The sequence below is a fragment of the Ruditapes philippinarum genome, unplaced genomic scaffold (genome assembly GCF_026571515.1).
Source record: "Ruditapes philippinarum isolate M1 unplaced genomic scaffold, ASM2657151v2 ctg1108_1_1_1_1, whole genome shotgun sequence".
Classification (NCBI taxonomy): domain Eukaryota; kingdom Metazoa; phylum Mollusca; class Bivalvia; order Venerida; family Veneridae; genus Ruditapes; species Ruditapes philippinarum.
Window position 1 is genome coordinate 219182 of NW_026864791.1, and position 138480 is coordinate 357661.

Genomic DNA, 138480 nt, shown 5'->3' on the forward strand with positions numbered 1-138480 from the left:
GCCATAAGAAGAAAATGAGGCAATATCCTCAGAATTATCTCCCCTTTGAACTTGGAACTTTCCAAAAAGAAAAGTTATTTTTAAAGGGAACTACTCCAAACATATGTTTCATATCATCAAATACATCAAATCCGACACATTTCATAACCAGAAACCCAATATTTGATAACCAGAGACCCAAAGTTTGCAGAAGATTATCCCCTCCCTCCCCCATAATGTTTTCTGTAGCATCCATCCTTCTGTCCGAACTTTTGTCATTTATGGATGGTTTAAAAATTGTTTTGTGTAAATGTGTATTACATTGGGGCAATGTGTCAAGGTCACACTAACTTAAATAATATATCTTATATACTTCTGGTGCACATTAGGAAAACTTGTCACATGCAAATACCGGGTCAAGAGTTTAAAAGGTGAAGTTTATACTTTAATATGGGAAAGCATTTGTTTATGTTTCTATATTCATGTAACGCTTTGATAGTAACCATGCCTTTGATGCAAGTCCCTCTACTGGGCCCTGCTTCGGGTGCATTTTGTTTCCAACTAAAGTTCTTGTTTACTATCAATCTTTATTCCTTAATATATCTCCTTCAAATATTTGTTCCGTATCATCGCCTACACAATATTTTACAAGATTCATAACTGTTAACACATTTTTATACTTTTTCCTTCCTTTAACTTATTTCTTTTCTAACAATTGTTACTTTTTTTTTACAAGAACCTTTTTAGCTCGACTTTTCTATGAAAAGGGGAGCTATCCTACTCGCCCCGGCGTCGGCGTCGGCGTCACACCTTGGTTAAGTTTTTCGTACCACCCCACTTTATTTCAGAAGTATTACAAGTATGGCTTTGAAACTTACCATACTTGTTCACCATCATAACCTCCATCTACAGACAAGAGTACATAACTCTGTCAAGGTTTTTGACAGAATTATGGCCCTTTTTTGACTTAGAAAGTGTATTGAGCTTGGTTAAGTTTTTTGTACCACCTCACTTTATTTCAAAACCATTGGAGGTATTGCTTTGAAACTGACCATACTTGTTTACCATCACGACCTTCATCAACAGACAAGAGGACATAACTCTGTCAAGGTTTTTGACAGAATTATGCCCCTTTTTGACTTAGAAAATACATTGAATATGGGTAAAATCCACTTATTGCCTTAACCCTTTGAGATATTGCTTTGAAACTTTTAATGCTATTTCACATCATTACCCCATCTGTACGCAAGAGAAGGTAACTCTGTCAAGGATTTGTTTTAAAAATTAAGGCCTTTTATCGACTTAGAATCTTGGTTAAGTTTTTAGTACCAGTCCACTTTTTGACTGAACTGTTTGAGATATTAATTTGAAAGTTGGAATACTTGTTTACAATCATGATTCCCAAACATGTCCAGGAGAAGGTAATTCTGTCAAAGATTTTATTTGAATTATGGCCCTTAACTGTCAATGTTTTGTATTATAGGCAAGCACTAAAAAACTTAAAAAATCTAAAAAAAATCATTCCTATCCACTTGTTCACTTTACCATAAATTATGTCATATAAACATTGCTGTAATATTCAAGGGTATCAAACAACTAGTTCACTTTAAAAATACAGAGATTCTTGTATTGCCTTTTACTGCAAAAACTTTTTTTATTGGCAAGCAATAAAAAAGTCGAGCGCGCTGTCTTACGGACAGCTCTTGTTTAATTCTGTAAGAATTTACTTCAAATTAAAGTTTATATCAACTCCCACATCACATTTATGATTTTAATGTCAATATGTAAAGAATTATCTCCTGAAACTGGATATTGTCCTTAATTTTCTGTAACTTCTTTATCTCTTTAAAAATTTAGTTTAAACTTTAAATATATGTTTGTTATCAACACCAATATGTAATAAAGTTAAGTCTAGTACCTATTTTTCCAGAATTATTTGCATTTTGAACTTGTAATTTATTTGATAATTGTTGTATATGTTTTATTAACGTTTCTTTTTTGTAAATGTAGAAAGTTTTAAAGGAAAGTTACCATTTTGAGCCATATTTACAAATGAATAGTTGGATTGTTAATGTTCTGATATTAGGAATAAATGTAACATGGAAATGATGCTCATCAAATACAATTTAAATCTGATTTTGCATTTTTCACTTATTGTCCTTTGTAAAAATAAAATCAATACTGCTTCGCTAGATTTTGATATATATTGGCATAAATGTGTATTTCATTTAATAAGGAAATAATAAACATAAAATTAAATTGAAGTTCATTTGTGTTTTATTGAGTAATGGCCCTTTATAAATTGAAACCAGCCATTTGGAAAGTAATAATTTCATTCAGAGCTAATGTATTAGTACAAGTGGAATACAGTAGTTACCTCCCTTTTTATAACATCTATGATTTGTTACACTAAAAACGTATGTGTAATTATATGTAACTGCAGTGTCTCAGAATTTAGTATCTTAATTCCATAATTTTTTGTTATGATCTTGATTGATTGATATGGAAATAAATCAGAATTTATATTTAAATTATACTTAATCTTATCAAATTATTTACAATGAATTTAATGATTTGAGTAATTTTTCACTTTAATCCTAAAATTGTTATTCCGTTTAGTAACATACTTAAAACGAAAAAGCAAATCATATTGAAAAATGTATTATTTTCTTCATTACTCAAACAAATTTACATTCAGGCGTATATTGTCCCACCTTTGTGGTGCTCTTGTTTGTAGATAGAGCCACAGTTATGAAATTTGAACTGCAGTTCAGATGCAGATTTGAACTTTGACATAGATTTAAAACATTTGATTTGTGTTCAATTGACTTGGATTTTGACCCAGTGACTAACATATGAATTTATAGCTTCAGTAACATTATTATTATACCCCCACAAACGAAGTTAAGGGGGGTATATAGGAGTAAGCTTGTAGGTCGGTCCACGTCATAGTTTTCGGACGATAACTAGAGTTTGGAATGAGGTATTGTAATTAAACTTGGTGTATAGAATTGTATTTGGACCCCCCTGGGGTCAAGGTAAAGGTCACCGTTACTAAAAATAGACAAATGGTTTCCGGACAGTAAATGGAGTTAGGAATCAAACTTGGTGTATAGCAAGCTTATATGAAGACCCCAGTAGGGATTGTAATTAATTGAAATAATTAGTACACAGTTGATTCTTCATTTACTACAGGTTGAGTTCAAATTTTTCTTCAGACCACTTCGAATTTTTCAAAAAGTCAAAGTTGCTGGTGGGGGTATTAATAACCTTCAGTAATAGGTATACTTATAATTAGCTACTGCTATGAATTTGAACTATACCCGCAGTTTCAGATGCAAATTTGAACTTTTATATCAATTCATGAATTGGCCTACTTCTTTACCCAGTTACATACTTTTGAGCTCACCTGAGCATTACATGTTTTTTACAGTGTTTCTCGAGTGAGCGATATAGAGGATTTTTGCGCTCTTGTTTCTTATAGTGGCAGCTTTTACGTTCAATGTGTTCACAATAAACAGATACACTGCACATGATGTACCTACAGAAAGGCAACAACAGTGTGGGTATTTACCATTGAAGTAATGCATTTATCCTGCTATGAAATTGGAACTGTTTATTCGTAGTAAAGGGACTTAAAATACATCAAAGCCTGGTCACTGCACAGATGTTCCAGCTGGCCAGGCTCTCCATGAGGGGCACATTCCAGTAAGTTAATTGTTAAAAGTTAAACCTTTGACCAAGGACTATAAGATAGGGATTTGCCAAAATTTTAAATTCATGCCATCTTGCACATGCATGAAGCCCAACCATATTCTACTGCTAAATTTTAGTATTTCCATATTAAAATATCTTTAACTAGAGGCACCCGTGGCCCAGTGGTTAATGTCGTTGACTTCAAACCACTTGCCCGCCTCTCACTGCGGTGAGTTCGGATCTCAACAGGGACTTCGGAATTTGTCATGTGATAAAACTATCCAGCCATCTTATAGAACATCGTTGGTTCTACTCGGGTACCCGTTAGTGCCTGGATGCACCAGTAAAGATAGAAAGTCGTCATATGACCTGTGCTGTCGTAAAACCCAACAAAAAATATCTTTAGCTATCAATGTAAGCAGTGTCAATTACATGTTAAAGCAAGATGACTAATAAATTCAGTGAGATAATGATTAATATGGTCAGTTGCACTTAGTTTTAATTTATCAATAAATTGTCAACTTTGCAAAAATGTATTAAATGAGTTTTATAGCTCGACTTTTTTAGGAATAGTAGGACTTTATTACTCACCAGGGCGCCGGCATTATCGTCGACTTAAATTTCTCCAAGATTTGAAGTACCGGAACGTCTTACAAATTGTCCTCTTCACAATCATCAATGGATCCTTGTCAGACATTGACATTGAAAACTCCGATAATGTCCCCGAATGACACAAGAACATCATTTCTTGCTCTTCAAATGTGCAACAACCTTTACAGAATTGTAGCCCTTTTTGAAATTTAAAAATTCTTTATTTAAACTTTGCATGTAACATCAATGTTAATATCATAATTGTAGGTCACTACCTAAGGTCAACAAATCAAGCAAGGATTTTGTCAGAAATATGGCCCTTATTGACCTTCAAAAATTCTTTGTCATAGCGCTTGTGTCAACATTAGTCTTCAAATTCACATAATATACTTAATATCATAATTGAATATCAGTTTCAAGGTCCATAATTCTGACATGGATTTTGGCTGAATTATGGCCTTTTGTAAATTTATAAAATTTTTGTTTAAGTTTTATTTACAACATCAAATTTTCAATAAAAACTACTGTTTGTATTCGCATGCTTCTGGAATTACAATTTAAGGTCACATTCAAGATCTGTTACTCTGGCAATAAGGCCCTTTGGGAACTTAACACATTTCTTAGGTCAATACCTAAGACACATATAATTATGGCATGTAAATTTAATGAAGCTCTGGTTTCTTATTGGAGTAAAGAGTTCAATATCATCAGATTTTTTAAATTTTAATTGTTTATTATATATATATTTGGCAAATACATATAGGTAACATACTATACACATATTACATGTCACAGTACTTGGTATAACTAATGAATTTATATTCATGTATATTGATTTTATTTTAAAACTTCGTTTAAATGAATTTTGAAAGGAAAAAAAACACGAGATTTCCCATTTATCTAGTTCACCCGTATGTCAGTCATGTAATTCATATTCTTGGAAAAACAGAAAATAAGAAAAAATAAGAAATGAGTTTCTGTCATGTTTAGACATATGTTTAAATAAAGTTAATTGAAATACTCTCCTATTTAATTAAGCTATCACCATTTTGATTTATCAAATGATCAAAAATGTCCACATGTAACTTGACAAGATCATGAACTTTGTCTTAGGTTGTATTAATGTAAAGTTTTAAGTTTTAGGTTCAAGTAAAACTTCAGAAAATCTTGTCAAGTGAGGTTAAAGGGAATTCACTTAGGTTTTTTGACATGATGGGACTGGAATTTTTTTTTCGAGATTAATTAATGTTCCATTTGATGTACATCTAGATCATTGACTCATTCCGTTTATACAGTACAGTATAATTATTCCCGTTGTGAAAAATGACTAAAAATTAAAAAGCGCTGCAAGGCTTTTCATTCAAATTGGGCTAAGGATAACACAAAAACAAGATTTTTAAAATTATTTCTGAGTATATTTCTTAGTTATCTTTTGTAAATATTCCCAGCTAATATATATTATATGTTAGAAATTCAAATTTTATGTTTTAGACTTTTTGACCTCAGTAGAGTTCCTTTAACATTTCTAGTACGGTCGAATGATTCAGTTACAATGCGTATACCTCATTTTTTGGGCAAAGCAGAGAACATAGAAACATGCTACAAGAAATCTTCATGTCTGAATCATCTATGATATTTGAACGTTGAATGAAAATGGACCTTTTCATCGGGAATAATAATGTAACAGCAAATGTCAGGGATGTTTTCTGGAGGTTACAACACTAAAATAGTCTTAACAACTTAATACTCATTATCCGCGCTATTTGTGAGTTATATTTGGAACACAGGCGTACACAATAAGTAGGAGCTAAAGTAGAAGAAAATATTAGTCGGCACCACTGAAAACTTGCAATCTCATTGTTTTCTACGTTGTCCTTTTTAATATTTCTGTTATCCAACGCACCAATAGTATGTGCAGTGAAACAGATATATTTAAAGAACTCAAACTATTAAAAAAACACACACACATACAAGACAGTTTACAATGTGAAATGAATTGTATGGTCCACACCAAAATCAAAACGTACGTTAACTAGTACATTTACCCACGGATTTATATTATTTGTAATATAAATCCGTGATTTACCATACAAATGTACAAAAACGCCGGAGGATCATTTCCGGAAAGAATATAATCTATTGGTGCCATTAGAAAGAGGAAATAAAAGTGACATATGTGTAGTATAAAGCCAGACTAGCAAGCACACCCAGACTGATAACAATACTATCGTTAGCTAAAGGCAGGAAGTCCATAAAGAACGCAAAAAAAAACACAGCAAATAAAGAAAACAATAATCATATATTTAAAATTCAAACCAGTTTATTTCGTACAATACTTGCGAGTAATGTAACATTGTGTTATTTCATAGTTTAATGTTCTAGACTCACAAACTGTTAGACGCTTGAATATATTTCATTTCATTGTTAGATATCAGGTTTGATATACAGCTGTTCACCAAACAAAATACATCAACTGTATTTTATTTATATGCATCTACTGTACTGATATACCAGTATCTCTTACAGGCTCTTTCCGACAAACCTCTAATACGGTGTTAATATTGTCGGACGGTCAGTTTATTTAATTAGTCTTACGTCATTTATTTGTACCCATCACGCCCGGCAAACTGTCTCTTCATTTCAAAATTGTGATGTACGGAAAAACGAGCGCACGGCATTTCCGAGAATTTGGCCTATTCGAATGACCTATCTTGACTTGGATATAAATCAAAACATTATTTAACAACATGGAGTTAACTTTAGTTTCATTTGAAATATCTAAAGAAAGTGTACTGTGTATATATCTCAACTAAAGTCTTATACAACATCTATATTTGAAATACATATGTATATATAAACTTCATGTAGATATAAAAGCAAACATAGGTCTTTCAGAAATATGTACATCTGTGACCTACAACCATTACAGAATTATGTGCTCAAAGCCATTTTTGTCTTGATGGTTGATACTTTTTTTCTTTTTCTTTCAAGAGTAATGTAGATACAGACAGACAATTAGTATGTAAAATAAATTGAAGCGACTCATTTACAAAATGTGTTGTCGTCCTCGAATTATAACTATACTTTATATCAAGTTTGTAATGTGAACAAACATAATGAGTTTTTGTTCAATAGAAATGGATAGATACGTTAGGAAACAGCTGTGATGGTAAATACGACTTCATTGATTATAAAACCAGAGACTCCGAAAGGGAGCTGAAAAAATGATTCATTTATATAAATCTTCACAACTGTACAAAATCAAGCTAATATGTGTCTTTATTATAACCTTACGCCTGGTAAGGCATTGCATACAGGAGACTGGTGGTTCTACTCATATGCCGCACGTGCCTGAAATATCAGTAAAGCTTTAAAGTCGCTTTATGACTTCCCTTATTTTCTATGCGTTATATATACGTAAGTATCATGTGATCTCCAAATATAAATAATTATTGGATCCAATATTATCAGTATGGCCTCGTTTCCGTTTCCCAAGTATAAATATTCTATATCAAATAACTTTTGTACACAATCTAGCCTTGTTTTCATTTTCCGAGGCAAAACCCATATCAAATCACCTTTGTACTTTGTTTGGACTTGTTTTCATTTTAAGAGAATAAAGAATTCATAAAGTTATTGTACTCGAGGTAACACAGTTGAAAAATATTATGAAGTAAAATAAAGGTGAGTACTTACAATACTGATCCAATTATAAGAGCCATGTTAACATGGTCATCCCTCGCCGAATGTGTTTGCTCATTGGAAGAATGTATATGTAGTAGAGCAGAATAATTCAATTTTAAGAGGTCTTTTGGTAATGAAAACTGATGCCGAAGTGATAACAGATTTGAAAACTATGTGAATCCTGTTGGCTGAAAATAACAAAGGGCAATAACTGAAAAATAATGCAGGGTAGGCTATAATTCTTGTGTGCTGCACTCCTCCTCAATGAGATCTATCCAGCTATGAAGTTTCAAGTTGATATCTCTTACACTTTTTAAAATAAGCTCCCGACAGTAAAAAGTATGAAAAATAAACAAAGGGCAATAACTCATAAATTATAAAGAGTAGAGTTATCATTCTTGCACACAGCATTCATCCTCAATATGATAAAACTACCTATGAAGTTTCATGTTGACATCTCAAAGACTTTTGAATTATGCTCCACTCAGGTGAAAAATTAGATATGAAAAATAACAAAGGGCAATAACTAAAAATAATGAAGGGTAGAGTTATCATTCTTGTGCACTGCACACCTCCTGAGTGAGATCTATCCACCTATGAAGTTTCATATTGATATCTCAAAGGCTTTTTGAGTTATGCTCTGGTTTGAAAAAATGACAAAGGACAATAACTCAAAAATTATGCAGATTAGAGTTATCATTCTTGTGCACTGTACTCCTCCTCAATATGATCTATCCACCTATGAAGTTTCAAGTTGATACCTCAAATACTTTTTGAGACAAGCTCTGGACATAAAGTATGAAAAATAACAAAGGGCTATAACTCAAAAATTATAAAGGGAAGAGTTATCATTCTTGCGCACAGCATTCCCCCTCAATAATATCTATCCACCAATGAAGTTTCATGTTGACATCTCAAAGACTTTTGAGTTATGCTACACTCAGGTGAAAAATTAAGTATGAAAAATAACAAAGGGCAATAACTAAAAAATTATGAAGGGTAGAGTTATCATTCTTGTGCACTGCAAACCTCCTGAGTGAGATCTATCCACCTATGAAGTTTCATATTGATATCACAAAGGCTTTTTTGTGTTATGCTCTGGACAAAGAATAAGTTTGAAAAATAACAAAGGGCAATAACTCAAAAATTATGCAAGGTAGAGTTATCATTCTTGTGCACTGTACTCCTCCTCAATATGATCTATCCACCTATGAAGTTTCAAGCTGATACCTCAAATACTTTTGAGATATGCTCCGGACAAAAATGTCGGACGGAAGGACGGACGGACGGAGACTATTTCCATATCCCCCGCCTCCTTTCGGCGGGGGATAATAAAGGTTCGGCATCATCAACAATGTATAATAATCGCACAAAATTGCGCAAAAGTAGATTTGTTCTATTTTAGTTTAAAATGGATTGTTTTTGTTAAAATTAACTATGTGACAAAACGAATCTGGCTTTCTGATAGGAGTTGTCTTTTGATATAAACTTTTATTAAACTCGTACAAGCAAAAATGTTAATATTAATCTCGCCAGTGACTAGCATGTCCTTATAAACACATCGTCTCCTCCAACAACAACAACAACAATCAAATTTAATGTTTAATATGTTCAAGCACTTGAGAGAGCAAAACTAACTATATCCATACTGGTTTCCTATAGCAGTTTCAAGCCCTAAATCGCACTTTCTAACAAATCAATTGAAAATCTGTCTACGAACGAGTACAAAACTTTGACAGATCAAAGTTAGGTACCTGTCCAGCATAACCATGTTTTCAATGTTTCTCTTTTATTTACCTTTTGAGTTGGAATATAGGCCTGAATGTAACACTTTTTCTCACGTTTATTCAAAATTTCATAGCAGTTTTACGGACCTTTTTTATTTTGAATATAATTCAGTACCAGTAAGAAATGTTATGAAGATTTTATCAAAGACTTAGAACTTCCCAACCTTTTCCACGTCGTCTATATTGTTCAAAAGTATTGATTTACCTGGAATGGGGTATCAGTTATTGCGCATGGCCATTCAAACAAGAATTCCCCAGGTTGTGTTTATTTCTAAATGTCGCATGTTCTCTAAGGTGACTTTAAACAACAGAAAAAAATTCAAAACATATTTTTAAATCGCTGTATTATTTTAACTGCTGTGTTGCATAGAAAACAAATGAATGATCCTACTGGTAAAAACAGACCGTACTGGACGAAAATTATAAAGGGCCGGAAAACATCCTAGGGGCCGGAATATACTAGGAAACAAGTATATACATAAGATCAGCATACAATTCACACACCAGGATGATAACTCATATGTTTAAACATATAATTCATAATCTCAAAATGTGTGAAGCATTTAATCACATGATACGGTTCCAAAAGTATATAATTCACAACCTATTCAAAAATACAGATGATAGATTTTATAATCAGAACAAATTGTAAATAATTAACTTTGAAACTAAATAAGCATGTGAACTTCTCTGACAACTATAACCAGCCAATCTTAATTAATCATAGAAAGCCATATTTAAAACAATTTTCCAGAACTTTGTCATCAGTTCATGTCGGATCTTATATAATAGTAACTAAAATAGTATTGGTTTCTCTGTGTTGACACTTTGTTAGGGTGGCTGATTTGTGACATTCGTGTTTTAGTCCCGCGAAGCGAAACTCGAGAATTAACAAGTTAAAATGGCGGGTCGCGGAGCGAAAACACGCTAATTAGCGGGGGCGCGCGGTAGAAGTTTAACGAATAAATTTTCGCCCCGCGAGGGCGCGGAGCGAGAATTAAGAAATAAAACGGCGGGGGCGCAGGGCGAAATTTAATAAAATAAAACTTCGCCCCGCGGCCCCGCTAATTAGCGTGTTTTCGTCCCGCGACCCCGCCAAGCGAAAAGCCGAGAATTAACAAGTTTAAATGGCGGGGTCGCGGAGCGAAAACACGCTAATTAGCGGGGGCGCGCGGCGAAGTTAAATAAATAAAACTTCGCCCCGCGACGGCGCGGAGCGAGAATTAATAAATAAAACGGCGGGGGCGCGGGCGATATTTGACAAAACAAAACTTCGCCCCGCGGCCCCGCTAATAAGCGTGTTTTCGTCCCGCGACTCCGCCAAGCGAAAAGTCGAGAATTAACAAGTTAAAATGGCGGGGGCGCGGAGCGAAATCACAAATGGCACAAATCAGCCACCATACTTTGTTCTATAAATAACATTTTAATTAGATTTCTCCTATAGGAACCTTATCAGCCTGTTTTCCCTACACCTGACGTTTTATTGAACGAATAAATTATCTCATTTTACCGTATTGATCACGCGGGAACTTCATTTGTAGAGAGAGTGTCGTATGCTGTTATAATGGTTGTTAAAAGTCTTTAACAAAACTAAAGATAACAAAGTGTACGTGTTTTTGTTAAATGTTTCAAGGAATTTAGAAAGGAACATAACATCAAATAAATTGGTTACATATCTATATCTACATTTCCATCTCATTCAGAGTACATAATTTACAATATTTACCTCTTGCGAATAACGGACTAAAGGATTCAGGTAAATATATTAAATTTTGTTACGTTGGCTTGAATAGACATAGGAATTTCATTTCTTTGGCGTTTAATCGAACGCCGACCTTTCGCATTCGGCTGTCATATTTTTCTTTCTTTTTATACAAGATAAATGCGTAAAGGGAAAATGGAGTAATTAAGAGCCAAAAGAAGGATAGAAATAAACTTTGTGACAATCAAGTAATAACGACTATCACTCGGTGCATATCCCACACAGGATAAGTTTGAGTGAATGTGCAGTCTCACATTGCGTATATTGAAATGACTTTAAAAATGAGAATGGACATCTCTACTATATTAAATCTATTAATTAAATGTTCCGTATTTTAATCTGTTATTTAAGTTTATGTTTTCGTTCTTAGATCTTGTATTCTAATGATAGTGTCTTCGTTCTAATTTATTTATTTTTAGCTTGTCTGTTTCTAAGAAAAAGTCGAGCTAGTATGATCGCTGCACGTCGTTGTCGTCATCGGGAAAAACTTTATTGTAGCCTATTGCTCAAAACATTGACATGAAACTTGGAATAATTGCTTATCATAACAAGGTTAAGTTGTTCTGAATATTTATTAGTTATGCCCCTTTTTAAGTTAAGATTTTTGACAGACGAGCTCCGCATGCGGTGCTCTTGGTATATTTATGATATCTGTTTAGCATGTTCCACGTCCACTTGCAAAATATTCAATGCCATTCAATGGTCTAGGATTTAAGGTGACTACATTTCAATCCAGGGATCATGTGTTCGAGTCCTACTGGTGTTGCGTATGTACGGCCATTTTTGCACATGTATATAACAACACTACTGAGTGGTTAAAAATAAGTTAAAAGTTTTCTTTACACCCGAACTTTAAAAAAACCCAAAGTTTAACTTTTTCATTTTTTTGTACTTACACTAAACCTTCAATACTATATTTATAAAAGTTTAATCAAACGTTCATTATTCATTAAAAAAACCATGATATTCCATTAATTATGATTTTCAATTGTGCTTCATTGGTTTTATATTTTTCATTTAAGATCGAACCATAATTCACGCTTTAAATTTTGCCCGAAAAACACAACATAAAATGTTTCATATTTGCAAAGTTAAGTTACATTGTTTTATTAACCCAAAGCTGGGTTTGATATTCAGATTGGCTTACTTCCAAATGTCCAACTTCATTTTAAAATGATTTGCAACGACATTACGGTGTTGTATGTTTTAATTTAAAAAATGATAAAGCCTTTTAAAGTGCCTACCCGGGAAAATCAGCTTAAACAATAACTACACTCAATGTTGTAAAATGAAATGAAATATAGAGAAATATTGATGAAATAAAATGCGTATTTTCATTTTCCGTATTTTCACTGTAAAAATTTATTTTTCACTGCAGTGAAACATATTTTCTGTATTTTCACTGGTGTCTTGTCGGACTACTTTCTTTTAAATTCTGCCAGTACTCAAAATTTAAGGGAAAGTCTTGCAAATTTTAATGTCCAGAAAGTGAAAAATGTATATAATAAACAGAAAATTCAAGTTTTTTCTATAAATACATGATTTATTTTCATCTTGTGGCATGAAAATTACCATATTTCACTCGTGGCTACCGCCACTCATGAAATATTTATTTTCATACCACTCGATGAAAATAAATCATGTATTTATAGAAAAAACTTGAATATCCTCTATTTATCAAGCTCTATAATATTTCATCTAGATATCGTTTAATTAAAGGCCTATGCAATAATTATTTATAAACATACAGGCAAAATGCAAACTGAGTAATGTGAGTTTTATAAAACTTGAAGATGTATTTAACTTTAAAACTGCTGGAACCGAAGAGTATGGTTCAAAGTTGGCCCAGCCCCGGAAAATATTCAAAAATCTTCTCCAATAGAACCCCAATGGCTAGAGATGTATAATCATCAAATGTGCCTCCTACGGTTGTTGAAATGATGACTCTTTGGTTATCATTGGCCCTGCACTGGTGCTCATGGGAATTCCATTTTTGTTAGAAAATCTTCTCTTTAACACCATGAGTCTACAGTCCTAAGATCTGGCGGAGATTATTCATGACTAGTATAGATGACCATTATAAATTTTGAGGTCATTCGGTCAAAGGTCAAGATCACAGTGGTCTTGGCTTCTAAAACCAAGTGTCTTACTCATAATTATAGAGAAGGTTATGCCAGGTGAGCGCATTTTTATCAATGGTTCCCTTGTTTAATATTTCTAATCAGATCGAACTATAATTTACATTTAATTCATGACTTCCAAAAACTATTTTAACAGAAATGTTCATATTTGCAATGTAAGTGGCGATATTTATTCCAAGCTGGTCGATATCCAGATGTTACTCCAAATGACACATTATTGTATATATTGTAACGCACATTCCTTACGTGTCTTATGTTTAATTAAAATAACAGACAAGCTAAAGCCTACGCGGAGAAATCAGATTTACAATTCTACCTATTTTTCAGGATATTTCTTAAACAATCGAAGATTTCATTGTGCATCCTACACAGTGTAAAACAATGGATGAGCAAACGTGATTCAAATATCGTACGTTTTAAGTTGTTATTATAAAGATGGACAGGTCCGGATCGGTCTCCTCGTTATTTCGCGCCTGTGATTTGGATGGTTCGGGCTACATCGATGAAGCGGAACTTTCCAATATTTGTCCGGAACTCACCAGAGAGGAGATAAAAAGCGTGTTTCAGGCGCTTGACAAAGACGGCGACGGGAAAATCGGAAAGGAGGAATTTTCACACGGATTTAAAGAAATCAGCGAGACACTAAAAGAGAGAAGAAGGTCTCGAATTCAGAGTGCTAATTCTCTTGACGAAGTGTCATTAGAAGAGTTTATAGGTGACTTAGACGAGGGATTACAGACGTTAAGTTGGTGAGTCTCGTGACATTTATAAAAGGTGGAGGAATCTGCATGGGGTGAATAGTAACCTATATTTTGGGATGAAATTTTACATGAACTTCTTTTCGTCTTTTTAACAGGTGAATATTTACAGCAAAATGATATGCTTTACCAGGTTTTAGATATTATGCATTTGAATGTTTATTTAAAAAAAAAATGAAAGAAAAACACATGTTATATTTACGATTGTTTACTTGCTCGCTGTGTACAAATGTATATTTTAAATATATTGATCAATAACTAAATTTTGCCAAAGGGTGATATTTATAACTTAATTGAAATTACAATGTCACTATTGTTACTTCTTTTTAGAATTATTTAAGTGTGTTAAAGTCTGTATCACAACAGACTAAAGTTTTGATAAAGCCGGTATTTTTGAAATTGTTATGCATTTTTCTAGAATCAGGATTAACTGCATTTTATGTGAAAGGTGTGCACCAATACCTTGGACCTTTTTAAAAGTGCTATCTAAAAGACTTGTCAGTGATTTTAGTTGAAGTAGCTGAAGATTGAACTCGCGGCCCGCGAATTTGTAGTCATATAGTATAATTACTAAACCGCTGCTTCCGCTCTTGAAAGAAAATTATAGCGCATCCTGTATGTACATGTTAAGTACACTTATCTTCACTTGATTTAAACTTTTGTATAATTAAAGGAATGCTTTCATATACACATACGCCATCTATAGCAAGCACTACACGACCCTCGTGAAACCATACTCAACTGTTATCTTCTCACTGGGAAATACGACAGACAATAAATCCAAACGTATTTTTGATAATCCCGTACGTGGTCTTTCTGGATCATTGATTTCAGTTTGGCTTAAGCTGGTGCTTTGGGGCATTACAAATATTGCCCTTTTCATTATCTATCAAATCGAGTCTACGGTCTATTTTTGTTGTTGTCGTCGAGAGATCTATTTCAAGCATATAAACAGTATACGTTTAGTGTAATCATTCAAGCACATCAGGTATATACACGAATCTTCTAAAATCATAACAATTTAACGAATCATTAACTTGATAAAGAACTCTGCAAAGTCCATAATCGCATTAACAGCATGTCGGGCACCATACGTACGTGTTATTCTTGTGTCTTTGTTTAGGGCATTTTTTTTGGGGGGGGGGGGGGTAATACTCTAGTAACAGATTTTATTATTAAAGTTATACGTATTATATACCCCTGCCCCTCCTATCCACATCCAGCCGTCGCCATCCATACAAACATGTGTGTCCTATAATTTCTTGTATTTCGTCTAGGCAAAGACTTTAATATCAGTAATTACTCTTAATAACTCTATGATGTTTTTAAAACAGCAAAGGATGAGAAAATCTGACATAATTCTAACCTAACTAACTAAAAAAGCACAACACAGCAATGAGCACAACAGTTCAAGAAATAACACGATCAAATGACTAACGTACAACCGTTGCCCATGTTAATAATGTTGTGATAAAACTTTAATAATTTTAAAATTCCACAATTATGTAGAGAAAATTGTGACCAGCATATACCGATGACTTAACTCTCTTATTTATTAACAATAACTATTTTAAGACATTCAAGACGCCAGCAAGTTTCGTGCTTCAGTATTTACATTGTGTATCTTTTTTATAATAATGATATGGACTATCTAAGTAATTATATTAACAACTACAGCACCACATAATTGTCCTAATTGTTAAACAATGTTTCTTATTTGAAATGAAATTTAACAAAAATAATTATCTATATACATATAAATTGTTTTTGACAAACTAGAACACGTCATTGCAGTTTATATTTCATCAATTTTAACGTTACATTGTTGCCTTCGCACATGAAATGATATGTTAATTATAGTCGAGTTAAACTTTTAATTGTCGCATGTAGTATTTTTAAAGTTAATCGTGACACAAGTATAGAGATATACAAATCTAACAAAAACTTGTCTATTTTTAATCAGAGTGAGCTAATAATGGGTTATATTTGAAAAGCAATTAGTAACGCAACGGGAGAGGTGTGTGTGTGGGTGAGTGAGGGTAAGTGAAATTCTTCGAAGAAAAAATATTTAGCCTTTCAACATTAAATATCTTAATGGAATTGTTCGTCTTTCATGCTGGAGGAAACGTTTCAACATTTTTGGGGGAAAATTTCGTTATAACTACTGACTGAATGGTGAATAGTTCCGACTATGGTTTGACCGCTGATCATCTTCTGCTTGCATGGAAACAATCTGTTGACCCCAGCAGGTTAAGGATAAACTACACTAAGTTTGCGTGAGAATGAGGTATATAAACACGATCAATTGTGAAATAAATTAAACCAAAGTATTCAAAAATACTGATGCAGACAAAGTAAGCAAAGGGATAAAATTTACTTTGCGATATAACCAAATTAATATTTACTAACTTAACATTTACATATTAAAATGTTATATTACACACATAAAACTAGTATAATCACAAATATTAAAATTACAGAAATAGAATCATTAAACAAACCTACATTTAATCAAATATCCTGTTTCCTTTTGAGGGAGAAATGCTAAAAGTTTATAATAGGGTTGTAAATGTGAATTTTATAGTTTATTATGGTTATTATTTGATGTAATTTCCATTGGATCATAAAATCAAATCACTACTTTTTGCAAACCGGGGTATAAGTACACCTGTCTACAATACTTAACATCGAAATTTATTGAAGCGAAGACTTTAAACTTCACGTTTACTTTATATTTAGAAAATGACAAATATTTGCTGTTTACTTATACATTTTAAGTACTCAATATGCACATTTTGTATTTATGCTAATGGAATAAAATACACTTGAATGTTGATATGTGGATGGTGAAATGTGTGTTACTTACTTTAAGCTTCGGACATAAAACACAAAGTTGATGGAGATTTACACATACAAATATATCTTAAGATTAAATGGTTAATCTTGTTCGATCGTTGACATATTTGCCATTAGGAATATTTGTTCTTTTTTCTCTTCATATACCGTATAAGCAAAACACATGTGGATTATAATGAGCATGTATGCTCGTTTGTGCTTGCAAGTTTGATTGATAATTCAAAATAAATTGATATTGTTGGCTATCATGTGCTCCTTCCGGTAAGTTAGAGGCAATAAAGCGTGCGATGATTTATTCATAATGTATATGAATATACCGGTATTGCAATTGGATAGGAAATTATATTGAATGTTTATTATATAATTTATTTATAACTAATAATGTTAGAGGAAAGGAATTTTCATTTAATTTTGATATGTTCAGTTTAAAGCGCTTTTGATTAGGTTTTCATTTTTAATTAAAGAAATAATGCATTTTCCTGTAAAATATCTAAAAGTGATTAACTTTGCAATTTGATTCTTCTTTTTCAAAATGCCAAAAACCGGTCGTACTTTTATTTTCAAAAGTTTAATTAACTGACAATCGATTGATAAATCTCGATTTTATCTATAAAATGATATATAAAAATAACGGGCACAATATAAGGATCTAACTTATGACATTTAATCCGACATTAAAATTTAATCATGTTGCAAGTAGAAAAGGAAAGGTTGATTTTAAATCAGATTAGCCCTGATAAAACCCACAAATTTCTATTGCCACTATAATAAAATTGTCTATAGTTTATAACACTTGAAATTCAGCCCACTTGTTCTTTCTTGCCTATACATTTACAGTACTTCACTGGTTTGTAACCGAAGGTTGTATTTCAAATAAAGTCTAACGAACAGAATATCCGACTTAAAACTTGATGGAGTAAGGGAATTCGTATTTTTTCTAGTGGATAAGGTTAATTATAACTATTTAGGTTCAACAGCTTAAACAAGATTTCACATTTGTTGTTCACTTACACAACAGTGTAAAAATGTAGAAAAAAGTTATTTATTTAATATTATTAAAAGCTAAGAGTGGGATGTCGTAAGTTTTGATGCATATATTTTCTTTATAAATATTACGAAATTTCACGAAGATTATGAAAAGTAAATAGAAATGTAACTGGTTGCTCGGTTTAAGTTTACAGACTACTTTCAAAGATAGCAAAGAATTGCAGTGATACTTTTAACATCATAAATCTCTTAAAGTTTACAATCAAGTTATTGGATATCATTTTAAATTAAGTTGATGCATACACATGTTTAACAAAAATAATAACTTGTTAATAAACTTATAATGTATCGAATGACAGTAACAGATGGTGGCAAAGAAAATTAAATGAAGATAGTTTGAATCTTGAACAATAGGGAGAAAATACAAGTTATTTGGTGTAAAACTAGGATCATGTGTTCATTAAACTAAACTTTGAGCATGTCAGTCGACAGAAGATCATTCAAAAATACTCGAAAACTGAGTCTAGCTTCTCAGAATTCAATTGAATTAGACGCAACAAAGCTATTGGAACTTATAACTGCAGACGACACGAACGGAAATGACGCACCGGAAATAAGAATAACGCGAAAGTCGTTATCAAAAATTTCAAAAGATCTCAATTTAACTGAAGAAGAACTAGACATAATTTTCGCAGCTCTAGACAGTGACGAAGATGGATATATTTCATCGTCAGAGTTGCGTCAGAAAGCGCAGAGGAGAAATCAGCTTGTGTTTGAAAGATGTCCGAGTGAAGTGGATGCTTTATCAGAGCTTGGTGATGAGCTTTCTAGGCTGGACTCTTACTGGTGGGTAATAGATAAGTATTTGTGCATGTTACCACGGTAAAACCACCATTTTATGCGTAAAATGTGTGTAAAAATGATGCATTTGATTTACGAATGCACAATATCGTGTAAAAATTAATAACACAGGACAAGGCATTTTTATCTGCTATGGACGTGTAATCCATCATAAAAGGGACAGTGAAGAAATTATTTGAAAAAAAGGTACAAATGGTATTTTTATCGTGGTATTTCTTGATTTATATTGCATGTATTGTTTGCTTTATCTTTTTTTAAATCATTGTTTCTAACCTGTGTGGGCTGTTTGACATTACAACATAACATCCGGGTGTTGGATTACTTTACATAGATGCATCATCACTATTGCTTTCTTATTGAAATATAGATATATCTGTAATGTTACTACACCAGTATTATCGTCTGCTTATGAACAACTACCTACTGACAGTTTAATATATACAAATACTTGTACACAAATACCATGTACAATGTGCTTGGTATCAAAGTCAAAACAGCCATAAATAATTTCAGAAACGTCTTCAAGGCATACATTCTATACACAAACGAACAAGTTATTTAATTCCCATTTTAGGACAAAAATTCAGCATTTTCTATCCAGATTAATACTTCATACGACTTATTAGTTGCCGATTTTGGCAAGTCCACCTGTTCAAATAATATATTAAACTATTTATAATAATATTTGAAGATTATCAAACTTGTAAATCTATTGAAGTAGAGCATCGAATATAAACCTGTATATACATATTTTTTATTGTGTTTAGTATTCTGTGTCATTACCATACATCTAAGTTGAATAATACTACATTCATACTACATTAATACTACATTCAAACACTATTCTCATTATTCATTAGCCAAATCATTTGATACATCTTTCATCAACAGCAAGCTATCGAATTGTATTTAGCCATTGCAAGTTTGGAGAAATAAACTAACATTATAACCAATACAATATTTCAACAAGATTTTAGGATTTTCAGCTTCCAAAAAACTTCTTTTAAAAACTATATGATTAAAATACTAAAATAATACATTTAGCCAAATTAACAGTATACATATATGTTAAAGCTGAAATGTCCGGTTGATATATAACATTCAGTCCAAATATTTAATAAACACTTCTGTCCTACGAATTGTTATTTCAAATGTTTTGCCATTATTACTAATATAAAACTGACAACGCTATGTGATAAATACCTCCTGTACAAAAATTGTAATTTGCATATATTCGATTTATGATACATCAAACGTCCGTACAGTTTACATAATGCACATAAATATAGATATCAAATTAAAAAGATAAAGTTAAACATCGAAAACATTTAATGCTGTTTTAAGTTGACTTGCGTTAAGATATATGACTAAAATTGTAAGCAGTTAAATTGGAACTATAAAGAATGTTAATGCATTGTGAGATTAGGGCACTATCCTTTACAACTCTTTAACTAAAATTCAATGTAAAAACGAATTGCAAGGTTTTAGAAAACATGGATTTTCTATTAGCACTGATATGCGGCAGATCATTAATAATAGATGAAAAGGCATTCTCGTTTTGAAAAGGTCTTGTTCGTGCAACTGTGTTGGTATTTGTTTTCGGACGCGTTCGATCGAGTAGTTACCCATGTCTTAAAGGATATTAAACTTGCACAGTCAGAATATATAGAATTATGAGCATTATATGGATTATAGTTACTTCGATAACAAATGCCTCTTTCATATATTTGCACAAGTTAACAATATAGTTTTTATTTGAAGAAGAAAGTAAATCATGAAATTTGAAAACAGATGGATTGACTCTAACCATAAGATAAAAATACTAGCACTGTTTAATAATTTCATTGTTTGATGTGCATTCAGCTGAACATCCGCAAAATATGCATCTTTCACTCAGTTTTTTTTTTAAATACAGTAATGTAAATCATGTAATGATGAACCCAAATCTTTCTATCATCTATAAACAATACTATATAGTATACATATAGTATATATACTATACTAGTTATATGCTTTAGCTCCTCTCTTTGAGATTCCCATCAATTGTCATCAACATTGCAAAGTACCCTAATGTCAGTAAAGACATTTTATTTCAACTGTGATTTCAAATTATCATTATTTTCATGTGCGATCTCTACCCTAAAATTCCCTTTTGTTTTCCTTATTTGAAAGACTAGCATTTTTTGTATCGGGGGTCATACACCATTTTTATAGAATTACAAAAAATGTATAACATTGAAGGTTCCATGATAATTAAAATATGCAAATATTTATGAATATTTCTAAATTCTATTTCATGTGTAAATGTTGTATTCTGCTTCAACCGGTGCTATTTAGGAATGGGCGGTAGATTGCATTTGACAATGCCGTTCATGACAGACTCAATCCGAGCTTGCAACAAATTCAGGACTATTTTCATGATAACTGTTATTTCAGCACAAATGATGATATCTCAATATTTACAGTTATACCATGAACTACTGATTACTTCTGTCCAAACCGGTGCGGGGGAGGGGTGGACGAAAGCAGTATGTTTGACAATATCGTCCATTTACTTGATCAATCGTAGCTGTTGCAATATTTTTATTCTGAAGGACTCCTATTTTACTATTTTGTTAAATGAGGAAGCAGCGTTAACATTATACTATTTTGTACAACTTTAGCGAGTCATATAAGTGCAGTGCACATTTTCGGATAAAACTTGACTCATTTATGTCTCTCATTGATAACATCGACAGACTAATTTTGTATAACAATAAAAGGATGTTGCAGATCTATACCTGCTGTCGGCAAATATCAATTGTCATTCTCATTTGATTTGTAGCGTATGAATACATCACTCGTTTGTTGATGACTGTGGTGATAAACGAGAAAGAAACTTCACTTAACTAAGTAGATGTAAATATATCTCATTTGTACAAGTAAATACAACAAATCCAGATCACTAGGACAATGTTTAATTGTCATCAAACAAACAGAAGTTTCCTGAGCGGTCCCGTTCTTAAAGTTAGACGGGTAATTCATGACAACACATTCTGCAGAAATCAAAATATTTTAAGAATAGTACTAAGTTAACGCAGATGAAAATTCATTCATCAGTTTAAAGAAAATATTGTTTGATTCAGCGTAAATCTTCATACATATAACCTATTTATAGATATATCACCAGAGACATTTATCACTTTACTTTTGCTTTCATACGTTAAATAAATTTCACTTTTATAATATTGAACAATATTGATCATACTTTCTGCTGAATACTGTTCTAAACCAATTATACAATTGTATTTTTGCATTCAAAGATAACAAACATTACAATATGTACTACTATTGACAGTCTCATAATAACTCAAATATCAAATTGACTTAATAGTGAAGACATATATATTTGTAGTATTCAAATAGATTATTATCGCAAAATCGTATCCTTAATATTGAATACCGTATCATACGAAAGTATATAAAATAAATAAAAACATCATTTTGTAAAGCATTTGCCTGCAGCTGTCGTTCTTTCCTATATTAAACGGAGTAACACATTGTATAGTGTAACCAACATAAATGAGTCATGCCAGCAAATGTGATATCAAAAATCAATATCTAACCGTTTTTATATATTTGTCGCATTTATTTTTATATTCCGCATTTTGGAATGCTATAACAGTAATAAATAATATACATACCTTCATTTAAATAATTTATATTGGTTATCTAAAGAATAATTGTAATCACATTTGAAATCGATTTTTATATTATTTATCATTAAAGTTTCTTGCCAATCTTCAATACGTAAACAAGTAGGATGTTCTATAAAGATTAAAACATTATATAAATCTTCACTTCATCCGGCACACCTTTATTGTATGTTAACGTGCCAATCTAAAACTCCCAAAATGAAAATATGAAGCTCGACTTGGTCCCTAGCCCGGGAGCCTCACAACTGAGCGTTTTACTGCTCTACTAACCGAGTTACCTATCCGAATACACATTTTTTTCCTGATTCTTGAACAGAGCAATGACTGATTTCTTTTTTTTTTCCTCATGGTTTCATTGTATCAAAAAATTGAGAATTACATGTATATGTAAGGTGTTCTCACGCGACAGGACGTCTGTATTTTGTGTTATTTGTTCTAAATATAAAGATATACCATATATGAATGATGTACATGGTGTTTAATCAATTATCTATGTTATAAACAAGAATATTCTATGTGACCTTTTTGTTTATTTCATTTCTTCTTTTTTGTCAATTAATTAATGCTTATCCTGTAATGCATTATTTATTTCTCCTACATAGTTAAACGTAAATGATATGCTCATATATCTAAACTATTATTATCAGTTATAGATCGTTTTCTAATAATTCAATTTAATCCATGGTCTTATTGTTTATTTATTAGTATGTTTTACATAAGATATATACGATTCATTACCACAGTTTAGTTTTTAAACAATATTTTATTCATAAACATTTCATTTGCATGATAATTCACAAATGATAAATTGTACGGATTAAGCAGGAATATTAAAAAGCCTTTTTGAGAAACTTTCTCCGTTATTATCTTCTTTATTGCATATTTCAAATTTGTTGAGCGTATGATATAGTAAATATATTTCTTGTCTGACAAAGCCTACCGCTTTCGTAGTTTCAATAACAAATGTGTTCATTACATATGTATTGTCTAACAAAGTCTGAATGAAAGGAAAAAACCTTAAAAACCTACCACTTATATACACAAATATGTTCATAACTGTCAACCAGAACGAACACATTCATATGAAATAAGATCCGGTACATCCGGTTTGACAAAGTTTGGAAAATACAAAATGTTAATTCACATATTACATAGTATCGCTTGTTACTATGTACACCTGCACAAAAATTTAAAGGCACAGATTTTTTTTTAAAAGGGCAAACATAAGTTTTATACTATTTCAATAATGGTTTAGAGCATGTCGCTTAGGGTAATATAAACAAAGTAGGAATTTAGTATTTTTACTCAGATACAAAATACTAAATCACTTTAACTGTACCAATTGCCAAAAAAGCGACAGAATAACAAGATGGTTTAGGTAATTGGCCAATGAGTATCGTTTTGGAAACTATAAAACATAATAAAAGTACACCAAAAATAAAAGCTTTTGAGCAAAAAATAGAAATAAAACATTTCTCAGGTAAAATGGGGGCCTTTAATGTAGAAAGCGCCCGTATTTAACGTTTTCAGGGTTATATAGCGTTTAAGTCGTTCCAAAAATTATTTAAAGTGAGCTTGTTTGTAAATAACACCCGTTTGATATACACCAATATGAAATATAGAACTGTACTACGAGTACTATGATCAAATATATTGATAATTGCTACACGGTCTCTATGTAAATATATAATAAACATGTTTAGTAGATATACTATGTTTTTAACACTACACACTATAATTGGACACATTGTGAATATTAAGTGTCATTAAGAAAACAGGCAGTACATTTCGATAAATTTCTGCAATAAATATATTTTACTCAGAGATGAGCATAATGTATCTTTAATGATGAAGTAATTTCCAAATATATTTTCAATGATGTCTTGTATTGTTATGTTACAGTCAAGAGCAGGTGTGTGAATTATACCAACAACTGCATCATGCTGGTAACCCTGAGCTACTAGAGACTTATGAATCTGTCATACTAGGTATCCTTAAAGATCTCAGGCAACAACAGGTGGAAAATGACAGGCTTGAAAAATCATTTAAAAGGTATGAATACGAAGTATCTTCATCCAAAATATCCTTCACCAGCTAGTACATTGGCAAATTTTGAAAATTTGAACGCAATTTGGATAAAGTATTGAACTTATTTATCTCCTTTTTTACATTTTGCCGTAGAATTTGCAGTGTAATTTGTCCGAGACCTTTCAGGCATAATTCAAATTTTCTATTTCTATTCATTTTCCGGAGTGAAAGGGAATGGAAAGAGACAAGTTGTTAAATATACATATAGTGAAGCTATGAATAAGCCATATAAATCAAAGTTTCAATCATAACAAGTTACGAGAAAAACTACATATCTATTTAATGGTAATGTCAACAATAAAAAACAATGCTTTTTATTTTTTCTTATGAAAACATAAACCTTTCCGATTGTTTAATTGTACTGATATATGAAGGTATATTTGACGTGATTTTCAGAGAGAAAGAACAACATGATCGACATATGCGTCAGATGGAGGAGGAGATGGAGTTACAAGTTCAACGAGTGGAGGAGAGAGTCAGAAAACGTGTACGTATATAAATATATAAACCCCGCAATCCCTAACTATATAGAGGATATTGAATGAGTGTAGTTTAATACTAAATTTATTGAACGAGTTTAATAAAATCATATTATGCGAGCCTATGGCGAGCATAATATTGTTTTATTCAACGAGTTCAATAAATTTAGTATTGAATCTACACGAATATAATATTCTATTTATCACATATATAAAATAAGAACAGTGAACTGTTAAAATGAGTAATTTTTCAATGACGAGTCCATAGTGTAACGCTAACATTAGCGCGCTTTAGCGCTATGTTTCTATATAGCGCAAATGACGTCACGTCAAAGTGTTATTACACTAGTGTAATATCGTTTTTGTATTTTCTGATCGCAGATCAGTAAATACATAGCTAGCATCCACGGTCTAACACAAAATTTCCTAACAGACCTAACAACGCAAAGTAGTTCTCACTCAAAACTGCTTAAAAACCAGCAATTTAGAAGAAAGAGCATTTTTTTGTTACAAGTATCCAACAAATTACTACACATTCAAACTTTAAAAGTAGCGTTGGCTTATAGAATTGTCAATAAATGCACACTCACAAATTACGCGGATGAATATGACTTTAATCAATGAAAATGCTATTTTTAGCGATGTCGATTACCGAATACTACACAAATAAATCTGACTGCCGAGTAGTTGAATATATAGTCTCTACATGTTGGACTGTTTGGGCGAGAAGATTTATGCTAAATTATTTACTTCAATTTTAAACTACAGCAGGTTTACCCTGAACAAAATACCTCGAAAGTAATAAACCCGAAATGCAATGGAAATTCTAAATTTAGAATGACTTGATTTTATTCAGCCTTTGTTTGTAAAGCTTCTCCGTGGTGCAGGGGTAACGCGCTCGTTTAGTGTGTGAGGTCTGGAGTTCAAATCCCAGTCGAGTCAACATTTTTTAAAATTCTTTTTTTAGTGTCTTTGTTAAGGAAATAGCCACGATATGCAAAGATAAAGTGTGGCTATCATAAAAAATGAACATAAATGATTTTTTGATGCAACTCTAGTTTTGCAAAATTCCGTATGTATCAAACTCTGGTACCCTGCAAGATGAATAATAGTACATAAAAATAAACTTATACAGGAAAACACATACAGATATACATTACGATTTAGTTTGCAAAGATCAGAAAATACCACAGAGCTTGCAGCCCTTTGATTATTAAATGGATTTATTACACTCCCGCGCCGCGTTTTATGTGATAAAAAGGGTAAAAAGATATAAATAGAAATGCTAAAGTGTCTATGTCTCCCGATACCGTCGTGATATTATGAATATTTCACTTTGATATTTAGAATATTGTGATTCTTAAAATACTTATCACTTTGGTATCACATTTATTGTTAGAAAATACATTGATATTAAGATAATACAACTTTATTTTGAATATATAACAGTACAATCTAGAATATATCAATGTGACACTTAGAATATCACTGAAATATTTAGAAAACATCAGTTATACCTATAAAATATCAATGTGATATCTAGAATATGTCTATTTGACATTTAGAATATATCACTTATGAAATCTTACCATATATATTTTAAAAGTACTTGTATTTTATACCGTAAAGCATTTTATTGTGTTTATTTCACTTTTATCTTTACAAATCTTATTGAAAAGTCATGAAAGATGGTGAATACTTTCATTTTACTATTTTTATCCACAATTTTGTTATACATGTCAAAATGATTTTCTTAAATTTGCTATATATTTTCCATTTAGTGTACATGTTAAATACAGTACATGTTAAATACAGTACATGTATATTGTACAGGAGGAAGAAAAGAAGGAAGGAGAGAAAGCAGAAATGAGGGGGAAGGTACAAGAGGAGATAAACATGCTACAACAAAACTTAAAACGCTTACAACAGGTTGTTACAATTATAATTATACCACTATATATAAATCAAAGGTCACTCTCTCTGAATGATAGTTGCTCGGTTTAACGCCACCTTATTTCGTCGTCCAATATGTTAGTTTAATTAGTATAATACCGTTTACTACTGAAAAGGTATTTTGAAATAATTAAGTCTCCCATACTGTATAACAACTACATCAATATAATTTTTATCAATCGACAAACGTGTTAGAGACAATTCGCTCAAAAGTGATATATAAATTATATCAACTGATTTTAGATTCTCCAATTACGACAAAAGCTGACAGGCACATTAAGCCTCACAAGTGAATACAATTGTTAGAATGTGCAGATATGTACTTTAAAATGGTTAAATAATGGATAAAAATATATAAATATTACCTAAAGAAAGTATTATAAACATGAAATAATTATCATAAAAGTAACAAAATAAAAATATGAAATTTTGACATCCATACAAAATACTATGACACTATAATTGAACTGATTGCATAAAAAGCAAAGGAATCAAAATATGCTTTATCCATATGGCCAATAAATACATGGTAATATTTTCGAAAGGGCACCAAAGACGAAAGGCATAGGAGAAGGACCTTTCACATTAATTTGTTAGTTTGAAATTTGAACGTTTGTGTAGCTCTAGTATTTGAATTCCTTCTTTAATCCTTAACGTTCTATAACCGGAAGTGATGACCCTTATAGAGCCAGGCCAGCCTGCACTAAAGGTAAATAAAAAGTAAATCGATGTAGTAATACATTAGTTAGATATATTAATTTGTTATTCTTCAATTATATTTTATTGATAATTAACATTCATACATTTAGGACGGACCAGAGGCTAAGAACAAAGAAATAGAAGAACAATTATTACATTTAAAGGGTAAGGTTGAGGAAATGACATTTGCAAATAGACAATTAAAAAGTGAATTGACAGATACCCAGACAAACCTGGCACTTGTTAAAAGCGAGTTTGCTTCCGTGAAACAGCAGCTGAATGAGAAGATTCATGAATTAAATATGTAAGTATTTTGTAACTATTTGTTGATACACTGTTCGACATATCTTTGGAACACACGGCACGCATTCCGTATATATTTAAATCTACCGATACCGGTATATATCCCGGATTATAAAGGAAATGTTTGACAATAACTATTTAAGAAGCTGGTTAAGTTGTTTATTTGTCTTCTGTTAAGATAACTACCCATTTCTCTTATAGGCACATTTAACCTCAGGAATGAAGAAAAAATATCTGAGGAAACGGCAAACTTCTGCTATATAACGTTTTAATAGTGGTTTTTGTGTATGTCAGATAATTCTCACGTGAAGAAAGCAATGTTTTATGTGAAATCATTTGAAGCAAAACTTGAAAAATGTGCTGTTTTGTCTTAAACACAAATCCCTAAATCACTATAGTTTATTAAAACCAAGATGAAATGCTGGTTTAGCTATATGGTCAATGAGTACCGTACCAGAAACAGAACACCAACAATAAAAAGCTTTTAAGAAATAAATATTATGATGATTTTTTAATTATCTGTTTAGTTACATTAAATAAATATGTAAAAAATATTTTTACGTCAGCCTAAAAACCAAGCATTCTACAGTTTCATTAACCTTTTTAACAGTATTGTTGTAAATCTCATCAAATATTGTTTATAAATTAGGATTTTAAATGGAAAACCCCACGGTAACACTAAAGTTCGTATACGAATATTAACATCCAAATGAAGACTATAATCAGCCCGTGTATGCGCTACGTCACGGTGTTATATGTGCTGTCCGGAACACAGAAAATATAAGATTTTCTTGTGCAAACACACTTTAACCGTTTAAGCTTCACGGTGCACTAGGCCTGGGTTCAGAAAAAATAATCATCTCATAAAAAAAGATTAAGTTTGTAGAAAATATCCGTTACAATGCAGAAATATACCGTTAAATTACGACTGCTACTTATAGTCATGTTTGTTGATTTAATATTGATGTACGGATGATCCGAAGGCGGAGTTTCTCATGCAAACAGAAATTGTACTTCCGAATTCGCCACAATGAGGCTGCACATTTTTATGCTCATAAAACACATTCTGGTTGTCTGGACACCAAAATAAGGTCTGGAGTCGATAAGAAACTAATTTATTAATGAAATGTCGCTATTTCTGTTTTTTTATGAAATTTATTTAATGTAACTTTAACATGTATCTGCATGTCATGCAGCATTTGATGAACATCATTCAATTATTTATAAAATAGTGATCCAGCATGTCACATCGTGCGTTATTTATTCATTTTATTTAAAAAGAACGCCATACCATACTGTAAGCCTTACATCTATTGAAAAATAATATAAGATAGTTTGTTGATTAGATTTTTAATGTTCGTCGCTTAAACATGACTGAAACACTTTCACTATTCTGGCGATAGGACTAGAGTCATTGGTCTAGAGCAATATGTGTTATGATATTTGATTCAAAATAAAATCCTTTAACCAGTCTTTAATACATAAACTGTTGTTCAAAAATGCATCTTACATATATACATACCTACTTTCTTGGTAATAGAATACAGTAGTCATTCAGTAAAGATATAATCAATCAGTCGTGGGTATATGTTCTTTGCTTCTATATGTTTTAATGATAAAAGTGACATATGTCACATTGTTATGACATTTCTGTTTTGTCAGCTGTTGCAAAAAATGTCTTAAAGTTATTCTCGTGACTCATCGGTAATCTGTATTGAACAATGATTTATTACTAGAAATTACCAGGAACCAGTCACAATATCATAGTTTCTGATTGGTACAGTATACTAGTACATCGCTTTTGATTGGTTAAAACTTGCGTATGATAAATTTGGACCAATTATTTATCTTGTCCGTTTGAGACTGGTTCCACATTTGTATTTTATACAATATATATTGTGCAATCTGTAACAAATATTGTTAATGAAAATAGGGTACGCAAGAAACAACTTTAACATTTAAAATTTAACCCCAAAAACATTGCATATACATTGTATATCATTTTGAAATAGAGCATCATAGATGTTTATGCAAAATGAAAGCCTTGCTTTTGATATTCATATATTGTTTAAATAATATTCGTTTTCTTGTACCTGATTACTTAATACATGTACTTTTTCTAGCGGGTGATACTCTCACTTCTATGTTAGAAGATTTGATTCTTTTATTGTTACTATTTATGCCACCTGATTCAAGTGATTAAAATCGAATCTTTTACATGCTTACTAATGAATCGTTTATGTATATAAAATATCAAACTGGCCGTTTCTGACATTTGTGTTTACTTGTATTTAGGGAAAAAGAATCTAATAGTGATTACCAGAGAGAACAAGAAAATTTAACCAGACAGTTGCACCTTTTACAGTAAGATTTTATATTTCAACTACTATTGCATGTAAATGTATTTTTAACTTTTATATTGATTAGATGATATTATTATTTACTTATATACATATATACGATCTTCTGAGGGATATGCGTGAAATTTAGTAAGATACAAGATGCCAGATAATAACTACAACTTTTATAAAACGCATTTCTTTTGATGTAACGTGATCTATATTTCTTAATTCTCAAGATTGAACATGATTATTTTATTTTAAGTGTGAAACAAGTTCTTGCAGTTATACCTTTTTAATTTTCACGACAGCTTATTTGAACACACCATGATCGTGACGTGAAAATGAATCGAACCACTTGTGTTGTGAGGCGAACAACCTGAGCTTTTAAGCACCAGGGCACTAAAACATCGATCCGCTTTTAATGCCCAATATTTGAAACATCGTCTTAGTACTAGAGTTACACTACCTTAAAATGATTATCTTGATTTATATGACTGTATTTGGTGTACATTGTAACTTATTGTCACTGATTTGTTTGCAGTGACGCTAACAAACGCCTTCACGATACTAACGATGATCTCCGTGAAGCGGTTGAAGTTGCTCGCCGGGCTTCTCCCATACGTCAGCAATCTTTAACAGTAAGTAAATTTATGTGCACTGTACATTGTCAGCCGGAAAATCGAAACGTTTTAAAAATCAACGAAGGAATACTGTATATGTTTTGTTCTCGTGTGTTCTTTGTGTTTTACCATCTCGACTGATCATGACAAAGGGCAAAAGATAGCGTAACTTTGTCTTCCTCTTGTCGTGTTACGACAAATGATGACTTCTATTGTGTCTATGCCTTTTCAATCCTTTGTCCTGTCGGGGTGAAAACAACAAAGTCATAACGTCTTGTTTTTTGTCTCCTCTGACTTTCTATTGTATATTGCCAGCGTTCACAGCTTGTTACTTTTCGGTGCCCCACTGGATGCTGTGTCTGTGTAGGACTGCGTTCTCATATTATATTTTTCATATTTCTTTTGCTTTTTATATTAGTGTGTTTCTTAATAGATATTTATTTTTAATTTCAGTTAAGCAAATCTAAATCTTACACACAAAGAAAGGTGATAAAATATGAACATGAACTATACAGACATTTTGTATTTCTAAAAGACTTATTTACTTGATTAACCTTACGTGTATTTTGTAGCCAAATTTAAATTACATACATAGTGTAACAATTTGTAATTTTACTATATCTTAACCTACGTATACATGTATATATTATTATAATACACTGTGAGACTCATTACTATATATTCATGTAGAGTAATGCATCCTCTGTAGATAGGGGCTGTTTGTCATTGAAAACAAGAAATGATTTTTCAGGGGTTATCAACCTTATCATGGTTTCGAAGAGAAAATAGCAGTCAGCGTACGTGTAAGAGTTTGGTAAAGAATCACCCAGCTTTGATATGCTTGACTGGGCTTTACGATTTTAACATCATTGCCTTTAACTCAACTGTCTTCCATATTTTTTAAAACAACACTATTCCTTAAGTTTACAAATATCACTCCTGAATAAAGCACAATAATTAATAGTTATTTGTAACTTTACATTGTACTGACATTTTTGTCTCTTAAGAATGTATTTACAAAGACCGTAGGCCTTTTTTTCAAAAGTAATTTATGTCTTAAGTTATTCCACAAGATGTCGCTTATTTTACAGTTAAAGATATGTTATTATAAAAAATTTAAAATACGCTTGTTTAGAATCCAAATAAGAGATGCATGATATATTTAAACACTCTCTGTTTTCACTAGAAAATAAAATGATTCCAAAACCATTTTGGCATGTTTTGTTTTTCTAGGGTACTATAATTATCTAAATTAATTTCATCATTTTAATGTCACAGATTTGGCTTTATAAGTTTGGTCATATGTTTTAATATAACTACACCAGGGTTGCTTTATGTTACACAAAATATTTCACTTTCGGATTGCCAAATGCATGTTTTCTTCATTTTTTTTCAATTCCCTTTTTTTCTTCAATTAGCTGCCATCTTTCATTCAATTTTAATTGAGGTCTTTGGACAAAAAACGACCATCGAGTCAAAAGCGTCGAATGCTTTTTATATCTGACAATTACAGCAACTATAATGTATACTCATAATAAAAAGTATACACAAGATATACTAACAACTCACGTTTTAATTAATACAGTAAATAAGTTATGGATCAGTGTAATGAAGCGTCTCCTTATTATTTAAACCACGTACATTCCTGTGAACTTTTTGCACTGTGATAAGTTCTATGTCGGTGTGGTTTGCTTAGCTTATTTAAGAATTTTACAAAAAGTATTAAGAATCCAAATGCTACATTGGAAAATATGCATTCGAGTTAGGCTGTTGTTTTGTAAAAGTTCTGTATTACACTCGTTTGTTTAAACTTATGTTAAATTATTTCCAGTCTAATACAAGTACAGTTGGTACCACACTTCCAGATTACAGACGGGGTTCTCTAATGAGTGAATATTTTCAAAGTACTCCTTTGTAAGTAAAATTTAATGCATTCATTTACAAAAGACCCATGAGTCATTGAACGCCCCCTTTCCTTGTTGATCTTGTTTATCAAATCATATACGTACAATTTATTTATAAAAATATAAATCACCATACGATAATATTCCTTAGTTTTGTGCATTCATTAGAAACAATACTCCCTTTCTAATAAAATATTAAATCTTCGTTATTCACTTATTCTTGGATAGGTGATTCTGTCATATAGATGTTTTATATATTGTTATCTTTTTTCTTATGGTTACCCGCAATATTACTTTAATTCCATTTCTGCAATTTCAGAATCCGTTCACGGATGGGATCACAGTCGTCTTTAGTAGAGGAGCCACAAACATCGTCTGTAGTAACAGTACAGAATCTCGCTAGACATTCATCTAGAGTTGTTCCTTCAAAATTACCGCATCAAGATACTTGTGAATCGGATGGAGGTATTCTAGAAGATATAGGTAAGTCAATCTAAGTCAAACTTGTCTTTGATATACCAGCTAGCTGAGTAAAATAGGCAAGGTTACATTTATTGAAGTATAGAAATTCTTCTTGAAATACTGACGGCACTGAACTTATTAGATAAAGAGGATGTTAATCAGACTTATGGATTAAAGATAAAAAAAAATCAGATTCTGCAAAAAAACAAAACATTGTATATAACTATCAAATCAATAAATGTACATTTGTAATTTTATTTCGATAAAGAAAAAATATTTCCAGGTGAATTTTTTTCTAATCAATCCAAGAGATCATTCAAAATGAATGAAATATTGTTATTAAAGTCTACGGTATGTTTCAACATTAAATCATTCACCATGACAGTGGTCATCCAATGATAAACGATAGGAATAAAAATTAGCGTTATATAACATCAGTGAATATTTTCATTTCTTCTGCTGTCTACACTAACCAATACAGCAATCAAAATTAAATAAAAACATCGCTATCAATTTACGATGGCAAAATTAAATTGTATAAAGCTATATCTCTGTTACCTGCACTCTCCAAATATATTGTATATTGTTTTAGTAGAATAACTCCAAAATATATGTATGAACGATTTTTTTCTAAGAGCGAATTACGCATGCAAGAAATCATTGCTAAACGCCTAAAAGCCTACTTGAAACTACAGAATAATATTTTGTTCTGTAACGTTTCTGTTTCAGCACAATACTCCTGCGTGATAAATAACAGAAATATTTAACGTTGCGTCTCTTTTGAGTATCAACGAAACAACATGATTTTACTGTTTAATATCATAAAAATATTTCATTAGATATAGCTTTTAACTCTTTAAAGTTTATGATTCAACCTTTTATTTATTAAAAAAAGACAGTGGTCACTCGACTTTAAGAGATGGGAACGAAAACGATCTTGACAGAGAAGCATTTCTAAACGATGCGGAAACCATGCACAGATTGATGGCTGACAAACGTCATAGACGGAACAGATCTAACAGAGATCTACCCATGCTCGAGGTCTGCTCTGTTTAGTTACTAGTCGCCCTTTTTGTTATACTGATACATAATAATTTTAAGTTTATCAATTACAAAAACCTTTTAAATAAGTTCTTTAGATACATCTGACACTCGTTGTCCAGCTATTTGCAATCTATTGTAAAACAAAAGTTCTCTGATCATACGATACATCGGTATTTAGATGTTCTACTTCATGACGTTGACTTTTTATTAATATTATTTCTTTAAATTCCCCTTATCCCTTACTCTGTATTATAACATTAAATTACTTAGGGGATGTAATATTTTATGAAACTGTTTCAAATTCTTATTTATTCGCTATGATTAAACTATAATATACTGCTCATTTTGATGTAAAGGAATTTTAATCCAACAGAGTTATTTTTGCAAACCGCTAATCTCGGTGCTGGGACATGAAAGATGCTGTACTTTCATTATCTCTCATATACAGGCGGAAATAATCAAGTCTTTATTGCCAGATATTTGTTTCCAATTTCGGTGCCTTACAGGGGTACTTACTCGTATATACCCTTGCATGATTTTATACAAAAATATATACGTCTTCTTAATGGTTAAAAGAAAAATTACTTGTAATAATAGGACATAGATTCTAACGACGAGTTGGATACAGAATCAGAAATGGGTCCGATGGATTGTGTAGATGCTAAACTATATCGTAATGTTGTCGACAGACGAATAGGTTCAGGCAGCAGTAGGTCATCTTCCACTAGAAGTTCAAGATCTCGAGACAGCTTTAATAGAAGACAAAGTACTTTAACTCAAGATGTAAGTTTTGTTTAAAGAGTTGTTATATTTTACTGGTCCTTTAGTATCATCTATTCCAGCAAATTAAGTGTTGAAGATTAAATACCGCTTGAGCCGGTGTGAGGGGGCGTGAGGGATGTTGCACTTTATCATTATCCCTAATGAACAAACTCAGTCAAACTTAGTCTGCATTTTTCATGAACTTTTGTTGTTTTAATTGCTTCTGAGGGAGACTTTTTACCTAACAGTTTGTTTAAATTATTTATTTATTTGACAATGGACACATTGTCATTTACCATAACATATTACTTTTTAATGCATTAACTGGTAGACATATTCATGCTGTCTTTAGAAACGTAACTGTGTTATATTTTACCATTTCCTATTTTCATATAATGTTCAGTTTTGTTGTGTACAAAACTCCTTAAAGTAAATGTATAGTATTTGAAAGTAGATGCATTTTCTGGATTGCTGCTTTCAATCATATATTCCGAATATTACACTTTAATGGATGAAATAATAATGTAAATAACTGATTCAAAAGAAAGAATTATCTATGGATAAAATGTAAGCAGTGGGGTTATTTTTATTTTTTCAGACCACACCAAAGGTGAACAAAGACCCAGAAAGAATGTTTAAAGTTGTTTTGGCAGGGGATGCTGCTGTCGGAAAATCTAGTCTCATTATGAGGCTTTGCAAGGGGAAATTCGTAGAAAATTTAAGTTCAACGTTAGGTAAGTACTTCTTACTTTCTTCATTGGTTGCTTTTATGTACAGGCATTTATGCCATAGATCTATTACTCTTAGCAAATACATTCAACATTGGTAAAGTTAAAGAAAAATAATCATTTTTGATTATAAACGTTAAATTCACTGAATTTTGAATCTAATCTGCATAAGTTATCAATATATATAATACGAGATTTAAATCTATTTTCAAGGCGTTGATTTCCAGACAAAAATGATAGAACTAGATGGTCGCACGGTTGCTCTTCAGCTCTGGGATACAGCCGGACAAGAACGGTAATTATTACCGTTTTTACATATATCATCAAAGTTTAACATATTTCTTTTACATAAGCCTTTTTGTGTTGCATTATAAATTGTGTTTTTTACTTATTTTACCAGTTACATTGGAATAAAATATAACATATCTGTTATCATAAGGCAAGGCATGATTATCTGATGTGTTGCCATTTACATAAATCATCAATATCAAAATATTTTTATTGTGGCTGTGAAGTAACAATTATCCAAATCAAACTTATGCTCTATAATAACACTTTTTCGTGTAAAATTTTCATTAAGTCTAACAACCATTTGTCTTCGTAGAACTCTGCTTTACTCATGTCAATTATAATATCGACGTACCCAAACCGGTTTCATTGTTTGTTTGTTTTTTCTTTGTCCCTTTCTAAATAATCATCGTCAAAAATAACAATATGATAAATAGCTTCTTTAAAAAGATAGACTTATTGCTTAACTGAGTTGACATGTTCTTGATTACAGATTTCGCAGTATAGCTAAATCTTACTTTAGAAGAGCAGATGGTGTTTTGCTTTTATATGATTGTACCTATGAACGTTCATTCACGAGTATCAGAGAATGGATGGACTCCATCGAGGTATTTAACATCACGTGTTTTTTTTCTTTGACCACCTCTCATATGTTGATTTACAACCACTTTATATCATTTCATATTTATATTAAGTCTGTGTATTTATTATTTTCTACTTTTGAATTCAGTTATTTTGATAAAGTTATTAAAGTTAATTCTACTTCAAAATTGAAAGCGGTTATTGGTCGTTATTTTATCTTCTTTTTTAAATAAAGCTATTGGCTTTTATTGCACTCCAAATTTGAATGAACCTATTGGCCTTTATTATTATTATTATTATTATTATTCGAATAAATCTATCGGCGTAATATAATTATTTTTTCAATCCTCATCTTACACTGCTTCTGCGCTAAAGCATTGCTGAGTTCTAATTTGAGCCGAACTCTTGAACCCCTAGGTTGAAAAGATAGATGTCTTAACCACATGATCTTAGCGCCACTTAAGCATAGTTTTGAGTGTATTTAGTATATTTAAAAAAAATCTGTTAAGTTTGTTAATACGTATTTATATTTCATTCACGTTTTGACGTTTAAAATATTAAAAGTATTTACATGTTCAAGAAATTCCTTGTCAGTTTGACAATGAAATCAGTAATATTTGAACCATCTTTTGAGTTTGCCTCAAAATTTAATGCACCATATTCCTGACAAATTAGAACTCATTTGGTTGTGCATATTAATTTACACTTGTCAGCATTGCATTGTTATCAGACTCTTGTCAAATGTTCTTAGAAGTTAGTATTTTATCTAAGGGTATAATGTTGTAATAATTGGAAATGGTGTCCTTTCATTTTCTATATGTTTCTATATGTTTTAATTACTAGTAGTCCGGGTGGATATTGAAATGTGTTGACATATGTCTATCATGTGTTTGAGTTACTTTAACCATATAATACGTTAGTGATTAACCTCATTTGACATAAACGAAAATTACTTCAAATTTGAAAATAATGTGAATTTGAACTGTTAAATCTGGCTACAAAGAGTTTCATTAAGTTTGATTAAACGTGAGTGAAATGAGTGTTTGTCTAAATTTTGAATTACTTATACGTTTTTATGCATATACATTTGTAATTTTATAATCATTGTCATAATATGAGATGATTCCCACTTTTAAAGTCTTCTCAGGATGGATCAATCAAGAAGTTACCTATAATGCTTTGCGGCAATAAAACAGACATGCGCACTGAAGCGGAGCGTCTTGGTAGGACTGTAGTCTCATACGATGATGGGCAACGATTAGCGAGAGTAAGATTGTTTCTTACAGATTCTATATGTTTTAATTACTAGTAGTCCAAGTGGATATTGAAATGTGTTGACATATGTCTATGATTTCATTTTTAAGAAGTGTCTTCTTAATTAACTCATTAGTTTTCATGACAGAAGAGTGGTTAGTAGACGTGCCACTCCCATGTGTTGACAGATTTAATTAACAGTTACAGTATTCAGCTAATCATGTGTCAAAGTTTAATTTAATGTCGTCAAAGTGTCACCCAGCAATTTAATAAATTGATGTTAAAAGGTTACATATGACTAGGCACTTTTGTTATAAGTTTTAATATTCCTGCCATATATCATACGATTTTCATTCATTTAATTAAAATATTCTGTATTTTCTGATATAAAAATAGGTATCAGCTATTATATCAATAACGTTGAAATATTTGCAGATCTATGCAGTTTTATATTTTATATTCCAATACAAAAACTTGAAAATTTGTCACATTTACATGTGCAATTATTATTTTGAAATTCATATATGTGCAATTTCTTTTATTGTCAGGAATATAGTGCATTGTTCATCGAGACAAGTGCGAAGGATGGCTCCAATGTTACTGATTCCGTTGTGGAACTTACAAGGTATTTTCTTTACACATGTTTGATATGATAAATATTTCCACCTGAACCTGAACATGGCGATAAAAGTAATGTCATCATCATGATAATATTATCACAAAAGCTGAGAGGATTTCAATATTGGTGATGCTGGTTGTCTAATACATTCTCAACTGCTTTAAAGTATCGCCAAAATATTGATTAGGACAACCCATAGCATTAACCAATGTTGCAAAAATGAAAATGGATGGCAGTAAATAATAACTTTAAAAAGATTGATTAAATATTTAGTTGAATATGATATTCTTTAATAATCATACTTGCAGATTGATGCGAGCAAATGAAGATCTCGAGGTAAAAGAAAGCGGGTTACAGCTTCATGACAAAACTTTAAGTAAAGGCAAAGGATGTTGTGGATAGATACTTGAAATCATCTTTTGATTCTGTTAAGCAATATAAGACATTTTTTTTACTTCAATTCCTCTACACGTCGTATCTTGTTTATATCAAAGATTTTTAAAGCACCAAAGGCACAGGTTTGTTTTAATTAGGTATCTAACATAAACATTGACAGTCTTGCAAAACAAATATGGAAACAGTTCTCGAAAATATGTAGTTATTCATATTGAAGGATGCGAGTATTTTAACATTGTAATTATTTACTTGGCTAAGAATGATATCCTCAAGGAAAACTTTACTCTAAATACATCATAGTCCATATTTATAACAAGTTATTTCCCTTTGGTGCCTGAATTGCTTTTTCTGAAGTTTTTCTGTTGTTAGATTGAAGAAACATAGACTTGTTTGACTTTCGTCATTTCTCAGTGTAAATATCTTTATAATGGAACTTAGGGTATCTCTAAATTATTTTTTATAATTATATATTTGTCACAATTTGAACTCGTTATTGTTTTTTACTCTTTGAGTTCTTTGCATATAACCCAAGTTTACAATATTCTTTCCGGGGAGAAATTTTTGTTGAAAGAGAGTTAGTAGGAACAAAGTTTATCTTTAACATGTATGAATTTTTTAAACAGATGCAGATATTCAATCAGCTTAAAGCCTGTCACTCAATTTAAGTTAATGAAGGTGTCATTGATAAATGACAATGGCAGGGAAAATTAGAACATTCAGATTGGTGTTTTGACTTTAACTTTTTTGACACAAGGACTGCCCTGTCTCGCACAAGATTTTTTTTGTGATTTTATCTTGTTAATGTATGATAGTTGTGTAATTGTTTGATGTATTCGGATCTTCATATTGTTTCCTTTTCATATTGAACAGGTGATAAATTTGTAGAAAGAAAGCACTGACATTTATTGGTAATTTATTCCTAATGTATATTGAATGTTCAAACTTTCAAAAGTTATTTATATTTTGGGGCTAAATTTAATTTTGAATTATTTTATGATTTTTTTCCAAAGGAGTGTACAATTTAATTATTCATTGTAAGTTTCATATAATAATCAATAATGATCCATTGTATTGCCATGGTTACGCGCACCTAATATTCTAGTCCTTACATTTTTTGTACACCTCTGCTGCTACATATTTATTTGTGTGTTTGTTTTTTGTTGTTGTTACTGTTTTTAGAAACATATATTTGATGAAAATAATGTTTTGACAAAACAATTACATGTATCTGAATAAATACAAGTTGAATTGTAGCCTTCGGAAAGATTATAACATATACTTATGTAAACAACTTATGTTTTGTCTGACAGCTAAATGTTTGCTTTATATTACATTATAAACTGTAATATTGTGGTCAATTTAAATTTTCTTCATAATTTAGACAATAGATAAACTTATAGATATCTTTCTTTTAGAAATATAGTTATGTTTTGCATATTATTTACTATTTTTAATTTATTATGTATACGTCCTTAGACAATCTTTGTATATATACACTAACTATATGATTATTATATTGTTCGTTGTAAAAACAGTAGTTAAAATTAACCTAGATTGTTGTTTCTCTACTTTCCAATACGTGTATCCCTTCTACTATTTCAACTTTTGTTGTGAGCGCTTCTTCTTAAATCATTCAACGTTGTTACGTTATGTTTATGTTTTAATTGTTACGTTTGCAGTCCGTTGTTTTTGTAATGTTATCATTTACCTTTAAACTGCTGAATTTCTTTAATGAACTTGACGAGTGTCCATTTTTGGAACTGTCCATCATCAATTTTGTGGATATCAAGATGAAAATTTGAAGTTGGTCAGCCAACAGAACCAAGTCAGGTTGCATAGAGGCTTTTCAGATTCAGTTTCAATTTGGAAAGGGTTTATTGCTTGACCATAATGTCGTAACGATTGCCTTTTTTCTAGAAGTTTTTCGGTTTTGAAAGTTTCTTCTTGAAGTTAAGGTTATTGTGGTATGAAAACTACCGAAAAGAAAAGCAATTGACTTTTACTCTTGAGACATGCCGTTTTTAAGAAAAGGGAAAGTTTTAACCTTTCAAATACCATAATGTTATTATGTACGAGTATTTGAGGCACAATTTATATAGAATTTTTAACATACAAGTAATAGTGGTTATTTTCTTATCCTGCGGTTTTTGGTGTATAACCTTTACATGTATGCACCAAAGCCAATCACAAACTGTTGTTTATTGCCAAATTTTGAGTATTTACAATGGATAGAGGACTTATTCATGTAAAAACTAGAAAGAAATCAACATTTAACAAAATATCTTTTCTTACATCATCTTATCTGCTCATTGTCGTTATGTTTTATTGATACTTCATTTGCATAAAAAATAATGTCAATACAAGGCTGATATTAATGTTTAAATGTATCTTGTATTCGTTCACTGATTATTTTGAACATCAGTTTTTTATTGAGTTTCTCTTTGCTTAATCCTTAATCATGTTGAATTTATAGACTTAAAAACTTCCGGTTTTTGGAACAGTCCATTATAAGTTCTGATGGTATCAAAATTAAAATTTGAAGTGTTTCAGCAAACTGTATAAGGCTTTGTCAGGCTACACTGGTTTGTATTCTTACCTGCCTCTATATTGGTGGTAGATGTTTAACTTTGGAGCAGTATAAAGGTTCACTTACATGATCCATGTAATATGAAAAGTTTATTATTTTCCTTAAATGTTTGAAATCTAATAGTTAATCAGTGACCAGATTAAAGATGTTTAAAGCTTATTATACAATTAACACATTGAGATGCTTATATATGATAGTTCTTTTTATTTTTATTTTAATGTATTCTTATTTATTATCTTTCCCTATTAAACATACAGGTTTTTACTAATTTATTTCATATTGTATGTAAGTTGTTTCCATTTAAGTGTTAAACATTTGTTGTTGTTACTGTTGTTGTTCCATTTATGTGTTATTATCTGTTCCTTTGTTTCATGTTATATGATTTTGTTCTTTTTGCCGTTTCATTACAAGGGTATAAATGTTCTATTCCCTGATTCCTATAACACTAATGTGAGTTTGTTTTCGCAGTTTCAAAATTAAAGTTACATTTGTAAGTCACTGTTTTATTGTAAAGTCATGTGTGTTTTGTTCGCTGTTTTATTGTAAAGTTATATTTGTTATAAGAAAATTGTAAAAATTATATGTATTTTCTCTGTTAAAAGGTTATGTTACATGTGAATATATGACTTCAATGTAAAAATATCTATGAGTTGTTCACTGTTACAGCATTGTTTACTGTTTTGTTGTATAGATATATTTGTTTGTTTTTGTTGTTTTGTTGTAAAGTGTTATGTTCTGTTTCGCCGTTGAATTGTAAAACTGGTTGTCTCATTGTAAAGTTACATAAGTTATTTGCTATTTTATTGCTTAAGTGTATAAAGCTTCTATCTACTGTCTTTAGTTCACAAAATTGTTGTTTTATTTTTGAATCCAAAATACCTGTGTAAAAGAAATATGTTGGATTTTATCTGTAAGAGCGAATGATGCATGCACGAAATCGCAAATATAAGTATAATATTTTGTTCGGAATATTTTATTCTGTTTACATATAATGTTCATGTGTGTTAATTACCGGAGACATTTAATACGTTTCAACTGGTCCAAAAATATTAACCTTATGATTATGGAAACAACGTAATTTTGCTGTAAAATATTTCATGAGCTAGGCCTTGGACCATTTAAGTTGTATGCAAGAATTCCTTTGATCTGTTTTCATTGAAGAATATAATTTAGTTCATTTTGTCGTTCATTGTAAATTTGTAAAATATACGTGTTGTTTTCGCAGTTTCATTGTAAAGATGTATGTGTTATTCGCTGTTTCTCTATACAACTATATTGTTTCTGTTATGGTTGCCATGATATATTTCTGTTGTATATATTGTTTTGTTTAACTTCAATTACAAGTGTAAATGAATTTATTTTTCAACCCTGTCACTTGCTTTAGGATCGGTTGCAATAAAGAATAAAACATACACTGAAGTTGTTCTTTATACATCCCCATCACCGTATTAAGCGTAAAAAAGATAAACATGAAACTAGTCTTTAACATTTTCATTATTTTAATCCGTCATATCTGATATTCAAAATAGTACATACAAACGCATACAACAACAATATAATGTGAAGAACTAGGATATGTTTCGCGTAAAAATCTGCATAAAATTATATGAAATTATTGCAATTTTCAGAAACAAATTTACATGAAATCCTTCATAAACATTTGTAGCAATGACAAAGCTGACACACACAAACACATATATTCAAACACAGTGATAAAAAAGTCTGATTGAATGTTTCCTGATCTTCATTGTTTACAGAGAGGTAATTAAAGTGTTTTGGGGAAAAGTTACTTTTGTAAGCATGACCTTGTACTTTTATAAACTCCTAGCCTGATGGCAACAACATATCATGGCTTTTCAGCTTGTTTTTTTCTGAAACGATGAATAATTTTGTCCAGATTGAAAGATGGACAAGTTCATATGAGATATATAGCGGGGTTAGAGTTCATAAACCGGTAGGCTTTACTTTAAGTCTTTTTATAAGCTTCAGTAAGTTATTTTTAGTTTGCAAAGATCGCACATATATAATTCATGCTACTAACCAAACATATCGACCTCCTATCCAGGCAAGATGAGCATATTCATAGCATTCATCATATTAATTTCCAAAACACTCAGTTCCAATTGGGAATTTACAAAATTTAACAAGAATCAAGACAAATGAAATTCTACCATAGACTTTCGTTCAAAAATATAATATAGAATAAATTTCAACAGCATACTTCCAATACATTTTGATAAAAACAGTAAAAGTAAATATTTTCTAAACGGTTTATACTCCGTATCTAAATCAGATCTTGCCCCAGCTCGGTTGTGACGTATTTCAGACACAAATTAACATGGAATTGAAAAAAATAATAGTGAAAAAATAAAATCTCTAATACATGTTTATAACTTACACATAACATGTTACAGATATCAATGTTTAACAATAAAAATAACAACAATGCAGTAGAGATTGCAACGTGTGTTTATATGACTTTCAAAACAATGAAGCTTTACATTATATATATGTCTACATTATTTTAGGGCCATAAAATCAATTGCACACGTTTAAAGTTCAAATGTATTTACGATATTGCTCTGGATACTATGATTACGGAACGGATGAAAATAGTCTTGAATATTTATATGTATCATTGCGCACATTACTCCGTTGTTGTTGTTGTTTTTCTTTCCTTCAGCGAAGAAAACTAATCGTTTACTTTACATATACCGCTTCTTTTTTGAATAATAGTTAATCATCAATATTGCAAGATATATTGCTTTTCACAATTTATGGATTTTAAAGGTTTGTCAGCTTTTCGTTTTCGAATACTTTTGTAGTTATATTTACATGGTATTTCATATTCAAGTTCCTTACTCTATAAATAAAGGTTTTATTTTAAGTAAGAAATGTTTAACAATATAAGCACAGTGTTATGTTCCTCTTCAAAGCATAATGTCACTTTCCCAGTTCTCTCAATAGTCACATGTTAACAATGTTGAAATTAAGGTTGTTATAATTATCCTTACATTACCATGTGTGATAGCTTCGATAACACATCAATAACAACACATCGATTACTGTAAACATTCGTCATCATGTCACTAAATGACGCACTTGGTACAACTCTTGTTAATTTCCCATGCTTAGTTGTTTCTTTTTTTTTTTATCTGAGACATTACTCGTACATTTCACCTCACTCATTAGTTGTCGCTGTTTCTTTGCTTATTATGTTGTTCCTTGCATTTGACATACAAGCTGGTCTTGTGTTGCAGGTTTTCCTCTGAATAGAAACATCACCATGATGAGCCATCAATGTCCATTCTAACCTAATATAACTCTCGTATAATACATATAAGACAGCGTTTGAATCTTATATTATTATTTTCACTTTCTAACATGTCAATAGACAGATTTTCCAGCGTCAAACACCGTGTTAATTGACGGTAGAGGTCCAGGATCTGTAAAACCTTGATGAATTTCATGGTCAACATTAATCATTCCAGTCATACAAGATGCTATGTTTAGAATATCATCTGAGCTCATGTTATCTGAAACATACAAAAATAAATAAAGTTCACATTTTAATCAATTAAATTCTAACTTAAAACAGGTTGGAACCGATAAACAAAATCAGACAAATTTGAAACAGTCAGAGTATCATGTAACAAACACTTAGAATGTTTCATTTTGACCAGTTTGTTCTCTATGATATGTAATTCATGTCTTTACATTAAGCTGTATTGATTCTGTGAAAAGTGTCACAATTTCAAACAATTGAATAATGAATTATTGTTTATGTGGTCAGTTTGTTATAGGAGTCATATCAATACATAACAGTTACGAAATCTTAATAAAACTGATAAATGTGAGTTTATACATGTTGACATGTATTCATCTCGTTTACAACAGTATCCTTCACAATTATTTGTTTTTCTTACATTACAAAAAACATACATGAATTATCAACATTTTTATACTTGGATGATGATAAACTAAAACTACATTTGTCCAGGGAGTCAAACAAAATACTGTACGTAGTATGAAATATTTTTGGATTGTCGTTTTTTTCCCGAAATTATTTTATTATCATTTTCATACCAAATTACTAACGCAGTGACCAATACTTTTGAATATTCTGGTACGTTGTAAGAAAGTTCAATGGATCATAAAGACTTTGGAGTTTGGTTTTATCACTTTATTTGAACACCTCAACACTTATCTAAAACATTTAGAACGCCGTCAAAATTTTCATACAAACATACACTAATCTAAACTAAACTCCTCTTGCTTTAAAAAATATCACGGGTGTACTACTACTTATATTATATTGACTCACCATGATGCCTTGGGCTATGACAACTGGCCGGACTGGAACTATTGAAGAAGTTTGATGTGTCCTTATGACGATGAGGTTTGTCAAGAATATTCAATGTGTCATTTGTATAGTCGGGTGTGAACTGAGTAAGTTGTGGTCGAGGCTGTATAACAGGAACATATTCGGCTATAGGTTTCTGTGAATGATTAAATGAACTGCCAGCGAAACCGAAATCTGAAATAATATCATTATATTATGTCCCTGATTGAAATCACATTTCCAAAAAGAAAAATATATCATTAACACATCATGAAGTTAAAAGACTAAACTGTCTATCAATAAAATAACGTATGGTTAATACCTTGCGGAAAAGCTGGTTGATTGCTGGAAAATCCTGAATTTGTACCAGTCGGAACTATGTTAAACGCAGAACCGGACTGGTGTAGTGAATTTGTTTGAAAACTAGACTGTGACACGGGTTGTGGTGCAGGAAAGGACGAAAATCCATTGTAAAATAAATCCGCACTGTCCGTGTAAGGGTTGTATGGGTCAAAATCGTTTTTAAATGAATATAAACTGGAATTGTAAAATGGGTTTCTAAAAGCACTATTTGTTCCTCCTCCTCCCCAAGAACTGTTTATATGTGATGATCCCGCACTTGGAAATTCTTGAGCTGAAAAAGAAACGAAAAGAACGTTCACTTTTTCAAATTTTGAAAATTCGACTTTCTGTTTTCAAAAGTTACTGGTTTATCACAGTGATTTAGGAGTCATGACATTAGGCTTAATTCATAATACGACCTTGCTTTCGAATGTGAATGTTTGGACTTTGACTGAACAAACTTGCTTATTCATTACGTTTTAGGATTGGCTAAATTGTTACAATTGTTAATATAGAAAATAAAGCGATCACGTGACCTTACAAAATGTACGACCAAGCATTGAAATGCAAATGCATTGAAGAACATAATATTTCACATACCCATATAAGGAAACGATGAAGATGATAAAATTGACGATGTTTGAGATGCAGCTGGATTAAACAATGGACCAGGGTTGATGACTGAACCTCTAGTAGGATTTGGAACAATAGGTGACATTGGTGGAGTCATCATGTGTCCGTTGATAGGCTGAAATTATAAGAATAATTATTATAGTAAAGAAGGTAAATCAAAGCATGATATGTTTATATAACGCTTTGATTTATCTGTGAGTGTACCGGTTGTGGTTACAGGGCAGTGTGTTCTAATGATTAATGTATCTACCCCTTTAATGAATGCAATGAAAATATAAAAAACAGACATTTAGACAACATCTACCTTCTGGACAAAAATAATAGACACTTCGTCAAAAGTACGTATGAAAGTGTAAAAGAAGTCATGATAATCTTGCCTTTAATCCATAACATTTGTATTATATTTAATTTACACTTTAACAATTGTGTTGGGAAGTTACCTGAGAGCCTACCATTGACTGTAAAGGTAACAATGGGTTGTTGAAATCTCGGTCCGCTAAGCCCGGATATTGCTGGAAGGATCCATTACCCATCTGGTGATTCAGATAGTTTTCCTTTTTCACATCTCCATTACTCGGCTTGGTAATTCGGTTCGCAACAAAGCATGTACTCGGTGTTGTGTTCAAAGGTTGTCGAACACCCCCTTCGTCTGAAAATGAAATAACTTTATGTATGTATATAGTAATATCCAATATGCATTGTGATGGAAGGGATTAAGAATATTATATTCAAGATATTTTTACCGCAATGATGAATAGATTCATTGGCATGATGTATATTTTATTATCTTGAATATTACGTCAGCTTTTACAAAATGGGAAAAAAGATCAAAGTATGAATAAAGAATAAATATAGAACACATTAAATCAACAGTAAAAAGAGTAATCGCGCATTTACTGGAAAAAAAACGATAAAAATAAGATAACCGAAATTTCTAAATAGAGAAGAAAATAAATAAGATTAAAGAAAATATACACTATTTTAAAAATAGAAACATACTTTGAATTTAAAACGAGAAAACTTACCAGCTTTTGTATGTTTATCTAACAAAGTTTGTATTTCCGTTTCTTTCTCATTATGTAGTTGACATTCGACAGCAAGAAGTATGTACTCGTCCAAAAGCATTCTTATCAAGTGAAATGATGCTGTAAGGAACGAGATTTATTTATAACTTGTTTTCATGTAAATTCCTTGACAATGTAAAGTGCATGCACTATAATTTGGTATATTACAATTTAGACAAATAAGAAAAAAGAAATATAGTATGTTTAAAACATTTCAAATAACAATTCAAAGAGTTTCTTGTTGGTGTGTTTCATAATTTCTGCCTGAATACTGTATAACCACACTAAGAAAATGCTGTCTATTTTTTAGACTTGTTTGGCGGCTTGTCTTTGATATACAGGCTTCATGATCACTGATCCCCTTTCAAAATTATCATATTATATTTATTCCCTGTTCATTTTGTATTATCATTTTCTATATCGAAATTTTCCTGACATTGATGAATATTTACCGTGGTTATGGTTAAATGTTTAATGAAAAGCAAATATCTTACTTACCAAAGCATTGAGCATTGTTCAGCGTCAAATTGTGCATAACCCGAGCACCAAAGAAAGACCACTTCAGCAAGAAATCTTGTGCTCTTTTTTTAAATGATCGGCCATTCTGTTTACTTGGCTAAAAGACAAAATATTGCAATTTTTAGTAAATAATTTCATCATTTGACTATTTTATCATTGCATTCCTTATATACATAACTACCAAATACCATTACCGCGACAACATACACATAATACCGCCACGTTGTTATCAGTCCATTTAAAATGCAATAAAGTCTAATTGCAAGCTTGGTGCATTTATTTGTTTAATTATGGAATTCCAACAATATTATTTTCAAAGATTTAAATTATGTCTCTCAACTTCAAGTCGACATACTATTACATCATGATGACAATGTATGCTTACTTTAATGATCTTTTGTTCGACTACTTGGTCCAGCCATTCTGTAAACGCCTCGACTGTTGCTTGCTTCCGCAGAAGTTCCTTGAACTCCCTTAACACTGAAAAGTAATATATTACTTCCATCGTCAGTTTTTATAACTTTCTTATCAAATTTTTTATTGGACACGATGAGGCAAAAATACAAAATTATAAGAATATGACATAGTTAATTATTAGGAGTTATTAGCCACCTACAATTTGTGTAAAATATATTTTGTTATGTACATATTTGCCTATATCAAGTTTTATACCATGCATGTGTCTCTTATTTTATCGCCAACTTGTGTCAACGATTTTCAAGCATGTACTTAAATACTAGTAAACCGTGAAATGTTCCAAAATCTTTTAACTTTTTCTGAGGAAACAACAGATATTTCCTGGGGAAAAAATAAAGTTTATAATAAATAGTTTTTACACTCACGCTCCGCGTTTAGTTCTATGTCTTGATCACCGTCGTTGTTGGCATTTAATGCATGAGTTCCGATAGAAGTAAGATCTATACGATCAACATCACTTATCATCTGGTTGACGAGTTGAGCATCATATAAAACTGGCCGGGCTGTCTGTAATCACAGAAAAAAGCTAAATTACAAGTATATACTGATAATGTTGATTTATTCGCTGTTATTTAAATATGCTATGTTAAGACAATAAACATGATCTATAAATAACAATCAACTCAGAAGGCAGCATGGCAAACCTATTAATACTTAAACATTATCAAAGTCAGAAACTTTATGATTTTGTTAAATTTACTTTGACATGATATGTTGTGTGAGTAACTTGTTTTCAGTTTCCTATTAATAGAGAAATTTATGGCATGCAAAAATAACTAGGATGACAAAATCTTAATCATTGTACCTGTGCTAAATGAAGAAATGAAGTTTGTCGTTTTAAAGCAGATGCAAATCTCCTTGCAACTGGTAATTTATGTTCCGACAATTTGTCTGGTAGATTATCCAGAGCTGTTGACATCCAATTCTCCCAGTGCCTCGCGAAGTTGCGGATGTCACACAATAGCCTACAAAAACAATATGTAATTGCGTGAAAACTATTTTGTATCGTTTTTTATGTGTTTGCGTTTTTAACGTTTTAAGACTTTTAGATAAACAATCAAATCAATAATTGCGACAAATATTAGATGAATAATGTAGTGCTGGAAATATCTATGCTTCAAAAATATATGTTTTTCTTTCGTTTTGGATATCACGGCAAAATATATGATGTAAAAACTTACGTTTCTGGCATTTCTTGCATCGTGGACGGTATCAATACCTCTGTTAAAACCTGTGAATACAAATAAAATTATATATTCTTAGTTGTTGAATTATTTTCATTATTAAAAGGCAGTTAGCGTTTTCACTTCATACATTGTGTTAAATATAGCTATAAACAATACAACTTACGTATATATAATTATACACAACATGATGGTACGATAACAAAATAAATGCATAATCTTAATATGATCATGTGTGTGTGTCTTTTGTGTGTGTGCGGGGGGGGGTCTTTTAAAAATTAAATTGATGCGCATATGTTGCGTTAATTCTTCGACTGTTAAAAAATAAGAAAACAAGATAAAACGTTCAAAGGTTACAAATTTAGGTAATTTTGGATGTCTTTGACCGCTTGTTGCTTTAAATCGATTAACAATTATTTTCTTTTATATTATGTATAATCATAGTTATTTGTTGTACCTTATATAGAATGGAGTCACAAACACAAATAAGATCTATGATCAATTCATGGTCTACTAGTGGCAGTAGATGTTCCGGAAGTCCTTGCCAGAAATGCAGAAGGAAATTCTGAATCTGAAATAAAAAAGCAAACATATGTCAACTGTATTCTCTTTTTTGTCCTGGTCACGGGATCTGTATAAAATTGATTATATTTGTTTAATTAAAATAGGTTGTGACTTTGTCTAATGGTTGGTGAATGGAGTATTAGACTGTTATTGCTTTTTACGACAGTTAAATTCATTTGGCTTGTTGCTCGCGCATGGGTTAATCTTTTGACAGGGCAGTTATCTTATAAATTAATTTTAATGAATGCTCTTTGTTTCAGATTTCTACACCCTAAAGCTGTTGCTAAGTTCCGTAATACGACACATTTCTTACGAAACGATAGCTTTTGACTTACGTTTCATTCCTAATAATTTGCAACGGATTATAAAGTAGAATAGAATAAACATAATTAGCTAACCATGTTTGCATAACGACGGCTTTGTCACGATATTAAGAAATATGGTGAAATTCGGTATCGTTTGAACATTTTTTACCCTTTCTTCTACATGCTTTAAACGGCTTCGTGATAAGACATGTATTTGTCATAAATTCTGGCGGAAAGTCATTAAGACAAATGTAAGCCAATATTTTCTTTACAAATTGCATTAATCCTTGACTTATGTACATTTGTTCTTCCTAAAGCAGACTAGATAAAGGGATGGCAACATACAATAATTAATTTATAAACCATTTCTCTCCCTGGATTACCCCACACTAAGGTAGAAATCCGTTTTAGTTAAAGGTTTTATTGTCATCGCAGTAAATCTTGTAAAATATAAACAGGAATGGGCCAGTGAAGTGTTTAACAATGGAAAAAAATATTTGTCATGAAAATTAACGAGACTGTACCCTCAAATTGCTCACCATCAAAGGCTTTTCTTTCCACATATATATTAACAATACTGGCATTAAAATTAATGCTATAATCAAATATACAAATTACATATCTGAACACTAACTTTCTGATATATATTATTAAAAAAACATTCCGTTAGGCAGTATCCTTAGTTAAAGCCGGATGAAAGAACACTGAATGTTCATCTATAGCAATTTCGCTACCATTAATATAGATATCTAAATCTTTAACTATTTCTAAACATAAAGGGAGTAGAATATACTGAAAACTTTGTCTTACATTCTAATACCATTTATTTGTATATATAAATATGTGTTTGCTTTGTATAATCATTGTAAATGTTTATAGGTTAATATTCAAAGATACAATGCGTCAATGAAATATATAATTAATGTTTAGTTTCAGAAAACTTACCTCTTCAAAATTTGCGTTAATTGCTGTATCAAGAATGCACTGACAATGTGTTTTATACATCATGATAAATGTCTCAACCTTGAATATAACAAAGTATTGTTTGCAATGAAGAGTTACATAATCAAAATTAAAAATAATATTATACCTGGTACTTTAACACTTATACGTCATTTTACCCCCATGAAACAGTCATTGTATACGTAAACGTTAAGTTAATTATAAAATTCTTAAAAATATTCAAAGAGTATATTCAAAGTTTCAAGAAATGAAACATTGTAGCAAAAAAAAAAAGAATCAAAGGAATGTTTAATTATAAGTCTTTATGTTTTGCCGGATGATGTATGACTTGAATCGTTTAAAGAAAAAGGTGTGAATATAAATACAAAACCCACAGAAATACAGATATAAAGATGATTATTTTAACTGTATACAAATACACATGTACAGTTATGGGGCGTATCCATACACTCCCAAAATAAAAATACATGCATTAGCTTTCATTTCAATATTTTACCGTTTCACCAGGAAAAAAGAATTTAATGAAAAAATAGATATTGATATTTACTCTATTACAAAGCAGACAGAGGTAAATGCGTGGAAAAGAAAAATCAATAAAACAATTAAGATGGGACACCTGCCCAGCAGGCAGAAAAATCAGATGATGAAGTGGAAATTGAAGTTCCCGGTCAGATAACAGTAGCGTACTGGAGATAAGGGGAAAAGAAGTACTTGGTCTGACATTCAGTGAGCCAACATGTCAAAACATAGAAAGACATTGTTGTATTGAGAAACATGAGCATATATCACAATAAAAACAAAATTCATCATGTTTTACGATTCCGAGATAGATAAGAAAGACAATGAAAGAGGCTTTGTACCATTATTTGGCGACTTAAATTGGTGCATAAATTTAAATTCTGAATTGAGTTAAATGCATACATCAATATTAGATTAAAACTGTAGACAGGTTATTTGCCACAGAAGTTTCTTATTGAATGCAAATATTTGTCTTGTTTGCGGGAGATTAAATCAGTTAACTTCCTAAAGATAATTAATCTCCCTGTAAACAAACAAGCAGCAAATGACCGTGAGTAAAATGAGTACATATAAGGATTAATGGCGGAGAAGGCGTGGCTTACATCTATGCTCAACTTTGAGAGGCTAGCGAAAATTGAGGAATTTTGTCAATGTCTCTGGTGTATAAGAAAGAAATACTTTGCCGAATCGAAATTGTAAAGTTAAAATAGGGAAAAGAAATTCTTAACAATTAAACAATTGTGCTGTAACCAGACCAAAGACGCCTTTTATTTCTTGTTTGTTAGGGCATCTACCACATGCATTTCTTTGCCTTTTTATAAGGTTATTATACTGTACAAAAGAGTAGCATAGAAATTTGATTGATAGTATAGTTTTTGTTAAATGTAATATTCGGAGCATGTACAATAACGTTAAAAAGCGATTTTTGTTGTAGTTATTATTTTTATTGATATACAGATCCTGAAACATATATCCAGCATAAACCATATCTCTATGAAACTTAAATGAGTCAGGCATCATTGCAGACAAAAAAGATAACTGAAATAAACAAAAAAGCAACTTTGCTTAAATCTCCGATCAGCAATCAGAAATGAAATTTGCTTGATTTGAAAACAATGGGTGGCATTTCTCCGGCGGAAAGTAAATTATAAATTAATACAGTTCCTGAACCGACTTATCTTAATAAGCAGCGAAAAGCAAACATTGGTTGTTTGCTTTGGAGACTTGTAAGCTGGAACCTTTTCATAAAGAGAACAATTTCGGATTTTTACTCCATTTATAACTTAAAACCGGACAAGGAGTTTATCGAGATTTCAATAAATGTTGAAAGGAAGGCGATGTCTGTTTGGAAAAGACAGGATAAAGCCAATATTGGTATTGACGTGTTCAACAATTTATATTTCACTTTGAGATAAATTGAATAAAAGTAGCAAAGGTCTTGAATTGTGAAAAAATGTTGAGTATTTTGCCAGCGCTTTTTTATATTAAGGTGGAACACTTTTATTATCATCCATTTCTTAAGGGTATCCATATTTTTTATTGTACTGCTACGGTTTAATTTTGTAGCGAACTGCGTGTATTCTTACATTTTATTTATAAATTTATCTAAAAAAATATATTGACCTATCACAATAGCTAATTTATAATTCTTTATCCAATCCTATCCATGGCGACATAATATACATGGTTATTCTCATCTCATTTATAACTTTCCGAATCAGCTTTAGAAAAAAGGCAAATCATTAAAGTATGTGAAACAGATATTTGATATTTTTATTTTATATTGAACTTATGTTGATATTTTCTGTATAAAAGTAATCCGGTCCTTTGTTCACAAAGTCAAAAGACAAAAAATACAAAGAGCATTAAAACCAAAATAAAATCAAAATGGTTATCATGATTGAAATATGTACAAACTTTTCAAAAGCAAGTGTATTTATAAGTTCATTAATCCCCGAAAATATTAACATTTCTGTTTCTGAAAAGGTGTTTTACTTTCAGTTTTACAAAGGTACTGCTGTATACCTGAACTTATATCTTTGACCTCTTTCGGTCACAATTAAAGTTGGACTTAGTCTATGTAATAGTTACGTGTGATTTACCTTTAAAAAAAGATGTAATGGTTACACTTGATTTACCTTATCTTTCTGCACTTGCTGGGGTAGGATAAGATATTGAGCACTAGGAAACTCCGGCAACAGAGTCCCTGTTTTAGAACTGAGTGAATATTTTCTAGTGAATCCGCCCTGAAACAAAATACAAAAATGTTAATAAAACATGTCTTACAATAATAATATTAACGGTGATGAAAAAGATGTAAGTATGTAATTTGTACAAACATTTGGAAAACGGAGATTTTTCAAGAGCAACGAAAACAAAATTAAAAAGGTGAAAATTGCAGATTCGGCTTGCTTGTTTCTGTTCATGAGGGATAAAGCAAGGTGTAACATTTCGCACGCCCCAAGCACCGACAATAAAGTACGTGAATCAATCGGGAAGGATCAGCAATATATAGCAGTACGAGGGGGAACCTACAAAGCCTATTTAACCTGCACATCATTGCAGTTTTGCAAAGATATATAACTATGTTTTTGGTAGCTCAGTTAAATTACTTTTGATTAGATGGATATACATACATTCAATTTCAAATCCCTTTTTTACAAATATAGCATGATTAACATATGTAAATATAAAATGATTTTTTTTTATTTTCCGCAGAGATAAGTAAAACTTAGGTCCGTAATGTTTGATGACGGGATGTTCCTTAAAATGTTTTCTTCTCGCAAACAGAGACCAATGGACTGTTACAAAAAAAATAGAATTCCACTCTCCGATCACATGTTTTAATGATGCATCATTACTATGATTTATATCTACATCATATGCACTAAACACATCTGAGATATGTTCACGACTATATTTAATTTCTATGATGATTATGTATATGATATGTATAAAAAATGTCTATTCAGAATTTAGAAAAGAAAATGGCGGAAACAGAAAATATATAATCTTTTTCTTGTTTTGTTATGTTTCGAGATAAAAGCGTTCCCCTTTTCCTTATTTGATATGTATCGGTATAAAAGAGTTTGCAACCAACACTATGCTAAGGCTTAACAAGAGTTTTAAACTGAAATAAATGTTTTTGGTTGTTTGTTTTGTTATTTTTTTCAAAGAGTGGTTTCATGGAAATTATAATGATCAGATGTATCCGACAATCCACATTCATCTTACAATAAACAATACTGAATTTAGACGATTATAGTTATTTGTCATTTATTTATTTGTTGTGCCTAATCCGTAAAATATTCATATGTGTTAAGTCTTTTACATCAATAATATACAAAAATACTTATGATTTTATAATGTGGCACCTTTGAAACGTGTTAATTAAGATGAGGTGATATGTCTAATGCTTGTATATAAAGTGTATTATCAAAGCCTCTGTATTTGTTTGTTGTTAAATATTTGTTGCTATATCTGTTTTTTCTTCTTTATTTTTTGTCATTTTGATAGCGTAGAATAATAAGGAGACACAACTTAGCGATCATAGTCAATTAAAGATGGTCCCTTGCTTGACATTTCAGAGGCGGTTTACATCGTTTATATGTTATCCAAATCCCTTAACAACAAACCGCATCAAAGAATTACAAACAAGCCGCACACACTTTCCCATCTTGAAATGTATTGATAAATAATAGTTTAGTGGCGGTGAGTATAATACATACTTAACCAACAAGGCGTTCACGTTCAGTTGACAAAGAACCAGAGCAAGATAAGAAAGGCAAACTCTTGTCTAAACAAAAGTGAATTATCTATACATTCGATAAAGGAATTACCGTTGAGACGCAAATCTTGTCTAGTCTGATACATATTTATCAAAAGGGACCACTGTCTTTAGACATTTACTTAAAATTCTATGTAAATTTTAAATATTATAATTGTTGATTTCTTATAAATGGCTGATGGCATCCCAAGCGTGTTTCTTATTTCCACTTGAAATTGTATATTAACTCTGCGCACAATAATATATTTTGTTCGGACAATCTATAAACAAAAATGTTAGACAGTTATTTATTTAGCTAGCTGACAGCAACTTCATGTACTCATGCGACCAGTGCAGACCAAGTTCAGCCAGCAATTTCGGACCGTCTGTATTATGGTCTGCATTGTTCGCTATTTAGTCAGAACATATTTAGAAATTTCCCTGAACTGAAATAATAAAATATGGACAAGTCCGTGTAAGAATTTCATCGTGGAAATGATTAAAACATCTCACTAGTTGTGTTTAAGATTATTATTATGTTTATATAAATAGCTTTATTCCCCTCTTGTTAAAACATAAATGCATTTATAAAAAAATATCTTCAGAGATGCCGTACACGTGATTTGCTGTTTGGTGTTAATGTAAAATTAGCAAATTGTTGCTTTACCGATATGTATTTTTGTTGTTGTTGTTCACTTAATGGATAATGCAATATGATTATTTCAAATTTTATAAACAATAGAAAATAGTGTATCAGATTTGTAAGTTACAAAATAACCAGCAAAAGGTTTGTAAATGTCTTATTCATTTGTATTGTTTCATGCAATATAGAAGTTAACTTTATTCGACTTCAAACGTTTGGATTTTAGCAAATCCATACTATAAAATCAAATTTCCATATATATATATATATATTTCAAACATCTTTTCAATATGTTGCTAATAGATTGTCCAAACAGAATATAGCATGTACGCCTTAATGGCCTACATGTTAAAGAGGCTCATATGGAAGACAGGGCTTGTCTAACTGCGTTGCCTATTATTATTATTATTATTATTATTATTATTATTATTATTGCTACATTTAGATATTCTTAAAGGATATTGTTTGAAAAGAAAATGTTGATAAAGTTTTAAGTGATTTAGAAAGATACGATGAGCAATAATATTTTAGAACACTTTATTAACTGTAATATAAATATATGAAATATTGGATCATGTATTGCACACCAACAACATACATACTGTATATAATTCTTCTGTAGTTTGATGTTATGCCTGATACTAAATATTATCAACACGATTATTTATTGTTTTACATACTTTCCATTATAGACCAGTTCACGTTAACCTGAAGTTACCAAATGTCTGAACCTACTGTAGAATATTGTGGGATATGTAGAGCAAATGCATTTCAGTACACAATTGCATTTATCAAAGCCGAATTCCTGTGAAAACTGTTAGAACTTTTCCAACCAGGAAATATTTATTTACTAAGTAAAACAAAATTTTCTTTCATCTTTTTGATTTTAAATGTTGTTTTGTTTTGTTCACACTAAACCTATCTGGTGAGCATTGAGAATCTCCTTTGCTTGTTCCTGCGTCCGTTTCCACTAGAACGTCCCAAATGATTTTCAAAAAGAAAAAGGGAAAAAAGAGAAAAATGCCATTTCATCGTTACCGTGGACATAGCAACTGTGAAACCTTTAGACAGCCTCTCTGACATCAGAACGATAAAATGATCATGTATATTTAGATGAAAGGAAAAGTAAAGATGTAGGGAGATGAGGATTAGCGAATTTGTTTAAACAGTAACATTTGTTCCATTTAGCCGGCTATCAGTTTTACTGTTAAACAAATGTAAAATAAACGCATCTATCAAAATAAACTGTAGCCAAACTCCATCAACCAATTATAATACGTGAATTAATTTCTCATCAAAGAGCTCAGCGTTTACAGATTAGCATTAAACGACTCTAGGGGAAAACTTTATTATCCACATTTGACTTGCGAAAAGTTAAAAGGTGATTATACTACTTAAATGATTAAATGTTTTAATCTTGAGCAAATTTTGGTGTGTCATGATTACTGGAAGACACTGATAAGTAAAATTAACGCATGATCTATATAGGAGGAAGAAGTGGAATTTGTACGATGATAAAAAACTAGTAATATAATCATAATATACAATTATTGTATCTAGATGTGGTCTATATCCTAGTCTATGGACCTGCAATCTGTGATATCCACCGATGCTGGGGGAGTTTCAATCAATCGAAACACAGAGAAATTGTCAAATATTAACTAACAAAAAAAAAAAATTCCATAATTCTAGAGGCGATTGGCCATCTAAAATGTTATAAAGGAGAGCCCTCAAATAAAAGGAAACTGGTCATGTTTTAGAAGATTTCCCTTATTTTCTGGTGTATTAGACACGTGCTTCTGAATTATACTGTGTGTCAGCACTAGAGAAAAGATTGTTAGAACATGCGAAATATTTAACTTATTGTATATCAAAAAAGCGATCATGATGCATACAATTATTTCAAAAGTGTTTATGATATATGCAATGCCTTCAAAGTACAAAGTTGCAAGAGAAAGTTTGGAAATTCTGTGTTTTACACTTTAAAATTCTGTCAAATTTCAATCAAATATAAACTACTGTAAAGTCAATACATAATTGCATTTTTTGTTACCAAATGTGCCAATATTTTGTTTAAATAAGTATACAAAATTTCTCTGTATACACTTTACTTTGCACCTAAGTAAACAATGTGTTCAATGCTAAAAAGTATACTTTACAAAATGCAGTTTAAAGTTAATTTATTCTTCAGAACAATGTAATTACAAATAATAAATACGAGTGCATACAATAAATCAAAAACAAAGCAATTTTGATTTAGTATTTAAATTAAAAACTAGTTTACAAGTGTTTGTATTATTCTATACCTTTAAAGGCAATAATGAACATATTGTTTCAATTAGGAACTAGTTTACAAGTGTTTGTATTATTTCATAATCAATTATACCTCCAAAAAGGCAATAATGAACATATTGTTTCAATTAGGAACTAGTTTAGAAGTGTTTGTATTCTTCAATTTTTTAGTCAGTTATCAATGAAAAAACAACAAATTCTGATCAACACCGGCAAAACAAATTATATTGAAATGACTAGTACGAGTATATGGAACAGTAAGGCATTTTTGGTCAAAATCCTGTATCATGAAAAGGAACACTACATTATACTTGATTAGTAGCATATGAACACTAAACTTAACGTACACTACTAAAGTCAAATTCCTTTCACCTCTACCCTGTATACAAATACAGACTAACACAAAGGTTGTGTATTATACACTATGACATATTGTATTAGCTTCGACCTTACAACACCATTCAGTGATTAAACGAATTAAATTTAAAACGACAAAATATATGAAGAACAACTCACCTCATTTTTTAGTTTGCAACCAGAAAACCTGAAAATATAATCATAAGAAAATGAAAAGTTTTGTTATCTTATTTATGTTGATATTAAAAATTCCACTTTTTATACAACATTGTATATCATAGAATCAAACTGTTTCGTTCAATTTGAATGTATCTCGTGTATGTCATTGTTTTTTGCTAGAGGACGATTAAGTGTTTTGAAGTAGTACTATGGTAAATATCGGAGATTAGCCAATATACTTAGGTGGTCATGCCATATTGTTATAATTCGAGATAAGAATAATTTGTACAAAGCTCAAAGTGTGAATAGGTTCATTAAATGCCGATTAGAATTTTGCGATTCCTAGATACGAATATTTAGTGCTATCCTTGCAGCTAGCTTTACTAGACAACTATGGTACTCTTTTTATATGAGCCGCATATACGCGTTTCTAGAAACTGAAGAACGGACACGTGTGGAGAACTAGTTTATTCTGCAATTTTAATGAATGGAAATAATCCTTAGAGATTAATGTATGACAATAATGGGAGCATAAGCAGGTCATATAGAATCATTGCGATAGTGGAATCTAGATATGTTTTTACCAAGCCTTCATATTTTTAGATCTAACCAAGTTATGGTGATTTAATACATGATATTGTTTATTTAAATGTATATTCCTGTCTCGTATGACCTATCATTTACTTTGACATACAGGCTTGGTTAATGATTTTGGCCATATATTTTCCTAATATAGAAACATAAATATAGGATTGATAATAAATACTATACATACATCTTTGTTTTAGTTTTAAGACAGTTAATGTTGCATATGAAAATGTGATAACTTTCATAAATAGCCATATCGTATTATCCAACAGCTTACAAATTTATATTGTTAGTTTTTACCATTTTGTGTATTCATACGCCAAAACAAATTTAAGCTTTCTTACGTTGGAATGACGTCATCACTTAAATGAAAAATCATTTCTTCCTTAAATAACGGACTGTAATAATAAGAATTTATTTTCACTGTGGATGATATATACGATATACAGTTTCATTATTATGCACTTTGATGAACTCGGCTACAACATGTCATTAAAAGTATAGCATTGAGAATCTCCTTTATACAATATATCATTAGAATATTCTAAAAAATATTGAACTTATTTTGAATGGCTTTCAATTATTTAACACAAGCAAGTTTCAATCTTGACATATTAATGGTTGATTTCAGCATCATTCACAACAAACAGTGTGCAAGCCTAAATCGTTATACAAATACATGTATACATAATCACTGATTGTTTCTACGGACTAGCTCTAATGCTCTGAGTTATGCTCTATAATTTAAATACATTTATAACTCATTACATTCAAATGTCTTGTAATTACAAATGATGCGGATGTCAAAATTTTATTTGTAAGGTTAAAATATGAACTATAAAACCGTGAATTCACCATATGAAAGTCAAAATTAACGGGAGCTATTAAAACCTTGTCAATTTATCATATTTTCTCTATCCGCCGTAGACGGAGTTTGGAGCCAGTCAGCTTCTGTGTATAGTGCGACGCATTTGATTATCTACGGCTCCTATAATCCGATTATTCCCATGTAAATATAGTTATCTGGTTAAATTACCTCTCTCGCCCATGTCTTTAAGTGCTTAATCCGAGGAAATTGATACAGAGAATGGTAGCTGTATAGTATGACTTTATTACCTTGTACAAGTTTCAATTAATTTAATCCTTTTGGTCAATTTTCAAACAAAGTTCGTTGTATGTTAATCCAGTTGTGTGTGTGTCTATATTTAGGATACACTTTGAAGAAAGACCTTTTTGTGTCCCAATGCTTTTAGTTTCTATTTGAATGACCTAAACTTCTGCGACTTCAAATTAATTATATAAAGCACAAATTGCTGTCCCTTTACAAATGACAAAACATCACAAAACCGATTTTACATGCAAAATATCTCGTTTAATTAGTAAACACGTGCATGGTATGAGAGCTGAATTACATATAATGCTTCTCTAGCACGTCAATGCTTTGAAAAGGAAAGAAAATTTTGTCGGACCTTTGTATTTGCGTTTCAAAATTATACGTAAAATTCATATATGGTGAGTGGAAGCACGTTGTCAGTCTTTTTTCTTTGTACATGTTTATAAATAGCCAAATGTATTGCCTGTATATAAATCAGACACTTTATATATGTACCACCTACCGTAATATAACGTTTTATTCTGATATACGTATATGATATATATTAACACAGTGTATATCATACAATATTACAATATATAAATTAGTTACATCATTATATCTTATTTAAAATATCCGGAAATGTTCAGTCATTGTGCAAAGGTCATTGTGCAAAGATGTTATACATACCTGGTAAGACCTTTGCCTGTGTATACGGAATGATAATATTGGCTGGTTTCCCTAATTCCTATTCCATAATAATGGTACCTGGAATGTATATGTAACAATAAATCTAACAATATATGCAAATTGCTCGTCTGTATATGAAATATTCTGAAAATTAACAAAATAGGCTTGGAAAAAATGTCTTTTCTATTGTTCATAATGATACCTGTGTATTGACAATAAAAACAATTATTTATATAAAAAATAGATTTGTCGTAAAGAGTCGTATATTGCAAATTTATATTATATTTTACTAAGGTAAAAAAAAAACTTACTTCGAATGACCTCTAGTTCCAAGACGTCTTGTTGTTAAATGTGGAAACTTCTGTCGGATAGTCTGAAAAGAAAACCAAAATCTTTTGCATGCTGAGAAAAATTGTTGACTGCTAAAAATGTCATCTGCTTAATTTTCGATTTTTTCCATTCTCTTGAAATTAATAGAAATAAAGCGTGGCTGCAAAACAGTTTGATACCTGAAAAGACACTGAAATACCTGACGTCTTGTCTGGTACCAAGCGACAAGATACTGAGATCATTTGCACCTGATCTGGTACCAAGTGATAAGATATTGAAATACTTGGCATCTGATCTGGTACCAAGGCACAAGAAACTGGAATACTTGGCATTTGGTGTAGTAAGTAATAAGATACCGAGATACTTGGCACCTGATCTGGTATCAAATTATAAGATACTAAACTACTTAGGATTGGCATTTAGTCTGGTAGTAAGTAACAAAATTTAAGAACACTTGAGGTCTGATCTGGTTAAAGAAACTTTATCATACAATCATTGTTTTTCTTTTATTACATATTTTACGTCTAAAACATACCAAAATATTGATTTAAAATGAACTGATCAATTTGTAGTCAATCAGTCAAAGCCAACTGTATTGCAGTATAGAAAATGGTGAAAATGGTAAACTACTGCAAGTTGCTTTCATTATTTAAAACAGAAAGTATTGATTAATAACAAAAAATTTCAGGTATATTGTAGAATGTCAGATGAAATTAAATTAAATTTAATTAGAGTACGTCACGATAACAATCAAAACATTAATGCTAGTCTGTTTTGTTAGTGGGCTTTAGACACTTTGCATTACTCACTGTTTATCACACAAACAGACTCAATCATAAAGAATATGCGAGTATCTCTTGTCTTCTTCAAATTGTCAATACCCCTGGGGATATATTCTGCTTAAAATTTATGGCCAAGTCCCATGAAATTAACCTACTGAATTCTGTTACATGTATAGGTATGCCTTGCTTTGAATTTTAACAGTCCATTCAAAGTTTATGGGATTTTATTCTCGTTCGTATAGAGCCTGGTCAGATTGATTGGAAGTTCAAACTGTCCTGTGTACTGGTGACAAATACATATCATTTTCAGTTTCGATTGTCATAAGGACATACGTACCTTGCCAAAGGTAGCCGCACATGCTGGTTCCAGGCCTTCTTTACGACAAAAGTCTAGATAATGCGCATACAATATACACCTCGGGAGACAGACACCCTCGCATATACAGTAGTTGGCCTCTAACCTTTAAAGTAAAAGCAAAATATTGATAATACACAATATAATAAAAAGATCGTTTTATTTATATTGTAACCTTGTAATATAGTTTAATATCTTAGCTGCAACTTTGGTAAAAATTCAAACTAAAATATTTTCATTATCCCCTACATGTATGCAATTTAAGTCCTAATGTTGCAACTATGGTAAAACTCACAATTGATTCATGCACATAATTGTTAAATATCTGTAATATAAAAACAATAGTTTTGTTTAAGACAATGCAAGCAATATTTGGTCATTATAACATGTTTTGAAAAATATAAATTGTAAATTGGTGGTCGTTGATTGGCGAGATGTTTAAGCTACTGTACACGATCGTATGGACGCAAGTTTATATCAAAATATTCTTATTTTATCATGTTAACATTTAAATTGTCTGGACAATGATTTATAAGGATTTTCAAGGTTTTAACTATACTTCTTCTAAACTAAAAAAGATACTTATTTTCTTTCTATTTATGTACTCGATATAAATTACGTGTCCAAAACCTTTTAATCTTTTGTATTTATTTAACTGGTATAGTACGCTTACAAACTAAGAACATAAAAATGCCAGCTAAAATTGACAAAGTTCATTAATTGTTCTTATATCATATTGCTGATAAAATCTTGTAAATACAAACATTCACTTTCAATGAGCATTATCAATATTCAAGCATATATCAATATTCGAATATATAGGCGGAGGAAGTTCGATCGTTGATATTGAACCAGGGAGTTATACTCGCCAGATAATATTTAATAACGTGGTGAGATATTTCTACTTAAAGTGACAAATTAAAGTAGACATTTTCTCTTGAATTTCGTGATAAATTTGAAATAAGACCCTGATAGTGTTACAATATTAACACTACATTTTATATTGCTACCTTTTTAATATTAATATTGATCTAGTTTATGGTCTTAATTTAATATCTTTATGGCCATGTAAATAAAGGCCGTCAAAACAATACTCTGCTAGATGTTTAATTCCAAAAACGGTTCAAAGGTTTACAATATTGATGCAGTTTTTCGGTAGCATGAATTTAACTTTAACATTACAATACTTTCCCAAGATATATATTGCTGCAATCACTCACTGAAGCATACTATATTGTTATGATTTGGGCTGTAGTGTTTTAAGATACACTTATACTAAGTGTATTATTTATGGCACTGAACAAATTAAACATTGATTTACATTCTTTCCAATTCACGCTTTATACCAAGTGGATGCTGAAACAAAATGTGAAACCTGTTTTAACAATCTTCAAATTTTAACAGTAACATTTCAATATTTAGACACAAATCAGCATATAAATGGTGGTGCAAAGAGCGGCATTCAGAACACGATGTTGACCAATAATTCTTACCGTTGTCTGAAGTTTGACGGAAAGAGCTGATGGCACTTTTTAATAAAGGCCTATTACATTGTACATGTTTATGTCTTCATGCCGTTGTTCTTATATCTTTTTAAAAAATAAACATATTTTTTCGGCCCACGATACATATCGTTTTTTAACCGAATTGATAAGTTCAAACATTGCATTATATATCTAAATACTAGTACGTGGTAGTAATTATTTGACAGACACTAGCAGACGCAAATGTCACTATTTGTTTTAACAAATTTCGTTTGCACAGCACGAATATATGTTTCTTGTGGGTATTTTTATCGTCCCCATAATGTAAAACGCTCACGCTGTTATCCCTACAATTAGAAACGCTCACACTTGGTTAGCATACGGCTTAATAAAGCCATTTTTGCTTTCAGTCGCGGTTTATTTTCAGAGTGTTTTACGTGTTTAGACTTGGTTCACATCATATTTGACAGTTGAGAGCCACTTATTATATATATCAACACATTATGCTAGGGTGCTGTCAGTTTGAGTTTTCTTATTTTAACCTCTCGCCCTCGTGCAGTATGATCAATGATATTTCGATAAGATAATACCCACGATCACTTCAATGTTATACCACCTGTCTTATAACATCTATAATGACTTTAAACTTACCTAACTCATGAAAATGGTAATTCTTAATGCCCAATAAGTCCCAGAAAGAGAAGAAGAGTTTTATAAGATTGGGTCTTCCATTCTTATTCTGTTTCCTTGGAATATTTGTAATGTTTTGTATATAATTATTGTAAACTGTAAAACATGTACATTTGAAATAAAATATGTTTAAACTAAGCCCCACAAAGGCTTTTATTTTTATTGCTTAAAAGTGTTTGACTTTTGGTGTCCTGTTTTAGTTTCCAATAATTATTCATTTTCATTATACTTAAACCGTCTTTTGATTCTGTTGTTTGACTTTATGTTTGTTTGTTTTTGTTCGTTTTGGGTTTTTTCTGCATTAGTACAGTTATAGTGATTTTGTATGGAAGTCAAAATACCACTTTATTTAAAGATCCTGTATGTTGTAATTAAGGTTGTTACCACCATTGTATATAATTATGCTTCTAAAACAATTTTCAAACATCAAAGAATATTTTAAATATGTACTGCAAATATTTGTACACATTATATGTTATCATTAAAATTTATGCATTCATTTCTTATTGAAAAATTTGACTTAGACTTTATAGAAAATAAATTTCTAATTAGCTCCCTTTATTTATATGAAATGTAAATTCGGTAATATCTTTACAAAAACCGCTTTTTGGAACTTTTAAATTAATAAATCTACATTTGAACATTAAATTTATGATATAAAACCATAAAAAATTGAGTTACATGATCTTTATATTTCTACGGCAAGTTATGTCACGTTCAGCGCTACTTTCTTTGTGTGATGAACATCTAACATACTCTACATTCATTATTTAAATAATATAATACACGTGCTTCCACTTTCTAAACGAGGTCAAATAAATCCGCGTGCCTTTAAGGGAAAGCATGCAGATTTTCAGGCGATTATGATTCTGATAGAAATTAATGACAGAATTCGGACATGTTTAAAAAAAATAAATGTGTTATACAGATCAGGTCATTTCCTTTTAGTATTTACACGTATACCAAGAACACAAAAAGGTATATTGAACGATCATATTTGTTTAGAAACGGCATAAGATGCGGTTACCTCTTTAAGTAGTCTAGAACTTTCAATGATACGATATGATACATCAGTTTAATGGACAATGATACTTCTGCGACTTTCAGAATTGCTGTCAAGTGAGTGATTCATAAAAAACTTTTGCTGAGTAAAATACAATGAGGATGGTTATTCAACCAACACCGGCTTTGTTATTTAGGTTTATACTAGCATGCCGCAATAGAGCAGACATGAACTTTCCCCATTGCCATCTATTTAAAGGATTTGGGAATTTGACTTAGATTAAACGATATTGGTTTTACCATACGAAATATACAAGGACTTTTGTTCATGGAATATCTTCATACACGTTATCAAAACAAGTAATTCGATAGAACGGATGTCCTCCCACTCGATCGGAACTAGCTAAAATGACTCTCTTATACAACACTTGGACACACCTTGGATAAAAATGCACAAAGCTCTCTCGTAAAAGTTTTAGCTTTAGCAAAACATATTTCTAGTAGTTTTCATGCTAGAATTGATCTCCATTTTCTACAGTGATAACTGGTCAATGCATAAAATTGTCTACTTTCATAAAATTATTAAAATTCATTACTTTTTTACCAATTTTGAGTTTAAAGTGCAAGTAATTTTTATGACAAAATATTTCAAATATTCATAAATTTCAACAATTTTACCTAAATTCTGGCAAATCACCGGAGAAACAAACTATCATTCTAAAGGCAACAATATTATTGCAGGATTTCTTTATAGACTCAAAGAAATACAATTCAGTTATCAAACATTTAAAAAAAATGCTTTGTTCATCCATTTGTTCATTTGATTCATTCCTGTATTATAATTAATTCATTCCTTCTTTATATTCAACCTTAGTTCAAACCTTAGTTATGAGAAATTTAAAATACATGTACATGTAATCAAATTGATAATATCTAAACGTCTACTTTTCGTCAGTTCTATATTATTTGCTGTCAATGATGCTCTTTAGGTTAGATGGATACAGTTTTTTCAATACAAGATAAGTCAAGTTTTCTGTCATTATTTGTCATTACACGATAATTTTCAAAAATGGCAATAGTCAGTGTGAAGTGTTTATTTAACTAAAACAATAAATGGTATAACAGTGGTCGGATGCGGAATCTTGCAAACAAAAACGGTAGGGTAGCTGGATTTGTAGAATTCACACCTGACAGTTCAGATAACGTAAAAATCTTTTCTCTGTATATTTTTGTCAGCTGATATGACCAAATTTCGAGCTGTCAATGAAAAATAGTCTTGACAGTTTTTATTTTAACATATTGCAAATGACAAGCCTCATTTTGTGGTTAAATATTGCATATTGTTTGATTGCATGTTCGTTTAAGTCCTCTTCCTAGTCCATCTTGTTCTTACCGATTGAGATACATTGTTATTATTGTTGCTCTTGCTGTCGTTGCTGCGCTTTTGTTGTTACAGATTTTAAAATTAAAGAAACAAAAACGTACCTTGGTATATTTACCCCATCAGTACAACTGGTTTTAATCGTTGTTTGTTTTCTTTTTATAAATAAGATTTGTTACACTATAAATCATAGCATTTTTATGTTTGCCTTAATTTGTGCATACAAACAAATAGTTAGCGTAAATTTTTCTCCTTGTTCCGGACCATTAAATATTCGGCATCGTGTTAGGCTAGCCTGAAAAGCTTGATCACATGCACGTCACGTGGTATTGCCCTTTAAGTAACCTTTTTCTTCATCTGTCAGATTTGGGTTTTTATTAAACTTACTGATTTGAAAAATCAAATGTTAGCCATCTACTTGAGATGTAAACCCTCTTGTAAATTCTTCTTGCATAGAAAATGTGTCATTTTATAGGAATTCCTCAAGTTTACTTGCGGATTACTAAAGCCGCTTCAAGTCTTTTGTAACAAAACCGGCGTTTGTGTTTCTTTAAGATAAAGTGAACTTTTATAAATATTAAATCATCAATGGCTCTTTTAACGTGCTGTGTTTTTCGGTGGTGGTTTCCGATAATTCTTTTCGTTTTTATCAGAGCGTTCGTGTCATAAGAAAAATTCAACGAATTAAATGGAAATTGTTTAAATTTCAAAAGAAACAGTAATCTCCGATTCATTATTAAAACAACAGTTCTTATATTTATTTAATATTTTATTATTATTATTATTATTATTATTATTATTATTATTATTATTATTATTATTATTATTATTATTATTATTATTAAAGAAAAAAATGATTATTTTTAGTAACAGTTGTGGTATTTATGGCATACAAGAAATATTTTGGCTTTCAAAACATAAGACTTTTCTTCTCGCACAGCTACTTTGTTTTGAACATGTACCTCTAAGTAAGTCATGAAATTAGTAACTGTTATACATGTATTAATTGACGTAAAAGTCATGCAAAATTAATAATTTCAACCTATAAAAAAGACAGACCTTGCTTTCCATGTATATTAGTAAAACAAATCTTACCACTGTAGTGTCATCGCCGTCTGCTTTTTCTTGTCACGCATAATTTGAGCTACAGTTTTCTTAGGTGCTTGGTTACTGTTGCCATTCACATCCACGTGACCAACCTCGCTAAGCATGGCGCGTTCTTCTTCATCAAACACACTTTCTTCGTCTGTGAAGTTCTGTCCATCTTCTGCTGAAGGTTCTGTGACGACATAAAGAAAATACAAAAGATTTTGATATAAACATTACAAATTCTAGAATACAGATGAAGGAAAGAACAAATACTCTAATAATACAATCATTCAATCTACAGTTTACAATAGATTAGAAATAGGAAAAAGAAAGCTCTAAAGAATGCTCAAAACGACAAAAGTTAAAATGTTTCAGACTCGGTTTGTCTGAGTCTGGTCACGGACGATAGTGGTGATTGCAAGCTACCGTCCACGCCCCTATCACTAGCTTAAGCATTTCAGCATTTAAACAAAAACAAAAAATGGTGAACCTTTGAAGTAAGAAAAATACGAACATCCTACTTCCCAGGTATTCCGTGTTCTAGATATTTTTTGAATGTTGTGGGGCAAGTTCTTGAAACAAATGTCGTTTGGTTGGTTTAGATACAGAATCATCCAATGAATACTGTAGTTTTTCGTTTTTAGCGTTCATCCGCCCTTTCAGGGTTAAGATATAACCATATATATAAATAATTAAAAAAAAACGAAATTTTGATAGATAGAATTTACCCCGATCAAATTTTCTTAGAATATCTGTAGAGAAAATAGACGAAATTTAGATAAAACAGCAGGTAATTTAGATGGCTAATGCGATTTTATGATTCTTATATTTCAAAATTCTTATATTATTTTAACAAGGACAAAAATGAAATGATATTCATTATCTACATGTATGTACGATGACTTATTGACAAGCTATTGTTGAATAATATCATTTATATGATGTTATTCTGGAGAATATCCCGAATTGATGTAAGATTTACTAAACAGTAACTCTAGTATTAACAATGATGCCAGTTAGGTATACTAAGTATAGCTTAAGTTTTCATTAATAAACATTTACAAAATTACATTGGTAGACCAAAAAAGTTTTCGAAATTATTTTACTACATTTACCAGACTGATTGATAGTTAAAGATTTTTAGAGCTTTTAGAGTAAATATTTTTCGATTCACTTGATAACTACAATAATAATGGACAAATATAAATGAAAGAAAGACATTTTCATACAGTTGAAAGATAAAAAAAGTATCAAAATCATAAAGTCCTTCATCCAATACAAATATTTTAAAGATGTCACTTTTTATGATAGTTGTAAAATGCTAAAACAACAAAAGATAATAAATGTAATTTTGGGCGCAATTTAATCGATAATCATTACGAGGTGTGATAGGGGCCATATAAACTTGATTAGATTATGGAAGACCCCTGAAATCGATATCTTTAATCCCCTAAATCCGACACGTGGCTTTTATTAGCATACAATAAAATTAAATGATGATATTGCGGTTACAACTTTCAAGTAATAACATAGATGAATATATATTTATAACCGTTTCTTTTACCAGTTTTCATTATTTACAATGACTGTTCATTTATGGCTTGTTGATGTTCGGCAATTAGAATGAATTTTAACAATTAGTATTTTAGCATATGAAATATATTAATAGATTCCGATTTTTTCCTTTCTTTTACCGGTAATATAAAAGTTGAATATATTTACTTATGGCAATTTTCAATTTTTAAACATTTTGAAAACATGCTGAGGTTTAAAGTGCCTGTCTGTTGCCCGTATTTCGGCCATATTCATTTTGCAAAATGGCCAAAGACGTGTGTGTATATAATAAACATAATAAATTAAATTCAAATCATTTAAAAATGTCAGAAATTGAAACGTGTACATTTAGGTTGGGTTTGACTATTGGACATAAGTTTTTGATATTTCATTAAAACATTTGTCCTTTTTACATAAAATTCCGCCAGATATAAAAAAAATAATAGCGAAATTTAAATAAATAAATATGTATGTGGTTTAAAAACAAATCATTTTATTTTCTATTATAAAATATGAAATCTTGCACAACTTTAGGCCACAATAATGTGACCTATATTTTGAATAATAATATTCTGATCCCCTCTAGATCCGCTTGATTCTAAAATCAATATAGAAAATCTCTATGAGAATTTTGGTAATATTCGACACAAACAGTTCTCTTTAAATCAATATAACTGATAAGAAATATTAAATGATTACAATAAAAATCAATATATCACATTGTTTTGAAAGGTGCAAACATTTTATGTTTAAATAACAGGATAAAAATCAGAAAATGCACCAAGAGGGATGAGAAAGAAAAAAAAACTGTCGTCTGCGTTGCATGCTCTAAGGTTCACGAACGCATGCGTCTAAGATCCGTGAACGCTAATTATTAATAAGCATATTTAGGACAACTTAGTGTAATGTGCTTTGCAAATCAAGACATTTGGTTGTTTATAATGATGTTAAATTGCCAGAACGAAAATGGCAAGAAAAAGAACGCAAGAGCGAGATTATGAAAAATATTAGTTTATATACGCACTAAACTTAAATTTAAAACTAACCCTTAATTAATATGAATCTACTTAACAAAAGTTTTACAAAGGGTATTTGTATAATATCTAAACACTGAAATGTCAATTCTATTTTATATGTCACAGAAATAAATGTTTGATTATCTAATACGTATTTATGTTTGCATTGGAAAACAACGGTAATATTGTTTCACTGTATCTTTTATTGATATCATACGTTTTAATTATAATTTTCACATTGAGTGAATGAAATTAATATTATTAAATTTGTATGTATTCAAGGCTTAATGAAGGTCCATTAGCCTTTTGAGTAATCTACTAAAGAGTGACCTATACATTTTGAATTCAGCAATTCACTGAATGATACTAAATGTATGCAAGTCTTTTTTATGAAACTTGTTGTGTATCCTTGCGGTGATTATTTACACATTGTACGACTTCAACAATCACATATCTAAATTTTTACCACTAAAGTCGGATAAAATAGTAGTTTTCCGTTTTATTTTGTCTTTCTAGGGATTTGTTACATTTTCTTTTTGTGATTCTGCCTTTTATGGAATATTGTTGTAATATTATTATAATATTTTATCAATAATATCCGATATGTTGATATAGATATAATGACATTGTCAATTTATGTCCCGAACTTTTTTTATGTCTCTGAAGTAAATATTCATATAGTTTTCTTTAAAAAAACAAAAAAACAATGTATGATCTCTAACAGCAAAAAAAGTCATTGCCGTAGTTTATGTATAACTATTACCTACAAGCTTTTTAGTGTTCCTATAATTTGCCCTAAATAATGCACATCTGCTTTTCAGGTTTTTTTTTATTTGGTTTATTTTTGTCTTAAACATAATTAAAATATCAAATTAACAAAGATATCTATACAACTTAAGATGTGCATTACACTGACAAATATTAACATTTACATTTAACGAATGAAATTTAGAAATGTCATTATCGGCTAACAAGTAGGCCTCAAGTGGCGAACTAGTATTTGTTTTTCTTAGTGTTGAGTTTCGGCAATTCAAACAGATTTTAAATCATTTTAAACATTTTAAACAAATCTGTGGGTTATTTAGTCTACCGACAATCTTGAGCGATGTTTGATCATAAAAATATAAATCTTTAATCTATCCTGAGAACATCAAAATTTACTCTTACACTAACGGTAATTTGTTTCATTAAAGAAGCGGATTTAGGAAAGGCGTATATAAATAAATAAATCCAGAAAAAAACCACGAATGAGCGGATTCCTGATCTCCAAAAAAAAAGAAGAGTGTTAGCTTGAATAAAATCAAGGACGTATGAATATTGTTTCGCTATCATCATCGATTTCTTTCAAGGGGTCTTCTGTATCAATAATTAAAATCCAAACAAAAAGTTTCCGTTTCTAATGTATTCTTGATTCTCATGTAATTTAGCCTATACCCGAGAAACGAAATCATGTCGTTGTCGTCCATCGTTCACATTTTCGGAATGTCACCGTTCGATCACCGTGTTTATGATATTTTGGCATTTTTGGTATTTTTACAGGAAGTTGTTTATGTTAAAATGGACATTGAAACTAATACAAAATCAATGAAGAATGTGAAAAAATAAAATTTGCACATATACAAGTTGTATTTGTTGTTGTTGTTTTTTTAGTTAGCCCAAATAGTGTTTGCAGTTTTTTTTTATAATACACAATGCTTTGATCGTTGATTTGCAATGGTTCAAACACATTTACAATCTTAATGGAAGAAAAAAGTCGCTGAATGCTAAACCACACGGATTTGTTGTAAATGAACTAAAAAGGAGACGAGACGCGAGTAATGACAAAGCATATTTTGAGTAAATTAACAAATTTATCAAATTTATATTTCTGTATAAATCAAACCAGATTGTATAATAACAAAATTGTTATTTATAAGGGACCATCAAGCACGTATTAGTGTTAGATAGGATCAGTTATGAAATAAGCAATTTAAGGCCGTTATATAATTTTTGGTTAGCTTCTGAATTTGGGACCGCCTTAGCTTCTTCTATTTCCTATATTTATATTAATTTCATTTTCAACTTTGCTCTTTAATTGTTTGTTTTACAATCTAAAAGCCGCGAATTTCTCTTTTCGGAGTTTAATCGATACAAATAATGAAAAAAGTAAATAAATAAACAAATAAACAAACATGTTATATTAAGCGGGAAATTTACATTACACTTATGTAATGCTATCAGCAACAGATTTTTTATTATTAAAATTGAGGATATCATTAAAACAACACTCTTAAGATTATTACCCTAGAATTAGAACGGTGTTTTCACCTAACTATATAATATATAGTTTATTACCTGATTTCACACTAGATTTGGCGTATTTTCTGTTATATGACGTATCTGGAGAACTATCCGACGAACCATGATCTGTATCAGGTAAACTGCCTTCCCGACGAAATCTCTTCGCTGGGTTCATCATGCCGGCGTGATGATCGATAGTTTGAGGTGGTAATGTCCCCAACATTGTTTTTTATGTAGATGTGAATTTATTTTTATATCAAAACGTTGCTTTATTCGTCTATCACAAACATATAATCCAAGTCTGTGCCATCATACATATATTTATTTCCTCTCTTTTAAATATGAAATTTTAAATCATAATGTCATATAGCACTTTATCAACTATTAAATAAAGCTGACTTATTGTATTGTGTGGAGAAAAAAAAACAGTCAAAGAAAAAAAATCATTCAGTTGTGACACAAGGATGGAATACACAAACTTATTTCACAATAAACGCGTCACCTTTATGATGTCACTATTTATCCACTCCAACTTTTTTTACATGCGTTCTAAATTAAAACAGCCCAATATGAATACCGATGTTTTTTCTCTCAAAAGATAACAACGTAGAAAAGTCAAATATAAAAACTTTTGATTAAAGTATTAGTTATAAAAATGCATTTTTAAAAAGCTTTTCATTGCAGAATAACAACGCAAACAGGCATTTCATGCGTTTTTACACATAGCAAACTTACGTAAATTTCTGCCTAACATTGTTTTATTTGTTCAGATTGTGACACTTTTTTTATAAAGATAAGCACTAAGTAGTAGCGTAATTTTGATTTGTTTAAATTGCAAACTGATCCGAAATAAAACAGTTTTCAAGGACCATTACCGCAGGTGTAGATCGATACTATAAACTGAGTGAACGTCCAACGTCTAATCCAAGTTATTCAAGAAAAATGTTTAAATATATGTAATGAGTAATGTAAGATCACAAGAAGAAAAAATAACAATCCCGTTTTTGATACATTTACACCACGAATGATCACAGGTTGTTAAATGATAAGAACAAGAAGTTCGGGTACAAAATTAGGTAACAGCTTAAATCTCGCCAGTCGACGAGAAATCACGTGATTTGATGACAGGTAATTGCAAAGATAAGAGATGGCAATAACAATGTCATTTTTCTTCATTTTATCAAAACTAAATCCTAGCCAATCAGTACAGGATAAACAGATAAAACCCTTTTTAATATTTTACCATATGAAGGAATTAAGGTCCCTGAAAAAATGATCAACCAATTTTGTTTATATTAATATTTATATTAATTATTAAATTTACGAATATTAATCTAGCAAACGAACAAAAATAAATGAAATAATAAGCAAACACCTTGGTAGTTTATAGGCACAAATTTTTCAAAATTTAAGAATTGATGTGTCCAAATATATCTCAAATTTATTCTTTGGGTTTAGTGTTTTTCCTTTCCTTTCCTTTCTTTTTCTGTCTACTTACTTTTTTATTTTCTTTCTTTACTTTTGTTTTTTCCCTTTATTTCTTTGTATTCAGTGTTTCATTTTAATATCTTTCTTGGTATTTTATGTAGGATAAAGACTTTGTGAACATAATTTTTTTTAAACGAAGACAAAGACATTCAAGTTACCTATAGGACTTTATAATAAAATTAAAAATTGATAGTAAACAACTTCTTCTTGTAAATCAATTTATAACACTTACTATATTTCAAGTCATATAGACAAGAAGTACTATAGCGTTCGTGCGTACATTTAAAAGAAAGTTTACGGTAAATGATCCGGAAATCGAATGGTTAGTATTATTACATAATAATAAGCTACAGTCATACATTCTTCAATTATCATGTACATACGGTTTAAATCATCAGACATTCTATGAAATCATAACCTGCTCAAACCAAAAAGTTATTTCCAGTTTTGCCAGAGCCAGGCCAGTCTGGAAGTGTGTTGGTTCACTTTATTTTTTATCTTGTCCTAAAATGATAATAGACAGATCTAGAAATGGAAGCTGGGTAAAATAACTTAAGAAAGTCAGCAGATTAAGGGTAAATCAACTAAGACTTTTTTAATGAATAATAAATTAAGTTTATTTTATTTCTTGTGCGTCACATCTGAACATTCGACATTCCACAAGAAAAATCTTACAATAAGTAATATATGTATGTAATCCCCGTCTTTGCTTTATTGAGAGAGCTTCCTATATCCGAGAATTTATACATCTATTTTTGATATCAAATATAATCACTTTTTAAGTAACCATCTTATTTGACTTTTGCATAATTTCTATTTGGACATCGGATTAAACTGGGTTTGGGTGATAAAATCATCTTGGAACCTTTATCTAGAAAAAAAAACACCACCACGACGACGGCGACAACATCAAAAACAACAACAAACATTACAATAGTATTCATTGATTATGAATATGCTGAAGAAAAAAATCTTGATGCTTAAGTTGAAAGACTTATAAACTTTGATCAAATTTATTTCACGATTTTGTAAAAAAAAAAGAAAGGGAGAAGATATTTGTAAAGATAAAGTGTTATCTGCCAAATGAAAATATTATTTCTGCTTAAGGGCGTTTTTGAAGTTTAAATGGATCTAGCAAGACCTTGAGCTGCACCAAAATTGCAATTTCAAGTTTTTAAAGTACTGCCATAGCTTAAAACTGATTTATGTCGGATTATGATAACGAAGATTCTCTCCGTCATTATCTACATTGTCTTCTGCTGATTTCAATTTTCTAATGAAAGTTTAATCCGTTTCTTTGATAGCAGACGCTAAAGTTAGATCTACGGTGTTGGCATAATATATACACAACCGTGTCAGTCACAAGAGTTACGTCACGTGATGTTGAACTTATTTATGGCAGAGAATCTAAAATAATCCTTATGTACTTGTTTATGTTTACACTTTCAATTATTATATTGACTGAACAAATAATGCACCTAGATGTCTTTAATTAAATGTATTTATTTAATTTTTTAAAGTTTCTAACGGAATAGACAGTGACGAACAATAAATATTGTGTTCAATTGAAATACCTAAAAATGTGTATTTCATACAAAATAAAACACTACAAACAATACATGTAATGTATCGTATACTGATTTCCAGTAGAGAACTGAGCATTTATAAGTGATTAATGTTGTCATATAAACAAACACAACTTTGTTATGTCACAATCTCATGAATTGTAAACTTACTGTAACGTACATTGATATAATTGACTCCGCAGCCAATCAAAATCATGACAACTAAGATAAACAGACTGTTGTTGATGCTACTGCTGCTACTGCTACTGCTGCTGCTGCTACTGCTGTTTTACTAGAAGTAATAAATACGCCTATATTTTCATCAGTGTTTGAAATAAGAGTCTTCTTGGATGAGAAGAATAAAATCACTCGTGTTATATGCACTTGTGCATAGAATTATTGAAACAGCGCCATATCCATATGACTTATATTATATAGGCTCCTGTTGATTTTTTCTTTAAGATGATAAAAATATATAAACATTCAATAAAATTTCACACGATGCATTTTAAATTACGTGATAATTACATTGTACGTTAAAAGACTCGTTTTCTAAACAATAGAGTTATTTCTTATTAGTTACTGTTTTAAACTATGACATTATATAACAAAACTTAATTTATTTTATTTGTACCTGGAACATAATATAATACGGGTATATAAATTTATACTTTGGTTTAAAATATAATATCTTTTTATATAAAGGTATTGTCAAGGATTTTTCTGTAAACAAAAATGGCCCAAATACGTGTCTATCTGACAAGGGGTTAATATTACCGAAATAAAATGTCTGAACTAAAATAAGAGACAATATTATCATATTTATTGAGTATGTATTGAGACCAGTTATCAATGTTAAAGCGGTCTGTTCCTCCTTATCTCGGCACACTACTGTGGCTATCTCGGCCTTGTCAATACGTTTTTGAATTTTTTTTACAAAAATTTAAAGTATGGGAACTCTGAATTGTTCAGTAATCACACCGAGGTCAGATTACACATCCTTTCATGTCAACTAGGGGAAATATTTGAGTGAATTTATGGAAATCTGAAATCTCGTATCGATCTGGTCCGATACTGATGATATGTAACTGTATGTTTTGTCCTTTGCATTTCGGGATTTAAAGGGAGACAACTAGAGAAAGAGCGTCTCATGTAAAACTGCATTGAAATATGTTTATTGCGTAAAATGTTTGGTTCTTAAACTAATTGAGCCTTAGAAAGAAAGAAGGAAAAAAAATAAATAAAGAAAGAAAGAAAGAAAGAAAGAAAGAAAGAAAGAAAGAAAGAAAGAAAGAAAGAAAGAGAAAAATTAACAACAGAAAAACCAGACGAATTTTGAACGAAGCAGCGGACTCACCGTAAAATATTTTCTACATAAACACACTTGAATTTGCAGTTTTTGTTTTCATGGCTTAATCAGAATTAGTCTCAAATATTTCTATTCCGTTGTTCACGTCTTCTAAGGACTTGAAGTTAATGTTTGTGTATATAGTGCTGTATGATTGACCACAGAATCAAATAAAACGCCGTCGAAAGTTTTATCAAAATAACTTTGATAAAGAATCAAAGATCAAAAACCAAAAATGTAACCAATTTGTGCTTGAAGTCCCCCTCGCGATATCCATTTCCTCAGGAATTTGTCGTCTTCCCCCATCCTAGATGTTGTAATTGAAAAGTCAGTTATCATTATTAGTGACGTAATCGAAAATTTCGTCTTTATGTATCTTAAGGACTAATGTAAACATATACAAAATATTTATGAAAATTGCAAGTCAGGGCAAACGCCTGAATAAGATAAATGTATGAATTTTAAACATAAATGGAAAAAATACTAGTAATGAAACTGGTAACATTTTCTGCGGGTTTTTTGTTGTTGTTGTTTGTTCGGTATTTTTTTTTCTTCTTTTTTTTAAATAATAGAAATAATAACGACGACGACAACGATGAAGACGATGATGACGTTGATGAAGACGATGATGACGTTGATGAAGACGATAATGACGTTGATCAAGACGATGATGACGTTGATGAAGACGATAATGACGTTGATGAAGACGATGATGACGTTGATGAAGACGATAATGACGTTGATGAAGACGATGATGACGTTGATGAAGACGATAATGACGTTGATGAAGACGATGATGACGTTGATGAAGACGATGATGACGTTGATGAAGACGATAATGACGTTGATGAAGACGTTGATGAAGACGATGATGACGACGTTGATGAAGACGATGATAACGTTGATGAAGACGATGATGACGTTGGAGGAGGCGGAGGAGAGCGGCGACGAAGAAAATAAACTTTACGATGATAAAATCATGGAAATTTTTCATTATGTGTATGTGACAGTTTGTTAAATGTTCACCCGCGATAATTCTTTCGAGGGCACTATTGTCTGTCGGAAGTTTTATAAGGTCAAATAGATAGCACACTGAAAATTTCATAGTGGAGGGGGTTGGCAATTCAGGTGTATGTATGTCAACAGATGGGTCGTGAGTGGATAACAAGATCACAACCGCATCCTCATCTAACAGCAGTACTAGCTGGTCCGAGGAAGCCGGTACAAGAATGGTTCAAATTAGCACAAGTCGAGCTAAGATTGATATGATGTTACTATACAGCTAATGGATTTCTAAGAGGAGATTTAGTTGTTTTCGAGGAACAGTGAAGAAAGTACAGAAATTAAACAAGGTCTTCAATGTGTTTAGATGCAACTCATGAATATAAGAGATTATAAGTAATTTTGATTGGAAGGACATGGTCGTTGATGTGGAGTTATTACTGTAAAACCTGGCTTAAAATATTTATTCCAGCTGTTTAATGTATGGTTCATCCCACCATTCAGGTACTAACAGTTAACAGTGTTACACCCCGCAATATATCATGTTTATTCATTTTTTATAAAAACATAAAAATTTGGGCGTGCCTTAGGGAAATTAAAGGCGGAGTAAGCTTTGCGAATTAATAGTTGACGTCATTTCTATAGTAGATACGAAGATCAGATAAATGTCACTCAATTTTATGAAGATACAGTGTACATTTAAGTAGGATATATACTTTTCACCGGCTTTAAATTCATTTGGCATCTGTATGCTTTATCAATTACTGCTGTACTTTCTGTTGAAATACATTTGTAGTTACATACAACACAAATCTTCATGTCGAGCTTATACACCTATTTATGTTATTGTGCTTGAAAAAGCGAAATGACCTTTTATCAAATAGGAATAAACGAAAGAAAACGAAAAGCCTTGATTATTTTAAACCAAAAGCGCAATTTTGTGATTTAGTTGTCTCATGTCCAAGAACTAGAACTAGAAATCTTTCATGTGTGTTTATAATAATGCTCTACCTAGCCTTTCATATTTGGACTCTCATTAAAGAAGTATTTTTGTCAACACAGATTGTTTGCTAAATAAATATTTTAATACACAGTATTTACATTCAAAACAAACGCGTTCATTGACAAAGGAACATGTAAAATCTCAGTTGTTATCAGTACATTTCAACGGCGGATTTCTAGAGCAATTTTTGTCGACTTCATGGTTGAATGGCTACATAAATAATGCAGATATAAGTTTCTTTATCTATATTAACTGAATGCCCATCTCCGTTTAAAAGGCCTTCAACCAGCCAGCAAAGCTCAATCGGTTAGAACGCGAGACTTGTAATCTTCGATTCACGGGCTGACAACTAAAATTACTAAAACAGCTTTTCGGATGAGACTTTAAATGGAGGTTCCGTGTATTAGTTCTTTAACACTTGGCAAGAACTTGAAGAAGCTTCTGGAATTGAGGGCATCTTTCTGTATCTGTACCTTGCAATATCCTCCAAAATTTAAAGTGACTCTATTGGGGGACTCGCCATGGTCATATGGGCAACCGGCGGCGACACTATCGAGTACGGACCCCATCATGCTTAAAGTACTAAGTTTGAACAAAAAGTGGGGCACAGCTTTTTTTCTAAAGGAATGAATTTTAAGCTGAAAGGTAAAAAGACAGCGACCTGTTACTGTCGCAAAACATAAAATATAATAAAATGGACATATAAAGTTATGGAAGCCAGAACTGTAACACGAGACAATAATAAAGCAATGTAACGAGCGCCGCTGTTGTTTTTAAAGGGGTTCATGCACATTAGCATCCTTCCTTGCATCAACGACATAACACTAAACCTACAATTACCAAACTCGGAAAGGGTGAAATTTCTATAATGATTCTAAAAGTATATCAAAACTGAAACCAGAATGCAGACAGCAACCGAAAACTCGAAAAGGGTACGAGGTACTGAAATATCGAAAAGAAACAACGAAAACAAATACTCTTTAGAGAGTTTTAGTTGTCGCTTTAAATTCATTAAGTCTTTTAAGAAAATCTGTTTAAATGAGGAAATAAGCATCTTAATCGAGCGTTATCAGGTCACATGATGGTTTGTTTGTTTTAACAGAGAATCACTTTCAATGTAACCTTAGGCTTGTGCTAACTTAAACATTCCGTAGCATCCATACACAGGATGTCATGTATGTTATAACGTTAATAAAGAATGCTGGTACATTGATGATAAGGCTATGTTCAGTTTGTTTTATTTGCTTTTCATTTTACCTTATTTTATTTATATGTTGAAACTTACAAGGAACGTTACATTTTTATACTACATATAAGTACATATTAACACGTATTTTCTATCATTGACTTATAGTATATCTGCCCGCCTTGTCATTTTCACGGGAGGGCTTTTGTCCGTCTTGTTATTTTTGGAGGGGAGGGCATTCGTCTCGGAGGACATTTGTTCGCTTGATATCCACTCTTTCCTCCAAATTTGTAGGCATTCGCTTATGTAGCTCAATTGCTCATTCTCTTTCATATCTTTGTGAACATTTGCGTAATATAATACAAGTAGGTACACTTTACCGAAATGTTTTATTATGTTTGTTTTAGTAAGTATGTAAATGTATTAATACAGCACAGAAATTAAAGTCCATGTACGATATTGTTTGAAAAAGTAATGATAATATAGCAACCCGTAATACGGGCATTAAAGTAATCGTCGTGTAAACGGGGCTTAGTTGTCGCAGAAGATCAGAGGGTACTGTGTAGAGCTAGTAATAGTTTCGACGACGTGACACCATGACAACGCAGCTATTTCGCATGCACTGATTGGTCGATTTATCACCTCGAGCGGACGACTATTTGTAAATGTTGATGCTGTTTGTTTCGTCTGCTTCCGACGGGAGAAATTTTAACAGTGATTCTAATCTGTTTACATCTGTGGTAAAGAATTTCAAAAGATAGAGAGATTTTGGGGACTTAGGCGGTTAAGAGGAAGATTAAAGCTGCAGCTTTCAATTGTTTACATTTTTTGTTCAGCCTTTTTTGCCGAAATGTTCGAGGGCTTGAGAGCTTGTCATGCATTTAAGTACGGATGGCGCCTCATTAACTGGCTTGAAACATGAATGACTTACCAGAATCAACATCTAAAGACTATTGATTAAGTAACTGAAGAAATAACAGATTTTCAAGTGGTCAAAGGAACCAAACCTACATTTAGATATGTTCAAATACAACCTTATTACATGTACTTATTTAAGATCATGTGGAGCTTATTTCAAATTTAGAACTAGTTATAATCAGTGTTTCATAATTTAACACCAATTATAATTCAGTATGCCAAATCTCGTCGTATGATACAACTACCGTTGAAATAGACTACATGTACGCGGATACATGTATAGATCTTTCTTTGATATAATTATGTTATTGTGAGAAATTCCTCGAAAAAGAGAAATTGTAGTACATGTAGTTAGAATTAGCATATATGGAAGAGACTATTCACTGCTATATTTTAATTACTAGTATATGTGACTTTATTTTTAATTATATGAACTTCTTACCATGTGACAAAATTTCCCATAACATATTTTCATATTAACTTTGAAATTCATATCAACTCACATTTAACAAACATTGGCTTATCATATTTTGCGCGGAAATGCAATTAAAACCTGAAACACTGTACAGTATTGAACTGTGACAACTCACTGACCAACTATACCCTGTTGCAAAACTGCTTGCATAACATTTAATGTTTTGTTGTCAAAGGCCTTTTGTATTATTTACTAAAATTTCATTAAAAAGAGATGTTTATTTTCCAAGAAAATAATAATTTGTACGAAATGATACGACGCAGTTGAAAAAAAAATGATACGACGCAGTTGTATTCTTTGGCTGTCTTTTCAAAATAGATAATTTTGGAAATATATGTCTACTTTACCGAATAATCACTTGCGCTGAATAAAAAAAACTCAGATCATTCGCGATTTATAGCTTTACTGGGGGTAATGACCGCAGATGCGCCTTTGTGCATTATTTCAGGCAAAATGTTGCACCTGCAGAGAACCATCGACAATTCAAAACTAGCTTGATAGGATTTCCACACGAAAGAATCAAAAGTCCCTGGTGGTTTTCAAATTCACAGCAGTCCAGTGCAAGTGATTTGAAGTCAGAAAACATAACCAGCTCGGCCTCGGTTGGACACACCTGTCTGATTTTATTTTCAACCAAATTTGTTAACCATGGTCTTAAATGTCAGCTGTACAAATTACAAATAAGCAGTTTTTTTTATAAACTTCTGCCATGAAGTTTAAAGATTACAAATATTTGAATAAATGATAATGAGAACAACATTTGATACTTGTCTGATTCACCTTACAGACTTTATCAGGTATGAAAACGATAAAGGTAATGTTGTTGGTATGGCGCTGCTGGATTTGCAGAAAGCGTTTGACACAGTCGATCATTCCATTCTTTTAATGAAACTGCAAGCATCAGATCTTAGTATTGACATCCTAAATTGGTTCAAATCATATTTATCAGATAGACAGCAGCGTGTAGATGTCTCTGGTACTTATTCTTCCAATTACAAAATAACATGTGGTGTTCCTCAGGGCTCAATCCTTGGACCCCTTCTATTTTTAATTTATGTAAATGATATGTCAGCTGTGGTCAAAAATAAATTGCTTTCGTATGCTGATGATTCTGGTATCCTTGTATCTGGTAAAAGTTTATCTGTTGTTGAAAAGACATTGACGGAATTGGTCAGCCAATGGTTAGTGGACAATAAGTTGTCATTGCACTTGGGTAAAACCGAGTCAATTTTATTTGGGTCCAGGCAAAAGCTTAGGTCACAATCTAACCTGCATATAACCTGTTCTGGTACATCCATTGAATCAACTTCATCTATCAAGTATCTTGGGATTACTATAGACCAAAATCTGTCATTTTGCTCCATGGCCGAGTCTGTTCTTAAGAAGGCCAACTATCGGTTAAAATTTCTTTACCGCAAGAATGAGTTTCTTACTCAGCATACCAAGAAACTTCTGGTTATGTCTCTTATTCAGTGTCACTATGATTACGCATGCTCTGTTTGGTATAATAGCTTGACACAGTCTTTAAAAAATAAGTTACAAACTTGTCAAAATAAAATAATGAGATTTGTACTTGACTTGGATTCCAGAGCCCATATTGACCCATCCCACTTTAAGCCCCTTAACTGGTTACTGGTCCACAGAAGAGTTGAACAGATAATGTTGTGTCATGTTTTTAAGATAAAAAATGGCCTGTCTCTGGATTACCTGTCTGACCACTTTATTTCGCAAGATTCCGTACATAATTATAGTACAAGACTTAGTCAAAAGGGTGGGTATTGTCTACTTAAGGTCAAATGTCAGGGTTCTAAATCCTTTGCTTTCTCTGGTATTAAATTATGGAATGATTTACCTGTAGAGTTAACGGAGATCAACAGGTTACAAAGTTTTAAGGTTGCCATCAAAAGTCATCTTACGAACAGTATTTTATTTTTTTACTATGTTTTTACATATTTCGGCTCAGGATTTTAAATTGTCTGCTAATTATCTTTTTACAATTTTAGTAATGTGTTTTAAATCCTAGCTGTAAACAGGAATATCATTAACTCAAGATTTGACTGTGATATACATTTTTATGATTTATTAGTATTTTTAAACATGATTATATTTAGGTCTGCCTCTCTATGTCATGCCGTCAATACAAAGGACCACAATGGAAATAAGAGCTTTTTTGCCCTTTTTTGTGTTATCCTTGGTTTTGGTGAGCATGTCCTAGTTTTCTCGTATGTGATATAGTATTTAATAATGCTCATTATTTTATCCTATGTTATATTGTCAACTATGTATATGCTTCCTTTGCCGAAATAAATCTATCTATCTATCTATTTAAATTTCGTGTTGATATGAAATATTTCCTTACTCTCTAAGATCACTTTTTACTTTTATATTTCGTTAAAAAAGTATGTGTCAGTGGTGTGAATAGCAGAGAAATTTTCAATGTAAACAGTGGGTAATCCTCTTTGAAGACACTTTCTGAAAACTTTTGTTTTATATGTCAAGCAATTCAGTATCAAATCAAACTTTAGTATGAAGGTAAGTTAAGATGCCATGTCTCTAGTCTGTGGAATATTCAATGCGATAATCTGACCTAAATTTTCTCATCTCAGCTTTAATTCTATATAGGGAAAACTTCTTCAATACTATTGAAACATCATGTCGCGCATATATCTGTATCAAATTTATCGATACCTTTGCAGAACGGGCACCTTCTTTACAAAATAATTTGTAGTTTTATCATTTGTAACCCGATTTTGAAAATTTAAAGATTTTTAATGAAGAAGAATGATGCTATAGTGCGAATATCTAATTAATTTCTATTCCATAAAATACATTTCGTAGACCTGTTCTCATCGTCGATAAAGAAATGCCATAAAATGACTGAACGAAACGCATACCTTACTTGCAGCTTAACCATTTATAATATAATTTTTAAAATTTAATGTACAGAATACATGATCAGTTTTCCTAATCATGTATTAAAAGAGGAATAATACTTAATTTCAAATACCGATTTAAGTTTCAAATGATAAAGCTCATCTGTTCTCATCGATTATTAAGAAAATTAATGCAATAAAATCGGCACGTAAAAGACATAATAACCGCATTGTCGCAAATTGTTGTTAATTATAAGTAACAAAAAATTGCGCATATGAAAAAAGTAACCACTCCCATTTGATTCGAACTCAAGGGAACAAGTTTATAAGCACGCTAAGGCAGTTTCAATGTAATACAACTTTTTCGGAATTCGAAAGGTGCTAAAATGCGACCGAAAAAAAATGCAGCCTTAATAGAATTTTTATTACAATTTCAATTTTCGTGGGACCAATGAGTATCCTGTGCTCTCGACTTAAGTTGTATACAAGGTCAATTGTGCGCATTCATAATGATCAAAAATTCGCAGACAAAAATGTTGTTGGACGTTACAAGTATACTTAAGGTAGAACACGACACTTTGCGAACTTTCGAGAAGCGTCTAAAAAAATGGCACGCAGAAAGTTGACCATATTTCTGATTAGATTCCGTTGATTTTATTCCAATAGTTTCAGTCAATTTTTGTACACACGACGTCAAAGTTGACCATCAAAGCCCGTTTTTTGAACATGACGTCGTTGAGTATCCTTGGCAAATGTTACGGGTATCACAACACCATTGGTGAACAAAATATTTTAAATTCTAAAGCATTCGACAGAAATTATTTGTACCTTTAAACTGATATAAAAGTTACCGTTTTACGCCGAAAAATGTTTGAAAAATGGAAAGAAAACTGTCATTTTTGTGTAAAATTTGACGTTCAGTTTAGCCAATTTTTCGGCTTTAAAGCGGCTGATTAAAAAATTCCTTAAATAAATTTTTGATTTTTTTTTCTTTAAATGTCCTTTAAAATGTATATCAGTCTAAATGACTAAAAATAGGGGGTCACCGACTCAATTTTTTCGGTACACGTGATTTTATTTCCCTCACCCCTTTGGGTACTCTCATGCGCATCGGTCGAATGTTTCACTAACGCTCATTGTCTGAAGTAGCGTGAGTGTTCCTGCGAAGGGCCTTTGGACAAAAGTCACGCTATCATGGGGTGTTTGTTATTTTGTTTGTCATTAAAAAGATCGTCATGTCTCAAATTCCCGCTATAAACGGCATTTTACGCCATTAAGACAACTGGGGAAAATAACTGAACCAAAATGCAGCCTGCAATGAAAATACAACTGCGTCGTATCATATTTTATTTTAAACTGCGGCGTATCATTTCGTACAAATTATTATTTTCTTGGAAAATAAACATCTCTTTTTAATGAAATTTTAGTAAATGATGCAAAATTATATATTGAAGTTTATAGTGAACTCTGAAACAAGTCTATGATTAATTTCAAGGCAAAAAAAAACAACAACAAAAAACGATAGATAAACAATATGAACTGCGTCGTATCGACATAATTATTCTTCTCCGCTTCGAGTTGCAAGTTCGCTATTACTTTTGTTATACAAAATAGTTGTGCAAGCTACACATACCGAACGAAGCAAAAATTAGTGGAGCGTGTTAATAGTCAGTCATTTCCAACAAAAGTCAGTCATTTCCAACAAAAAAAGTTATAAACAAAAACACACTTTTTTCTTTCCAAGATGGTTGTAGGATACGTCGCAATTTTGATTCCCAGCCCTGTAACGGGATGTATGGCTTATTAGTAGATATGCATTTGTCCATACAGCCATGGAGAAAATTTTAGACTTGATTTTGCGCATTTTTTTTTGTTTTAACAAAATAACACTGTTTTCAATTTTTCTAATATAAATAGCTTTTCTGATGTACAACATGTCGCAGAGCTTTAAGGGATTAGAATAAACGTTTAACTGAAGTGATAGTGCCATGTTTGGATATCATATTCTTTTGATCATTATCTAATTTTATCTACATAATAAATAACGTGACAATGAGCCAGTCTATAGTCGATCGTTCTAAAACTTAACCGTTGAGAGAAGTTACGACTGAGGCAGTGTCACTCACTTCATTTGCTCCGCCTCTGTTGAACTTCGGCTCCGCCTTAAATTGTCGCAAAATTAAACATGATGCTCCGTATGCTAGCATTTATTCTTCGTTGACGGGCGGAAGGGAGCCAGAACAACTTTGATCAATATCACTTGTCGAATCGTTAAATTACAAGTTACAAAGACTTAACCACGCCCACTATCAGAGAGGCGGGTCTCCTTCAACCGTTTAGAAAGTACGCCGGTTACGCTATGGCCACTAAGGGGAGATCACTGCAGAACAGTTCGTCCTCAAATTCATTCGAACATTATGCAATTCATATCAATAGTTAAATGGACATATTCTCGGCACATATTGTCTTGAATTTATTTCAAGTATACCAATCATTTCAATTTTACTTGTTATCCAATTTATTTTGCTTCGACCAGACGTTTCAATCTTTGTCGCAACAGACAAACATTTCAGAATTTAAGACATGGCATTACTTTGTGAATTTATGCATTAGGTTCTACTTTTCCAAAAAAAAAATGCAACTTAACTATTAAACAACGAGCACTACCAAGAGCATTGAGAAATCAAAGCACAGAAGGCGCTGAATTTGTTTTGGTCTCAGAATGTCAGACAGATGAAGGTTGTGAGATTATCATCGGTTACCCACGGTATATATTCCGTAAATACTACATATAATGCAATCGCAACTCCTAAGCCCTTTCCTTCAGTCTTTGGATAAGGACCTCGAACACAATAGTATGAATACACAGAACGAATGCGGTATTTCGATCTAACCTACGCTAAGAAACCAAACATGTAAACAAATAGTAATTTAATGCCGGGAGTTGTTGACAAGTTTATTTCCAATAAATGTAGTAAAGTCCACATAAAATAATTGAATTCATAGATACAAAAGCAAAAAATATACATTACTTATATAGTTATTATTATGGTTGTAGAAACCGAAAGTACAAAAAAACACAACCTAATGACATTTGGTCGGATTTGTTAAAATTGTACATCAGTGGGCATATTTAAATTCTAAATTGTTGTCAGACATATTTTCAATAATAAGTGTTCCGAAACAGACATTACTCTTAATTCTTTGGATTTCAAATATATACATTCGTTTTACATTATCTCTTTTTCTGTTTACATCTGAAACCACGTGGTAGAACTTTCAATCCGTATTGTTTCCGAGGTTATTATAGATAAATGCCGAGGCAGTTCCGAATGCATATAATGTAGTATGTACGGAATATATACCGTGGGTAACAGACGATGTGAGATTATAAACCATTTTGTTTGTAAAGTGTCACCAATGCTGTTTCCAGTGTTATAACTATAGTAAATTGGCTATAAGACTAATTGCAACACTGATATTCAATTCAATGTTTATTTGGCGTAAACAATTAAAATAAAATAAAAAACCATGAGATGAGTTGCCTTAACTGGGATTAGAACTCCAGACCTCTCGCTTCCAAAGCAAGTTTGTAAACCCCTCGACCACGTAGAAGTTACGAGTATAAGATAACTGCCTGAAGAAAACCATATTTCGGCGTTAATGCACATATAAAGGGAAGTAACCGCTCCGAGGAGTTTGGACTACTTTCGGTATTTGCAAATAAGCACATCAGGGTCTGAAATTTCGCTACTATTATTTGTTTGGTCTGACGACCCAAACAAATAAAAATGACGACCCAAACTTATAAAAATGATTTGTGCTTCGGATATTCAACTGTAATAGAGAACGATTTTCAATGCTGATTGACTGTTCACATCATTTGGCGACGTCTTTGATGTGCAGCATCAACATTTAACTTGTCTCTGTCCTGTTTAACATAACGGAACATTTGCGATGCACGTATGTGGCTTCATAATCACTTTTAACATATCGTTTTTATTGGTGTTGTGTCCAAATTAATTGCTACTATTCACATCATGAGCGTAACTCACTGAACACTTCCCGCAACATGGAATTAACCCACTGTGTACAACAAGACCAGTGAGTACCAGTCATGTGAACAGCACTTCATTATTACTTTTTTCATGGACATACCTCATACTAATCACTACTAACAATATGGGATATGCTGACAGAGTACAAGACACGCAGTGAACATTTATCACTGAGTTTTACACCACTTACAACATACATATTACTCATTGACCATTTCTCAAGATATGGACATTTTTTTTCACTGCGTACTTTTTGTGTGTGACCCTGTGAACACTTCTCACTGTAAGGACACTTCTTTGTAAGCAATGTTAACTCAATGAACATAACTCACTGAGCACTACACACTCCATGAACAGACAGCACGATTTTCACTGATCACCTGAATTCAGTTTTCCACCAGCAGGAGGAACCGGGTCCGGTTTGGTTGATTTTTTTCCTGTGTAAACCGATTACACCGTATACCGTAGGTATAAAACACTAAAGTAGCGCAATTGAAATTCAAATTAATCAGTTGATATTCAATCCTGAAGCAACAAGACCATAACCGCTTTCGTTTTCTAGTTCGAGGGGCATCAAAAAGTTAAATGAAAGATATTTGTTGTACATGTGTATATTGTTTTCATCTTACATCACAAAATAAGACACTATAAAATTATTATATAATGAGCTACAATAAGTGTATTTATTTTCTCAACTTCAAAGTGCTATTAAACATGTTATACATTAAGACAGTCAGACAAATTTTTTTACCACTCTCTTTAAAAAAAACCAAATTGCTTTCATTGACTGCTTGTGGGGTGGGGGCTTTCGTCTGCTTACCGAGGGGCTGTTTGCTCATAATACAATTTTGATTGAGGGGCATTTTTCGTAAACCAACTAAGGGGCTTTTGGTCGAAAGGCTTTTGAATTAAATTTGTCTGAAGCGCACTACTTTCTTTTCAAAAATGTTTGTGTTAAAGAGGAATCACCGAGCAGCAACGATAGATAACACATAATAAGGAACAAAAAATGTACTTTAAGATGAAAATAAATAAAAATACTGACACCAATGCTGGGAATCTTCCTAAAATATCTGTCCGCGTCGAGCCAAGTTATATTAAACAGGCCAGCGGTTACGACATTGTGACAGATTTTGTATGGGATATCTGCTCCATCAAAGATGAAGAACATTAGATTTACTCAATGTGTCAAATAGTCACGAAGAACAGGCGGCTCACTTAGGGCTCGAGCTCATAAACTCCTGACCTAACATCCAGTATGCTAAGGGGCTGGTTTAGCTTCTTATTGTTGCGGCTGATTTTGGTCTGCACTGGTCGAATTGGTAGATTTTTAGCCATCTGTAATCTAAGGGCTAAACACAAATTAAAAAATTGTGACTGAAAATTGTCAGTGGTTTTTGTGTTGTTTTTTTTTTGTCATCTCGGTAGTGATCGTCGTTTTATTTTCTATGAAATAACACTATTAAAGCGAAAACAGGTTTGCTATTACATGAAATAAAAGATGTCCACAGACAAACAAAAATCAAATGCAAATATCTATTCCCCGTTTCCTGTAGTCTAGACCACTTTACACAATTGATTGGTTTGAGATGACATTCTTGTCCGTTTAAAAAACCAGAGTTGAATTTATTCCTATAATTTTGTACCAGCTACCTTAACTTGCTGTTGAATTCTTTGTTATATACATTGTATTTTGTTTGACTCCAAATTGGTAATGACTTAACAGCTAAATCAGCGATTTGGAGATAAATGGCATAACTGTCGAATATATTGTCAGGTATAAAACCCACAAAGTTCTTACCACAGCTCGAACTCAAGACCCTAATGTCAATGGAGGCTCTTCCTGTAAATCCTTACTCTGCTAAATTTGTATAATGTACTTGTCCTGGAATAGCCAATTGTCAGTTTGTGGGATTTCAGTATGAAGATGCTAAAATATATCAGCCAAAAACAGTGACGAACCTGGACAGACAGAACCGGTGCAGGCTGCTGGTGTAATTATTGCTAACTGCCACATCCTGGTTTCATAGCATTTAGGTTTGGCTAATCACAGTCCGGTCTCATAGCACTGAATGTTTGCTTGGTGTAGTTTGAATGACTCACAAAACACAAACAGAAAATATTTCATTGTTACACATGTAATTATTAGCAATCGTAAAAAAACAATTGTTATACATTTATACTAAAATAACATAAATGAACAAATATAAAACATAAATAAACGGTTGCTATAACACATGTAGATTCCAATAAAAAAATCCATATTTCAAATGACTCCATATCTTAACTTCATAGTTATTACGTTTTTTTCTTCAAGTCTCTTCACTAAATAGTTGAGAAAGAAGAAGTGCAAACTCATTTTGCATACAAAACAGAACAGAGTTTTTTTCTTAACATTATTATTATCCCATTTTTTCTTGCTTGTCTTTTAAATTATTAGATGATTGATGGTATAATGGTACCACTTAGCGTTTTGAAATATAGTGTTACTTGAAGATGTTAGGTGCTCCATTATAACTTTTTTCCCTGTGTGTATGTATATTTGCTATGATTATTTCATATTCCATCAGTTTTCATCAAATAACATGCATGCAGTGTTTTTTGGCAGCAGATAACAGTCTGGCTTCTACATGTACTTATTAATCATATATATTGTCAACAATAAGATGTAAATAGTTGTTTAAAATTCCCCGTTTGGCTAAAATTTTCTGTCAACACTAAGCTTTCCTATTAAACCAGAAATTTATTATTGAATATTTCCCACTTCAGTGGATCCCTGCTCGTTTCTGGATAGAGTGGGCGGGACATAACTATAATGTAAGCAAATTTAAATTAATTCCTTTGTAAACTTGTGAAGAATGGATGCTTAAATCAAATCAATGGTTGAGAAATTTACATATTACAGCTGAAGGAAGAGTTTCTTACTTTGATATAATTAAATATATTATAATTTCAAAATTTAACATTGTACTAAAATATACATGTATATAGAAGATTTCAAGGTTTCTAAAACCATTAGATTTCTGACATTTTACTGACATTATAAATACCAATACTTTAATATAATTCAGAAATTTTAAGTCACACAGACAAATGCATGTACAGCTAAGGTTATATGCTGAATTCCATCTACTTTATGGTATACAACTTGTACAGACATACAACCTGTAGAAGACAAACATTTGGGTTGTTGTTGAGAAGGGTTCCTCTAGAGAACTTACATTCATTTAGTAGTCTTACTTTAGGGAAGGTTTAAACTGTGTTGCTGTGAAAAGTTATTACCTAGACAATCTGCAGAGAGTATACTGTATATGTATGAAGACCTATATTGTAGATAGTATGCATTATCTCCGAGTGTGAGAGTGTGACGTGACAAACATGCGCACCTGGACTATAAACATCCTAGGCTAAATTACAACATCTAACTATAAAGTACATGTATCCAAATAATCAGAAATGTTCTTCTTAACTTCTTAATTAGAAAGAATTAAATGGCAAGAAAGAAAATAAAATGTAATCATATTACATAATTGCCTGAAATTGAAAACTAGAACAAAAACAAAATTGCAAAGATATTTAATGTAGCAAATTTTAGTTCTCCTCTAAGGTGAAATTTATTCTATAATGGGATGGAATATATGTAATGATGTGTACCAGTATATATAAAAGTTACATTACAAGTATATAGAAATATAAAAGATAAATTATATATAGAAAAAGACTATAAAAAAATTAATTTCTTCCCACTATGACAGCCTTCTAAATATCAATTTTCTTTAAATGTGTCCTCTTTTAAAGTTTCATGCCTCCGCAATATTGTACAATCAAATTTTCATAAAAGCAAAATTTCAACAAAATCTATAAATATATTACTATTTATTAAACTTTGGAATGTTTAAAGTAAAATGTGAATAAACTGACTATTTCAGCACCATAAATTATTTCTACACAGGATGTTTGCACCAGAATACAGTTTCCACCAGAGTTATGGTTTTTACTCAAAAGTATTTTATGAGTGAAAAATAAAACATTTCAGGTCTACTTCCAACACATAATTTGACACAGCTTTTACTAATTTTGACAGACTTTCAGCATTTGAATACTTCATGATGAAATAATGGACATCAACTTTCCTATCTTGAATATAATCTTTGAAGTGAAATCTGTGAATATCCAGACTAATCAAAAACTGGGTAACTTAATTTTTTGCATTCCAAAATTTACAAAAATGCATATTTACAATGGTATGCTCATGGAAAAATGTTAATACACAAACAATAAAAATTACCCTTTTATATGACTCATAATGGGAAGTTGGAAGGATAAAATTTGTATATACATGTATATTTATTAAATGTCATTTATTAAATGTAATACAACACAGTCATAAATTCTTATAACAACTTCTTCAAGCAATTTCATACATAAATCATCATGTTTCATCTAATATGTTCATGTATACAGGATTTAAATGTTAGAAAAAAATAATGTTCATATACATGTATGTAACCTGAACTGTTACTATTTTTAACATATTTGGAAACAATTTCAATTATTCTTATCCTGTGTTCATTAAAATCAACTAATAAAACTGAAAATTCAAAAAAGTGTTGTTTTACTCAAAAAACATATAAGATAAAATCCAAGTTAATCAAAATGCTATATGTCAAATGTACATGTATATGCAATTTCAAATCTCTAATCTATGTCTTGACACTAAATAATATATAATTATGATATGCTTATGTATGTATATATGATTAACATATAGCTAAGAAATAAATACTATTAACACAATTTAAGAAATGAAAACTTTTTTGGCTGCAAATTGTAAATATCAGTTTCATTTATAAGCATTAAAGGCAAACTCTCCAATAATATAAATTTTATTACCAAACAAACACTTTTGCCATAGCACTTGCCACATTAAAACCTGTAATGTTGTTTTGGTTACTTCAAAACTTTTGTGCACCCTCATTTAAACCTTTACTTTTGAATACCTTTTGCAACTATAAACCAATCAATTTAAGTTTTACACAATACTAGTGAAAAGTATTTAACAAAGAAACATTTAATAAAATTCATACAATTTAAAATGACTAAAAATCAAACAGAAAATCACCATCATCAATTATCCAATAACTTGAGATAACTAAGATAACCTACCTTTAAATACAAACCAATGAATTTCCTTGGAAGTAAATATTAAACAGGTAAAACTTATTTTTATCAAAAATATAATCTTTTAGAAAAATTCACCTGAGATTCTGAATATGTTTGCATAAATAAGGCAAATGTACTTAAAGAAAAATGATTTGTTCAAAGCAAGGAACTGCGCTTTTTTCATCTTGTTTTAAACTTGAGATCAACTTCAGTCAGTACCAAAAATTACTTTCTCCATCCATTACTTAGTTTATTCTTAACAAAAATATATAAAATATTACAAACAAGATCTGTCCAAGAGCTCCACTTTTCTCAGCTCAGGAATTTATGATACTGCAAAGTAAGAACACTGGAGACATAATTACACAAAACTGCTGAGGGAATTATCAGCCCTTAGTAAACAAGTATTTAAGTTTGAACTGAATACATCTGATGGTTTTTGAACAAATTAAAAATATTTATAAAGTTATTAAAAGGGAGATACTTGAACAAAAGATAACTTTCAAGGTTACCTGCCCTTTCAATTTTGTCAGTAACAAACTCTACAAGTTAAAAGTGAATATCTTTCCTAGTTTTTGAGAAATAAATGTTATCACAAGGGATAACCAGGGGACAATATATGTTTGGCCCTAATAAAGCAATTATATTGTACATGTACATATCATCATCCAAAAAAACAGCCTAAAAATCTACATTAAAATACAAACCACTGAGAAAAAAATAACCTGACACCAAAAATTAACTGACAACCAGTTACTCACAATTATAGTAATTACAAAATGACTGTATTTTCTTTATCTTAAAAAAAACCCATAAAAACAACAAAAGCTGAGGGAGAGATGTTATGCATATTGTATTTAAAATAAAAAATTACACAAAACATACACAAAACATACATGAAACATACACATTACATACATAAATATAACATATAATTAATCACAAGAAGATTAACACGACCTAGTATTTGCTATGGTAACTTACAAAGCACAACTAACAACAATTTACCATAATATAATTAAAACAATGTACAAATATCTAAAAATAAAAAACCACAAACCACTTACAAATAAAAAAATACAAAAAGTTGATACCATTTTCATTGTCAAAAATGAGTTTACAGAACAGAATCACTGAAATATGAAATTAACTTCAGTCATATCAAATGGGGTACAACCCTAAATGTGAGTGATTAAAATTAAATTAAGAACTACAGAGTTATCACCCTTTCTTTAGCAGAGTACAGAATAACTGCAAAGTGAAATTTAGATCAATGAAATACATCAAGGTTCCATCTTTGTGAGATAAAAATGATATATTAGATAAAAAAAAAGTAAATTTTATATATTAGCCTTTCAAACTAGCTAATGCCAAGGTGAGTTAAAATTCTTAGTGACAGCCTGAATTTATATCATAATAAATGAATATGGAATATTCTGTTTACTGATGTCATGATTTATTGCAAGATGTACATCTGGATGAATTTCTCTGCTGGCTTGTTGCTGTTTTTATCCTCTTAAATAGTAAACTTGTATTTTATCTAGATATTTTAGTCATGGTTTTGTCAATAATAGTAAATTTAAACTAAAGCCAGCTGTGGTATAATTATGTTTGAATTTTATTTTCATTTTTTTCACCATTATGGGTTTTTATATATTATAAAAACTAGAACTCCGCGAGTCGGATGTGTCGCCTTGTGAACAATGTAGTTTAGGAGAAATGGCCAGGACAAAAATGAAATATGAAAAATAACAAAGGGCAATAACTAAAAAAATAAATAAGTGCAGAGCAGCAGTTTATGTATACTGAACTTCTTATCAATAAGATCTATCATTCTATGATGTTTCAAGTCCATAGCTTTCATACTTGAGGAGAAATGACCAGGACAAAAATAAAGTAAGAAAATCAACAAAGGGCAATAACTCAAAAAATAAGAAATGCAGAGTATCAGTTCTTATGCACTGCACTTTTTCTGAATGAGATCTATCATCCTATGAAGTTTCAAGTCCATAACTTTTATACTTTCAGAGAAATGGCCTGGACAAAAATTAAGTATGAAAATTAACAAAGGGCCATAACTCAAAAATCAAGAAATGCAGAGTACCGATTCTTGTGCACTGCACTTCTTCTTAATGAGATCTATCATCCTATGAAGTTTCAAGTCCATAGCTTTTATACTTAAGGAGAAATGGCCCGGACAAAATTAAAGTATGAAAATAAACAAAGGGCAATAACTCAAAAAATAAGAAATGCAGAGTACCTGTTCTTGTGCACTGCACTTCTTAATGAGACCTATCATCCTATGAAGTTTCAAGTGCATGGCTTTTATACATTAGGAGAAATGGCCCAGACAAAAATAAAGTATGAAAATTAACAAAGGGCAATAACTCAAAAATTAGGAAGTGCAGAGTACCGGTTCTTGTGCACTGCACTTCCTCTTAATGAGATCTATCATCCTATGAAGTTTCAAGTCCATAGCTTTTTTAGTTGAAGAGAAATGGCCCGGACAAAATTAAAGTATGAAAATTAACAAAGGGCAATAACTCAAAAAATAAGAACTGCAGAGTACCGGTCCTTGTGCACTGCACTTCGGGTTATTGAAAGAAGCATGCCTACCAAGTTTGAAGTCAATCAGACTTATAGTGACTGAGTTATGCTCCGGACAAGCTTTAGGGGACGCCGACAACGACGCCGACGACAAAAGTAACCCCTATATGTCACCTTTTCAAGGCGACACAATAAAAGCTGTAAGAAAGAAGGGCTGAGTATTTTATCCTGCATACTTTACATTTTGTCATGGTTTTTGACTTTAAAATAGTAAATTTTAATCAAGGGTGGGCTTATATAAAAGTTAGATTTTGTTTTAGATTTCTCTTTAAAAACTATCAAAGTTTCTACAATTCATACTTCTCATATAAAAGATGACAGCTGGCAACAAAATTTTGGGTCATACAGAAAAATAACAAGATATTTATTAATTCTTTTCCGACCTTAAATAAGACAAAATGCTGTTTCCTTACCCCTGTGATGTTATTTATCATAAGATATTTAACACATGAAATCAAGCTACATAAAGACTAAAAGTTAGTAGAATTCAAACTTTCTCATATTTGATTACGAGAAGCTGATAAATTGGAGTTATCAATGATTTTGTGTAATGTTTACTTTGTTAGAAATTTATAGCTCAAGGTTCTCTGGAATGATTTGTAAATTTATAAAAAATAAATTATATTCTGGCAATTTCTAGTCACCAAACAGGGAACTGCTTCTCATAACATATCAAAAAAAAGACTTGACAAAAAAATAAAAAATTTTAAAACAAATTTTATGATGAAAAAATGTGTAATACTGGCAATGACCATGACATGGAAAAATGATGATTCAATGCAACATTGATGTTTATGTTGGGATTTTTTGCTGTTGTTTTTGTAAAAAATCTGCTCCAATTGAGCTCCATCCTATCTCTTTTTTTTTTCACACAAAACAAAAGATATATCCCAGAAGCAAGTAAATACTGTTATTGGAATATGTAACATAATCATCCTGTTTCTAGGTTGGATTTTTTTTCAGGCTAAATATACAAGAAATTGGAGCATTGTTTTAAGTATTTAGTAATGTTCATATAATCGATTTAGGAAATATATAACAAATTTGAGTGCATTGTTGTAGAATAATGTACTGTTCGAGTTCAAATGTAAATGAATATAGTCAAAATGGCTAATAGGCCCAAGTGGTTTATTACAAAGCATTTTGCACTATAAACTGTGCATATGATGCAAGAAAAATTAATTTCTATTTCTATTCTAACATGCTCATTAAAAAGATATGTTGAAAAATATTGAGCATAGAAGTAATTTTCCTGATGTCATTTGGTTATCTGACGTCATATGATGTGTTTGCATTCGTTTGTTATGCTGTGCATATATCATGTGATAATGCCCTTGATTTTCCTACCTGTTTGATATAGGAATAGTGTGAAGCATTTAAGAATTCATCATAATTCACTCATAGTGCTCATAGTGCTTTTCCCCAAAACACATGAAAAAAAAAGTTTTGAAAATGGTGAAACCTTGCCTTGTAAGTTTCTAGAGAATTACAACAATGTTGCATTGAACCCACTACATGCTTAAAATGCACCGAATATGTAAATAATAAAAACAACCTAAATGTATATATACAACCGTGAGTGAGCAGACATAAAACAATGATCATGGTGTGACAAATTCTATGATTTGTTGTCATTCTCCTAAATATTCTCCATTACAGCATTAATTAGTTTCTAAAGGAATAATAAAATTTATAATGTTCTTTTTGTTATTAAGTGAAGCATAATTTCTGGAAGTATTTCATCTCAATACTAGATGACAGTTGCTGGATATGCATTCCTACATTATCTTCTTATATATAACTATCACAATATCACATCAACCTGTACTTCTTATATAGGGCTCCAGTCGCAAAACATTTAGAGGAAAAAAATAAAATGTATTCATTAATAAATCACTACTAATTCACTGACAAATCAAAATTATATCACTGAAAAATCTATACAATTTTACTAACAAATCAAAATAATTCCACTGACAAATCTACATTATTTCACTGACAAATCATTTTACTGACAAATCAAAATTATTTAGCTGACAAATTATTTCACTGACAAATCATTTTAGTGACAAATCAATATTTTTTCACTGACAATCTTCATTATTTTACTGACAATCTTCATTATTTCACTGACGAATCATTTAAATGACAAATTAATATCATTTTACATTGTTGGATACCCACGGCCAAACCATTAACATTTTATTTAAACAATGATTACATGTTATATTATGTTACATGTTAATCAACCGTGGGTATCCGAGGATGACCATTCTACTGTCAAATAAATATAATTTCACTGACAGCTCCTATTACATTATAGAATTAGAGTACATAAAAACATGTGACAACATTTCACACTTATCTCCCCTGACTTTTGTTGGTATATTTGTATATGACTAGAAAATTGTGAATGGCAAACAAGACAAACAGACTATTCCTGCACCTGATGTACCTTAATATGTAAAATGTAATATTCCATTTATACACCTGATATACCTTATTATGTAAAATGTAATATTCCATTTATACACCTGATGTACCTATTATGTAAAATGTAATATTCCATTTATACACCTGATGTACCTATTATGTAAAATGTAATATTCCATTTATACACCTGATGTAAAATGTAATATTCCATTTGTACACCTGATGAACCTATTATGTAAAATGAAATATTCCATTTCCATCTAACATGTACTATTTTATTTAATTGAGTTAAACAGTCATTTATAAATAGATGTGGTGTGTAAATTAAAGCCTTGTATTTTTGTTAAATATCATCACAATATGTTTTAATAATGTTTTACAGCATTTGCCCTATAATTAATTATACAAATATATAAAAAAATATTCACACATCTTTGTCAATAAAAAAGCCCCAACAAACAAGTTTAAAAGAAAGTATGTACATAATGTAAAAAATATGTTTTATTTATATAATGTACTTAAATGAACCTCTTGTTTATGCTAAAATTGATAATGAGTGCTGTTCACTGATATTGAAGTACATGTATCCCACAGGAACAATTGTTCATGTACTATAAAAATAAATTTCATACAACATTTTTTAAACTTTCTTGTCATGAAGCTATGGCAGCTTATAAAATAGAAAACTGCATTTATTACTTATTAGGAAAACCATCTAGTCATTATTTTCCTTCCAAGTAGAATCACAAAGGGAGATAAATCATGGAAAATGTCTTGAACCTGTTTTACATAAAAATGGAATGTATAATTTGAACTTACTACATCTAATAATGATATTCATTTACAATGTAAATAATTGCTGCACAATACAAATGTAGAATACACAGGTCAAAGGTCACTGTTTCCATGCTGTCCTCATCTTCCAAAATCGGCTGAACCTTCGCCAGACAACTTCTTGATATACCACAGACCCATCACAATACCAGTTATCTGAAAATATACCACAGACCTATCACTATACCAGTTATCTGAAAATATACCACAGACCTATCACAATACCAGTTATCTGAAAATATACCACAGACCTATCACAATACCAGTTATCTGAAAATATACCACAGACCTATCACAATACCAGTTATCTGAAAATATACCACAGACCTATCACTATACCAGTTATCTGAAAATATACCACAGACCTATCACTATACCAGTTATCTGAAAATATACCACAGACCTATCACAATACCAGTTATCTGAAAATATACCACAGACCTATCACTATACCAGTTATCTGAAAATATACCACAGACCTATCACTATACCAGTTATCTGAAAATATACCACAGACCTATCACTTAACCAGTTATCTGAAAATATACCACAGACCTATCACTATACCAGTTATCTGAAAATATACCACAGACCTATCACTTTTACCAGTTATCTGAAAATATACCACAGACCTATCACTATATAACCAGTTATCTGAAAATATACCACAGACCTATCACAATACCAGTTATCTGAAATATACCACAGACCTATCACTATACCAGTTATCTGAAAATATACCACAGACCTATCACTTTACCAGTTATCTGAAATTATACCACAGACCTATCACAATACCAGTTATCTGAAAATATATACCACAGACCTATCACTATATACCAGTTATCTGAAAATATACCACAGACCTATCACAATACCAGTTATCTGAAATATACACAGACCTATCACTATACCAGTTATCTGAAAATATACCACAGACATATCACTTTACCAGTTATCTGAAAATATACCACAGACCTATCACTATACCAGTTATCTGAAAATATACCACAGACCTATCACTTTACCAGTTATCTTAAAAATATACCACAGACCTATCACTATACCAGTTATCTGAAATTATACCACAGACCTATCACAATACCAGTTATCTGAAAATATACCACAGACCTATCACTTTAAACCAGTTATCTGAAATTATACCACAGACCTATCACTATACCAGTTATCTGAAAATATACCACAGACCTATCACTATACCAGTTTTATCTGAAAATTATACAACAGGCCTATCACTATACCAAGTTATCTGAAAATATACCACAGACCTATCACTTTACCAGTTATCTGAAAATATACACAGACCTATCACTTTACCAATTATCTGAAAATATACCACAGACATATCACTATAACAGTTATCTGAAAAATATACGCACAGACCTATCACTTTACCAATTATCTGAAAAATATACCACAGACATATCACTATAATATCCAATTATCTGAAAATATACCACAGACCTATCACTTTACCATTATCTGAAAATATACCACAGACATATCACTATACCAGTTATCTGAAAATATACCACAGACCTATCACTTTAACCAGTTATCTGAAAATATATCACAGACCTATCACTATACCAGTTATCTGAAAATATATACCACAGACCTATCACTTTACCAGTTATCTGAAATTATACCACAGACCTATCACAATACCAGTTATCTGAAAATATACTCACAGAGCCTATCACTTTACCAGTTATCTGAAATTATACCACAGACCTATCACAATACAGTTATCTGAAATTATACACAGACCCTATCACTTTACCAGTTATCTGAAAATATACCACAGACCTATCACTTTACCAGTTATCTGAAAATATACCACAGACAGCTATCACTTTACCAATTATCTGAAAATATACCACAGACCTATCACTATACCAGTTATCTGAAAATATACCACAGACCTTTCACTTTACCAGTTATCTGAAATTATACCACAGACCTATCACTTTAACCAGTTATCTGAAAATATACCACAGACCTATCACTTTACCAATTATCTGAAAATATACCACAGACCTATCACTATACCAGTTATCTGAAAATATATCACAGACCTATCACTATACAAGTTATCTAGAAAATATACCACAGACCTATCACAATATACAAGTTATCTAAAAATATACCACAGACATATCACTTTACCAGTTTATCTGAAAATATACCACAGACGCCATCACAATAACAGTTATCTGAAATTATACCACAGACCTATCACTTTACCAGTTATCTGAAAATATACCACAGACCCTATCACTATATCCAGTTATCTGAAATATACCACAGACCTATCACTATACAAGTTATCTGAAAATATACCCACAGACCTATCACTTTACCAGTTATCTGAAAAATATACCACAGACATATCACTTACAGTTATCTGAAAATATACCACAGACCTATCACTATACCAGTTATCTGAAAATATACCACAGACTATCACTATACCAATTATCTGAAAATATACCACAGACATATCACTATACCAGTTATCTGAAAATATACCACAGACCTATCACAATACCAGTTATCTGAAAATATACCAGACCTATCACTATACCAGTTATCTGAAATTATACCACAGACCTATCACAATACAAGTTATCTGAAAATATACCACAGACCTATCACTATACAAGTTATCTAAAAATATACCACAGACCTATCACTATACCAGTTATCTGAAATTATACCACAGACCTATCACTTTACCAGTTATCTGAAAATATACCACAGACCTATCACTATACAGTTATCTGAAAATATACAGACAGACTATCACAATACCAGTTATCTGAAAATATACCAGACTATCACAATACCAGTTATCTGAAAATATACCACAGACCTATCACTATACAGTTATCTAAAAAATATACCACAGACCTATCACTATAACCAGTTATCTGAAATATACCACAGACCTATCACTTTACCAGTTATCTGAAAATATACCACAGACCTATCACTTTACAGTTATCTGAAAAATATACCACAGACCTATCACAATACAAGTTATCTTGAAATTATACCACAGACCTATCACTATACAGTTATCTGAAAATATACCACAGACCTATCACAATACCAGTTATCTGAAAATATACCCAGACCTATCACTATACCAGTTATCTGAAAATTATACCACAGACCTATCACAATACAAGTTATCTGAAAATATACCATCACTTAGACACTATCACTATACCAGTTATCTAAAAATATAACGCACAGACCTATCACTATACCAGTTATCTGAAAATATTACCACAGACCTATCACTTTACCAGTTATCTGAAAATATACCACAGACCCTATCACTATACCAGTTATCTGAAAATATACCACAGACCTATCACATTTACCAGTTATCTGAAATTATACCACAGACCTATCACTATACCAGTTATCTGAAAATATACCACAGACCTATCACTTTACCAGTTATCTGAAAATATACACAGACCTATCACAATACCAGTTATCTGAAAATATACCAGAGCCTATCACAATACCAGTTATCTGAAAATATACCACAGACCTATCACTATACAGTTATCTAAAAAATATACGCACAGAACCTATCACTAATACCAGTTATCTGAAATTATACCACAGACCTATCACTTTACCAGTTTATCTGAAAATATACCACAGACCTATCATTTACTTACCAGTTATCTGAAAATATACCAGACCTATCACTATAACCAGTTATCTGAAATTATACCACAGACCTATCAACTTTATACCAGTTATCTGAAAATATACCACAGACCTATCACTATAACCAGTTATCTGAAAATATACCAGACCTATCACAATACCAGTTATCTGAAAATATACCCAAGACCTATCACAATACCAGTTATCCTGAAATTATAACCACAGACCTATCACTTTACCAGTTATCTGAAATTATACCACAGACGCTATCACAATACCAGTTATCTGAAAATATACCACAGACCTATCACTTTACCAGTTATCTGAAAAATATACCACAGACCTATCACTTTACCAGTTATCTGAAAATATATACAGACCTATCACTATACAGTTATCTGAAAATATACCAGACCTATCACTATACCAGTTATCTGAAATTATAACCACAGACCTATCACAATACCCAGTTATCTGAAATTATACACAGACCTATCACTATACAGTTATCTGAAAATATACCACAGACCTATCACCTTTACCAGTTATCTGAAAATATATCACAGACCTATCACTATACCAGTTATCTGAAAATATACCAGACCTATCACTTTACCAGTTATCTGAAATTATACCACAGACCTATCACAATACCAGTTATCTGAAATTATACCACAGACCTATCACTATACCAGTTATCTGAAATTATACCACAGACCTATCACAATACCAGTTATCTGAAAATATACCACAGACCTATCACTATACCAGTTATCTGAAAATATACCAGACCTATCACTATACCAGTTATCTGAAAATATACCACAGACCTATCACTATACCAGTTATCTGAAAATATACCACAGACCTATCACTATACCAGTTATCTGAAAATATACCACAGACCTATCACTATACCAGTTATCTGAAAATATACCACAGACCTATCACAATACCAGTTATCTGAAAATATACCACAGACCTATCACTATACCAGTTATCTGAAAATATACCACAGACCTATCACAATACCAGTTATCTGAAAATATACCACAGACCTATCACAATACCAGTTATCTGAAAATATACCAGACCTATCACTATACCAGTTATCTGAAAATATACCAGACCTATCACTTTACCAGTTATCTGAAAATATACCACAGACCTATCAAACTATACCAGTTATCTGAAATTATACACAGACACTATCACAATACCAGTTATCTGAAAATATACCACAGAGCCTATCACAATACCAGTTATCTGAAAATATACCACAGACCTAATCACTTTACCAGTTATCTGAAATTATACCAGACCTATCACAATATCAATTATCTGAAAATATACCACAGACCTATCACTATACAAGTTATCTGAAAATATACCACAGACCTATCACTATACCAGTTATCTGAAATTATACCACAGACCTATCACAATACCAGTTATCTGAAAATATACCACAGACCTATCACTATACAAGTTATCTAAAAATATACCACAGACCTATCACTATACAAGTTATCTAAAAATATACCACAGACATATCACTTTACCAGTTATCTGAAAATATACCATCCAGACCCATCACAATACCAGTTATCTGAAATTATACCACAGACCTATCACTTTACCAGTTATCTGAAAATATACCACAGACTATCACTATACCAGTTATCTGAAAATATACCACAGACCTATCACTATACAAGTTATCTGAAAATATACCACAGACCTATCACTTTACTAGTTATCTGAAAATATACCACAGACATATCAACTTTACCAGTTATCTGAAAATATACCACAGACCTACACTATACCAGTTATCTGAAAATATACCACAGACCTATCACTATACAAGTTATCTGAAAATATACCACAGACCTATCACTTTACCAGTTATCTGAAAATATACCACAGACATATCACTTTACCAGTTATCTGAAAATATACCACAGACCTATCACTATACAGTTATCTGAAAATATACCACAGACCTATCACTAATACCAGTTTATCTGAAAAATATACCACAGACCTATCACTATACCAGTTATCTGAAATATACCACAGACCTATCACTTTAAACCAGTTGATCTGAAAATATACCACAGACCTATCACTATACCAGTTATCTGAAAATATACCACAGACCTATCACTATACCAGTTATCTGAAAAATATACCACAGACCTATCACTATACAAGTTATCTGAAAATATACCACAGACCTATCACTATACAAGTTATCTGAAAATATACCACAGACCTATCACTATACCAGTTATCTGAAATTATACCAACAGACCCATCACTTTACCAGTTATCTGAAAATATACCACAGACCTATCACTATACCAGTTATCTGAAAATATACCAGACCTATCACAATACCAGTTATCTGAAAATATACCAGACCTATCACAATACCAGTTATCTGAAAATATACCACAGACCTATCACTTTACCAGTTATCTGAAAATATACCACAGACCTATCACTATAGGCAGTTATCTGAAAATATACCACAGACCTATCATATACAAGTTATCTGAAATTATACCACAGAACTATCACTTTACCAGTTATCTGAAAATTATACCACAGACCTATCACTATAACCAGTTATCTGAAAATATATCACAGACCTATCACTAATACAAGTTATCTGAAATTATACCACAGACCCATCACAATACCAGTTATCTGAAAATATACCACAGACCTATCACTTTACCAGTTATCTGAAATTATACCACAGACCTATCACTATACCAGTTATCTGAAAATTATACCACAGACCTATCACTGTACAAGTTATCTAAAAATATACCACAGACATATCACTTTACCAGTTATCTGAAAATTACCACAGACATATCACTATACCTAGTTTATCTGAAAATATACCACAGACCTATCACTATACCAGTTATCTGAAAATATACCACAGACCTATCACTTTACCAATTATCTGAAAAATATACCACAGACCTATCACTATACCAGTTATCTTAAAATATACCACAGACCTATCACTATACAAGTTATCTGAAAATATACCACAGACCTATCACAATACCAGTTATCAGAAAATATACCACAGACCTATCACTTTACCAGTTATCTGAAAATATACCACAGACCTATCACTTTACCAGTTATCTTAAAATATACCACGGACATATCACTTTACCAGTTATCTGAAATTATACCACAGACCTATCACTATACCAGTTATCTGAAAATATACCACAGACCTATCACTTTACCAGTTATCTGAAATTATACCACAGACCTATCACTTTACCAGTTATCTGAAATTATACCACAGACCTATCACAATACCAGTTATCTGAAAATATACCAGACCTATCACAATACCAGTTATCTGAAAATATACCAGACCTATCACTTTACCAGTTATCTGAAATTATACCACAGACCTATCACTTTACCAGTTATCTGAAAATATACCACAGACCTATCACTATACCGGTTATCTGAAAATATACCACAGACCTATCACTATACCAGTTATCTGAAAATATACCACATTCCTATTTTTGTATATCTTGTAACAAGTGACTGACAACTACTCCACAAACCATAGAGAGAAGAATGAATATAATTTAACGTTTTCCCTTAAAACTAGAACTCCGCGAGTCAGATGTGTCGCCTTGTGAACAATATCGTTTAGGAGAAATGGCCAGGACAAAAATGAAATACGAAAACTAACAAAGGGCAATAGCTAAAAAAAATAATAAGTGCAGAGCAGCAGTTTCTATGCATTGCACTTCTTATCAATAAGATCTATCATTTTATGAAGTTTCAAGTCCATATCTTTTATAATTTATGAGTAATGGCCTGGACAAAAATAAAATATGAAAATATATAAAGGGTAATAACTCAAAAAAAGAAATGCAGAGTACCGGTTCTTGTACACTGCACTTTTTCTTAATGAGATCTATCATCCTAAGAAGTTTTATGTCTTTAGCTTTCATACTTGAGGAGAAATGACCTGGTTAAAATAAAGTATGAAAATTAACAAAGGGCAATAACTCAAAAAATAAGAAATGCAGAGTACCCTTGCTTGTGCACTGCACTTCTTCTTAATGAGATCTATCATCCTATGAAGTTTCAAGTCCATAGCTTATATACTTTTGGAGATAGGGCTCGGACAAAAATAAAGTATAAAAATTAACAAAGGGCAATAACTCAAAAAATAAGAAATGCAGAGTACCGGTTCTTATGCACTGCACTTCTTCTTAATGAGATCTATCATCATATGAAGTTTCAAGTCCATAGCTTATATACTTTCGGAGAAATGGTCGGGACAAAAATAAAGTATGAAAATTAACAAAGGGCAATAACTCAAAAATTAAAAAGTGCAGAGTACTGGTCCTTGTGCCCTGCACTTCGTGTTATTGAAAGAAGCATGCATACCAAGTTTGAAGTCAATCCAACTTAAACTGACTGAGTTATGCTCTGGACAAGCTTTAGGGGACGCTGACAACGACGCAGACGCCGACACCGCCGACAAAAGTAATCCCTATATGTCCCCTTTTCAAGGTGACACAAAAAACTATTTAAAACAAGCACTTGCTGTTTAACATATAATTATTTATAACTTGACATTTTTAAACCAAACAAGCCTCTATTTTTGGCAAACCAAAAAGACAGAAGTAGGATAGAAACAGTTTGGTTAAGACAGCTGTTTGTGTGGGACAACTTACCAGGAACACACAGAAGGAGAAGCCTATGCCAATAATTATATCTGCTTGCTTCTTAACAATCTTACGTGCCGCAGTGTAACATCCCTGAAACAAATACATGTATATGAAATTTTACAGGATTTATCTTTTTTTTAAGTTTTAACCTAGATTTAAATAAGGTATATCCAGTATATAAATAATATTTGTTACTGTTATCCAAGTGATTTTCATAGATTGAACTACAACAAAACAAGTTGATTAGAAAGTATAGGTGCATGTGGATTGGGTAAAATTATGAAATTCTACCTAATTTAATTATTAATCTAAACCCTGTTTTAATGCTCATATTAAATGCTCATATCCCAAGGTCTCATGGGATTCTGATATATAATGCTCATAACCACACCCACCTCCAGTACATCTAACGTTAATTTATTTTTACCTTTCGTTATAGAAAATCAACAAATTTTCTCAAAAACAATTTAATAATGTAAACATATACTATTTTGTAAAATTTTACTAATTATGTTTAAAAGAAATAGAAAACTTCCAAAGAAAAATCATAAATCACAAATGGAAGTTGAAGCTTCAGTTGTGTCCCTTAGTTAATCAAACATCATTTATCTGCTGGCTCAATATTTTTTTGTCATTTGATAGAAATTGCAGGCCTTTTTAAAAACGATTTTGTACTTGTGTGGTTTATAATTAGTGTTTGTGTGTTTGATACCTGACTGATCCACAGGTAAAACAAACAAGAGTGAATAAACGCTAACCTGTTCATGCTTTTACACTTTCTGCCTAGAAAGTATCCTAACTACAATAATATTATTGTTAATTGTACTTTACTCTCACATTCAACAAGCATTACAGTGGATACAGTGCTTTATAAATATACATGAAAAACATTTATTATCTTCAAAAAGTATGATCTTATAATACTTAGGGTGTGTTTTAACAGGGTGGCAGTGTACAATCTTGAGATAAGATATACAACAGAACCCAGTTTTTACTGCAGTTAGAGACGTTGAACCCTAACTTGAGCTGCATAATTGGGTGGCAGTATATAACATTGACAAGAACACAGGATCAAGTAAATCTTCTCTTTAAAGATATACTATGCTCAAATTTGATACCAGAAAATATTGATAATTGCTACACAGTCTCTTTGTAAACATGAAATAAACATGTTTTGACTTCACACAAAGTTAATATGTCATGTTTAAAACTCTACACACATGGGTCGTCACAATATGAATATATAGTGTCGTTAAAAAAAATGGCAGTTTTTTAAAGAAAAGACCAATTTTACTTATTGTGTATCAGAGAACGTGGCTTCCAATATAGTTTATTATTCATTTTTGAGTTAAATTATACATATTCAGTAAGAATTTCATAGATCTTAATAAATTTCTCCGATTAAAATATTTTACTCAAAGATGAGCATAGTATATCTTTAAATACTAAAAATTGGAAGCTAAAAAGCTGTTGTGATACAATTAATTTCTTCAAATATAGAATCAAAATATGCCATATAAAGTTACCTGATAATGAAGAGCATTGTTATAACCACCCCCGCTGAATCGTGGTGGCCCGTAGGCAAAAGATTGGCAGTTAAACAAGTTCACATACTGGTCAAGTCGACCTTCATATACACAACAAGATGGTGGTACAAACTTTTTATCAAATGCATCTGAAAATATGAAAATCAGATAACAATTGTTCAAAATAATGTATTTTCTGAATGAATTATGTGGTTTGCTAAATAATGTTCTGAATTTATGATTGTTTAAAAAAATCTCATGAAATTTCGTATGAAATAGGTATACAACTATCAAATATGAAATATATCATTAATTAAATGAGGTAATTAGAAGAAATTTAAAATGAATTAAACTTGCAATTTAGGTTAACCTCATGGACAGACGGACAGGCATACGGGTGGACAGTTCAATTACTATATGCCCGTTGCCCGTGTTAAAAAAGAACATAGTACCAAATTAATCAACTGGCAAATCTGATCAAATTATATCTTTGTTCTTATACAGATGGGCTAGAAATTTATGGCAAATTTAATCTAACATTTAAAATCCTTAAATGATAAACCTTTGCCACAAGTATATAGCCAGGCCAACAGACAGACCAGGCACCATTTGGCCAGACTCGTTACTCATGCTACATGTAGCTAAATTTTGGTATTTTGTTTAGAAACTTGTTTGATAAAAATTGTATGGGCATTTCTGATTCAAAGCAGGGCAATTTTATTAAATTTAGGAGATTGAGGCATACAGCACATAGATTAGCATGAAAAAACTTACTAAATTGTTGACCAAACCATCTTGACTGCTGGTAATCTCCCCAACCCTGATCATCAACTGCACAGCATCCCAACTAGAAAACATTTACAAAACAATCATACCATAAAATCTCCAGTAACAATTCTTCCTGTAATAAACTGCCTAAACTTCCATCTTAAGGCAAAAAGGATACACCTTTCAAGAAAAATGATACAAGAGGGCCATGATGGCCCTGAAATCGCTCACATGAATATAGAAACTGAAAATAGAAAATTAAATAACCCCCCACCGGGCAGGGCCAACTTTGGCCCCAGGGCTTTTATTTGAACAAAATTGGTAGACATCCACTAGATGATGTTTCATGCTTCATATCTAAGCTCTACTTATTTGGGTTTTTAAAAGAAGATTTTTTTTCTATATACATATAAGGAAAATCAATGACCTCCTAGGATGGGGCCAATTTTGACCCCAGGGCTTTTATCTGAACAAACTTGATAGCCACCCATAAGAAGATGTTTCATGCTTTATATCTTAGCTCTAGCTCCTTGGGTTTTTTAAAAGAAGATTTTTTAAGTTTTTACTATACACATATAAGGAAATGACCCCCTGGGGTGGGGCCAATTTTAACCCAAGGGCTTTTATTTGAACAATCTTTGTAGACACTCACAAGATGTTTCTTGCTTGATATCTAAGCTCTAGATTTTGGGGTTTTTTTAAAGAAGATTTTTCAAGTTTTTTCTTTCAGTTGCCGTGGCAACCAGAGTTCTGCATGGAATTAAATTCTAAAAGGTGACCACCAAAGGAACATTCCTGTGAAGTTTGGATAAAATTGGGTAAGTGGTTTATTAGGAGAAGTCGTTTAAAGTAAAAGTTTACGGACAGAAGAATGTTGGACGAATTGTGATCACAAAAGCTCACCTTGTCACTTTGTGACAGGTGAGCTAATAAAAGGCAGAAATTGAAGGACAACAGAATACATGTACTTCACTTACAGCCAACATGATTTATTTAATTCTTTTGCAAATGTAATATTATTGTTACCCTAGTTTGAACAAGGTCCCATGCTTCAGTGAGCTCCCTGTTGTCATCAACATAGGCAACGTTATAACCATATTTATCTCTAATGCCTTTTCTCATTTTTTCTCTCATATCAGATTCAATCTGAAAACAAGAATCACATAATCAATTTCTATATAACATAAAAATCAGGCTGTCAGTGTTCTTTCTTTTATTTATCTATTTTAAGTGGTGAGTAAGCTAAATGGAATCATCTTATTCCACAAAAGGTAATAATTCAGTCAAATCTACGCTACAAATATAGATTTCAGTTCTGTGAACTACAAATAAAACCAAAAGTTAAGTTTGACCCGAATATCTTCAGTAATTAAAGAGATACTGATCACTAAAATAATGTAATCCCATCCCTTTCAAAAGTTTTCAAAGTTCACAAGGGAGAGTTAAACTGTCAAAATCTTAGCTTCTATTTTGAACATTTTAGATGCTAATCACCCAAATTAAATAGCATTGAATTTCAAATAATTTCTGATACCAGTAGAAAAATGTTAACAAAGTGGAATTTTGACTGACATGCAAAGATTACTCATCTCTATGGCCAATCAGTAATAATTTTAGAACTGTAGCAGAAAAATTAGTCGGCTTTTGAAAAATGAAAACATTACCATTTTTAAGGCTTACTGGGCATTTAAAACTAGAACTATCACTAAAGGTGATTAATACCACCGCAAGACTGCTTTGGAAATGAGGAAGTTACTAGTCACTAGTTACTAGTAACAGAATACCATGCAAAATATTGAAATAGAGTTATGGTTGTGGGCAATTAAAGATAGTTGTGGTTCTTGTATGTTGCATTTCCTTTTAATGTGGTTGACTATTGATGAAGTTTTATTGAATTACTCTGTAATAAGTCCAGAAAGAGTTAAGCTTCTTGAGCACTGCACTTCCCCTCATTGCACTTGACCATTGTATGAAGTTCCATTAAACATTGGTTTTTAAGTTATGCACCGAACAAGGAAAAAGAACAAAGGGCAATAACTCTACAAATACTGAAGATGGAGTTATGGTTATTGTACACTGCACTTTCTCTCATTGCCCTTTACCATTGTTTTAAGTTGTACTGAATTCCAACTACTAGTTTTCAAGTTATGCACTGGACAAAAAAGTAACAAAGGGCAATAACTGTAACTTGTCCAAATAGAATTATGGTTCTTGTGCACAGCACTTCATTTCACTGCCCTTGACTATTGTATGAAGTTTCATTGAATTCCAACCATTAATTTTCAAGTTATGCACTGGACAATAAAAAGTAACAAAGGGCGAAAACTCTTAAATGAGTCAAGAAAGAGTTATGGTTTCTGTGCACTGCACTTCCTCTAAAGATGCTTGATCATTGTATGAAGTTGTATTGAATTCCAACCTTTAGTCTTCAAGTTATGCTCCAGACTTAAAAAAAAAGCAAAGGAAAAGTAACAAAGGGCAATAACTATGTAATTACTTTAGATAGAGTTATGGTTCTTGTGCACTGCACTTCCTCTTATTGTGCTTGACCATTGTTTGAAGTTGTTTTGAATTCAGACCAGTAGTTTTCAAGTTATGCTCCAGACAAGGAAAAGTAACAAAGGGCAATAACTCTGTAATTAGTCAAGATAGAGTTATGGTTCATGTGCACTGCACTTCCTCTCAATGTGCTTGATCATTGTATGAAGTAATATTGAATTCCAACCATTAGTCTTAAAGTTATTGTACGGACAAAAGAAAGCAATGGAAAAGTAACAAAGGGCAATAACTCTGTAATTACTTTAGCTAGAGTTATGGTTCTTGTGCACTGCACTTCCCCTTATTGTGCTTGACCATTGTATGAAGTTGTTTTGAATTCCAACCAGTAGTTTTCAAGTTATGCTCCGGACAAGGAAAAGTAACAGAGGGCAATAACTCTGTAATTAGTCAAGAGAGAGTTATGGTTCTTGTGCACTGCACTTCCTCTCAATAGGCTTGATCATTGTATGAAGTTGTATTGAATTCCAATCATTAGTCTTCAAGTTATGCTCCGGACAAGGAAAATGCAACGGATCGCTGGACCGACCAACCGCTGAGTAACTCCTATATACCCCCCCAAACTTCGTTTCGGGGGTATAAAAAGGCTGAATGTAATTTGTAAGGATAAATGACTTACATCTTCTTGGAACACTGCAGCAATGATTGCAGCTGTTATCAATACAATGAACACAACAGCCATACAACCAACATACTGAAATAATAAATTTATTTATCATTATTAATTCTAACGTACAGCATTTATGGTTAGCCATTAAACGTGTGATATGCAAACTGTGAATTTAGAACAGTCCATTCAAGATCAAGAGGTGTCAGTAGGACAGCGTGCTTGTCTATTTTCAGTGCTTGATAGTAAAACAAGATCCTGGATAATATAGAATTTTCAAAGTTTACTAGAGTTATGGGCCTTGAATAGTGACCTCCTATTATGCTCTCAAATATATGTGTGAAGTTCCAACCAATTCCCTTATGTAACGTGACATTGTCTTTAATGTTTGTTTTAATTCATTGAAAATAAGTATTGAAAATGTATTGTTTATGCACTATCAATGTATTATCACACTATGTATGATTATGATTATGTACAAAGTCAAAATAAAATAATGTTCTGTTCAATATTTTGACATGCAAAATTAAAACCAAAGTGTGATGACGACACTGATACCTGGGTGAGTAAAAAAGCTCTCCTTTTTTTGAACTGTTGGTAAATTGACCTACCAACAGCCTAGAGCTTGGCTACACTGCATAGATAGTCTATTGGTGGCAAAGGATAAACATTTTCAGTTCAAACACCAGTTTTTATTTATCAAATTTCAACTTGTTAAATATGTTTTGAAGACATCGAAAGAAGCTCTTTTATACATTGTCATAATGCTCTAATCATTATTTTTTCACTGAGAAATTTTGCCTTGCCCAAGGATAAAACCAGTGACCAGTGGATAACAAATCCAATGCCCTACCTATTGAGCTAAGCCAACTGACTTGTCATAGCTAGCTTTTGTGCCAGCAAAATACTTTTGTAACAACACTGACAACATCTATAACAAAATTTTGATGAATATTAATTGAAATATCAGTAACTTGTTAATGTTAGCAAGTCATTGCCTTACCATGGTCAAGCAGATGTAGAAAAATCTATTTCAAGCATCACAGACCATGACCCAATATAAACCTGAAACCCTTTTTAACCTCAGAGTACATGTCCATGGAAAGTATCAACACATCAAATATTTATATACTTACCAAGATGACAATAATTTTATTCTGAGATATGGCTCCTATGCAACCAAGAAACGAAAGCAAAATAAGAAAAACACCATTTATAACCATCAGTATGGCTGCAGATTTGTACAATGAGTTCCCTATAACCTCGGAGATGTAAATCTTGTCAACCACCGCCCATATTCCAATGCCCATAACAATTCCTCCACAGAGCTAAAAATAAAGTTTTGAAAATATTCATGAATTCATGATCTTTACATGTTCATACTGTTAAAAGAACGTCTTATCATGGGCTCAGTGGTCAAGTTAGAACAATTATAATAGCATGATGACAATAAAGGTTTTTCTCTGCAATTATGAATGATAAACCACCACTAAATGGATGTTTACTTGTGGTAATTTGAAGGTATATTTCTTCTACAAAGTTTGTATTAAAAATTATAATTCCTTTTTAAAGAAATTAAAAAGCTATGACTTTGTACATTGAATGATGATAATACATACAGTTGAGACTGTCATATGTGACTTTCCAAGGGACCTTCAGAAAAAGGTCACATATGACAGGGAGTCTCTAAATACAGTCTCAAAGAAAATTAAATTTAAATATCATCTATCTGTCTATATACCATTGTGACTTAAAGATCCTGTATCATTATGTTTTGTGATTGATATTGTTTAGATTTTTTTTTTTTAATGCGTTGCAAAAAAAATATATATGGATATAATTATGCAAATAAAACAATTTTCAAATATCAAAGAATATGTAAAATGTGTACTGCAAATATTTGTGCACATTATAATTAATCAATAAATTACATGCATTGATTTCTTATTGGAAAATTTGACTTAGAATTTATAGAAAATAAAGTTCTAATTACCTCCCTTTAATGGCCTTTATTTATATGAAATGTTAAATTGGGTGATATCTTTATAAATAATGCTTATTTGAACTTAGGATATTGACAAATCTTAATTTTAGCATCATATTTATGAAATAAATCCATGAAAAAAATGTGTTACAGGATCTTTAAACATATCCATATCCAAAGCTTTTTTCTGGTTTGGTATCAATATTTTTTTCCATATTAATTATGCAGCCATAGAAAGGTAAATTAAAAAAATTCTGCCTAAAAAATCTTCCGCTGGCACTCTATAATTAAAAAAAAAATCTAACACAAGTCTTAGCCCATAATGTACATTACACACACATCGATTGCATAATGCTTTGCTACGTCACTCGATACCTGTACTGTATACATGTTAACTGTGTAATTGAGATAGAGGTGTGTAGACTTTGTTTGCTACTGGATTATAATTGTACTTAATTATTTTGGCCCTCTGGGGTGTTATAATAGGTATTATTTATCTGATTAACGGACAAATAAAAGGTGTGAAAGTCGTTTAAATGAGACCAAACATTGCATTGGGACCAGACAATTAGGGTCGCTTGTCACATATGACAGGGAGTCGTTTAATTCAGACCATTTATATAGGAAAACACGTTGGGAGTACTGAAACAAGGTCGGATAAGACAGGGAGTCGTTAAAATCAGGGGGTCGCTTAGGCAGTCTTGACTGTACATGTATAACTTATAATCATAGAGCAAATCATTATGAAATGGTCCTGCATAGATAGTAATTTTGCCAATAATTGATTACTATAGATAAAGAAAATTGAACAAAATGCCTATAACTGAATATATTATAAAAGCTTTTTTTATAGACTACTTACAAAGAGTATAACATTGAGTATGAGCAAGAAGGCTTTAAGGAAAGTCTGTGAAAGGCCCATATTGACAAAATTCTGGTCCTTTGTAGTAAAGTTGCAATCTGAAAAGATAATAGAAAAAGACAAATCTATCAATTCTATAACTATTTAGTTTTTACTATACAAGATGCTGTTGGAGATGAATATTTCAACAACAGCTGTCAGTAGGAAATCACACTTGACTATTCTCAATGTTTGACAGTAAATCAAGATATTTCAATTGGAACCATATTCTACTATATTTCAAAATTAATGGTTTACCAAAATAAATTAATTTTTCAATGAAACTAAGGTGTTTCTATTTTCTAAAAGTAGGTAGTCAAATTCATTCATATTAAATGGCAGATGGATATCATTTTAAGAAAGCAGTTTCATTCTAAAATAGTGGTGGCGTGATAGCTCAGCTGGTTAAACCACTGGCTGTCACTCCTGAGGTCCCAGGTTCGATCATGGATTACACCCTTGGGATTTTTCAGAGACACTTTCAGTGTTTCCCACCATACTAGAGGTATACTGGTAAGAAATCCAGGTAATGGCGTGCCTCACATGTATTAGTGCTATACACAGGGCATGTAATAGAACCAAGGGGTCTTTTCAGTAAGAGCTAGGGACTGGTTCCCGGATTCCCTTGTATCTCATAGCTGTCTCTGAAGTCCCTAGTCTAGTCATGTCTACGTCCTCGTGAGGGGTTTGACATTAATGGAAGATAGATAGAAATGCCAAAATGATGGAGCACCAACTCATTTGGCAACCAAAGATGAAATCTCCAGCATAGGCAAAGGACACACCAGTCTTATATGCACAAATGCATAATATTGGAATTAACAAAGAGGAAGATTTCATTGTAAGCAATACTTTGCATAGTTTTGAGCCTATGATAATAACCAAAAAGTTTAAGGTCATAACTAATTTAAAATAAATGCCAGAGTTATGAGCCTTGGAATTATAACCAAGTTTCATGTCAATACTTTTAATAGCGATTGTGCTAAATATAAAACTTTAATCAAGAATTGTTCACAAAGTGCCATTATTCAGTCACACTTACAGAGTGTAAACAGCTGACTTATCAAGGTATAACCAGGTAACAATAATTTACTACCTATCATGGCACCCCGTTAAACACGGCTGTAACTAAAGCCTTGCTTTAGTGCTTTAAAGTACCATATTAAAAATGGTAGAATAAAAGACATGGGCGAAACATTTAGGTGAAACATTCTGTCATCTCCTTTACTTTTCTTTATCCAGCATAGGGTCGCAAGATCAGAAATCTAGTAAAGAATTTCCCAGGTGTTGACCTCAATGTATTTCTATATTTTTTTAAATACTAGCACTTACACAATAGTGTTGATCAGACTCGAACAAGGAAAAAAAGTATTTCATATTTAACAAACATTTGTAGCGCCGATGCGAAGGATTTTCATTACATAAACCCCACCCACCTGTAATTACAGGTAAACAATTATTAGGTAAACAATATGGCATTAAGTTTACAGATTTTCAGTTATGGTAATAACAAACATGTGTGAGCATAGAACCTGCAGGTAGGGACCTATTTGTTACGCCAAAATGACATATATTTACCAATTTTAAATTACGTCGATGTTTTCTGTCAACCGCTATTTACCTGAGATTTGAAGTTTGAGTACTCTCCTCTAGGAGGCTAATAAGGGCGAAATGCGGAAGTGATCTAGACTGCGTCCTTGTTTTTCAGTGTACAAATGGGTATCAAGACAACTGTGCAATAAACCCGTTGGACATTTTTATGACTCATTTGAAAACATAAATGTCCAAATGTCCATTTATAGATTCTCATAAATATGCATGTCCGTCAATTGATTGAACTTGTACATATACCAAGACAAACAATTTTCTAGGTCTCAAAGGTTTCAGTGTTGGGATAGTACACGTTTCTAGAAAGAAATATTTACTGTATATTAAATACAATATATATATATATATAGTCATTATATTATCATGATTATACAGTTTATATTTTTCTAGAATTAATTTTTACCCTATCCCAACACTGTGCCGAGTCCCTGTGGTTCAAATGTCATCTAAAATTATATTTATTATGTTCTTGACACAAATACAAATGTACAAAAACAAACAAAAGATTACCATCTTGTTTGAAAACTATTGATGATTAATTAAAGTCAAGCCTTAGTATCGGTTATATAGAACAACATCTGTTAGCAGTTTTACTTATTTCATCTTAAGTTCGATAAAAAGTAAATCTGAAAATCATATATATGTAATTTGGCCAATTTTAAGTGTCTGTCAGTTATGATACAAAAAGTGCGTGGGTCCAGAAAAACCCGTCAGATGTTGTAATATCTTTCAATGGGGGCATAATTGCATTTTCAATAATCGTAATTATCATTTCTGAACATGTGTGCAAAAAAGGGAGATTTACCATCCAATAGAAAATAAAACAAACAAAAAAATAGTGCAGATGACTCTGAAAATCATTATCTGAACAGACAAAAAGAGGAAAAATTTCAAATTTTTAGAAAAAAAAGTGTGTCCTATGTTGGGCTTGAGCCCATGCCCCCTGATATCACTTTCGGCTGAATTAATCAGTGAAATACAATGATTTTTTATCCTTTTCATTTGTCGCATTATCTTTGGCTACCATTTTTGTATTTTTCTACATTATTTTTTTATATCGTATTAAGAAGTTAAGCATAGAATGAAATGAATTTACAAGGTATAGTGCAAGTAAGGGCGCTCTCCATTTCATTTCGCAAGAGTTACCCTTGTGGCTTCTTTAAGTCTTAATTTGTTTTTAAGTATTTTCTTATTATGTAAACATAACATAATATATGCTACACACGTACGGGGTTAGTACCCAATATGGATCTCAAAATTGAGCATCGGTAACATATTAGAACTTAAATGTACAAAAAGATAAATTAATAGAATATTATTATGATTCAATTTCTAACTGGATCATTGGAATTAGAAAAAATGTGTTTACTGCAAAAAAAGAACATTTCGAATGACATGGTCCACTCTTTAAGACTTAGTTACATAGAAAAGTCCCATTCGCCTCCTGTACCAATTCATACTTAAACAAATATTCTCAATCGTAAAATACAATTGGAAAGTTAAAAAAAGAAAACTAACGAGCCTTCTATTCTAATGTAACAACTTCCTTATGTGCGATATCCACATCACCGGAAACCCTAGGTACATAATATATAAAACATTTAACCTAGGACAATCTAATTACTTCTTACTCCCCCTCTTTGCGTGCACGTCGCTGAGGAGGCACAGGGCATCGGCACAAGATTTGCGGCTTGGCGGGTAGTAAATTTTATTTACCCTACACGTTACCGGGACTGCTACTTCGTCGACGACTGGGGACCAGCTGCCAATATCTTAACTAAAGCCGAGGGGAGTGACCCCACGATGTAGGCAGAGACGACGAGGATGGCGTGCTAGGGTGCTTGAGCCCTTAGCACATATAGACGGCTTAATTATAAGGGCTACCTCCTTTCATTATTGTCTCAGGTTACAGTACATTTAGACGTACAGTGACCTACTTTTGGCTTAAAATTCATATGCATAATTGGCTAATACTCCGTGGAAATTGCATGGAGGTAAATTATCACCACTTTGTGCTTCAAAATTAACTCTTTAAGGGCATGACTGTCCGTGTTCCGTACTTGACAGCGAAAGCTGCTTTTGTGCCTAACCGGGCGGATGAACCCTCCTTAAAAACACACACGCGCGCACGCACGCTCACACACACGCACGCACGCGCGCTCAAGCACGCACGCACACGAATACATACATAGGACAAATTTATTCAAGCAAGTCGATACCAAAGCAAAGCCTACTCTTCATGATGTGCTCCTCCAAAGTGGTAACAGAATTAATGTTTGAACATTTTATGCATATTCGTTATTAAATAATGCATCTTTTTAAATAAATAACGATACGCATAACACTTTGCAATCATTGTAATATATTTGTTCTTATTATTTCTCTAGATATATATAATACTATGTTTGCTATATCGGAAATCGTTATTGTCTGTTTATAAAATGAATGACAAAAAATGACCACAACGCAGACGGCAGTGGATTAGATTTGGATTTAATCAAAAGAAAGGAAAAGTTGTCCTTATTATTAATTAACTTAATAACATCTTAAACTGAGTTGTTGAAATCGGCCTCTCGTGCGGCGTCAAAGAGATATAACACAATTTTATGATTATTGGACAGTTACTGCATAAATGAACTTACTATGAACTAAAATGAATAAGGCAATTGCTTCAGTAAGTAGAACTAATTGAATAAAAAAAATGTTCTAAAAATGTCGGTAAATTATGTCAAAACCAGGCTGGATTGTTTTATGTTGAAATATTTTTTTCTTTATTTGATGTGTTTGAATATAACCGCTGTAAGACATAAAAACATCTTCTATGTTTTGAAGTCATAATGAAAATATCTTACTTCGTTGATTCAAAAACCGACATGATCTAAATATAAACGTACATGCAAAACATTAAAATAATAATAATAAAAAACTATTGAATTTGCAACAAACTTTTATGTTGATGATACAATTAATATATATAATAATTTAAGTTTGATAATTGTTATCTATAAACATCCATTGTTCCCTTTTTAGAAACGTATCTCCCTTGCGCCAATAATTAATACAGTATGTCCATTTTGCGGCCTTTTTACCAGCATAGAATCATTCAAAACACCGTATTGCAACTTGTGTGATACATTTTAAACACAAAATTACTTTTTTCACTCTGTAATCTGTTTTACTACTTAAATCTTAATTATTTTTTCATAAAAAAGCATACGTTGTGACTGTTTTGCCAAATAATATCCGTTGCGTATTTTAGTCATACCCAAAATAAATCAAGCGTTTACTGATACTGATGTTTGGATCACATGATCTAAAAATGGTAGATACATGTACCTACCCAGGTAAAGTGATTACAAATATTGTTCATTTTTTCAGTTTATAGAAAATGTTGACACTTTATTTTGCAGCACGCCAATATGTCATGAGGAAGTTTTTGCACTATAGTGAAAAAAGTTTTGAATGAAATGGTTTATTGCTGTTGAAATAGCTATTTGTTAAACTGTTAAAGTGGTTAGACACTGTTAGAGGCAGAAATTGGTATTTTGTCAATAAATAAAAACAATTAACGTCGTAAACTTTTACTTCTACTTGATACCCCCGAAAAATCATCGAGATTATTGACATCTTATAATTGGATATAGGTTCTGAACCGTCCTTGTATCAATGCCTGCTTTCAGGATATATATTATATTTGACATTAGCAGCCTGGTGAAGATGCCCGATCGGGCTTAAGGTAGTACACCCCTAATGCACTGTCTCCACTTTGAAGAGTATTCAAATAGGCTAAAATCACTGTAAAGTGTATTGAAACTGAGGGTGCGTGGGTTCAAACCCCAGAAGGGGCAATTTTTTTTCTTTCTTTTTTTTTCTTTTTAACATTTTTTTATTAATCTCTCAGACCCGCTATGGAAGAAAAAAGTGTTTTATTTTAATTATATAATTATTGTAGGTATTTATTTACTAAATAATGTTAAATTTAATAGCAAATATGATACCTGGTATTTTCAAAGTTTAATAAAATAAAAACTAAACGGTAAAAGTATTTTATATTTTGCAAGACCAACCAATATACATTAAAGAAAATTTAGGCAATCTTTGAAAATAGCCCCTCATTTTGGAAAATTTTAGGGATATTTTAAATAAGGCTTTTTACATAGGGAAATGGTCAAATTAGTGTTAAAAGTGGGTGGGGTAGGGTTACATTTTTATACATAATAAAAACATTTTGTTTAAAAACAATAATTTTGCTTGTTTAATTTGTTACCTATATGTCTTTGTTTATTTCTTAACAATGAGCAAAAGAAAAACATTTTTCATAATGATGATATTATAGATTAATCAGAGTTTCCTCATTTCTGAAAAAATCCCTTCTAATGGCAAAGTTTTAGTTCATAAAAATGTCCATAACTCATAAACCACACGGTAAATTTTGTTTAAATTTTGCATACAGGTGACATTTAAGGCATATAACTGTCCTATGTTGTCAAATTTACAATTCCTTATAGTGCCCATTAGGGGTGTACTACCTTAAGACATAAAAAATCATTTAGACATAAAAAATCATTTTTCTAGAAAAATAATTAACATATTTCTTTCTAACTTGTTTTGTTTATTAAGGCGACATTACAGACACTTTCCGTGGTATAGTGGAACCCCATTGTATCGTGCTATTCATTGTATCGATCTATTTACAAATCTTTTGATTTTTTTGCAAAATGCACTAGCAACTGATTGCTAACATTTACAACAGTGTCACGAAAATCTTTCGCATTTGTTTTGTGCCGTAAAAGTGGTCAAAAACATGTTTCCAGTACCGTCAGACTTTGTAGATAATAAATAGACTTATAATTAGTGTGTTCTTATTAAAAACACATTTACTGCCTGTTGAAAGTTCCTAAATTTATGCTGACATTTTAAAACAGACATCTTTGATTCTAATTGACTGAAAAATCTAGCATAAAGATAGGTCAGACTTCCAAAACTTTGACTAACTGAGCGATTCTCACAATGCATCGATATAATGGCGTGACCTAATTCTTCAACCTGTTTGACATATCTGTAAATAACCGTTTATTCCAAAGCTAAAAACTATATATCAGTGATGTTTGTCATGTAATATTTTTGACAAAAGAATCAAAATAAATGATACAAAATAAAGATTCAGGGAAATTTAAATTTTTTGACTGCAGTTGTGATTTATGGGTAAATAGATCGATACAACGGGGTTCCAGGCTACTACCATAAATGTCATTTAAAACAACTTATTTTAGTAATAATTTTTATTTATTTAAATTTTGTGCAGTAAATGTCTTTGATCTTCATAAAAAATAACATATTTGAAAAAAATGCAATTGTAAATTATTGATTTTGATAAAAAATTCTATAATTTTAAATCATCATATCAAAGTCATTTTTATTTTTTTGTCATCAAACTCTTGGAATATAAACATAATTATAATATCTCGGGAACTGTGTCTCAGATTTTTCTATCTTTTCTCAAAAATTTTTTACGTAACGTCAAACAATTTATGCGACTTTTTTCACCATACACAGGGTTCTCAGTGACGCTTATTTCGGCGTCCCGGTACGCATGTTTGTTATAGCTGGGCGCAAATATTTCAGAGCAAGGATTCAGCATAAGCTTAATTTTGCCTGGGGATGCATAAACATTACCGATTGTTTACAACCACAAATACGTCAGCGCCTCAGTCTATAGGTAGGCGGTCCTATGGACATTGACCAGTGAAGCGATTAGCCAATCAGCGATAACGCTTCCGATCATTATCACGCGATAGGGATCAGACTAATGTATACACGCGCTGTACATGAATTACTAGATATAACACGAGGTGATAATTATCTTTGATCAACAGTTGATTGGAAATAAGCAAATTTTACCAACAAAAGGATTAACTATTGACTATTTACGCCACATGTTTTCTCAAGTTTACAAATGAGTGTAATCATGAATTATTATCGAATATTTTCGGCATTTCTAGGCAAAATTTTGCTTTAGTTCTCATTCTTGCAAAAACGTTTTATAAGAGTTTAAGAATTTCAGATATTGTGCCGAAATGCCAGGACAACAAACCAAAATACACATACGCTTTTCTTTGATATTTAGATTCTATCCGAAAATTGATCTCGAACATCGGCGATTTCACAGACACTTGGGGTGTGGAGCTCAAAATGCCTTTAAAATCCAAATAAAATGCATATTTGTCAAGCCCAGCACATGTACTGATCAATCATCATATATATCAAAAAAACTTAATATAAGCCGTTTTGAAAAAATTCATATTTCAACGTCTATAATAATAGACTTTTTTTCAAAATATATGTGATAAATGTATTACGAATAGTATCGACTAATACAAATGAACCGGTAATTCATGTATATATGGAACTACCCATTTCCCTCATTGATGCCTCAATAGGGGGCGGCGTGTAATTGCTAATTGACAGGGTCCGCGCATAGCAGAAAAAATGTTATAGGTATCGTTTCAATATGTTCAAAAACATAGTTTCTGGACTAACTGCTTCCAAAATTAAATCACGAATGTATTCAGAAAAGGTTTCTTTTTTTGTTTTTTTTTTCAGAAAAGGTTAATAAATATATTCAGCAAAAAATCTCATTTTAGGTATTTTAGTGATAATTGACTCCGTTGTCACCTAAAGCATTTATATATGATATAAATCAAAATAAAACTATTTTGGTTATCTTATTTTCTTAGAATTATTTCCCTTTTCCCCATTTTTTGGAAACAAAATATTTGAAGTTCATAAAAATCATGTTGTAATGTAAAATTCTATTAAGAAATGTGTCCAACAACTTCATTTTGCTCAAGATTATTGCGCCAGTACCTTTATTTTATATGTTTGGATTAAATATTCTGTTTCTGACATTTATATTATGACAATTTTTTGACACTGAACATTATACTTTGAAGTTTTTTTCTGAAAACTGAATGAAATGTATGCTGACAGGTTTTGGCACAATGAATTAGAGCATAAAGAAGTAATTTAACTTATTTTGTTTTACACTGCATATGTAACATATTTTTTAAGGGCTTTAAAAATTATGTGTTATAAAAACATGTAAAAGGGGAAATAATTCTCACAAAAGTGACAGAAGCCAAATATTTTTCTATCTGTTTATGTCAAATATTATTCTCAATAAACAAAGTTTAAAAGAAATATCTTTATTGCCTTTCTAGAAATACTATTTTTTAGCTCGACTATTTGATAAGAATAAGTAGAGCTATTGTAGTGACCCTAGTGTCGGTGTCGGCGTAACCACTTATGTTAAAGTTTTTGTAATACCTCAAATATTTTCAAAGTCCATTGACATAGAAATAGGTTTGCATACCACCTCAGGTATTTTCATGTTCTATTGAAACAAGTTGAAATTTTACGAGGGTTGTCCAAAAAATTTGTGCACTGCAGTTATTGTCGTGAGAGTTATTAATAAAATCAAATGAATTATGTATCACTTAAGAGAGAAATCTGTTTCAAATAAGAAAACAAAAGAAAAAGCCGCGTAAACGGCGTCTCGTGTAAAAGAATGGTCATTGAGTTACCTTAGTAACGTAATACCGGCGCAAGACAAAAATTGGGTTAGTTCATTACATTAATTGTATTGTTTGTTGCTTGTAAATATAAAGTGGTATTTGCTTTTAATGTTATAATTTGTTTTACTGTCAATAGAGGAATGATTGATGAAAAGTATTGTGTAGTTTTTATTGTTTTTTATGCAACGTACATGTAGCATATTCCACCAGTGGACAACCTTCGTCACATGCGCCGGCATTACGGACGGACGTCTGTCTGACTGGTTGACATCGTCTACCGACTCTCTTTCTCTTCCACAGAGCGTTTGTGCCATTTAAAAAAACAGCCTTTGTGACACTGAACTTGTCCCGCTTGCCCTTTTAAGTTCTTTGTAGGTATCTGTTGGTGATTTACCAATATCTGCACCAAATGTAATGATCGTCCGTGTTTCCAGACGTTTAGCGACTGACATTTTCACGTAATTACAGTATTGACGACCGCACACACATGTTTGTTTACGACTGTTACAATAGGGCAAATGACGCCATATTTTCTAGCGACATTAGAAATACGTACACACACTTTTCCCTGAATTTTAACGTTGATATGTAGTGTTTAAAGAATACCGTGATGCATCAAAGTAATGAACTCACCCAATGTTTTGTCGTGCGCCGGTATTACGTTACCAAGGTAACTGTATGACGATTCATTTTCAGGACATGCCGGTTACATGTTTTTTTCTTTTGTTTTCTTATCTAAGATAAATCTCTCCGTCAAGTGATATATAATTAATTTAATTTAATTAATGTTTTTCTATCAATAACTCACACGACAATAACTGCAGTGCACGAATTTTTTGGACAACCCTCGTATACTTTGAGAGCATAATAGGACTCTCTCCAAGGCCTATAACTGTAACATGGATTTAAAGAAAATTTTGTCCTTTTGTTATTAACTCAGAAAATTTTACATTATCAAGGCTTTTTTACTATCAAGCACTAAGAATAGTCGAGCGTTGCTGTGTTACCTACAGCTCTTGTTATGTCATAAGCCCAAGTGGGCATTTTTACCAGCCTGATTAATTCTTATTTATTGACAAAATTTTAAGCTCCTGTAGTTATGATATCAAGTTTCTGTGTTAAGACCAATGCTGTTTAACATTTGCAAAAACTAACTTGCCTGATGAGAAATTCTACTGGACTATCCAAAAAGACCAGTAGAATTTTCAACCTCTGTACAAGTTTATATGATCAAGTTATTCAAAAGGGAGTGATTTTGTATTTGGTTGTTTATTTTTACTGCACAGACACTATTATATGTCTCCTGTAGTCTTAGATGTATCATGTTGCCTTTTTAAAGATTTTTCCTTTTTAAAGATTTTTCACTTCTTTTGCACTGATAATAAATTAGCGAAAAAGTTTGCTTTGTAGAATGATTGCTTTCAAAAGGTGCTACTTTTGGTTTCAGTTATAACATAGGTTCACAGTGAAGCAATGTGACAAAATCTTAGTTACCTCACCAAGCATACAGGATGGGGAGTGAATGGTTTGAGAGAGACTCAGACTATGTTCTACTGGAAGGCCAGTCCACAGATGAACTTCAGGCACCACTTAACAGATCATCCAGACTGAAGGTTTGTCACTATGTTCTATTCATTGAAGTTGAAATAACTTTAAAAATGATTTTTTTTTAAAGAATTTTGTTTGACATTTGACTTTTTATAACATATACTCCAATGGCTAACGGATTAAGGTTAAAGCATCAGTCCTTCATAATAGTAAATCTTTTTTTCCGTTTTAACTTGGAGTGCTCGTGTAAATAAATTTGCTCAAGAAATTGGTAGTTCGAGCCAACAGAGAAAGAAGTATTATGATTGTAATTTTAATTTAAGGTGGACATAGGCATGAAGGTTATCCTTGTTTTATTTTGGTCAAATGAAAAAGATGTCTACACAATTCTTGTTGTGTGTCGGTTTATCTAAATATAAAAAAATTATTGTCGAAAAAAATAAAAGTAAAATAAAAAATATTGTTTTAACAATTCAATATTTTTACTTTATTTTAATTTAATTTTACAATGTTATTATATTTCTGACCATTTGTACTGTGTCTGCCAATTTCACTTTGAGAGAAATTTTATTGTTTCTTATGTTCATTTTTGGTAAGTTTCTCCCTATCTTTATTAAAGAATGATTTATGTAATACAAATGTACTTATTTCATGTGTAATTAATCTTTGATAGGTTATTTTTCTTAAAGTTAACATGTAAATATAAGTAAGTCCACTTCTATTTTCAGTATAATTGTGTCTCTGTATCTAACAAACTAGTTGCATTTGGTTCCAACACTGGAGGTATTTACATCTTCTCTAGGATAGACCAAAAACTGCTACAGATTGCATTTGCTGAAAAGGTAAATATGCTGAATTTTCTGAAAAGGTAAATTCTATTGGATGACTTTCATGATTAACATTCATTATATTTACAGTTAAACCTGTTTTGAAAGATCACTTGTTATATACAATGTAGCAAGGTAGCAATCACATAATTTTTTTTTATATGGATAGACTACTTATTAGCATAGGCCAGAGTTATTGGCATTTGTTTTTCCTCTTGACAATATAACTACAGCAAAAATAACCTGTTTTTGGATGAACATTAAAGACCACATATGTATTCTCATGACTGGCTAATGTAGATGTAGGTTTGACTGCAGTAAAAACGTCCGTATGCAATTGTTAACATTCTCCTTGCTTTTTGTACATCACTGAAATTGTCTTTTTTTCTAGGTTATTTAAAGATATACTATGCTCACATTTTGGATTACATACTTTTATTGCAGAAAGTGATTGGAATCTAGGAAATTTTTTGCTAAATATGTCTAATTTAAATATGAAAATGCATGAACTATGTTTGGAAAATTGCAATCCCTATTACTGGTCAAGGTAAATTGATCCTTTTTAAAAAAAAAAAAACAGCCACTGTGTATTCATACTGTGATTACATATAGTGTGTAGGGTTCAAAGCATAACACATCTTCTCTGTGTATACTCAAAAGATGTTTATTTGACATTTTTCTTTTTTTACTTGCATTTTGTGAGTTTGCTAGTATTGCCTTAATCATGATGCTAACAATTATTCTGCAGTTTATAAAATCAAGCCTTTTACCCTTCAAAAAATTGTGCCATTTTAGAACGAGCCTCCTTAATGTAACAATAGTGTAATATGTATTTTTATAGGAAACCAACAGCGTTTCTCTTGTGAGGATTAGTCCACATGAAAAATATGTTGCTTTTGTCAGGTAAGTTTCATATTTAATATCTCATTACATGGGCATAGAAAATGATTACACTTAAGAAAGATTAAAACTGCTAAAAGACTTTTTTTATAAAGAAATGGCAAAGAAAATGAGAGGGTTAACTGAAAAAGGGCAGATCCTTCATGAGCAATGACAATAAAAAAACAAATACTGGTAGTTAAAATAGGAGGCAGGGTTTTATTGAGTGAATCATCTCTTACACCCCAAAGCACTGACTTATGTTTAATCTGGTGAGACTTGATGAAGTTCTAGGAGATGAGTATTGTAGTGCTGGTGATACTTCTACAGCATGTCAGTATTGTAGGTTGAGCATAGACAGTTAACTGCTAGTTGAGTAATTAATCTCCTACTTTTAAGGCTGTATAAACTTTCACTCACATGTTATATATAAAATTAACTCCCAGTATCAAATTAATGTGCGGGTATTTCTGTAAATTTGATGACTTTTTTTTAAATTTTGTGTATCTCTTTTATTTTTTAAAAAAATTTAAAATTAGTGAAAAACATTTCAAAAAGTCTGGAAACAAAGTGATCCCTTGGAATCATTAATCACAACAAAATTACATAAGAATTGCAGACTCGGTTTGATTGAGTCTGTACATGAGGGATAATGAATACGTGCAACATCCCTCACGCCCCCTAGCACCGGCTTGAGCGGTACTCAATTCTCAACACTTAATAGTGCTGGTATCAATGATTCCGAAGGACCAGAAAAATATAACAACACTGAAGAGAAGTATAGGGCAACTTTTAACAGCTGCCACACAGCACTTGACACCTGCTGTTGTGAAATATAAAAGTCTGGAAACAAAGTGATCCCTCGGAATCATTAATCACAACAAAATTACATAAGAATTGCAGACTCGGTTTGATTGAGTCTGTACATGAGGGATAAACCACTACAAAAATGAAATGAACAGAAACTTTTTTTTTGGCAGGAGAATTAAATGATTTTTCACTTATGAACACCAGCTGAAGATCAGATTTGCTTTTGCAAGTTGATTTTTTTTTTGTACATGTATATTCAAAAAACTGTAAGCTCCATTTATGATTCTGTAAAAAGAGTTTTATTATCTCTTGATTTTAGTTCAAGCAATATATATGTCTTAGACCTGAAACTGGAGTCAAGGTCAAAAGCCGAGACATTACGATCAAGCTCTGACCTTGCTGGTTGCCTAGTTACCAGTCTGCTTTGGGATCAAACAAGTGCAAAGTTGTTCATAGGGGATGACCTTGGGAAGGTTTCAATGATGCCAGTATACTCAAACAAGGTCAGTTTTAATCCTTAACCTGCTGAATAATGGAATAGCACAGCATTAAATTTGAAACAGCTTTCAGTATCAAATTGAGCTGCCACATTATAAAGCCTGGCCAGACTGAACTGATGTGCACACTGGCCTGGCTCTATACTGGTGACAAAGGTGAATCAGTGTTGCTCCCAGCAGGTCACGGGCTATTATCAAAGTTTTTTTATGGAGAGCTGATAATTTTTATATAGACATAAAGTGTATACATGTTTTATCATACATTCATGTTGTTATACTGGTTTTAGGCTGTCTGTGTGACTGTCTTGTTGAATGGCCATCTGTATAGCTTTTTCCCTTTAACCGCTCAACCAATTTCTATAAAGCTTGAACTGAATTGTTATGATGTTTGTCTAAATCAAAATCTTAAGGAATTTGACCTTGACCCATCAATGACATTGACCTGTTATTAGCAGGACATATGTGTTACAGTTATAGACAGCTAACACTGTCTATTTAATTTGATTGAATTAATGTATTGTATGTCGGTAGTTTCATAAAACATCTGTGGTTCTATTGAAGTGTCCATTCATGTCTGAAATAATCCCCAGAGGCAATAATAAAACTTGATAAAGGCCATATGACCTTGTTGATGCAACATGAAAGCCAACCAAAATGAAAATAAAAAAAATAAAAACATTTATTTAGCACTTTATTTAAATACAACTTTGACAATTTGTATGAAGTTCTTTGCCTTATCTATATTGTTGTATGTAATGAGTATTTAATCTTTATTTTGTATATACTTGTATTTGTCCTTTAAACAATGCTTATTTTGCAAAATGTTTGCAGGCAAAGAATCTGTTTAGTTTACCTCTAGAGATTATAATGAAGCTTGACTCAGCTATAGTTCAGTTAGATAAAGCAGAAGATAAAATACTTGTGTCTACAATGACTAGATGTTACCTTTGTGATACAGTCAAGTAAGTTTTGTCTACGTCAATTATATCTTAACTGAGGCTCCACTACTGTTGTTAGTGTAGAGTATTGGAGCCTCAGTTTTGTTTGAATCAAGTCTATGAACAAAAAAATAGAAACTGTACTATCTTTTGAAATCTATACAATCTTTTGAAAAGTTAACACTATTTTGGAAACTATTCTGTCTTCTAGAAAACTATACAATCTTTTGAAAAGTAAACTATCTTCTAGAAAACTATTCAATCTGTTGGAAACTGTACAATCTTTTGGAAACTATACACTCTTTTGGAAACTATACAAACTTTTAGAAACTGTACAATCTTTTGAAAACTGTACAATCTTTTGGAAACTGTACAATCTTTTGGAAACTATACAAACTTTTAGAAACTATACAATCTTTTGGAAACTGTACAATCTTTTGGAAACTGTACACATTTTTAGAAACTGTATAATCTTTTGGAAACTATACAATCTTTTGGAAACTATACAAACTTTTAGAAACAATACAATCTTTTGGAAACTGTACAATCTTTTGGAAACTGTACAAACTTTTAGAAACTATACAATCTGTTGGAAACTATACAGTCTTTTGGAAACTATACAATCTGTTTATAACTTTCAGACAACATTACTCACAGATTGGAAAAAAACTGAGGTAAATATGATTTTTATTTTTTAAATACCTTAGTTTTAGCGTTTCATTTTTAGATTATGATTTCATGCCAATTTTTTTTTTTTTTGGGGTGGGGGGGGGGGGGGGGGAATAAATAAAAAGTAGACATGTATGTTATGGTAGTCATTTATCAGTGCTTTTAAATTTGTTTTGTAAAATTTCTTTGTTTATAAAATAGAGAACATTTACTTTGAGTCGTTGAAGAATTTTATAAATTATGTCTAATACTTTTACTGAATTGTTTTATATCACATAAACCATGTTGCAGGAATGTAATAAAGCTATTTAATAAAAACCATATTACATTAGTGTATTAACCTGATGTCTGTTGCATTATATACAAACAGAGGCTCACATAATATGATTTTATCCAACTTGTTCAATAAATTTAGTATTAGATCTAAAATACCCTATATATATTGAATAGAGATGGTAATTTTGGTGCTTGTTTTCTACAACAAGGGACATCAGCTCCTATGATTTACAGTGCAAGGCCAGGATCCAGAATATGGGAGGTAACTCTAAATTTTTAGAGAAATTTTATTTTATCATTTAAACCTATTTTTTAGGTTTGAATATTTAGATTTAGAATATTTATGCTTTGTATGGATAGAAAGTGTTAAACATAAACCAATATAATATTTTTTCTATATAAATCTATAGTATATAAATTTTGGCAGAAACACATGGATTATTTCTTTTATAGATACATAAAACAGATTCTATTTTTCTGAAGGTAAAAAACTATAGACTTAGGCCAATGGATTATGTTTTCTCTAGAAAAGAAAATTAAGACATTAACAAATAAAAATGCTTTCTGAAGGGCAGAAAATAAGGCTCTATGACTAGACTATATTATTTGACCATTTATTGGCCATCCAGTAACTTCATTAACTATGCCTAAAGTGGTATTACAATTTTAATAATCATATAAGTTTGCATTAATAATTTTACCATAGGCTCGTGCCATATATGGCAGTCGGCATGACAAATGGCACTTAACACTATTGTTACTATTAATAGTAACAACCTTGGCCATGATTGTAACTAGTTATAAGTGTCATGTGTCATTGTGTGTTATGAGTTTTCCGACCCAAACTGAAATCTCATAAGCTTAATTCCTCTGCTGAACACTAGCACATGGAAAAAATAGTTAGATATGATGTCATATTTGACGTCATCAAACAAGCAGGCTGGATGGCTTGATTTTATGTTTATGATTGAAACTTAGCAAATTAAAGCAGGGTTACTTATATGATGCACTGTGACTATGAACACACAATTTTACTCAGCAATAGCAAAAATCAATACTTGAAGAAATTTCATTCTACAATAAAGGGACACAACTCGGTGTCTGAAATTTAGAAAGGTTCAATAGAAACAGAATTTTTTACCAAAGAAATATTAAAGAAATTGAAAATGCCATTAATTCTATTAACAAGCATATAAAAGGTACTAGTACATGTCAGAGATGGACTAGAAGGTGATAATCAGCCCCGAATAAATAACATCCCTCAGACTGAAGTCCTTGGGGTCATTATTTACATAGTTGGTAAATTATCACCTTCCGGCCCAACTCTGCAGCAGAGTTTATTAACCTCTTGATAAAGTCATTTAAAAAATGATGTCACAAGGCATTAAAAATAAAAATCTGAATTATCAGTGAGATGTTAAAGTTAAGCATGAAGAATTTCCATAGTTTTTCATTATTTCAAAAACTAAAATATTGATAACTTTGAAAACTAAATATGTCAATTAATTAAAGTATAAATGATGTGAAGTGTTATTTTATCATGCTGGTTGTCAATTTTACAGTGTTTAGGAATTTAAAGTGTTGAAATCAGTTCATGTGAAAGTTATTCCATAGAGCAGTAATGATAACAACTCATTCAGTTGTCACTAATAAATGTTATGCAGGAAAACAAATTGTACCCCAAAAAATGTGAGTCTTATGGTCAACATCTTTCACTGGTGATTTACAAAATCATGAGATCAGTAGTCATCACCTGCTAAGAAATTGGTAATTGCTGGTTTGTTATACAGGAGAGCTGGTTAAGTTGGGTAACCTTATATATGACCAAAATACATGTATGTGTTAAAATTGGTGAAGTCCCGGAAAATAAACAAGGTCTTTGATTTCAAATCCCCTCCCCCTCATTGCTGCTAGTAAAGATCTGTCCGAGGATTTTTGGATCTTTCATAGGGGGAAAACTAGCTAAAAAAGGGTCTTTGGTTCTACTCAGGTGTTGAAATAATGCACAGGTTTTTGGAATCTCATTCAATGGCATAAAATTTATTGTTTAGTTTATTATTTCAGGTTGACTTTGAGGGTAATGTGTTGAACACACATCAGTTTAAACAGTTGTTAGCACTTCCTCCTAGTCATATCATCAATGTAAACCAGTAAGTTCCAATTACATTTTTTATTTACCATATACATAACTAACTATAAGTTGCAACTATTTATTCATGCATGTCAGCTTCCTCAAGAACAGCCGTTTCATGCATTTAAATAATAGTGTAAAATGGAAGTCAGTTTAGTATTATCATATTAAAAATAACTAAATATAAATAATGTATGGGGTGCAATGTGTTAAAGGCTCATTATGCACATGAAATGCTATAAGTTTTATTTGGCACAGGCTTTTATGTGTGTTTGTGGGTGTCATAGTTTCCAAAAAATTACTCAAGGGCAAATTACCTGAACCATCATTTGCTTCTGTTGCCTTTTGGCAATTAGTATAGTTATAGTGATTTAGTATTTTATATGGAAGTCAAAATACTACTTTGTTTACACTTTGTAATTTTTATGAAAAGTCATTTCCTTCCTTGAGTGATAAGCACCTAACATGCACTAAAACCATTATTGTTTCTGAGGCCTAACATGCCTTTAAGAATTATGTCTCCCGAAATGTTTGGGAGACATATTGTGCTTGCCTTTGCCGTCTGTCTGTCTGTTCGTCCGCATTAAACTTGTCAGCCCTTCACAGGTCAAACAACTAGTGGGATTTCAACCAAACTTTACAGGAGTGATCAGTACCATCCCTAGTTTTGCACATCACGGGCACGTTCCGCTTTGCTGCACACAATGGCCGCCAGAGCTAAAGATAGAAAAATCTTGTCTGGCCTTCACAGGACAAACTACTGGTGGGATTTCAACCAAACTTTACAGGAGTGATCAGTACCATCCCTGGTTGTGCATAATGCTGGCACGTTTTGCTTTTGTAAACGTATGTCAGGATGGATAAAATAAATACAATTCTTTTAAAGTTTTCTAAGTTTATAACAAGTATTTCGGCAACAACAGTGTCTAGTGAGTTAATAATACTGGATATAAATACATACCAACTTACAAGTTTGGATAACAATGTCGTTTGTAAGATGTTTACTGTATTTGAACTTTGGCGGTTTTAAAACTTTATTTGCATTACTTGGAGGTCAAGACCGAAGTGACAACATTGGTTGGATTCCGACTTTTATAAGGTTCGATGTTTGAAATCCACCAATGAAACAACAGAAATCCGGAAATCCTCCAATGGACAGACGGCCGGATTTCTGAATCTGAAATCTTGGATTTCAATGGCGGCCATATTGAAATCTCATATAAAATCTACATACGAAAATCATTAATATACAGAAACATGTAGTGAATACTTAAGGATTTCTGACCTTAATCAATTATAAACTTTACATAAATTATGTTCTTGAATTGAATTTGACTGAAATTGACATTAACAATAAGAAATCTTCAATATAAAATATGAAGTGACAGATTTCAAAGATGTCTGTCATTGGACGTCTGCTACACAGAAAATGTAAAGAGAAATCTGTTTTCTGCTATACAATAAGGTTAGTTTAACATTTCTATCAGCTAAATTGCAAAGTCAATAAGTGTCAATACAGTGTTCCTTCAGATAAATCAGGTAAGTGAATCTTGTTCTTGTAAAAGTCAACAAATTATGAAGCTATAGGATTTCACAATGTCACTTGGATTTCATTATAAGTTCTGTTGTAAGTACATTTCAGAATTATGCTAGAATGTCATATCCTTACACTTTGCTGCACACAATGGCCGTCAGAGCTATAAATAGAAAAATCTTGTCTGGCTTTCACAGGTCAAGCTACTGGTGGGATTTCAATGAAACTTCACATGAGTAACCATACATAGTTTTGGGAGACATATGTTTTTGTTACAAAAACCCTGCTAGTTTTTTTTTCATAGAGATCTCATCTATTTAAACTGCATCTTGTCATTTCAAATTATTTTTCAAAGACATCTATATGCAATTGGTTAATTAACTGTTATGGTTAAGAACATGTATCTTCTTACAGGGGTTTCTTTCAAGTTGTAGATGAAACTATTGTTACTTATTTACTTTTTTGCAGGAAGTATATATTTGACACAGAGACCAACACGACCAAGGCACAGTCTGTAGCATTCCCAAAACTTATCATTCTTAAGTAAGTTAATGTATCTTAACATTTTAAATGATTTTAAACATTATTTAAACATCATTATTTTTGGTTGTTGTTTAATTCAGATTGCACATGAGTTGAAATATACAATAATAATTGCAATAGAATGTAAACTAGTAAACTTCAGCAAAATGATTTGGTTTAATTTATAGCTCTGTATTTTCAGTAAATATAAAATGGCAGCTCCCCTCTATCCTAACACACCTTTCTCCCTTCTAACTCCCACCCATCCTATCAGACCTACCTTAAAACCTATTTGGACACTTGTATGTGTATGTTCTTTATTCCAGAAAGAATTTTCTGTTAACTTGGACCAACACAAGTGTCTATGTCCTTGACCCAATTAATGTCAAGGTAATGCTATGGACCAATCAATTTTCAGGTATATTTCTTTACTTTATTACAAATTTAGATAAAATCTACTGGGAAAAAACCCGGGAAATAGTAATATTTGATTTAAAAAAACTACATTTTTTTTACAGAAATTTTCCCAGAAATTAAATTTTATTTATT

General features: G+C 31.5%; 5 protein-coding genes across 20 annotated transcripts; 3 read left to right on the forward strand and 2 right to left on the reverse strand.

The window, feature by feature from the left end:
- The first annotated feature begins 11251 nt into the window (after window positions 1–11251).
- On the forward strand, window positions 11252–43319 carry LOC132726807 (ras and EF-hand domain-containing protein homolog). 6 transcript variants are annotated; one of them, XM_060712178.1, is made up of 19 exons: window positions 11252–11493; window positions 13968–14389; window positions 24700–24849; window positions 25282–25372; window positions 27198–27293; window positions 28127–28320; window positions 30615–30683; window positions 31203–31299; window positions 32033–32095; window positions 33113–33195; window positions 33505–33668; window positions 34543–34688; window positions 35289–35474; window positions 36052–36187; window positions 36395–36476; window positions 36963–37077; window positions 38190–38318; window positions 38854–38930; window positions 39233–43319. In XM_060712178.1, exons 2-19 carry the CDS (start codon window positions 14076–14078, stop codon window positions 39324–39326), a joined length of 2286 nt encoding a protein of 761 aa, XP_060568161.1. In that variant the 5' UTR covers window positions 11252–11493; window positions 13968–14075; the 3' UTR covers window positions 39327–43319. The 6 variants fall into 6 exon arrangements, with proteins under 6 accessions (XP_060568161.1, XP_060568165.1, XP_060568162.1 ...); XM_060712182.1 differs by having other exon boundaries at window positions 38199–38318; XM_060712176.1 differs by lacking the exons at window positions 11252–11493; window positions 13968–14389 and adding exons at window positions 16924–17515; window positions 18601–19087.
- Window positions 43320–43388: 69 nt separating this feature from the next.
- LOC132726795 (DNA-binding protein RFX6-like) lies at window positions 43389–75418 on the reverse strand. Of its 3 annotated transcripts, none has more exons than XM_060712164.1 (20): window positions 74425–75418; window positions 69527–69710; window positions 63857–63980; window positions 62719–62780; window positions 62408–62485; window positions 60037–60064; window positions 54958–55065; window positions 52283–52360; window positions 50926–51039; window positions 50466–50515; window positions 50090–50249; window positions 49644–49791; window positions 49193–49287; window positions 48787–48904; window positions 48250–48369; window positions 47677–47873; window positions 47192–47339; window positions 46572–46883; window positions 46232–46444; window positions 43389–45443 (listed from the first exon to the last, which is right to left on the reverse strand). In XM_060712164.1, exons 1-20 carry the CDS (start codon window positions 74591–74593, stop codon window positions 45295–45297), a joined length of 2655 nt encoding a protein of 884 aa, XP_060568147.1. In that variant the 5' UTR covers window positions 74594–75418; the 3' UTR covers window positions 43389–45294. The 3 variants fall into 3 exon arrangements, with proteins under 3 accessions (XP_060568147.1, XP_060568145.1, XP_060568146.1); XM_060712162.1 differs by having other exon boundaries at window positions 47665–47873; XM_060712163.1 differs by having other exon boundaries at window positions 47665–47873; window positions 49650–49791; window positions 74425–75417.
- A 2955-nt stretch (window positions 75419–78373) lies between these two features.
- On the forward strand, window positions 78374–79731 carry LOC132726793 (prostatic spermine-binding protein-like). Its single transcript, XM_060712159.1, has 2 exons — window positions 78374–78408; window positions 79344–79731. Exons 1-2 carry the CDS (start codon window positions 78374–78376, stop codon window positions 79729–79731), a joined length of 423 nt encoding a protein of 140 aa, XP_060568142.1.
- A 16520-nt stretch (window positions 79732–96251) lies between these two features.
- On the reverse strand, window positions 96252–119862 carry LOC132726808 (23 kDa integral membrane protein-like). Of its 9 annotated transcripts, XR_009625260.1 has the most exons (11): window positions 119697–119800; window positions 118080–118177; window positions 116370–116561; window positions 115246–115320; window positions 113097–113216; window positions 112077–112149; window positions 111303–111451; window positions 109783–109866; window positions 100718–101479; window positions 100591–100642; window positions 96252–100546 (listed from the first exon to the last, which is right to left on the reverse strand). XR_009625260.1 is itself a non-coding variant. In XM_060712184.1 (9 exons), the coding sequence occupies exons 2-9, from the start codon at window positions 118137–118139 to the stop codon at window positions 101405–101407; spliced, it is 828 nt and encodes a 275-aa protein (XP_060568167.1). In that variant the 5' UTR covers window positions 118140–118177; window positions 119740–119862; the 3' UTR covers window positions 96252–101404. The 9 variants fall into 9 exon arrangements, 2 of the variants coding, with proteins under 2 accessions (XP_060568167.1, XP_060568166.1); XR_009625258.1 differs by having other exon boundaries at window positions 96252–100642; XR_009625261.1 differs by lacking the exon at window positions 100591–100642 and having other exon boundaries at window positions 100709–101479.
- Window positions 119863–123004: 3142 nt separating this feature from the next.
- LOC132726794 (BLOC-2 complex member HPS5-like) lies at window positions 123005–138349 on the forward strand (the record flags this gene model as incomplete). The annotated part of the gene is made up of 11 exons (XM_060712161.1): window positions 123005–123070; window positions 128748–128913; window positions 129577–129690; window positions 130517–130578; window positions 131684–131867; window positions 132693–132823; window positions 133441–133473; window positions 133919–134006; window positions 135809–135894; window positions 137878–137952; window positions 138258–138349. Coding segments are annotated over exons 2-11 (967 nt in total), but the record flags the coding sequence as incomplete, so codon positions are not given.
- Between the last annotated feature and the right edge of the window lie 131 nt (window positions 138350–138480).

What these genes read in the sequence shown, in the direction of transcription:
- LOC132726793 (XM_060712159.1), top strand. Translation starts at nt 78,374, where the DNA reads ATGGGAACTCTGAATTGTTCAGTAATCACACCGAG. An exon ending in TGTTCAGTAATCACACCGAG is followed by an intron (nt 78,409 to 79,343) that starts GTCAGATTACAC and finishes TTTAAATAATAG; the next exon opens with AAATAATAACGACGACGACA.
- LOC132726807 (XM_060712176.1), top strand. Translation starts at nt 18,720, where the DNA reads ATGTCAGTCGACAGAAGATCATTCAAAAATACTCGAAAACTGAGTCTA. An exon ending in TACGTCAGCAATCTTTAACA is followed by an intron (nt 31,300 to 32,032) that starts GTAAGTAAATTT and finishes ATGATTTTTCAG; the next exon opens with GGGTTATCAACCTTATCATG. An exon ending in GAGATCTACCCATGCTCGAG is followed by an intron (nt 34,689 to 35,288) that starts GTCTGCTCTGTT and finishes TTGTAATAATAG; the next exon opens with GACATAGATTCTAACGACGA.
- LOC132726795 (XM_060712162.1), bottom strand. Translation starts at nt 74,593, where the DNA reads ATGTTGGGGACATTACCACCTCAAACTATCGATCATCACGCCGGCATG. An exon ending in GGAACTAGAGGTCATTCGAA is followed by an intron (nt 62,486 to 62,718) that starts GTAAGTTTTTTT and finishes TATACATTCCAG; the next exon opens with GTACCATTATTATGGAATAG. An exon ending in ACAGGCAAAGGTCTTACCAG is followed by an intron (nt 60,065 to 62,407) that starts GTATGTATAACA and finishes TTATATTTTCAG; the next exon opens with GTTTTCTGGTTGCAAACTAA.
- LOC132726808 (XM_060712184.1), bottom strand. Translation starts at nt 118,139, where the DNA reads ATGGGCCTTTCACAGACTTTCCTTAAAGCCTTCTTGCTCATACTCAAT. An exon ending in ATAAAATTATTGTCATCTTG is followed by an intron (nt 115,321 to 116,369) that starts GTAAGTATATAA and finishes TTATTATTTCAG; the next exon opens with TATGTTGGTTGTATGGCTGT. An exon ending in ACAATGCTCTTCATTATCAG is followed by an intron (nt 109,867 to 111,302) that starts GTAACTTTATAT and finishes TATTTGTTTCAG; the next exon opens with GGATGTTACACTGCGGCACG.